This window comes from Platalea leucorodia (assembly GCF_965183815.1).
Source record: "Platalea leucorodia genome assembly, chromosome: Z".
NCBI classification, from domain to species: Eukaryota; Metazoa; Chordata; class Aves; order Pelecaniformes; family Threskiornithidae; genus Platalea; species Platalea leucorodia.
Genome location: NC_138858.1, coordinates 65,538,537 through 65,682,715, shown reverse-complemented (window position 1 = coordinate 65,682,715; position 144,179 = coordinate 65,538,537). Strand labels below are relative to the sequence as shown.

General features: G+C 39.6%; 1 protein-coding gene across 1 annotated transcript; it reads right to left on the bottom strand.

The window, feature by feature from the left end:
• Nucleotides 1-31,424: 31,424 nt before the first annotated feature.
• On the bottom strand, nt 31,425-106,935 carry KCNN2 (potassium calcium-activated channel subfamily N member 2; the record flags this gene model as incomplete). The annotated part of the gene is made up of 9 exons (XM_082335626.1): nt 31,425-31,712; nt 33,590-33,659; nt 38,294-38,421; nt 40,960-41,070; nt 56,049-56,190; nt 85,497-85,915; nt 105,128-105,223; nt 105,478-106,649; nt 106,914-106,935. The coding sequence occupies 9 exons, from the start codon at nt 106,933-106,935 to the stop codon at nt 31,425-31,427; spliced, it is 2,448 nt and encodes an 815-aa protein (XP_082191752.1).
• Between the last annotated feature and the right edge of the window lie 37,244 nt (nt 106,936-144,179).

Below are 144,179 nucleotides of genomic sequence, written 5' to 3'. Positions count from 1 at the left end.
GAGCAAACACTACAAGAGCCGGGAGCGAGATCTGAGGATGGTAGGGAAGCTGGCAGGACTATGCCCACACCAGCTGGGGTACAGACTCACTGCACCCCAACAAGGAGAGCAGTGCAGGTTTGGGACAGTGACCAGGGGTGGCCAAGGGATGTGTGGCCACTGCACCAGCCTCACTGATGAGGCAGGTCCAGGGTCAGCCAGGAAGCCAAGTCAGCAGGTGAGGGACAGCAAGAGGCAAGGGTTTGAGCTGACATGCAGCTCCAAATCTGGGGAGGGAGAGGTGCTCTGTGAGCCATCTCACAGCTCTTTCTCACAACACAGCTGTTTTCCCAGCAGTTTTGTCCAAGGCTGCACCTTGGCAGAGCTGACTTTGAGTGCAGGCAGCTAAACACTTGTGGTGCCAGGGGAAAGCACTTGAGCCTGTTGGTATGCTGAATGCCTGACAGATACTGCCTTTAAAAATGTCAGGACATGGAGCTGTTGTCAGTTGCCTGCAAGTATAAACAACACAGTCTTGTGTTAACTAACGTTAATGCAGAAAACCCAAGAGAAAAGAACTGTTACAGTTACAAGAACAAAAACCTGTAGAGAGATATTTAATGAAGATGATGGAATTGTTTATGTCCCAGTAGCTTATAACGTGCTACACATGGAACAGAATTTATTCAGAATTGTAAGATTTGTTGTCTTATAAACCTCTTTGCTGTTTTCAGCTGCTGCTTCCGCAGTCATAAAACTGGATCAGCACAGTACCAAGTCACTCAGTGATAAAAGTCTGACCTGAATCGGGTATGTCATGTGATCACACTTCTGTAGAACTTTCCAAAGGATGCGGTAAAGAAAACAGATAAGACAAAATCTTGTCTTTCATTAGCCAGCACAAAACTAGCCTGAAGCCTGCTTATGCAAAATTGATCTTTCTGTGATAAAGTCATCTACCCAAGTTGGTTTATACCACAGCAGGGCTGTGTGCTACATGGCTGCAGTGTCTTCTGGTCCACGACTGGGAGTCCAAGACCTAAAGGCACCATGTTGCTAGCAGTGTAGCATTAACCCCTTTGTTAACCATGGATCTAATGCCACTAGAATTACATCTAGATCTTCTCAGTCAAGCCTGATTTTTACATATGTACTTTACCCTGCCTTGAAAGAGATAATGCAGTTACTCTTGTGCGTGTTGAAATGTGTGAAATGTGTTTAGAACAGAGGTGGAATTTTGTTCTTTCATGGGGTTAGAAAGTAAACTACCTCTAGTTCATTAGTGTGAATTTGTTTTTTGAAGAATGCATTCTTTTGATTCATTTTTTTTTTAATCTTCTCTGAAATAAGTGTAAGATTTCAAACCTTTCGTGAACCTTTAATCTAAAAGCATGGTGTAGGATGATTTCATGCTGGAAACCATAAACCTAACATATCATGAGTGGTCTCCACAATGATGACTGCATCCTAGTGTAAAAAATACTTTCTATTTGAGCTATACTTACATTTCATGTAGGCTGCAAGCCATGTAGTATGCAACACTAAAGAAACCATTCAGAGTGGAAGGGAAAGCTGTGCTCATAAACTAAGTAGCCTTCAAGCATAGCAGAAGCCCAGGCCCAGAAAAGACCTGTTAATGTTCATACCTCTGAAGGTGTGGAGCAGGAAATATCCTGAAATGCTGAATTCTTCTATATTGGCATTTATATTTCAAACCTTAATTCTGGAGATATGCAGGCTAGTATGAGAAAAGATAAAGGTTTCAGGATCAAGGCACTTCAGTTTTAACATCTGGGAGGGCTATAAGCAATTCTAAAGAATTTTTCAGTGCAGACTAGAAACTGAACTGGGAAAAGATCAGCGCTAATCTCTGCAAAGGAAGAATCTGTACCAGACAGTGCATACCAAGAAGCTGTTTGTAGAGAGGTGTATGATAAGGACCCAAGACCTCAGGTTGTTTCCTGCTGAGTTGATGAAACTCAGCATGGGGGTTGCTATTACCAAGTGTTAAGGAAGAATTGCCTCTTTGAGGTGTAAGCCTGTGCATCTCTGCAAAAAGCAGAAAACGGAAAGGATCTCCACATGCATGCACAGACTCAGGTCTTTATGCTTCTGCACGGGCTTTCCATCACTGGTTTACTGTTGTATCAAATTCAGTGTACACATGCTACTTCTGTCTTTTACTGGTGTCAGGTGTTGAAGTACAGAGGCAGATTTGTTGTTGCACAGCAAGGTAACCGGATGTAAACACAAACAGAAATCAAACCAGCCTTATGTGCTAGTAAGTAGATCCTTACTATCAAAGTTGCGATGGAAATTGCCTTGGTTGAAATTTATCATAGGAAGAGTAAGGAAGTTGCTCAAACAATATCAAAACACTGCATGCTTTCCTTGGATAATATGATACCTGTACCTTTCCATTCTGCTGGGTGCCTTGCTTATAACTTTAGTGGAGGACTGCAGACATATGGATCACAAAAAATGTCAGGTGAAAATCATCAGCTAATCATTATTTTGCTTTCCTTATTGGCTGAGCCTCTCCCAGTCTTCCTTCTTATATCTGTCTCTCTTTTCATTTTGGTAATGCTGAAAGGAGATGAAACACCTTAGTACCATAATCAAATCAGAAAATGAATGTGGAGTCCTACTGATGTACCTCAGACTTCTGGCATCTTCAGAATTGCATTATTTTTATTCATTTCAACCCACAGCTTTTATAATCAAATGTTTCCTTCTCCAACAATAAATATTAAGGGCAGGAAAAATATATTTAGTATCTGTTGGAATTAGGGGGACAGTGGAGAAAAGTAGTGCCTGAGTAAGTTGCTGTTGCAGGTATTTTCATCTCCTGAAAAATAAAACCAGACTTCTGTACTTAGTATTAAAGTTTGCAACCATATCAGATAATTGCTCGTCTATTTTCTCATTCCGTGTCTCCTTGCGAATTCTGTTCTCAAAAGTCAATAGTAGTTTCTGATGGAAATTTCTGGTAGTATACTATGATTACAGAGGAGAGTAGCGAGTATCTCAAACAACTAGTAGAAACTATATAGCTGTGGAGAAATGTGCTTCTGAGTTTTTTGGTTTGTTTTTGTTTTTGTTTTTGTTTTTCTGCTGGGGAAGAAGTTTGATGGTGGCAGATCTCAAAGTTAAAGGATATATCTTCAAGAAACAGTTTTGCTAAAGAATAGACATCCTCCTAATTTGCAGGTACAAATCCATTCCTGACTCTAAGCTTCCAGGTGCCTGACTTTTTTTGGCATATATCCCACAGGGAGTCTGACCAGGAAAGCAGACTCTCAGTGGCTCTGAGGCTCTGCATAATCCAGGGAAACTGGAGAAGCTTCTGAAAAAAAATGCCCCACTGTTGCCCCAAGCAGTAGTTTGCTCTCTGCAAACACATTCTGCACACAGCATTTGAGAAAAAAAAAACAAAAAACCTTGGCTCTGATTTTTGTCCTTTTTTTTTTTTTCTTTTTTAAAAAAGCATAGGGTGACAAATGGGAGAGAAGAGCCTTTCTTAAATGTTTTTTTCCTTTAGACCTTTCACGCTATATTCAACTCTGCTTTATTTGCATGTTGAATAAACTTTGTCAGTGGTTTCAATTCTACTTAACGTTATTTATCTTACATTACTATGAAACCTTTTGGGCTAATTAAAGTGAGAAAAGGCAACACTTCAATGTAATAAAGGGATAATATTTGGTTTAGTTCTGCAGCCACTCGGTTGTCCTTAGATTGCAATGAAGATTTTCAGAATGGGTTTGAGAAGTCTATGTAATAACTGTGATCAACAATATTAACAAACATAAGAATTCACTGGCATTGCTGTCTTGGACTTTTGGTTTGGTAGATCTGATCTTGTCTCTCTGAATTTGCATGTGGCTGAAATGTGCAGTCTTGCAAAGTCTTCATGATGACTTGGAGACTCATTCAGGGAGATAATTTTTTATCTGCAAAGGTTTGGGGCAGGACCAATGCCAAAGTCCACTTGCTCTATAGTCACTTCAAAACACCTGGAGAATAACTCTTGCTTACCCTGCTAGGTAATCTCACAAAGAAAAATTATAACTAGTATCTAGTCTGTGGTCAATACAGCATGTGGAAGAGTTGATGGCAGTGGTGAGGAAGGGCACTTTTGGGTATTTTTTTGCAGCTTTTTCAGGGTTAATTTATCTCAGGCATGCTCAAAGCTGTAATTGGTTGTATATTTCCTAGGTTGCATCTCTGTTCCAGGAGAAAAATAGATCTGAGCTCTGCAGATCAGCAAACCACAAACATTATCAGAAACTCTCTTGATGTGAGAAAGATCATACAAAATAGAACCAGCTAAGGAATAAATATGAAATACATAAGTGAGCTTGAGACGGGTTGTCCTCTTTCTGCTCTTCCAAAAGCAGCAAGGGACTAGTCTTTCACCTAGGAAGCAAGCCAAGTGTGTGGGGAGCAATGTCTGGTCAGGTATGTCAAGACATTCTAAGCACAAGGCACTTCACTGTACTTCATACGAGTGTTGCATTACCTTCTGAAGTCCTTGATGCCTTACAGTAGTGTCTAGAGCTTGTGTTCTGCTGCATCAAATGTAATGAACTTTCACCAAATGAGCATAAGCAAGTCCTGATAATAGAAAACTTTTGTTCTGCTGGAAGAAAACAAAGAAAAGGTGGGAAGTCTTTCTTAAAACAGAAAAAAAAATAAAAAGACATGCTTCTGTTCTTCCATGGTTTACTGTGATCCTTCCTAAACACAGAGAGTAATCTTCTGTCAGTTATAGGCCACAGTATTTGGTATGTGTAGATAGGTGTTAATAAGTACAGAGCAATGCCTTCTTTGCAGTGTAGTTGATGCCGTAAGTAGCAAAGGAAGCCGAGATATGCAATGGAGTACTGCAAAAAGGCAGAGGCTTCTATGGAAGCACAGCAGTTCTGACACATAGAAAAGAATATCTGGGAGATGTTGAAAAGCTCTGGATATATCCTCCCTTCTGCACAGTGCTCTCCAAAGCAATTTGCTGAGAATGAAGGTCAGCTGGGACAGAGTAGAGTACAAGAGTAGATGGGATGATTTTGTTAAATGAAAATGGATGTGATGGGGTGGGGAAGAATAGAGAGACTATCAAACTAATAACACTGAGTGACTTCTGGATAAGGAGCAGTAGTGACAGGCCTTAGGGTCCAGTGCTGCTGCCAGCTGGACTCCTGTCAATATACAGCAGTTGTTGAAATCAGAGTCTTGCCCAAAATGTGTGAAAATGTTGATATATATGACAGAACAGGACTGTAATATGTGTGCTATTAAACTGGTATAATCCTACCAATTGCATGGCTAAAATGTCTTAAACTGCTTTCTTTCGGAAAGCAAGTGTGAGTGGTATGTGGGCAATTCAATGCTTATACATAAAGAGTTGTATTATTTGAAAATTTAGTGTTGCGTGATAAAAATGTTTGTTCCTGAAGGAAATTAAAGTAAAAAAAAAAAGTTGAATTTGAAAGATTAGGATAGCTCAGAGTAGCAGCATTTGTATGCCAGCAACTTGCAGAAGTTTGTGTGATTATGGAATATGGTGCTGCATTTTTAAAAAGCAAAAAACTGCATGCTTACCATAGCAACCTTTTTGCTACATAGTTCACGTGCTAAAAAGATACATGACAACTTGCTCAAGAAACACTCACACATGCCTTGGCAATGTGACATTACGTATTTGTAAAGATTTTGTGGAGATTGTTTAAAGAAGCAATTCCCAGCATCTAAATACAGCTGTCGGGTGAGAGAAGAGGAATAAGAGTGTTTTCTATTCTTCCTGTTCAGAAAAAAATTATTTCTTAGGATTAGAATAAATGCAAAGATTTGGTGACCGGGATAGCATTTGATTTTCCTGTTCTGCTGTATTAAAGTGAATAGCAAAGTAGCAAGTGCCTGACCTACTGGAGCTGATCAAAATCAACAGCACTTTGAAAGGGCTCTAGATTTGGCCAACTCTACTGCGTAGACAATCCTCACAAGTTAGAGAAATGGAAGTCCCCTAATGGGCACTTAATTCACTGGAATGATTGCAACCAGTTCTCAGTGAGTGTCTTCAGAGATTTCTGACACGTTCTGAAAACAGAACCTAAATTACTACTTGATTTGATGCCTGGGGGCTGCAGTGTAGCAGAGCTGAACAAATATGTGAGAGGGAATATCCCTTCCCTGAAGCAGATATAATTTGAGAATTCATCCTGATTTCTGTTTTTGAGAACTCCTGGGATCCCACACAGGCTGCGCAGGCTGATTGGCATGCAGTTTTACAGGAAGGATGAGAAGAAAGATCTGCTCTTCATGGATTTCCCCACCTGCTGCACCCACTTAAACATGAACAAATTCTGAAGGAATCCACCAGGCTGTCCTGCTTTCCACCCCTGGCAGGCTGGCTGGTTGTTAGCCTTGAGAAAGAAAGCAGGTAGGGGAGGGCAGGATAGCAGCTGCTCAGAACATTTCAGGGAGGGCATCCCTGAAGGAAAGCACAAAAGCAACTGCAGAAGTGGTAGGCTGGTACATCCCTCAGATAAGTTTGAAATGCTGATACATGATATGTCTCTCTCTGGTTCAAAAGTTGTTTTGTTTTTAAGACACCCTTTGTCAGGGACCAGCTGCTCCACAAGTGCTGGGAGCCAAGCGTGACAGAGAGGCAGACAGAGCCATGCCCTCTCTGACAAGGACACAGGACCACAGCACCCAAACAAGGAGAGCTGCACAGGGCTGGGACAGTGAGGAGGGGCAGCCAGGGGACATGTGGCCTCCGCACTAGTCCCACCAATGAGGCTAGTAGGAGGTCAAGCCAGGGAGCCAAATCAGTGAACCACGGTCAGCAAGGTGCAAAGCCAGGAAGCGCAATATCTGGAAGATGGCTCAGGCAAGGACCAAGGAGCAACAGCCTGAGCTTAAATGCAGCTCCTGAGCCAAGAAGAAAGAGGTGCTCCATGAAGCATCTCACAGCTCTTTCTCACAACATAGCTGTTTTCACAGGAGTTTCATCCAAGTCTGCATGGCTGCACCATGGCAGAGCCAACCTTGAACACAGACAGCTAAACCCTGAGAAGCAGGGTGGAAAGATTGTGGTCTCCCCTCCTCACACAGGGCCCTGTCATCCTGCAGCATTTTTAAGACCTTCTTCTCACTTAATTTTTAAATTTAAACAGCTCCAGCTTCATGGTAATATGATACTTCATGGGTTCTCTGTTATACTCATCTTTGAAGACATTGTACTACAGATTATGGACCTGGAAAACATACTGCAAATAGCAACGTATCAGTCATTGTATTAAAGTTGATTTCCTTCAAATTCTCAGTTGTCAGTAAGCAGAATAAATATATATTATGAAATTATATTCTTCTGCTTGCTCCTCTCAACAGGGCAATGCAACCACAGAAAGTATTAGAAATGGAAAACTCTTAGCCTTGTCTTGGCTGACTGCCTTGCCTCCAGTACAACGTGCTGCCAATGGAGATCTGTGTTTCCCTGTTCCCATTCCTGCTGAATCTGCTCTCCAGTTCCAAAAATGAAAGTGGCAGCCACACAGTCCTTTTCTGAACCTTTCCCTTCCAAACTTCCTTGTGGCAAACCTCCTCCTTCTAGCAAACCAAGCAGCAGAAAGGGGTGTGACATAGCAGCTGCAGTAATGGGGATGGGGGCTTTGTGTGGGCCTGTGAAAGAGGCAAGGCTTTGCTCAGCCTTGACCCTAATGCTGTGCTATCATGTTAACTCTGTGTCCTACCATGTGAGCTTGAAATGGTAGATATGTGCAATGTTCTGAGAACTGTGAAATGCTGTGAAGTGTTCAGACAGAACATGTTATAAATGGGGAAAATATCACTTAAGTTATGGGGGCAAGGACTGCTTATACTCAAATGAGCTTGACAGTTCCCAGCGATGAACTCCCATCTTTAAGTTTCCTCTCTCCTCCTCTCCCCTTTTGACTTGACATAGTACCAAAATGACCAAGAAAGCAGAAAGGTCAGATTTTGGGAGCGTACTACACTACACTGACAGCTCTGTATTTGTGAGCGTGAAAACAGGGCTGCAGACAGCAAGACAACTTCTTCTCTGAGGAGCACTGCAGATCCAGTTGAGTGCCCCCTTCCTGGCCAATAGGACAAGAGGGCTGGGGAGCCTGGGACTAATGCAGGGAGAGAGCTAAACCCCCTCACTGTTTCTTTGCTCCCTTACTCCATCCGCAAGCTGCTGTTTTGAGTTCAGAGCTGGAAAACAGTAGAGGGAGGACTAATGCTAGACTCCTGGAGGCTGTTGCCATGCAGAACTGCTGCAGTTTGTTCAAATCCCTTTTAAGTGCCATGCTCCTTGAACGCCCCCAAACAGCATTGGGTCCAGACTGCCAATTTGCCCTGCCCACGCATAGCTAACCTCACTTATTGCAAATATTGCAAAATTTGTGCAGCACTTGTATACCCACATGGTTTCTGATATCTGTGCAAAGAATTGTTGTTTGGACTCTAAATGGCTTTATACTCTGGGCGTTTTTTTAACTGGGTATGCATCTCCTCTTGCCCTATATGTGCCAGCAGTTACAGAAGAGAGAAGCTGTGGCAGGTGAGCTAGATACCATGCAGAGGGCCACCGCTGCTCTTGGGTGGCTCTTCCTGGGATCTGGGTGCATTGTGTCTCTGCAGATACCTCATCAAGCAGTTCTCACCTCCTCTCCTCGTTCCCCCTGGTTTAGATTTTGCACAAGTTTTTATACCAGTGAATTGCTTGCCAGTACTACAAAGCCAACATTATGGTCTATGCATAACAAAACCTCCTGTTCGTATTAATTGCATATCTGGAAACTTCTGTAATTTGTGCTGCAATTCTGTGTAAATATGTAGTGGCAACACCCATAAAAATGGCTCAGAATTTGGCAATCCTTTTACAATGCTTATAATTGCCTATTTTTTACCTCATTAGGGAAAAGCAGCATTTAGAAGATGCCTACGCTCTGTCCTCTATAGCAGAGGAGATGGAATATAAGGTGGTTTAACTTGCATTATAAGTAATCCTAGATTTTTTATTTTTAAATATACACAGTCAAGTGTTGTCTCCCTGGTAGTTAGTGAGTTGGCTGCTTCAGTCACTTACCAGTGAGAGGACCACTATCAGTTCTTGAAAGTCTGGTGGGTTAATCTTAGCAAGAAATCAAAACAGATAAATGAGATTTCTGACTCAACGAGGTTTTAAAAATTCCTCTGACCCTGGTATCGAGAGAATTCTTTCCTGAGGCTGGAAAAAGCTCTCTGCGAGGAGCTCTCAGTTTAAAAGCACTGAAGCTGAACTCCTCAGACACAGCTGCTCTTTACAGGCTATTTTGTTTCACACTCTTCTCTCCAGTGCAGTTCAAGTTTCATGGTGATTTCAACAAGCCCTTACAAACAGCTGCTGCATTTTAACAGAAAAGACTCCTGGTTTCTGACACTGCCGAGCTTTCCCTCTGAGCTACTGACAGAATGGCTAATTTAGAAAAAACATGTGGTGTTTCATCATTATCTCATATTCAGAATATGATTTTTGGGACCAGTCTGAGCTAATTGAACTTCCCTCTTATGACACTAGGATTGACAGTATTTATAGCAACCTAATTTAGGTTTTCACTTCCCCAACTGGATATGCTGTTAATATTAAGTCTAAAGAAGTACTTGGATCTCCCTGCAGGTTCAGTTTTCTGGTCTAGAAGGCTATTGTAGGGGGCATTTAGCCAGCTACTGGAAGACAGCCTTGTGCTCTCAACAGTTCAGTTGGTGAACTGGCAGTAGTGTTTGCTTTTCTCCTTTCTGAATCAATTTGCTCATGTCAAACTGCTCTAGAGTTTCAGTCTATTGGCAGAAATGAATGTGCACTCTAGGGCTATGGATTTGTGAAGTTAAAAAACAATTTTTAGGTGCTAAAATATTTAAATGTCAGGTTTCTTCTCTTGGGTGTGCTGTGAGTAGCAGGGAAAGTTTTTGCACCTCGTGATTACAAGCATCCCCTCACTACCCATCTCCACATGCCCCCTCCCCAAACCTCTTTAAAAATTAGTTAAGCTTCTTTGATATAGGTCCTGATTTGAAATACCATGTTCGTGTTCTCATGTTTTATATTGTACTCAACACTTGCCAGTAGCTAAGAGAAAAGCTAAAGTAATATTTGGTCAACAGGATTCCCTGTCACAGACTGAAGACTGTTCAGAAGCTGGTCACAGTATGATCATCTGCATTTTGTTAATGAGTCTTTTCATTTCCCTTATGTCACACCTCGCCTTTTCAAGAACCAGTCCCTTCCAGCTGTGACCATAGCTTTAGAAAAATAAGTCCTGTTGACATTTGATATCAATCATAAACCAGAAGATTTTCACAGACTCTTCACAAACTAATAAAAGAACTTTTGAGGCGGAAAACTAAAAAAATTCCAGATTGTTCACCATTTTGAGTGCAAAGAGACAGATTTTTATTTAAAAAACATCTTTGCAACTCTTCCGTGTCATCTGTCCTCCTGCAGCCATCATGCTGTTTTATTCCATTTTCTTGAGTGCTTCCACATTCACAAAGGAGAGTGAAATGGCCATTGTCAATGGTTTAATGGTAGCCACCAAACTCTTGATACTCTTTAGAAATTTTCCTCTAGCTGTCCAGAAGTGGCCCTTAATTCTGGTTCTGTGGCTTTTGAGAGAAATGATGCTGAGTGCTATAGGCAAAACAAAACTTCCGGGTTTTGGCGAGGATTCATACCATGACCAGACGTAAAGGATCAAGATTTATTACTCACTCAAAAGCTCTGTTATTTATATGTTTTCCTTGTTGTTCATGAGAAGACCACATCTTACATCAGTACAAGGCAGCTTACCTGTGTGGAAGTCGTATTCCTTAGGTAACTCCAGTGCCAGCAGCCACGGAGCTGCACAGGGGTAGCCACTGCAGTCCTGCATCTGCAGAGAACTGCCATGTCTGCCTGTGAAGATGCAGTTCAGGCCAGAAGCACTGCTATCATCCAGACTAACCAAATCCAGTTATATATTTCATTTGTGACTACCACACTTCCGGTTGTTGTTAGGCAGATACGGCTGTGTGTGGCACACACAATATTCCTGCAGAGTGCGGAACCTTGTCCTTCTTTTGTGAATGCAACAAGCCTAAATGAAAGCCCTTACTTGCATCAGCCTCTGATCAGGACTGTAAAGCAGCAAGGTAAGATTGCATAGGGCTGAGACCCTCTTTCTTTGTGCTTACTGCTCTGTGCTGAGGACAGACAGACCCAGTGTGTGTTTCCTGCTCTAGTTGAACACTCTGAAGGTAAGTAAGGCTTACGTCTGTACAGGGACCCTCCACTATTTCGTGGTCCTGGGGGGAAAAAAAAAAAAAGTCTAGTTTATGCCAGAAGGAACTTACTGATAACATAGCCAGAAATGAATTATTATTCCAGTGTAATCGTGGCTAGAAATATCATTGCCTAGACAAGTTTAGAGTTAGGTAGGTATTTGTTTAGGAAGATAGAACAGCATTCAGTAATAATTATGTCTTTTAAAACTGTGATTTTATCACTTTCTTAAGAAATGTAACATCTCTGACTTATGATTCTCGAGGAGCAATTTTGGAAGTGCAGTGCTAAGATGAACCTGTTTTGGTTTTGCCTTCTTCCTCTTCCCTCCCTCCCCTCTGACAAAGGGTGCACCCCTGAAAGCACTCAGTTACCTTTTCCTACGTTATCTCATATAGGAAGCACAAAGGAAAAGGAAGACCTGCATAAAACTTTTGATCCATGTCTCTTCTGAAGCAGACTGTTTAGGAACTCAAAATACACTGCTTTTCATCCTAAATGGGATTTCCCTAAGTATAAAAGAAGTTTTTGGTTGAATTCATAAAAATTTGAAAGAAACCTGCTTGGGATACCATATTCTGTATTGGTGTCAGACACTAAAGAGTATAGGCTGAGTGTTTTTGGATATATGTGATGCTGGCTGAGGCTGCCTTTGACATTAATGTATTAGGGGACAAAAGGCCACAAGAGAAACAAGTGCAGTTGTTCCCTGTTGTGTTTGCCATCACTGGATCTTCATGTTAATTCTTGGTTGTAGTCAGCATTTTATCTTGCTCTCCAGCTGCCAAGGTAATGTTTCACATGAGAAGAGGTAGAGGGGTGCTGTCTACAAGGGAGACTGCAGTTAAGATTTATTTTGCAATATGATACTTAAACTTATTTTGCAATATGATACTTAACATTCTTACTTAATATATAATTAATATGAACTTCATATTTTCCTTTCAGCATTAACTTATTTCAAGAAAAACAATTCTGCAGCAACTCAAGTAGATTTGGTTATACCATCTTGGCTTTCAAACATGTTTGAGAGAAACTCCATTTCTCTGTCAGAGAATACAGTAATTAAAGCAGAACTATTTATTTTCATGTCTGATTTCACCTTATTGCTAAGGCTTTGGTTTTTTCTTTTCATTTTCTGTTACTGTCCTGTCAACAATTTACCTCCAAGAATCACTGAAGTGACAAGAAGACAGCTGATCTTTGTTCTTTCTGCAACTAATTTTGTTAGCAGACAACAGAAACCTTCCTTTTCAAGAGATCGTGCAGGAGGATGTCTGTCTTCTTTATGTGCTCTAGTGCTAAGCAACCCTTACTCTTGCATTGCTGGTTGTCCTGGATTTGCTTTAGAGAAGAAAAAAATGCTCTATCCTCCCTAGCCCTTCCTGTTTTCTAAATCTCTACTGAAATTTGAAAATTTCAGAAAAACTCCTTGAGATGGATACAGGATCTCAAGTAAAATTCAACCTACCTATTTAAGAGAATGGGAACTTAGTATCTGCAACGATAGCAGCAGATGATTCAAATACAATTCAAATTCAGTTGTTTGGAGGGCGCAGCCAAAGAGGTGGTAGTTGGCTGATCAAATTAGACAATGCATTTTTCTTTACATTACAGGCAACAGTTTCATTTATCCACAGAACACATAAAATAACTAGTTTAAACAGGATTTTCAAAATTTAGGAGGGTATGCTGTTGTTTAGGGTTGCAAACCACTATCCAAGTATTACAATATGTGAAGCATCAGGAAATTTGATAGAAGCTAATGCATTCTCCAAGCTCTAAAATTAAGCTGGTTATTTATGTACTGGCATATGGATTTAGGAGCTATATATGGACACTTTTAGGGCCAACATGAAGAAATCAATATTTCTCCACAAACTTGCTCACACGGATATATGTGACCACATAACCATGTACAAAGGCTAATATTAAGTCCTGCTAGCAGCATTAAAACTTTGAAGATTTTTTTAACACATTTACTGTGTTTAGGAAAATCAAGGTGTACCTTGTACTGTACCAAGCATTTGGTTTATTTATTGATATCTGCTTTCTCTACAATTATTTTTCACATACATCCTGTCATTTTTTTTTTTTCTTTTCCATATGTGGCAAATAGAAACTAGACAGATACTCAGATTTTATGAACTGGGCCCTTTAGTAAAAACTCTTGAGGAAAAAGTGTCCTGCAAAGGAAACTTGATAACTGAAGTGCCAAAGTAATATTTGCAAGATTTTTATTCCCAGTGAAGAGCTAGTGCTAACTGTTCTTTGGGAGAAGAATTTTGGACTGCTTTATTTCTTGCATTTACAAATGCAACGTACATCCTGTGCATTATAGTACACATGATTAGTGTCTTCAGAACTGTAGACTTACACTGCAAAGGAGTCAGTCTGGGACATGACTGCCAAGATGTGCACAAAAAGCTGAGAATTAATAGGAATACCTGTAAATTTTTGCCAGTTTTGCATGTGCAGTGGAATGCATTCGGAAGATGAAGACATATTTATTGGATGTAAGTGTTTAGGAGGGCACTACTGCGGTGGTGGTCTTTCTTCTCCCATGAAAGTAAAAGTTTGGCATACCTGGTAGAGTTGAGATGAGGGAGGAGGGAATGAAAACCTTCAGCTTTGTTGTCAGGCTAAAGACAACTGCAGAACTTATTTCCCTTTCACTACCTAGCCTTCATATCTTTAGTGGGGGTGGGTTGAGGTGTCCTACTATAACAGTGAACATACAAACACTGAAAAATAGAATTGATAGTTAATATCACATTATGTTGAGAAGAAATAAAAACACCAGTGGTAAATGTGGGCTGAGAGCAGAAAGCAGACTTCTTTATGTGTACATCAGCAAATGTTGGTGTGCTTTAATATTTACATGGCTAGATTGCTCCAGCCTGAAAAGCTGTGTTGTAAGCTAGTGAGAGTGAGACGTATTTCAGATGCTGTGGACTCCAACTCCTAAGGAACTGCCAATGCTTTTTGAGTAGTCCTGTAGTTCATGCATGAAGTGTATGTTAGGAGTCTCTAGGCAAAATTCCTTCTTTCCTTCTACGCCTCCACCCCTAGCTGCCTCTGAAAGGTGGCATGCGCATCATTGCCACAGGTGAGCCAGGAGATTTAATTAACAAATACCTGTGTACGAAAGGAGCCTTGTGGAGATGTCTGAGCCAGACATCCATTTTAGGATTCTCTGCAGTTGTAGGGGAATGAGATTTTGTGACTCAGGCAGTGATTCCCAGTTAATTCTGTGCTACCACACAGGATCTGGGGGTTCTGGTCGACGGCAAGTTAAACACGAGCCAACAGTGTGCCCTGGCAGCCAGGAGGGCCAACTGTGTCCTGGGGCGTATCAAGCACTCTATTGCTAGCCGGTCGAGGGAGGTCATTGTCCCGCTCTACTCTGCACTGGTGTGGCCTCATCTTGAGTCCCGTGTGCAGTTTTGGGTGCCACAGTGCAAAAAGGATACAAAGCTACTCGAGAGTGTCCAGAGGAGAGCCACAAAGATGGTAAAGGGTTTAGAGGGGAAACTATGTGAGGAGCGGCTGAAGCCACTTGGTCTGTTCAGCCTGGAGAAGAGGAGACTGAAGGGAGACCTCATTGCGGTCTACAGCTTCCTCACAAGAAGAAGAGCAGGGGCAGGCGCTGATCTCTTCTTCCTGGTGACCAATGGTAGAACCCGAGGGAACAGCAGGAAGATATGCCAGGGGAGGTTTAGGTTGGACATTAGGAAAAGGTTCTTCACCCAGAGGGTGATGGAGCACTGGAACAAGCTTCCCTGGTAGGCAGTCATGGTGCCAAGCCTGACAATATTCAAGAAGCATTTGGACAACGCCCTCAGACCTATGGTGTGAATTTTGGGGTTGTCCTATGCAAGGACAGGAGCTGGACTTGATGATCCTTGTGGGTCCCTTCCAACTCAGGACATTCTATGATTCTATGATTCTACCAATAACCGTGCAATAGCTAGCTAGCTAGCTAGTTTTGGTAGAGATTAGTACCTCTGTGGCAGTATACAAAGTGCTTTGATCTGGCTTCCTAAAGCAGCAAGACATGCAGGATTATGCAATCAATCAGTCCTTTTTTTCCTCTTGAAAGAGTTGGCTAATTTCATAAAAATTTAACAATGGAGTAGAAGAGTAAAACCAAACATTTTTACAAAACTTCTAGGACCTTAGCAGCTGGGGGAAGAGAGGATCTATTACTGTACTGCTGGTGGACAGGCTGTGGCATGGCAGCATCCATGAAACAGCTGGATCCTCAGCCGGGGTCTGTTGGGCAATCAGTTTTGTGGTCAACTCATGGAACTGCTTATCTGTGAGTCTTCGTGAATCATGTAGAGGGTGTTAAGTGACGTGTTTGGAGAAAGTTGAAGGATTTTTTTTGTTGGTGGTGGTTTGGGTTTTTTTTAAAGCAAATGTTGACATGAGCCTGAGTGGTCTGGAATCCTACACTGTCTTTCTTCCAACAACAAACCCATTTCAGTCATCTCTTCTAGAAAAGTTTGTGGCAACCAAGCTAAAACCACCTCTCTGAAGTCTCGTAACAAAGTTAATAACTGTGCAGATCCAGCTACACATGAGCAGAAAGGGTGCTGAGGTTTACAAGCATCCATGACAGCTCCGGTTTGATTAAGTTGACATTCAGCAGTTCGCTGTTTCCTGTCATACAATTGCGCCTGTTCATCTGAAAGACTCAGCTATGGTCAGGGACCCTCTTTCTGCTCTAACAGCTGTATTAAAACTTGCAAGTATTTGTAAGGAAAGTCCAGAGATCATGAGAGGGTTTCCCAATATTATTCTTGTCTAACTGACAACACTGCTTTTAATTAGCATGGACTCCCCTCTTTCCTTTTCCAGCTTCATCTGTTGCTACAAGCATTTTTGGCTTGAGCTCTGTTGAATTCCCCAGGGAAGCTTGCAGTTTGTTTGGTCTCTGGCTGCCTTCCCTCAGTGGGAAGCCGTTGTGCAAGACTGTAAGGACTGACGTTTTTGGGCAAGAGTTTCAAAGCAAAGAGAGAAATTGCACAAATTGACAGGAATTAAGGAACAGAAAGAAAATACCATAGATGAAATATATAGCTGAATTAATTTTCGAAATACATTTTTTTTCATCTTAATTCTTGCAAATGGGTCACCTACAATATTAGCCTTTTATTTAGCTTTCTTAATTTTAGATAGACAGCAGTCTTCAAATGCATATGGTATTTAGTACCCTTCCAAGTTAGTTGCCATGGCCAAGGAAGTTGCAGTGGATTTGTAGGCAGACCTCAAACCCTGGAGCCAACATAAAATGAAAAGTGAAAGGGAAACTCCATAAACAGCAGCACAAAAATCCAAACCCTTAGTAAAAGGGTTTAGATTTTTTGCACTATCACTTGCTAGGGTCAGAGAGGTTACTTTGGACAAAAGATATCTTGGGCCAAAGGTGCTATCTCGATATAGGGTAAAAGTGGTACCAATAAAAATAATATGCAGACATATCTGCCCTTTTTGAAAAAAAAAAAAAAAAAAAGGCAGGATCTGGCATAAGGAAAGCTTCGGTTATGTGAGAGTTACACATTTCCTTGTTTATCCTGTGTGACCCTGATTGCCAAAGTTAGGTGTCAAGGATTTGCAGGCAATGTATCTGAAAGGTTATGTCTTTTTGAAATATGATATGCAAACTCTGTGTGCTTAGCAGGGAGCTGCCAAGAGCTTGCTGGTAGAAATGCTGGTAGAGCAACAGGTGGCCTATGAGCTTAGGGGTCTGGTCTTGATTGAGACCTCCGAATTCTGCCACAGGTTCACGTGGTGGACTTGGTGGATGAGCTTCCCCCATGCTTTTAAACTTGTATAGACTTAGATGCCTCTAGGAGAGGGTAGGGATAGTCTCACTGCATGCAGTGACACCCAAAACACAAGATAACCCCAATCTTTGCTAACCAGAATAAACTTATTTTGCCCTATTGTCAATGTAGATCATCCAAAATACTAGTAATAAAGAAAATAAAACAGAGAAGGTTGTGCATACTTTCAATGATGTGAGGATAGATTTTATCTGATGATCACACCTATTCATTTCAGTAGCCTCTTGCTTTGGTATGCTGCTTTCTGTTTAGTGCTCTGGTAGATGTCCAATAGCTTAAAGCAGAGTGACTAAGGTAACTGCAAAGATGAACAGATTTGTGTAAACAAATGCGATTTTGTGCACATCAAATAAAAGCCAGGGAAGTACTCTGCTGTTACTGAAGTAAAGGAAAAAAAAATGCATAATGTATAAGCACCTCCATTAAGTGAAAAAAAATTGTACCTTAAGGGAAAAAATACTCTAAGCTGTACTTAACTGTAAAAAGATGTATTATACAACTGAAAGGCTCTGGGCTTTTAAACAATGACATAACCGACAGAGTAAGGTGGTAACTGTTCTAGTGAGGGGTGAGGAAAATAATGCTGAGCATCTTTGTGCCCTGTGAGCTATGTTCCTGTCTCCTCACTAACAAAATATGCTGGTATGAGTAGTACTGACATTTTCTTCCCTTCTCAGAAAAGAAGTTTAATGGGTGTTACAGCTGATCTACAGCTAAGAGCAAATTAATTATAATTGCAAGTTTGTACTATGGGTGTGACTTTGTCTACAGATGCTAGGAGTCTATAGGGCCCTGCCTTTCTAACTTAGTCTACCTAGAAGTAAATACTGCTCCACACTGGGTCTATCAACTAAACTGTGACGTGGGAAGGGGCACACACTCTGTAGGGTGAAGTTGGCCAAATGTTTTTTCAGGAAAATCAGTTTGTCATTGAGGACAGGCTATTTAATGAAGAAGTGTTGTTCTCCTTCATGCCTTAGAAAAAATGAGGGATACTTCTGCTGAACTGCAAATGAGTATGTGGCTGAAATGTGTCCAACACAAGTATAAACTACCATTATTTGGTTTGTAGGAAAATGCTAGTCTTATGTGTGCTGCAAAGCAAGGATTGAGCCAGCATGTCCAGGAATACCGCAGTCCTGTGCCCTTACCAGTATACTGTAGAACTACTTCATTTAACATAAATACCTTTGAAAGGCTTCATTTTTTTTGGTTTTGTCTTTGTTCCCACACGGAACAAAATCAAGTGTTAAAAGCTGATGTGGTGCTGAACTATTTCTCCCTGTCCTCAAGACCTCTGCAGTCAGATGACTTCGCAGCTCCCGGGGACTGCAGCAGCAAGGTGGCAGGGCCCTAGTGCTGGGGAGCCACACAACAGCCACTGTTTTGATTTGCTTTTCCCGTATGGTTGTTATTTGCAGGAAGCTGTAATAGTAGTGGGCTGTCCTGCTGGGGGGCAAACATGCAGCAAAATACCTCCGTTCCATTGGAAGATGTAACAGGTCATGAAGATCTAGTGTGTAAATACGTACAATTTTTACAGGACTTAAGAAACTGTTAATGCTAGCTGAGAAGATGAATTTGCATAGTAATGGAGGTGTGTTAATCTCACGACAATGACAGGTGCTTTAGAAAGTTAAATCTTAAAATTATTTATTCTTTTACGCATTAATTCTTGACTGATTTATGTATATGTGTACATATATGTGTGCGTGTGTGTGCGTGTATAAATTGAAGTTTGGGTTCATCTTTCTCCATTAGTTTTTACTTATTCTCTCTCCACTAATGTCAGGGAATGGTTGCATTCTCTTTGCTTATAACATGATAAGGCCCCAAATCAACCACATTTACACAGGATGCCAGCTATTTGACGTTCTCGTATTCTCCTCCTCTCATTACCTGACTTTCTCAGAAGTTAGTAACAACCAGTTGAAAACCCATCGGGAGGATTTCTAGTTAGCAAGTGGGCAGCTGCTGCTAAAGTAAACCCTTTACAACTTGTGGAAACAAGGGAGTCCTTTCGAAAGAGAAGTGAAGGAGGAGTTCAGTTGTAGAGTGCTGACAGTAGTTGTGTTAACTAAGCTCCCAGCAGAGCTGAGAGTAGATGCTGTTGTTCATTAAGAACTGAATGGACTATTTCACAGAAACCAGTAAATATATTCAGAGTTGAAAGGCCATAGCTGCTACAGGTAAAAGAGCACTAAGTCTCAGCATCTGACCAAGAGGTGAGATGTAGTATTTACTCTTTCTGATCCTGTTAAACCACTAAGGGCTTTGTGTAAAGCCTGTTGGAATCTGTTTAAAAGGCTGTCATTAATCTAGACTGACTTTGTTTCCAAAATACTTCTGTGGGGTATTTTGCAGTTTTGTTTTTAATTAATAACCTTTTTAATGTTTCTATAATTCTATCCCCTATCCATGCCCTGTTATTGGCATACTGGGTAATTTTCCTCTGGTTGTCTTTGTTATAGAACTGATAGGAACCGGCTGAAGTTAGATGAGTGTGAATTTTCTGTAGTGCAATGAATTTTGAACTTTCTTGGCTGGGAGGAAGAGTGAGATGTTGAGTAACAAAAATATGACTCCAGGTCAGCTGATGTGCCACTGGTACCCATGCTTAGACTTCTATGTGTTTGTCAGTACTTAAAGAAAATACAAATGAAAAGTATGTGGAAGTCCAAAAGAAAGCAGGTCATTAACAGTGAAGCAGGAGCCATTTTTTGCATAAGGTTTGAAAGGAGCATCCATATTTTAAAATAAATCTTAAAACTCTGCATGGACTTTCTTCAAACCACAGTGCTCATCTTTTGCCAGTAATTCAAGGAATATTGAAATAATGCAAATCTGAAAGAAGGGAGAAGTATAACATGTCAACTTACCCCATGTACTTCTTTTAGAGTCTAGTATAGTTGAAAACAGTGATGTTGCATAAATATTTCAGCAGTAAATCCCCGTGTGATTCTTTTTAAGTGGCTGGTTACCACCCAAATGGTTGCATATTAGAAATTACCTCTGAAATTTTTGAACCTCTTGTAAAAGAAATCACTTACAGTATTTTACATATCATTAAATCCTTGTAATGTTTTAAGTGAAAAGTAAACAGCAATAATACTGCTGGTTTAGATTTTTTTCCCTTCATTTAATGTATAACCAAGTATTCTTCTAACATTTTTGTTTGTGTGTCTACTACAAAAGAGAGACTCCATTTAACTGAGGGGAAATGAGGTTTAAAAAATAATTTTAATGATATTTTAGAACCAGGGTTCTCAAAAGAGTTTGGGTGCCACTCAACTTGTATTTTATGTACCTTCTCCCAAGATAGTGAAGCCGTCTAGTGGAATACTCAGACCTGGATTTGGCATCCAAAGCATCTTGGAAAATAACAGAGAGAAGTAACTCATTGTATAAAGATGATGTTGTGGGCCAGCTTGTATTGGGGGCCAGGTAGGAAGGATGGTTAGAAGAAAAATGCCCAGATACATAAAGATGAGTAGGTAAATTGGGGTGGGGGGAAAGGATTTAGGCATTTAACAAGAAGTACTTCTCCCTAATTGGCTGCATCAATCCACTCCTCTTGGAGTTAAGCTTTTTCTTGTTACATTTGACTGCCTCTTAAATCACAGCTGAAGAGAGACTCCTTATCTCCTAGTTCATGACTAATAGGACAACAGCTACTCAAATCCTTCTATGAGAAATCAGCACTAAAATGGTAGGTAGTGCCCTTAATCTCTGAGTTTAACAACTCAGTTACTGTAACTGTTCTGTGCATTTTCATGTCTTAGCAATTTTAACCTTGATCAGACTAAGCTTTCCTATAACCATCACTCAAATAGTATATGGTCTAACTTTAACCAGCTTGCTAGGTTTGGCCCATGTGGCATCAATACTACAGTAAAAAACAGCTTTAACTTTGTCTTCCTGCTTGCTTATTGCAATATATGGAACATAACATTCAATAAAAATATAAACACATCCTTTATTATTAAAGTCAGCACTCTTTAGTACAATTTTGAGCAGTCATCTCTGTGACCCTTTAAGCCAATCTGTTTTCCTAAAGCAACAAAATGTACAGTATGACACATTCTCTTTGCTGATTCATGTAAATACCTGTATGTCTTTACTGTGGGAGTGTTTCATATAGAAGTTTCTAATTACAATACTGAAACCTGGAATTTAGGCAGCAGCTTGTGTTAACATAATCTTCACTCAGTATCTAAGACTGTAATGGAAAAGTGGACAAAATAATCTGATGGGCCTGATTCTAAGACGGGACATGCCTGGTGCTTCTCAGGGCTGCAACCATGCTATAAGAAGCACAAGCGGGCAGGCCAGCAGGCTGGCCAGGTACTGCCAGCTACAGTGAGGGAGCAGCATTGCGTGTCCAGGCACCATACAAACACAAAAGTTTCTGCTCTGATGATCTGCTGGCTGATGGGATACATTTTGATAGTGTTCATTTGTGGGATATTACTGTCCTCAAAGACAGTGCTTGGACAGGTAAACAGCAATCTAACTGGGTGTTGGCACAGATCAGTGTTTATTTTCCTCATAAAGCCAAAAGTATTGGTAACCTGTTGTGCTGGAGATGCTATAAGTGTTTCTGAATGCCAACAGGGCAATGCAGCTATCAGAAAGCAAAAGCACCGAACTTGGTAGGGCAACCTATGAAACTGCCCACCTTCACTGCTGGCTCCCTATGGGATTAGTCTCCAAAGTGCAGAATCATTCCATTATTTCTGGGAAAAAAAAGATATTATTTGTTAATTCTTTCTGTTATAGAAGGACTTTTAAAGCAATTATCTTTTTGCTTCCTCTTTTAAAAATGTTATAGGCCTTTGTTTTTCTTTGCTTGCTTTCCCACACAACCAAGGAGGGGACAGAAAAATCCTAGGGCTAACTTCGCAGGAGGCATTTAACAATGGCATTAGTTCATAAAGTGTTTCTGGCACTTGCATCATCGAGCTGCTCTCTGTTTGGTTTGCTTCCAAGTCTCACCAGAAACAGCTTCATTGTTTTTTAATATTACACTTGCATGGGGTTGCCTGGTGCAAAAGTTCAGGCTGTCTCTGACTCTAAAGAGGAAGGAGCAAAGCACGAAGTCACCAGGGCTTCTTCCCAGCCAATAAGACAAGTAAAAGGCTGTAGGGAAATATGTAGTTAGTACTTTCTAAGGGGATCTGAGCCCAGCCTTCCTGGTTTCTAAGGGAGAGCATCCTGTCACAGGGAGAATGAAGCTGATGGATGGGTAGTCGTTAACAGCATGCACCTAGAAAGGAGCAGCAGAAGAAATATACGTGCCAGTCCTTGCTCTAAAAAGTATCTTTATGTTTGAGTTGAACCAAACCACCTTGCAGTAATAAAAAATCTTTTTTTCCTATGAGTGTCATTGCTACCCTGCTTTTGGGTTAATTCAAATGGTTTTCCTCAAAAGAAAAAAAAAAAGGACAAGGAAATGTCTTCTTTTTTGGCAGAAGCACTGAACTCCAAGTATATTTACAGGTGTGGGGGATGTACATCCATCCCTGAGGGGTTAGAAATCAAATCTCAGGGGAAAGAGTGGTATTTCCTATAGATTACTTTGGATAGATAACTTTATTGTTCTCAGTGACTTCTCTTCCATGGGAGAGTTATCTAGCAGAAATGCCAGGGCTTGCAACAGAAATTAATTTACTTGCTGTCAAGATTTTCTGACAGTCATCTTCCAAATTACTTGGAGCAATAATACACATGCAGCTTCAGGGAAGCTTCTGTCTCTGTTTAAGTGAATTAAACAGAGCAGTGGCATAGTGCTTCTTCATTCACAAGACTGAAATCACCACATCCTTTGCTGTGCTCCTTTGTGCAGTTGCCTTGTACCTAGCCTTGGTGCTCAGCCTATTTATCATGCACTCAGCTGAACTGAGCCAGAACTGTTCAAACAACTGTGAAATAACTTGTGAAGCAGTGCGAGGTGTGCTATTCTGTAGCTCCCTGCAGGGCAAATAGTGTGAGTCAAGGCAGGTGGAACTTCATATCCTGAATCATGCATTCAAATGCCACCAGCTAGTATCTGGCCATTTCATACACACACAAGAGGTGTTTTCTCCACTAACTTAGAAGGTTACAAAAGGCCTCTGCATCTGACAATGTCTTTTTTACACCCACTAAGCAAAGATCAAAGGGGGGAGGGTGAAGACAGCTTTAAAAAAAAGAGAGAGACTTTGCCAATCTGCTTGTCATTTAGAAAAAGCTTAATGTATAAATGTCATGGAAACAAGCTGTTCCTGCTGAATAAAACCAATACTGTTCTTCATATTTCTTCCTTCTTAATCTTTTTAATGCAAAGGAAAAAGAAGGCAAATGTTAAACAGTTAAAAGCAAATATTTTCTATGGTAGCTGTCTAGCTGTCTGTATTTTTTTTTGTCTAGTCCTCTTTGAATACTGTATGCTACAGCTGGAGATCTCTGAGCAGAAAGCTGGCAGGGGAACCAGGTGTTCACATGCGAGAAGTGTGGGCTACAGACAGGTGCCCTCATGCTGACACCAGACACCAGACCATGCCTACATTGTCTGTAGAGATGGCCTATGTCTTCTCCATGACAGATGTGGGCATGGCCTCCAAAGGACAATTCTGACCTATCCATTGACCACTAATAGAGAGGCCAGCTGAGGATCAAACCCTCTCTTTGTCCTATTTCTACCTCTGAAATTTGTTGCAAAACTTATTTGGAAAGCCTACCTGCTACTTGCCCATCACTCTTCTGTTTCCCTTCTGCTGAAAAGAATATCTGCAATTCTGGAAATGCACATATTTCATGCTGCTGTATTACAGCAATTGCTTTAAATTGAAAATAAATATAGCTGAATCGCTAAATACATTTTACAGGCTGGAGAAAACTGGGTAGCAAGGCAGGAAATATAACCCTGAATATGGGAGTTCTGGAAATGCAGTCCATTTCTTCTGTACAATTTTTATGTTTCTTTTCATGCACTTGATAACGGAAATAAGTATAGCCTAATTTCCTACCACTGTACTTTTGATACCTGATTAGCTTCCTCTGTGTGTAGATTGTAACTAATAAGTTTGAAAGAACAGAAACCGTTCCAGCTATTCCTGCATTATCTTCCAATGTAGCTTGGGAAATCATGGGAAAACTTCTTAAGACCTGATTGGGGATGACGTGCTGAGCAGCCAGTAAAAGGTGTTACAGCATCTGCTGACCAGGTGAATTCAATGGGCATAGACATTTTCCGGCACTTCTGTGGTGGTGCCAGCTGAGCTGCCTGAAGTCAATACACTCCTCAGAAGGTCCTGAGGCCAGCAGCAGGAGGTGCTTTCAAAGCGTGTTGAAACCATAGATAATGCAATGCATTTGATTCACCATTATTAGCCAAACTGACTGAAAGCTCTGTTTCAAAGGAAGCTAATGAAGCTAGGTGGCTTGCTAGCACATTTCAGCCTTGGGACTGTCTTCTGAACTCACATGCTTGGGAGCAAATCTGAAGGTCTTTCGTCTCATCGTCACACAGCACAAGTGAGACTCTGAACTCCAGCCAACACAGATATCAAGATGGCTTAATTGATATCTCTCCTTGCACAATTTTTCCCCCCTCTCATTTTTTTGGAAGTAGACTTTAATGTTTAACCACTCAGAAGCTAAGCTCCTAAATCTCGTTGTCCAGCCAGAACACCTTACTAAGGTTTATTCCTCTTGAATCTTGATAACTGGTGCTGGTGAAGGGCTGTCGGTTTCGATCTTGAAAGCAGGCAGTTGTCTGAAAGGGTCATGCTGAGTGGCACGGCATTGCCCTGTGCTTGCAGTGGAGCAGCAGACCTCGTGCTTTCCTCACAGCAGTGGCACAGCCTGTCAAATTCAGTGAGGTCTTATCACGCTTGAGATGTGATAGGAAAAGTATTTTTTAGTCCATAAGACCCTTTGAGAAATATAAGAACATAGTGCTACAGTGATGCAGAAGGAAGATTGGATGGAGTCATTGTAAACCCCCAGGTTACATGCCGCTGCCCTTCCGAGGGGCCCATGACCACCTTCAGTTTGGGTCTTGCTATCTGCTCTCTCCACTTACATGCACTGGGCCAGTGGCCTCTCAAGTGCCCTGGGGCCACCTAGCCTTCCAGATCAGTACTGGCAGCTCTGTACCAGGGATGCTGAGAGAGGCAGCCATGGTTCCCAGTGCTCAGCAGCTGCTGGAGGCAAACACATAGAGCAAAGTGTTGAAGGTGGGCCAGAGGAATGGACAGAGTGTGGGTGGCATGCACTGTTGAGAGACCATTTAACCAAAGTGCGTGCTAGTGCCTCTGTGTGTGTATGTGTGTAGTAAGTGATGCTTGCAAAAATAAAATCTTGGAGCTCTGGTCATTACTTCAGTGTTACCCAGTGTGCCACAACTATTTGAAACTCCAGGTTAAGTTTAGGAGCGATACTTCAGATAGATTTCTTGTTCTCCTACATGCATGTAAGGTTCACGTGTTGACCACTGGACATTTCTAACTTCTCCAGCAGGAATCTAGACTCAGTCACTTTGGAGAGGCAGAGCACTGCCATACTCCATTTTGCCCAGATTTGTGCTACTCAGCACATCGTATAGTTTGGTTTTTTTTTTTTAAAGCGCAATTCTGAGTGTGCAAAACTGCTCCCGAGGTATTTTTTTTTGTTTGATTTTTGTTTGAGACCACTTGAAACCTCATGTCTTGCAATTTTTCTGGAGGCTAGGTGCCTGTCTTTTGAGACAATAATCTAGCACAAGCTCTTTCAGGTTTTCTCCTCATTTCTACTACAGAGTTTGGAGTTCTTTGTTAAAGAAAATCTTGCTTTATTTCTGTTTGATGAGCACCCCTCATACTTCTGTAACAATTTGACAACTTCTCCATATAAGGTGATGGACAGTGTTAAACACAAACAGTCTGTCCCTATTGTTCATCGTCAGGAAATATAATTGCACAGTCTCTTACTTTTCATTGATACCCGTGACTTTCAGACCTGGAGTCAGGCTTCACTTAAACCTCTTCTAAGCTCTGAAGCCTGTAGCTAGTCCATTCACCTACTTGAATGTTTTCTTTTAACTTCCTTATTATTCTTGGTGCCACATGATATTTGACCATTTATCTGGATTGGGGATGCTCTTCCAGTCAGAGACCTGCTTTGTCGTAACAAACAACTTTGTTGTAGCAGAACATGCAGTAACTCTTTAGATTCAAGGTATTTGGAAATGGAGGTCTGGAAAGAAACAAGAGGTCAGAATAGGCATAATTTTAAAGTAGAACCTTTTACTCCAACTAAAAGCTTGTTGCTTGGTTCATGTATAATTGAAAACTGTCTACGTTCTCCTAAATATTTGAAGATACTAATGGGTTTAAATGAATCTGAATGCAGGGAAGTCAGCATAAAGCATTTTATGCTTCACTCCGTCTGATTTGGTTACTTGCCGTGTTAGACTGCAACAGGTTCATGTTTGTGGCTTATGGTTTTTCTTGCACTGCAGCTGTGTTGTATATGCTCCATTATGCAGAAAGGCTTTGCAGTCCTCTGCAGGAGAATCTTCTTCATATAAAAGCCTGAAACTTACTGACCTAATGGAGCTTCAACTGCATCACTGTAACAAAGTCTAATATACAGCAGTATGGTCATGTTAATTCTGGCAACTGCCTCCACTTTAGCTTTCTCAGAGCATGTCTACGCACCATAGCGCAGACTATGCTGCACCTGCTCCATCCATGTGCTGTACTGCCCAGCTGGAAGCAATTCTTGGCAGGGAGTCAAGTGTCTGCATTAGGTTTGGTGCTATGCTAAGCCATAAGTCTTGAGCAGAGTTGCATAAATTAACACAACTCTCCTCTCCTGTTTATCGCGATCATCTTGTGCATCAGGCTGTTCTTGAGGGATGGGGCTTATTTGCTCAGTGCTGTGCTAACTCACTGCATAGTGAGTGAAAACTGTGGTCTCTGGAGTGAGAGGAACCCTGTGGTTTCTGGACCAGAGTTGATATGCAGATGGTGAGGCACTCGGGCAGGTCAGAGTCATACCTGTGCACACCTGACTGCAAAGTGTCTCCTAAGCATCTCTTTCCCTTTATTCTCTCAGTCATGGAGAGGGCAAAGATCCTTACAGATACTTCTTACAAGGTTTGGAGAAAAAAGGCTAGCAGACATTACAGCTCAGTCGTCTCTGCAATTGTGCCAACAGGTATAGGATCAGATTTATAAGCCCTGATTGACAGATGTACGTTAATTTTATTATGCACACATAAAATTCCACATCCATAAATGGTTGGCTCTGAATGTGTGTAAGCTCCAACTCAGGACTGTACTGATACGTCAGTGCTCTTCCTGGGCTACAGCTCACTTGTATCTAGGTAGCCAGGAGTGCTGGTGGAGGAAATTTGTGACCGTTTCTACCTGAGCACGTAGATATGCTGATGTGGGGGTAGGTTTCTGAAAGTGAGACACAGCAGTGTTAGCTCTTTCCTCCCTTCCCCTCTTTATCTGAATGTCCGCATATGATCTGACATGGAAAGAGTCTTGCACACTGAGCGGCAGTAAAACAGCATGCCTATCACCTATCTTTGACCTCTAATGATTACAGTGATTCAGACCCAGTGTGGGGAGCCACGGTTTTTAAATAGCTCACAAGGAAAGGTATGGATGTCCAGAAGGCATTCAGAGCTCCAAGCTGGATGCTTAACTTTTAGATAGTGAAGCTCTTTCCATATCAGATCCATCTTTATGGAGCAGCAGGAGGTAAAGAACGGCTGAGTCGCACCAGTCTGTCTGGGAAGATCTGCAGTCTTACAATAGCTAATGATTTGCAGAATTAAGAACTGCAGAGCATTTGCAAGTATAATATGTGTGGATGTATTATTCTGATCCTGCAAAAACTTAAATGTAACTAAAAAATACTATTTAAATCAACATACTTAGTTTTAAGCATGGTGAATAGGCCTATTTGTGATCTTATATTTCAGTCCTTACAGGCAAGATACCTTTGCTAAGTGTCATTAAAAATGCAGGGATTAGCAACAAGACTTCAAAGTAACTGATAAATGGAATCCGTATCTGGAATGGAGTGAAAATGAGAAGTTCAATAGCAACTGAAAGCTGAATTTTCTTATCGCTGAGATTAAAGCAAGAGGTGCATGAAGCTTTTCAACTGTAACATGGGAAATATTCCATATGCTTCGAGAAAGATTCCTTGTTGTTTGTAAACAATCTTTCAAAGAAAAATCTACGTTCAACTACACAAGCCGTTTCAGAGATCTGTCATAATGCTACTTTTTCCTTTTGGTGAGCTCACACGCTGAACACGGTGAAGGAGCTCAAGTTTTGGAAATAAAAAATGAGTAATGGAATTTGCAGTACTACAAAACTCAAACAAGGGAAGATTAAAAGGAGTTTTGTATCAGGAGTAAGAAAATCAAACCCATACTGCTTTGTGCTCTCCTGAATGTAAGTTTATATCTGTCTTTTCTGGGACTGGATTCACATGTAGCGCTTAAGTGCTTTTCAAAACCAGGTATTAGAACAAAAGAATCATCAGTACCAAAAATGCAGATAAAATATTTGTAGTGATCTTTAGTGTAAATTAAGAAATTCAACTGGAATATTCCATGGTGTCATCATTTGTTGTTTGCTTTAAAAACAAAGAAAGGACTCCAAAAGAATTTGGCAGATTGTTACAGAACCCTACTGATGGGGATAGTCCGGGTATATCTCACAGCCCTGCTTGCGTAAAGCTGCTGCAAGAAATTAGTAGGTTCAGGCTCCTGAGTCCTACTGTGTAAAAGAAATTGAGAGGTCAAAGATGACAGTTGCTCTTTCACATCAGAATAAACCAGCTCAATACTTACAGCCAGATCTTAATTCAAAGTTCAGTCTGAGAGACTGGGAAGAATTTTCAATGTGGAGCTACAGGTCTTTAAAAACCTCGTTGTACAATACAGAGGAGAAAAAAAAAATGGGTCTTACAAATACAAAAAAAGACGTTGTAAACAACAAAAGAGCTAGTTCAAGCTGACAGGACACAAAGGAATGTATTCAAGCTACAGCAAGTGTATTCCACATTCAATGACAGGAAAAATATTCTAAATTAAACACAAAAAATGGGAGAATGGACAAACAAAAATCTTCAAAAGAAGAATTCTGAAACTTGACTATTAAATTCCAATATTATTAATCACTACTTCTAATCCTGCCAACAGTGTAAAGTGAGTGGCCTCATGACCACTCAACATCTCGTCTAGTTTAGGACTGGGCTAGCACAGTATTAGCACTATATAATATCCATCTTTTCCTTTGGAAATAAACTTCATAAAGGCAAAAGCAGAACTGCAAATACTCTGCATACTGCTTATTATCGCCAGTCACAAAATACCACAGTCTGTAAACAAGGCACTCAAAAGGTATGCAACTGTCCTGCTCATCTAGGGGGAAGATATACTGCAAAGTCACCATCTTTCTCAAGGACACAAAAAGTCTTGGGAGAAACTCTTGCCCTTTTCATAAACAAACAATGACTCTGGATGTAACTTGTATTCATCAGTTATATATTTTGTACCCCCAAAAAAGGCAGACGCTTTATTTTAAGTAGGCCTCAAGTGTCTGCTGTTTTTCAGATTATGTATGTATTTGGTTTGGGGAATTTCAGGTGCTGGGGAGAACAGCTCTTCTGTCTTGTCCAGCATGGCTCTGCCCTGACTTTCTGCATTACTATCTTCCCTGCCTGTCGCTACTGACCAGAACTCAGAATGTCTCATGGAGCAGTCGGCATTTCCTTCAATGTGCATGTTAGTTACTTCTAGGCAGACGCAGTGTTCCTCGGAAACAGTCAGCCCTGCCTACTTGTTATACTTAGCTATAGCGTAACCCTTGTCTGTAAATTGCAGGGGGGATGGGGCTAGTATATTTCATAAATAGCAAGTACTATAAAATATTTCATAAAGTCAAATAATTTCCTGGTTATAATTAGGAATTGTGAATGCAAGTTGCATGTGCTGAGCATTTAAGCTTACCTGCTTTAGCTACTCTGGAATATAAATCAGGAGAAAAATCAGCCAGAACTTTTTCACAAACGTGTATACTATGCTTTGTGGGTTTTTTTAAGAAAGCAGGAGACCTTATTTGTGCATGAAAATAAAGTATCACAAATACCCCAATGCCGTAACTCCAGTCTACAGAAGGTTTTTTGCAACAGTTTTCTGAAATATTGCTAAGTGTCTTGCTAAGCTTGACTGCATAGCAGAAACCATGGGGATTACCCAAACGTAATGCATACAGAACACCGTGCTGCCATGGCACAACTCTGTATACTGTAACTCTGTGTGTCAGTCATTCACTCCAGAAACATTAAACGTAAAAAAAGGGATTGGAAAAAGTAGCAACCTAACACTTTCAAAACCCAAACAGCATTAATGGGAGACTTCCAGATTGAAAGTGATGCTTCTGTCTGGACATACTTACCTGGCATAATTATGAGACTGAATAAATGAACAGGACTTTACCTGTCCTTTTTGCATGCCAGTAGCTTTACAAATAGTCAGTTTAAAAGATCGTTGCCATGGGCATTGCATAAATAATTTTATATACATAAGTATATATGTATATATATTATCTATGTGTGTGTGTACAAACGCATGTTAAACAAAAGCCCTAAGAAGATTTAAAAAACCCATAGCGTACTTCATAACTTATTTTCTAGGATAAACTATATTTTTAATTAATCACTTCAGAAATCGAAGCTGTCAGTGACCTTTTAAAATGACTATACATATACAGCATACTGTTTGATGACTATTGATTTTTTTCCCCCTCCACTGCAAGCAAAGTTTAGAGCATTAGTTTTCATACTGAGAGATAATTATTAAGCTTCTATTTTGTTTCTTAAAAGTTTATAATTAGGCCTTTTGATTGTGAGCTTTTTTTTAGTTGTTAAGTCCAAGTAACCAAGCAACTATGTGCAGAAATTAACCTTTTTATTGTATTATATACTGTAGTAGTAAAGTTTGTTTGAAGTGCATGAATAAAAAGTTAGTGAAATTACAGGAGGAACAATCTAATATAGCAATAATAGGTGCATTCACTGTGCATCTGAGAGGAGGAAGGGGGAAAAAAGAAGAGTTTTTCACTCATTTTGGCCTAAAACGTGTTCAGGTTTCCAGGATTCTGACATCAGAACCCAGATAACACTGGTTAGAACCATAGGGCTTTACAATAAAAGCTAAAATATTGACCATATGATGGCAAAAAGTCTTTATTTTGTGGTTAACTTATTCTCCTCTAGCTACTTTCTGATGAAGTTGGTGGTGCTGTGGAGGATGATCTCCTTCTTCTTGACAAAGATCGTGATCGTTCAGCACTGTAGGCAACATGCTTATCATAGTTTTGTATCTGAGCCTCGAGGAAATCCCTCTGTTGCTGGCTGATTGTCTGGCTAATCAGTCCAGGGAGAGCTTGAATGCTACCAATTAAAGTTTCCAGTTTAGTTTCCAGAGTAACAATTCTCTTCTCAAAATCTTCGCTTCTTTCATTTAAGTCAGAAATCATGTCATACATGATGTTTTGAGTCTGAAAGCAGAAGGATGTAAACAAAGGTTTAGAGAGACCTTACAAGTATTGTAACAAGCAGCATAACTCTACAAAGGTTTGCAAATGCTTTTGCACTTCACAAAAGAAAAAAAAAAAGGATATGAATATTATAACAATATCTAGTCTTGTAGATTCAGAATAAACTTTCTACTAAATTTGTTGTGCAGAAATGTAATATATTTTGAGTAGCACTTTAGATGTCAAGGTCAAAATGAATTAGACAAAAGACCAGACCTTTTTTGGAAGTTCAGGTATTTAGAAATGCACCATGCTAAGCTTTGTGACCAGTCAGTTGTGTAAGCCACCAGGAGACCGAAGGCTTCAAAGCTGGGATCCATCCTTGACTCTTCTGTATTTTCTCTGGTTTTAAACACCCTCATTCTTATAAGCAGAACACAAATGTTGTCCATTTGCTTTCTTCTTAAACTGACTGAGTTTTCTTGAACAGGCTATAGTAAGAGTAATTGGGTGGATTGGTTTTGAAATGTAGTCCAAGGAGTACAAGCTCAACTGTATGCTTCTCTGCTTCTGCGTTCCCCAATCTATCTGCCCTCTACAAAACAGTGGTTACAGCAAGTACATAGGGTATACTTTAAAATGCCATAGTGGTCAGTAAAAATGTAATCTGAAATGTGTTACTTCATAGAGACTTGGAACTGGTTAAAAAATAATGACTGAATTTCTCCCTCTGATAGACTTCAGATTAGACTTAAACTAGAGCCAAAACTGGATGTACTTCAGTAGAAAAACTGGTTGAAGTTTATAAACCATCCAAAGGGAATGAAAATTAGTTGAATGACTGACTGCCTGAAGTGTAAAGCACTTCAGTATCACATGAGTGTTGATAACCCATTTCTCTGCCCCCTGTTTCAAGATGCTAGCATAACCCTTGAAAGCAAAGCAATCTACATTACATAGTACCTGAAAAGTCCTTATCAGTTGCCAGAAGCATTAGACTGAAACGTATTTTCAGCAACTTAAGTTGTCAGGTGGTTCTCTAAAGCAAAAGGGGAATGTACACTGAAGAGTTTAATCTTTGCTTTGATTCACTTTAAATTGAAGAAGGTTTTGAGGTACATGAAGAGGTGTACAAGAAACCCTTAGGAAAAGCCCATTAATTCTTCTAATGTAGCCTCAAATTAAGATCAAAGTAACTGTTAAATACTGAGTTCTAATGTGAAACCTGGAGTGCTATCAGCTCAGCCCTCTAACTCTCTAGTTATTATTTTATATTAATAAAAAATCGCAGCAACAATAGACAAGCAATTTGCAACTGAATAGCCTCTTTTACCTCATCTCAAATGGCTTAAAAAAAGATTAATAAACCCTTATGATATATCAGCAAAGTAGGCAGCTATTATTCATTATAAAAACTGAAACAAATGCAGACCTAAATTTACTTGTCCAAAGTCACTGCTGCATAAGACACAGGAATAGAAACCCAGAACCTCTAATTCCAGTCTGCGTGAGAGCCTGTGTACTATGGTCCCTCATGGCACAGTCACTATCACTGGATGGGAAATCTCTTTACTACACTGCACTACACTACTACAGCCCACTCACAGTTCAGCATTTACCATGACCACTGTAGTCACAGGAGCTCTCAGGATCAGCCTCTCAATTGTGAAATCTTTTTCAAATGTACAAAAAAAAATATGGTGCATTCAAACTTTGGTCAGAGCCATAAACAAGATGTTTCATTCAGTAGGTGTTACCACAAAACACACACATATTTTCATTTGCTACAAATAACAAACTTGTTAACAATATTTGCATGTATAATGCATAACATTTTCACTTACAAACTCTTAATTTTGAAAGGACGAATGTTAAAGCAAGAGTAATTGCCTACTAACCTTTGCCAGGTCCACCAAAGTGTTGGCTTGATCATTCAGTTTCCTTTGTTCCATCTTTACACTTCTTAATCTAAAAAGTGGAATTTTAAGTCAGATTTGTTTGTGTATGTGGTCATATTAGAATTTCTGAAAAGCATGCACAAAACTTACAAGAGCAAGTAACTGCATGGACAATGTCTTGAGTACTTTGTGTAAAGTCAGAATTGGTCATGTGCCTGCTACAATGAGAAGCATGCTTCTTCAACACCGCAAAAAGGAAAGAGCAAGGAAATGTGATGTCCTTGAGAATACCATTTGCCATGGTCAAAGTTGAATTCAAAAAGGGAGATAACAATTTATCCAGACTATATGAAAGAAAGCCAAAACATTCCTCAAAGCCTCAGTATCGTGACAAGTAGATATAGGAAGAAACATAGAACAACTGGTTTTTGTCATTAATGTTGTAGCAATCAAGAATCTTCCCATGCCTACATGACTAGATACAGGTATTAGCCCTGTTCTGTCGGAAATGGATTGGGTTAGCAGGTGTTTGAACCTGATGGAAATACAGTGATAAGTGAGTTTCTCATTACTTTAAACAGAACTTCCATCTGACCAGCAGCTAAATAACCAGCATACTTGCCAATATATTTGATTTTCTTACATAATTTGTGAATCCAAATATGATTACATTTTAAACTTGCATTAGACATTCCTTTTCAATGCACTATTTAAACTATAGCATTGAAAAACTATGAAAGAAGCAGCAAGGGTATACTTTTCTCTTTGATGCCTACCTATCTGCATTATTATTAGTTATGCACATTCTTTAGATATATACATGACCTTTCTTATGTGTTCCCTGAAACAAAGTCCATATTTTTCAGTTTAACTGCTAGAGGAGTGGTTTGTAGATGTGATTTTCACAAATAAGCAATTTCTCCCTCAAGTACAAGTCATTTGTTCAACATTTTCCAACAGAGAATTACTTTGACTTTCAGTGACTTTTCTGGTGGCTGTTCTAAGCAGGAAACAGCATTTTTCAAAAACAACATATCAATTTATAAACATTGTGTGATAAGATACCATGCAGTCTACTTGTATGTCAAGGGCCAACCAAGCTAACCATTTGGTTAGCTGTCAAATGAAAATAAGTTTGGCAGCATTTTGTGGCAGGTGGGTTGCTAATGCATACTCTGCCTATTTCTCAGTGATGGTGTTACTTAGAAAGCTAGTTTAAAGAAAGCTTTCTTGGAGATATTCCAAAATCAGGAAGTTTCTGTTCATATCATTAGTTACCAAGTATTTCCTTTCACATCTAGGCTAACCGACATGAGAAAATAAATTGTGAAAGGTGAAATACCTTTTAAAAAACAGGGAAATAGCTCTGTTAAGGTAGAAATCAATTGTTCACATAAAATTGACATTCCAGTGGCTTGTTACTGGAATGTCATACGCTCTTCTTCCCTTGGACACTTCCTTCAGAGCACGAAATAAATGCAGATTGTAGGAATGGTGCTTTCAGAGGCTATGAGCTGGAGCTATTCTAAAGAAAAAAATATGGAGGAGTCTCCAAGGTATGGAGTCATATCATTACAGTCTCAGAACAGAATAATTACTTAAAGGTAAGCTGTAATGAAATGGTGAATGGTAGCCCTAGTGTTTTGGTGAGCATCTCAAATAATTTTCGGAACATGTGTTTTCTGCTTTTCTTAAGATTCATTGACTCATCTGTTTGCCAGTTCATATTTTAGTTTTAAAATTCCAAGAAATCCATTGTTATTTCAGCAATACGAGTACCAGCTGACACCAACAGGATAATTCCTCGTGGTAACCAACCCAATACCTATCACAGACTGTAAAAATGTATCTCTAGGTAATGGCAAGTCTTTAGCTGCAGCAGCCGGATTTAAAGAAAACTGTCAGACTTTCGTTCCTAAATTCATTAAGAGAAAATATGAAACATCTTGATTTTATGAACTTCACTTATCACAGCAAAAGATCATGATTCTGGATCGCGTTTCCATGGCAGCAATCAGACCACTGAAGTTCACAAATAAAGACTCTATTTTTTGCATGCAGACAGTGGTAAATTCTGCAGACTTAGAAAGGAACAGCTTATACAACTTACTTCCGAGCTCTATTTTCATTTTGTTGAAATAAAAAGACAAAACAAAAGAAAACAAACTGTAAAATATACTAAAACAACCAAATGAGCACAGTGGGCTCGATTCAGCAGGTGGGAAGTCCTAGGGAGTTGGTACTTCTTTCAGTTAGTAACTGCCTGAGGTGGAGTCTAACTCACTTGCAGTCATTATGAAGGAACCTGCAATAGCTTCAAAACCTTCCAATTCACTATCATCTGTAGACTTTCTTATTCATACAATACTTAAAATGCCTTTTAATAGTATCATCTAGAGTGATGATTTCATCTTATTTAGTGTGCATGAGAAGCAAAAAAGACCCAGACCAGCCGAAGGCCGTTTTAGAGCTGTGACTGTGAGTTTGAGACTGTTATCATGATCTGCTTTGGTTTCTTGTATAAAACTGGCCCTGAAACTCCACTCCCTTTTTTTCTGTCTCCAGTGAAGTGGTTGGAAAGGTGAAGGAGGGGGACCAATAAAAAACTAAGAATCCAGAAAGACAGAAAAGAGCCACATACTGCCATGAGTCACTTGAGAAAAGTTCAAAGATGCAAAGGGACCAAAAGTAATTTGCACCCATCTACTCTGCTACAGCTGGAAGAAAGCAAACTGCTAGAGCAATGTTTTCATCCATGGCACATTCTTCAGCATATTGAGAAAATGATCCTTTTTTTTTTTTTTTTTTTTTTTTTTGCTTAAATACAAAAGTTTTGGGAATGGGATGCAAAGCACTAAATGACAGAGGGAAATGCATTATTAACATAGCTATTCAAAGTCTGGCTGGCACAGCTAGGAAAAAATTACTGCTGCCACCTTCTTCACCCCACCTGATTAATGAATTTTTAAGGCAGGTGCAGAACAACACTTTACATCAAGCTCTTCAGGGCTTGAATGATATATAAAGCTGCAGATCGAGCCTGCTGTGCTTTTTAGATTCTTCTCTGAAAATGTGTGTGCACACACACACAGAGACACACACACACACAGACAAAATAAATAGCAAAGTTAAAATGTTAAGGAATAACCTTTGCAATCAAGCATTCATGTCCAGCAAAGGATGCACCGGATATGCCATCCTCTATCCCAGAACCCCTGCCATTCCTCTCCGCCTCCCAATCCTTTAAGCTAAGCAGGATGACCAAACTGGGAAAATACACTTTTTATATCCACATAAAAATGCCTTGACTTTTGTCATCTTTTTATTCCTTTAAGTATTTCTGCAATAGCACAGTGACATTTAATCCTGCAAGTTTGCTAAATATATTATAGGAATTGAGGTTTATAGAATACTTCATACCTTAAGCTTAGCTACCCATTGCTTTAAAACATTGCTATGAAACAGAGAAACAATGACTGTTAGCTTAAATTTACTAATAGGAAATATAATAACCTGGCCTTTCTTTCCTGTCTCTCCTGCAAGATGACACATAGGTGTTCTTTTCATGATGGATGCTTCCCTCACATCTCCTCACACGCTGGATCAGACACAGACCCACACTCAAAAGTTATCAAAACATGAGTTTGAAATTAAACTTACTTAATTTATCTACATCTCCCCAGTATCTCATGGAAACTGATTTCACAGACTGTACAAATGGCTGCATCGGGCTGGATGGGGACATTGAATAGAGCAGACAAATAGTGGCATGGGTCCTGATCATTCCTCAAGAAGAATCCTGGGGACAAAAGTCTCTTTTTTTCTCCCATGTAGTCCAAGGAAAAGTAACAGAATCGTTGTCCAGTTCTACTGATTTTGATGTGCTTTATGACAAATATGTATTATGAATTTTAGATAAATACTTATAGTCTGGCAATACCATAATTCAGCTTAATCCTACTCGTGGTTACAGTTCTCAGGCTTGCTTTCAACCCCGTAAAATTTCAGTAGTGGAGAAGAACTCATCTAAATCATGCCAGAGGTGCTTAAAGGTCATGTCATGACTGTTGGCATATACTCCCAATTTTCTAGAACAGATGTCAGGGGTCATAGCTGACATGACATAACAACATTTGATTTTATGCACTGAGAATATATGGTGGAGAGAGGTAACTAATTGCTGTTGGGCTGTACAGCAACGCTTGATGCATATTCTTTTCATTAAACTCTACTCATAGGCTCTCTTCTATCACATCATTCTGATTTCAAATTATTAAAACATCTACTACAAATGAAACTTTTTTCATTTTCTTCTGTCTATTGTAGCTTGTATCTTAGAACCTGTAAGCAAATACGTACCGACAAAGGATAGTCTCAGTGGCAAAAGACAAAAGATAATTCAAGAAGCATAGGAAACTTCTAAAAAAATATAAACAAGTTTGATTTACCCCATATTGGACATACACAGCCAGCATACTTTGTTATTTTTTTGTAAACAGGTAATATGGTAAAACATTAACTTTGTCTTATTCCTAGAGAAAAATTGACCTCAAGAGCAATGTTCTGTGAAGGGGGAGAGAGAGAGTGGTGGGGGAGAGAAGGGAGGGGCAGAACGGGACACAGGGACTAAGAGTGACTATAAGGGAGAGGGAAATTAAGAGAGAAAACACCGGTAGGGGAAAACCAAAGCAAAATAGTACTTACTGATGAATAGCTTGCAAGAATTTGCGTTGATGTTTCCTTACTTTCGCATGGTCTATCTTTTTAACCAGCTTTGTGTTTTTGTAAATTAACCATGTTTCCCTGAGTACATTGGCCGCTGCATTTTTCACCTGTTTAATAAAACAAAAACACCAGGCTGACAAAAGCAGCATTATGTCATGCTTTATCTCTTCTGGTATAAACTCTTTCTAAAGCACTTAAGACCCTGCCTAACTGTAGGAAGTGGGTACATCAAGAAGCTGCAGCACTGAGGGCAGAAAGCAATAACTGAACCAAGGGGACTGCTGAGCAATTTCCCTGGTGCTTATAAAAATGATATTGGGACCAGCTCTCTTTGCATCGGGGAATAATTTGTCCCTCTTTAAAGAGTTAGCACCATTTGGTGTTTATGGCAATATAAATTACAGTGAGGAAATACTAATGCATTATCTGTATGGTAATTAACTAAATGTGTTTAATAGGATCATAAAATTTTTCTTTTTCTTGTTCTATGGTTAGTACCTCTTAATTCTCTTAGCAATTTAACAGTCTTTTAAATTTCTAGAGCTGTTGGAACATACTTTTTTTTCTTTTTTTGTTTACATTTTTATTCTTGTTTCTTTTTTACCATTCTCTGAGGAAATGAAAAAAATTCTTGTCAGTTAATGTGGCCAGTGTTCTGTTTCATAAGTGCTTTGAATTTGTTTTTAAATGAGGCTTTCCATAAAATGTTAAAGATAAGAGTACCTACAGTTCCTTCTTAGGCCCTCCAAAATTTTAAAGAATGCTTGAAAACAACAGACAAAGGATTGCAATGCAATGTTGATTAATGACAGAACAACTAGGTTACTTGCAAAGGAAAACTGTCCTTGTTAATAGGTATTTTCTCTCCCTCCAACTTTATACCATGTCAGTCACTGCAGCATCAGAGCTAAGTCAATGTCTAGGTAAAGGCATTGCAGGAATGCCATGCAGTAGCGCTTCTCAGCAAGAGGAAACCACCTTGTACCTCTAAAAGTGTTGGAGAACCTTGGTCCTGACTTCAGTGGAAGCACTTAGAGACCTCCTTGCAATCTCTACCTAGTCCTTGTATTTCCACGAGCCATGGCTATCTTCAGGCTGTGAAGAAACCTCTCCAGTATCTGTGTAAACAGTTTGTGACCTGATGTGCATCTCAGATTTGTTTTCTTGGTTTGCTTTTCATGTGCTTTTTGTTTCATGAGTTTGAAGCTACTGAAGCACCACATGTGGATACCATATTAGGCTGATATTTAGATTTATATGAATGATAGCTGAATAAAATAAACTTTAAAAGCACAAATGAACACCAGATTCAAAATCTGGCCAATCTTTACAAAACCTTTTTCCCTCCTGAAAGACATTTTGAGTTTAGCTGTCGGATTACACTAGAAAAGTGCCTGTGTTAGGAAGGAACAAATTGTTGTCTGTGGTCTAGTATCAACAAGACCTTAACTGACTATAACAGGAGTGTAAATCAACAAGCTCAGATACACACCTCAAGTCAGACACCCTTTATACCTGTATAGGAACTGCCTTCCCATTCATCCTTGGTCTTTCCCCACAGTGACTGCTTAGCAGAGATGGAGGATGTTACTGGTGAACAGCACAGAAATGAGGGAGCCAGCACAACCACAGCGGTGTGCTGATGTGTCCTGGAAACACAGCATGCAGAGATGTGACATGGCTCTCCGCAGCAGAGGACCTGTGGCAGCGCAGCACTGCACTGCTGCATGGAGCTGTGCTGAGGCAGCCAACCTCCCTCCCGCCTGGAGCAGAGCCGTGGTTTCCAGCTCAGGCGTCGACATCCTTCTCCACCCACCAGCAGGGAGAAGCTCTGCTGAGTTCCTGTTGTGAGTGTAAAGGACCTTCCTCTCTGTATTGGCTCTTCTCAATAACAAAGACTAAACAAGTTGAGAGGACTGTGTAGCTCCTACTCGTTTTCTTGTTCCCTCAACACTGACTTGTTTTATTTCAATACAAGATTCCTATTGCCTTGTTTGCTGCAGTCTTTAATTTTCCAAGATTTTATTGTAATTTAAATTCTATTTCATAAGGAAAATTATAAATATTTTTTATGAATTCTAATGATTTCTAGAGGGTTTTTAAAAATAACCTCTTCTAAAAATATTATTATCTACAAACATCTTTCAAGGCACTTCAGTACTGTGTGCTGCTGAGTGAACCCTGTGTTGAGCACACAAAGCGATTGTAAAGACTGTCTCACTCACAAACTATGAATATGTCTTTTTCTTAAGAACATCCTTCATAGCTTGAAATTCTTGTATATATCAGTCATTTTTTATTTTAGCTACAAAAATTTTATATATTCTTCTCATATGCTGCATGGAATTTTTTTAGTTTAATATAAGTCTTTAGTTTCAGAGCATTTAACTGTTAGTTATATCAATTATCTTCCAGTTGCAAGAACCCTCTATAGAAGAATATTCGCATCCTCAAAATCTGATAAGGACTCGCAGTTGCCATCAATTCAGAGAAAAGCCCAAGGCATTCAATTCCTCCTCCTTGCAAAATCACACCTGTGAAAAAGTTCAGTAGGAGAATGGAGCAGGAGACTATTTAAAAAAACAAATGCAGAAATAAATTAACACACATTTCCTTTTCAGTTGTGAATATAAAGTGTGACTTACTCTTTTAGTTAGCTGGGTGTCCATCATGAAATTATGCACATGTTTTTCAGCTTTGGTAAGTTCTAACTTCCTTGCCACCACAGCTACCACCAGTGCAGTGCACCCAGCACCCTGAAAACAATAAAACAAACCCCCAAGATGTTAATACTGCATTTTGCAGAGTTGTAGTGGAAATTTTTCCTTTGCTGTAGAAGTATGGCAGGCATCAGGTGATTCATCCCTGGTAAATATATTGAACATGCTACAGCTATTTCAGTTCAGAGTAATAGGAAAAGTCAGTAATTACAGGCTGGTAAACTGTCAAGGCATCAAAATAATTAGTGAGCAGCATCATTTAAAAGTTCTGCTTTTTTTCCTGCAGGGGTTGAAAATTTGAACACATCCCATTTCTAGTGCAGAAACAAAGGGGGTGATCAAAACAACTTTTAAAGCCCAGAATATTAGTAAATAAATGCAGAATACCCTGTTCTTAAAAATTGTCTCAACATTACAGCAATTGCTAAAGAGGAAATAAGATTAGATTAGTATTTAGCATACAAAAAAAGAAAAGTTTCTGAGGATTTTCTGTAGGGCCTAAAAATAATCGTAAATTTAGTATTTAATCACTTTAGTATACTTCCCTGTTGATCTATAAGTCCTTCAACAATCTTTTCCTATAGTATTTTCATATATATATGTGTGTGTATATATATATATATTTCCATCACGCAGCACGTGCGGGACAATCAGGGCATCAGGCCCAGTCTGCATGGGCTCATGAAGGGAAGGTCCTGCTTGACCAACCTGATCTCCTTCTATGACAAGATGACCCGCTTGGCAGATGTGCGGAAGGCCATGCATGTTGTCTACCTGGACTTTAGTAAAGCCTTTGACACTGTCTCCTACAGATTCTCCTGGAGAACGTGACTGCTCATGGGTTAGATAAGCGCACTCTTTGCTGAGTAAAAAACTGGCTGAATGGCCGAGCCCAGAGAGTGGTGGTGAATGGAGTCAAATCCAGTTGGCAACAGGTCACGAATGGTGTTCCCAGGGCTCAGTATTGGGGTCGGTTATGTTCAATGTCTTTATCAATGATCTTGATGAGAGGATTGAGTGCACCCTCAGTAAGTTTGCAGACGACACCAAGTTGGGCGGGAGTGTTGGGCAAGACATTGAGGTGCTGGAGAGTGTCCAAAGAAGGGCAAAAAAGCTGTTGAAGGGTCTGGAGAAGAAGTCTTATGAGGAGTGGCTGAGGGAGCTGGGGTTGTTTAGCCTGGAGGAGGCAGAGGGGGGACCTTACCGGTCTCTACAACCACCTGAATGGAGGTTGTAGCAAAGTGGCGGTTGGTCTCCTCTCCCAGGTAGCCAGCAACAGGACGAGGGGAAATGGCCTCAAGTTGTGCCAGGGGACATTTAGATTAGGTATTAGGAGAGAGTGGTTAGGCATTGGAACAGACTGCCCAGGGAAGTGGTGCAATCACAGTCCCTAGAAGTGCTCAAAAACCATGTGGATGTGGTGCTTAGGGACATGGTTTAGAGGTGGACCAGGCAGTTAGGTTAATGGTTAGACTCGATGATCTGAGAGGTCTTTTCCAACCTTAATGATTCTATGATTTTATGATTGTATGATTCTATTTCTGCTTATCTTATTACCATTTAAAATAGCACACATACACAAGACCATTTCTTCAAAACTTGGATGGAGAAAGTAACAATTTTCTAATTTGTGCTGTGTATATGTATGCATATGCATGTATATACATGGACATGCATGTTCACAACAGGCCAAAGCCAGCAGGTGCCTTTGAAATGACAGTGCCTTTACCGGTATCACAAATTTAAATGTTTTTTGCAGGGGGAGGAAAGGAAAGGAGGCTAAAATGAGCCAGGTAATAAAACACATCTAGAGGTATCATTTACACTACTAATAAATTCTGCTATCAGTCTTTTTTTTTAAACATATCTTTATAGGTTCTTTTATAAAAAGTACAAAAATCCCATTAAATATATGAGGCTGTGTTTAACTTGCAGGTTCACCCCAATCTAGTCGTTATTGCACCTGTGTCAGATACTCTCCAGTGTAAAGCAATCTTGTCTTGCACATTGTAGCTTACCACATTTTCATTTGCAGAGCTTTCTTCCACTCTTTCTGTGTTTCTCCCATTAATTTACTCTCTCTCCATTCCCCACCTCTATAACTGCCTTACTCTCTCCAGAAAATCCAGAAGAAATCTCTGAATCTAGCTTCCAAAATGCAAATTCCATTAATAAACACATAGAGACTGAAAAATAAACTAACTCATTGGAAACCCTTATTCACATAGTGTCCTCAAAAAAATGAATCTGTTCTCTCTGCTTACTTACGGAGGCACCCGATGAATTTTGTGAAAGTCTCCAGCTAATTAATTCTCCATTCCCCTGGTAGATTGTTCCAAGAAATCCATCCGCTCCCTCACAAACACCTAATTTTCTGCAATTAGTTCTCACATATCAAAGCTTCTATCCCCAACAGCTCTCAACATTCTCTTGAATGAATCCCTTGTAATTTTGCTGCATTTCCTGCTTTTCTCCTGTCCTCAATACTAAGCTTTCCAGCTTTGCTGTTTCCTCTCCCTCTGTTCTCGAACCCTGTGTCAACAGAGGTTCATGGAAATTTACCTGAAGTCTTGCTCTCTCTATGCGATGAGTCAAAATGGGGCTATAAGTTCCTTTGCTTCTCCAGACCCAGCTAAGAGTTAAAAAGGAAGAAGACAGCCAATGCAGCTTAAGGCTGAGCACTTCAGAAATGCACTGAGCCTTCTGAGAAGAGGACTAGGCAGAAGATGCTCTACCATATGCCCTACCACCCCAGAAAATAAACAGCTCTCCTTTGGTCTCCTTCCTGTGAAGGAGGGCAGGAGGGAAGAGCTAGTATGCAGAAGACTTATCCGAGGGAAAATAAATAAATGACCCCATACAATAGCAAGAGCATGAAGAGAAAAGCAGATATATTTTGGCCCTGTATTTCAGGATAACCGGGGCCAGATGTTGAATTAATCACATAACTTGAGTTCTGCCTGCTTACAGCAAGAATGCTAAAACAGATCAAGATTATTAATACAGACATCACTGGCAAAGTGGCACAAAAGAGCTGTTTATCCCAAGTTACCAGGGGTGAGAAATACTAGATCCCCCTTCCCAGCCCCACCAAAAAGTCTAGAGGAATGCTGACAGACAAAAGGAATTTGGTTTGAACTGAAATTATTCCAGTGTTTGTGATTAACTCTCATGCTTTTTCAGAGTGGCACAGCAGTTATAAGGGCCAAACACTGTTAAAAACAGTAGCTTTATATCTCACATGAAAGACACTGCCTGCAGCAGCAGAATATTGTCACCGGCAAGCTATGACAACCACCTCTATGGTGTATATGCACTGCTATCTTCCTTATCTCCAGAACAGCTTACTGCAACGGCAAGGTATTCTAGATTCAGGTTACCCCTCTTGGCTTTGTGAGATATGATGGGATCTCAGGATATCAAAATGAGCTCTTTTAGCACTTCTGCAAAAGAAGGAAGTATTATATTATCTGCATGTTCAGGTTTTGCAGTACCTTGAAGGAGAACAAATTACGCTCATTCTTTAAATAACTAACAGCTTACAGAAGTAAGATTGAAATTCCCCTTATAGTACATGATGCTAACTAATATTTTAAGTTACAGTGCTCTGCACTATTATATGTCTCCTCTAAAGATCTCAGCATCCTTAAAAATACTAATAAAGTGAGAATTATTCCAAAGTGCAGAAATGAAATAGAGGCAATACAGTTACTTTAAAATGGGAGCATCATAAGCATCATACGTGCCATGTTTTTGAATATCCTGATGCACATGAAAATCAGTAACATGAATTCAATGAATTCATGCTTATATGCTCAGGTTTTTTTCTTGTATCAACACTACATAATGCAGCAGCTACTTTTTTATTAAAATGAATTAGGCTAAGTAAAAGCACCACGATAATTATTTCAAAAAGAAAGGCTCTTTTGAGAATAAAATTCTAAAAAGTCTTACATATGATTACTGCATTTTATAATTTCCAACATCATTCTTTTTATACTGTTTTGAAGTAAATAATAAACTAAATCACTGCTTCACTTGCTTAGCTTTCAGGAGAGTTATATATTATGCAAAGGAAATGAAAAAGGCCAGAATGTATATATTTTGAAGTATCAAGGCAGTAATTAATTCTATTTGAAATTTGCACTCCTCAGTCAGCCTCCTGTCCGCCTCTTGCATTACAGAGTTATTGTAGTGTATTTTGGCCTGGTAAGCAGGCTGATTTTAAGGGCACTTACAACTTCCAGTATGTCAAAATTTGAGGAAGAAGAGAATGAAAGAATGAGTATTCATAACATTCCCTCATCAGTCCACTGCAGCTTTAGCTAGAGATGTATATATCTGAAAGCCACCAACTTCTACCCCATTGAACAGTCCATTCAAGGTGTGGCTAAAGTAAAAGATGAAAAAGCACATGTCAGATTTCAAAGAATTAAAAAGCATCAGTTTGTGCTAGCTAGGAAATGTTCATAACTATGTACATCAGAACTAGAAGGTCTGACTTAAGACTATTTCACAAGAAAGGGAAAAATGGCCAAAAAATTTACTTAATTCACGCTGACTATTCAGATTTTCAGTGATGTCAGGTAAATTTGAAAAACAGACAATTCAGCTTTCACAGTTTCTCAAAATTGCAGGCTTTTTTCCTATGTAGAAAAATTTTGTATGTGTTCACATTAAATGAAGCATTAAACAGTTACAAGCTGTGTTGACAATTTAGACACAGCTATTAAAAAACCTGGACACAACTTGTTACAACACATACAGTGCAAGCAACTTGGGCAAGACAAAGTTAAACTATATTGCTCGTTTGCTCCATTTAATGGAAACAGGTAATAACAGAATTAACCATCCATTAATTTGATTTCTTTCAAGTACTCTATGATCAAGGGTTTGCCAGCAGCCACCAGCTTTAAAAGCTGATCTACCTGAATTTTTCTATTTTCCAGAAAGCATGTACAGGCTGAACAAACTTATCGACTAAACCAGGAGAAGCCCTTAAAGATCACAGATTTAAAAATGGGCTTCTCTAAAACGACAAGACCAGGACTCCGCTGATGAGATGAGCAATGCCTATTTTCTGTTTGCAAGGATCTGAAGATGAAGCACTTGAACCTTATCCTGAATGCACAATATTTCTTGCTTGATACGAAATGGTGCATATTAGTCTTCAGTAAAAGCAAGTCTGAAAACAAACATATGACACATCCTCAGTCTTTCAGTTGGGCAAAGCAACAATCACTGGACTGCACAGTAGCATCAGATCTCTGATGGTGATGTAAAACTCGGATTTGTGAGCAGTACAATCTTGAGGCACAAGATTTACAGCCATTTACACCTGACAGAACTCCCCTTGACTGTCAATCTGTTTAGCTGCTTTCCTATATGAAAACATTTTGATGTATCTGCAAACACTTTAGCACATTCTTCGTCTCTATAATTCTACACATGGTGCTCCTGTTCAGGACAAAGAACAATGCCTTAAGTTCAAATGTTCATGCAGGTAAGCAATAGTCCATGAAAACCCTCCTTTGGTACCCTCTTTGATGCCCAGAATCCAAAGTAAGTTTCCCTCATAGAAATAAGTGTATGTGGGTATTTGACTCGCGTATATACTTAGGTGCTTGTTAAACAGTAGTAGGCTAATTATTTTCTCAGTTACACAAGCCTAACTGATGACTGATGTTCCTTAGAAAAATGAATGGAAGAACAGACTAAGTTGAGGGAAAAAATAAGAAGTCAACAGGCATTGTCTTTTTGACATCAAGCCCACGCTATCTGAAAACAGCAAGAGAAGAAAGGTAAAGTTAATTGTTATTTTAAGTTATACTTTAAATTTAGGAACTGAACAAAATGCTTAAACACACCCTTCAAAACAAAATAACTATTACTTGGTGTTATCTTTCACTTTACCCCTAGGCATCATAAACTGCAGCTTTCCCTATATTTCTGCACAGTTTCTCCTCTTGGCACTTAGTTCTGAATTATTGCAAGCTTCCTTTCATCTGCTTCAACAAAGCAAATTATCTCTTTCTTAGCCGTATCAGAGATCACTGCAACAGCTATTTTCTTTGCCTGTCATTTTTACTACAGTACTGTGCTCTGTGTCCATCTATTCCCTTCCCTATGGCATCACATACAGAACATTTGCCCTCAGTTGCAATATTATATGACTCCAGGCTCTTCCATCTCATCAGTATGGAAGCAACGGATTTGAGCTCCAATAAGCCCTTTCAGACAAAATCCTTTGCATCATCTCTTGACTTAGGAAAAGCTCCCTGGAAACACGTACATAATCTAATACATAGTTTTCTTTCAAACTCCTCCCCATCTTTTTTAGGATATCACTTACTACAAAGCCTAGCAAAACCAGTGAAGGTACTTAAGATTCTGGTGTACCAAGATCACTTCTTTTGATCCTAGATAATGCTTCATTGTTTCCCACTCTCTTTGCTGTATGGAGATAGTAAACTGTTCAGAAATTTGGACTATATATTTCGACTGTCTCTATACAGTATTGGTATCAATAGGATCAGGTGTTAGAATCCTAAGTGCCACAGGAATATAAATAACAATAAATAAAGATGGTAGGTCTGTATTAACCAATTATACTGTACACACCATAATAGTAGACCTGACTTTGCCTTTTTTCTCGTTCAGATCCTTCTGTGGTTTACCGAGATTATGTATCAATATACTTGTTATATACTATACCAGCTGACATGCCTTTAGCGGTCTAATCACAGTCCTCTGTCCTGCTCTTCACTGATGCAGCCTACCCCGAGCTTTCTGCTGTTATCAACAGAACGACCAGACCAAAGCTGACTAACTTAAAGTTACCACACAGAATTTTACATTATGGTAAACCATAGCAGACATACCCATGGCAGCTAGAGGGAAAAAGCTGGTGGTGCCCAAAGTATCCAATGAGGGTGAGACTATGAAGTTTGGACCAAGACCATGCCTCTCCTACCGCTCAGAAGTGCTAAGACTGAAGGTTCACACTGGTGCAATACACAGTGACTGCAAAACTGCAGTGTTCAGGCTTCAATAAAGTGTAGCATTACATCTAACATTCTGGTAAGGGTCCAGTTTTAGTGATAACCAAAGAGAGGTGCTTGCAACTCTTCAACTAAAGGCAAAGAATGGTTAGCACTGGCTGATAAGCCACAGCATTTGGTTAGCAGAGAAACCCTGTACTCCTCCAAGTAAACACTGGCGTTTCCACTTGGTTCTTTCTTTGGTAAGGTTCCAAAATACCTTTACAAGACAACAATGAATCGCTCCATTTCTGCAACTCCTGGAGGTCATATATATGTCTGGAGGGTGCTATTGGTGAGAAAGGAAGCAACACTGTGTATCAATGTCTCAGCTGAAAGTCTCCTGGCAGCTTTGGTTTACTGGACTGGAAGTGAAGTGCGGTCTTTAGTGCTGTAGTTGTCACAAAAATGTCCCTCTATACTTGCCTGTAGCTGAAAGAAGGCAGTTGCCACATTTCTTGCTCATTTCCCTTGGGATCCACTGAGGGAGAGAGAAGGTCCGCTTTGCAGACATAGGGTTCTGGTGGGAAATTTAGCTCTGCACCAGAAAAGGCACAACATTCCTCCTGCTGCTCTGCATAAAATGAAAATCCTGTAAGAATTTAAACAGGTACTCTGTTCATTTGGCTCTCTAGAAGTTGGACTTACAGGATCATCAGGGAAGGGGAGAAAAAAAAAATCTTGCTTTAAGTAAAAAAAAACCTCTCCAAAACAAGCAATGCAAAAGTTGAAGGAGGAATCCATCCACAAGACAGACAGAGGCTAGGGAAATGGTAGTGTATAAATGTGTTCTTGCATTTGTCATTGTTTTCTGGGAGAGATGTGTAACCTTGCAACACTGAAACAAAATAGGATGAGTAATAGGAAAACAACTATGCCATCTCAGCCAAAAAGGCAACCTAAAATAGTTTTGCATTATTTATACTTTCATATATTCAATATTTGCCTGTCTACTATTGTCTTCATGGGAGTTTTTCTGCACCACTTAAACTTCTAATCTATACAACAGCAGATGAGCAGATTCCTTCACTTCTAATTAGTCCATAAGGTTTTTAGCAATGTTGCAAAAATAAAAATTATGAAGAGCATTAAATGTCATATACAAATATGAAATTGCTTAAATACTCCCAGACACAGTAACGGGTAGTGGTAGCGAGGGTGAAGTAAATTCCTTATCTTGAGTAATGCAAGCTGGGTACTGGGAAAGGCTTCTGAGACAGCACAGAAAATGACGATTTATAAAATGGAAACAATCTCTCTGCTACAGGGGAACCTATAAATGATAGTAGTGTTAATTCAGAGAAGCCCAAGAACTGAATGGAGGCTCCTGGGAAACCTTCAACGGTCATAACAGCTAAAAAAACCCTGCAGATCAAGACAGTTTCTGCTGATGTGCAAAAAACTTTTTTGCTGAGCAAGGAGGTGAAATCTGATTTCACTAAATAAGCAGGCTCAACAGCCTACAACACTGATGGGAAACATTAGTTTAACGATTCAGGATGACAGCTATCGACGATGTTCTTGTCCAACACCTGTGTTGTAAATACAAAAGTTTCATGAGAATACCTGTAAAAATATATTAAAATTGCTGTATTAAATGTGAAGTTATTGCAGATGAAACCAAACCAAATTACATTTTTTCAAAACAAAGCAGAAGTTTTGCTGTAACAGTTGTCAGCTCCAGTCATATCTATGTAAACAAAGATACCATGGGACAATTGCTCTTCATTCCAGCCAGTAACTGACTGCCTTGAACTTGCTGAAATGCATTTGTATCACCTAGCTAGACCTAAGTGGGGAACAGTTCCCCTGCCCTCTGACACTTCAGAAACTTCCTTGCTCTACTGGTATGAACTGAAGACCTTCCAAGGGAGGTTTTTTCCTTATTTTTTCTAATTCTAAAAGAGGGTTACACCTTCCAGGAGATTTCGTTTACTCAAATGGAGGTAGAGCCTCTGCCTCACATTTCAGATTACTGGCCTAACCACTGCTGCTTCAGGAATCACTCTCTGGAGCTTCTCATCTCGATTTTGATCATCTGTTTTTCTTTACTTCACTTAGAAATTTCATCCCAACAAGCTATAGCCATAAAATAATCCCAAACTATGTTTGTTCCTTACAAAAGTTTCCGTTTTGGCAATCTTGTGTGCTGGAACAACAGCAGAGGAGCTGAAGGATTTCTGAACAGCCCAACTTTTAATAGCTTCAACACTAATAATTCAAGCATCATTAACTGTTTTCTGCATATTACATTTCTGCTTGTCCAGTTAGGTTGTAGTATGTTAGAAGGAATAAACACAATCTGTTCTGAATCCTGACATCACTTATATTTATTATTAAATTCTCAGAACCAACTGAATTAAATTCTTCCATATATCTGAGACATGGACCCGAGGTGCTACCAATTTGCATGAAAAGCTTTTCATATTTTCCTGTATTCTCAGGGAAGTAAAAACTGAGCTGTGTTCTAGATTTTTGCAGTTCCTCTAGTAGGCTTCTCATCCACAAAACTATTCACCACATTGCTCTGACCTTTTACTACCAGATACTAGAAATGATAAAAATATTATAGATTCTTGATCAATGTGCAAAATGTTCTAGGTAAACCTTTAAATAGCAATACAATCTATTATTCTTTTACTGTTACTACAGAAAATTGAGTTGCTTTTATCAGTTCAACCATAGGTATCTACCCACAATGCAGCATATTAGTCTTAATCATACCTTTTTAGCTCTTTTAGTGTAATTCAAAATACATTTTTCTGTTACATAAACAGTTATGTGTTTCTGCAACTCATTACAGAATTAAACAATGTAAACAAATGTTTTCACAAAAAATCCAACGTTTTAGGCATTATTAAGAAAAATAATTTATTACCTTTTCGTATATTATCCATAGAAAGTTCTATAAAATAATTTTTGTATTTTATTGCTCAAATCTCATGTTTACCTTTTTCTCTTTTTCAGGAATCATCCCAGAAGATCTGCAGCCAATGTTAACTGTTCACTTAGAATCCCCTTTTTTTCCTCTTTTTCTTACAATCTAGTAACTTAAATTTCAAAGATGTTACAGTTCAGATTTTGCTACCAATAAAAATCATATGGTTCAAAACCATACTACTGTAGGTGCCATGTTCCTCTTGTAGATAGTTCTCGGTATTTGTTGGTAAGACCAGGCTGAGTCTGAGATAAAACTGTACACAGACACCACAATTGAAGCTTAGATGAAGAGTCCCCTATTCTCAGAAACACCTCATCCTCATCACTTTTTTCATGATGCATAGGAAAGGAATTGTAATTCTTTCGAACTAAATGCAGACTTCCACAAGGACATTAAAAGCTATAGCATGAGAAGCATTAAAATCAGATCTGATTAATTTTTGGTTCACCATTTAGAAATAATAAAAACTACTATCCTTAAGGCTGGGTACACATGGACTGCATTGCGACTACTGTAATAAGAATTCTTCACCTACATGAGTGGTGTTCAAATCCTGTAGTTAAAAGGTGTTACTTAAAAATTTTCCAAAAGAAACATCTAATCTTGTCCCTCTCTATGATGCAAATTTAAGAAAACTTTCCTAATATACTTGGTTCTTTCATAGGCTTAGCAATCTCTTTGGAGTTCATTTCAGTAACAGAAGTATTTAAGCTGCACTTTCAGCATTAGGGAGGCAGACACTCCGAAATGATAGTGATTTCATTTAAAGCAATCTTCATCCAAGCTATAGCCAACCACCCTGTGCATCCTGTGACAGGACAATTGCAACTCATCCATCCCTTTTATTGTAGCAACATAGATTTGACCTACTAGTTCTCCATGTCTGCTTCTAACTGTTGGCAGTTGGCTCTGAAGGAAGATTCTGCATCCTTAGCTTTGCATCACGCAATAAACGCACAAGCTCTCCACATAATGCTGGACGTAAAAGGGAAAGAGTCCTTCTCAAACCTTGCAACAGATCCTTGTATTTGGAGTTGGAAGAATGGATTGTCATTATTTTATCTTGTGTAGGTACAAAAACTTACAAAGATCTGTAAAAACTATCCATCTCACAGTCAATAATTATGCATCTTCCCATATCTTTTCACACTTACCGCCTCCTTTCACTTCTACCAATTCCTACTTCCCTTCTTTAAATTTTTCTAACTTCATTATACTCCTCATAAAGCAAGGAAAATTTGGCAAACCGCCCCAAGGCCCTAACTCCAAAAAGCCATTAAGGAGGTGGAAGTGCTGACTATATAAGCAGTTTCACTTAGCACCAGCACAAAGTTGTCCACCTGTACCTTAGCTCAGCCTGCTGACCACGATCTGCGAGATCTGCTTGGGTGTGCGCTGACAACCATGGACGGCATCCTCAGTGGGCAGACAAACCTCTGACAAGCTGCACATCATGGTGAAGATGCCATAGGTCTCCCCATCTCCTCTCTACCCTGTTCTCATAATAGTGACAGCACTGACATTTCTATTCATCCATCATGCTCTTGCAGACCTACCTAATGCATACAGAGGGCAGAGGACACATTTGCTATCTGATTTATAGTCCACCTGGCCTATAGTCTACTACTGCTGCCTAGTGAAATCTCACTGGAAAAACACTGATAGGTAATTGAGTTGAGGTACTCAGTTCAGTTTCACTTGCCTGTCTGTAAAGCACCTCTGCGTTAACCCATGCCATCATGCTGTGTCAGTACTTTCATTAAAGTTTCACATATTTAAATGCTTTGCAAGATCAAAAGGTAAATTGTTCAGTATGACAGTACATATTTTTTCAGTATTTGCCTTCTTTCTCATTTCTTTTTTTATTTTTTCTAATGCATCAATCAGACTGCTGGCTAACTCTTACTGATTCTCAAGGCTTTTTTTCCTTTTGGTATAATCTGAATATGTGTAAAGATTTTCCTATTTTCCAGCAGTTTGCATCTGCAGAATTTAAAAGATGCCACTTGAACCAGTACGTCAAGATAGCAGTAGCTGTAGTTTTAACAGACAGCACAACTTGGTGCCATCAGCAGGCTGCATAAAGTCTATTTCCAAGGCTGGAGCACAATGCAGGGTTCAGCCTGCGCAGTCCAATTTCCATTGCACAGAAAGCAATTCCTGGGGCAGAAGTGGGAGGACAGCCAGGGTACCTGAGCGCTCCCTCCATTAGGATCAAGACACTGAAGGAGCCCTCCACGAGCCACTAGTTTTGCAAAGCCAATATTAACTCTTCAGTGGTCTGTGTAACTACCCTTGCATTCAAAAGTATTTCCATTTATTGTCCCTTCCACCCTTTTTAACAGGGACCTTATCCAAAAGCAAAAACTCAGTGGCATTTGGTATTGATCACACTAACCCAACAATGCTACTTCAGATGCTAGGGAATTATATTTTCCCTCTTAAAATCACATATATGGTTTGATTTTATTTGTTACATTCATTCAACAACTATCCTGGTGTATCTTTTAATTAGACCATCAACCACTCCTGTTGAAATAAAAATCTGTAAGTCTGTTCCTTTAGGATCTTACCTTTTCCACAACAAACATTAGTTAGTGTACAAGTTTCAGAAGAGTAGCTGGTTTAAAGAATTATATTCAAGACCTATAAGCTTTTTGGTATTGCAGGTTAGGCTGGAAGATATTTTATTATCATGTTCACTGTTTCCTACTTCATATCTTTCAGATCTTTTATTAAAAAAAAAAAGAAATAAAAGAGTAATTTCAACATCTGACTTCCTCCCATTGCTTCATAATTTTTTTCTCAAAGATGACGTTTGCCAAAGCCGTATGGTGGATCTCCTTTAAAATATAATTAGGGGTCAGGCTTTCAGTATTGTTTTACCTATCATCATACACTAGCTACGTGGCTCACTTTTTGGTTAAGAATGCTTTCTGTCTCTGGAGGTATTTATCCCAAACTCATTACCATGAGGTGCTGATTGGAGCCTTCATGCTTCCAAAGCAGCTGCAGAATTTTTATTGTAAAAAAACAATCAAAGGCACGAAGGTGAGTATCATCCATACATTTTACAAGTCTTGTTTCAGTTGTGAAAAAGAAACGCTATGTATGTAAATGGTACATAATAATCAGTACTTTAGTTTTTCACCAAAGCAATGGAAGAAACCACCCTAAATAATTTTACATCTGAATCCAAATGGTGCTATTATAAGCAAAATGACAAATACATCTTAAAATTTCAGCTTCTATGTGGTTCATTCAAAGGTGTATAGAATAACATTTGCAATAATCTGGCGTCTGTTTTTCTGATTTCCTTTTTACCTTGTTTTCATCATAATAAAATCATAAGCCTAACCACAGCTATTCAAAATAACAATCCAGATGCTATCATTTGCACTAGCATAAATGCAATAGCAGTGTGAAAACCACAAATGACTAGTATCAATACTACTATTCTCATTGCACTTCTGCAGGGCTTTGAAGGTCCTAAATTTCTCTTACTGTGTTTTTTTCATAATGAAATGCTGAAAAGTGCTGAACAATTTGAGTGAACAAAATTATCTGATACCTGCATCATCAGGTATTTGCTTCTCATTTCTAAACAGTGCCTGGGAAGAAGGAAAGCTTTTTAACAGGGTTCTGTCCCCATTCTGCACATCCCCGTGGCCATACATACTGCTTGTCCTCCTTTTTTCATAATGAACTTATGACCACATTTTATTCTCTCTGGCAGCAAAATCCAGCTCAGAAAGAGGAGCAAAGGCAAATACCCCAGAAGATGGCAGATTTGAGCTTAGCCAACAGCCTTTAAAAAAGCTTTCTGAGTCATTCCTCTGCTTTCAGCCTGTACCTTCCAACTACATTGCAAACTCTGTATTTAAGGACATACGCATTTGCCACCACCGGCAAAATGTACTGGAAGCCTTTCTCAATAAAGGCCAATGACCTGAAACCTGTCAGTTGTTTTTTTTTTTTTTTAAAAAAAGGCATTTGCAAAAAAATTCTTCAACATTACAAAAATGCATCGATCTATTTTAATCTTTGCACACAAAATACACTCTTAGAAATGAAAATTTTACCAAAACACCTGTTCAAAAGTGGTGACTATTTGACACCATTTGTTTTCAGCCATAATCCCAACATACCTGTTTTAACAGAAGGTAGATATTGGAGCTGCATTACATATGATCAATGGCAAAAATTCAGAAACATTTATATACAGTATATATGATGCTCATTTCGCCCTTCTCATTCACAGGGACATTTACATAGGAGTTGATATAAATAAAAGTTGTAGAATGCACGGCTTTTTTACTTCTAATTTACTGTAGATATGCATAAATTCCCCAGACATTACAATCCGTCACCTTACTCCTGCCTAACTTTGACCAAATGAGGCAATACAGAAAAATTAAAACCAGACATTAAGTACAGTTAATAAATATTTACTGAATATGCATGGACCAACACTTGCTGCATTGTATCAATGGTAACAAAAACTCTTACAGTGAAAATTTTACTACATAAATCCACTTAAAGCAATGGAATGCTATGGATAGTATGTTATTTGACTTACAAGAAATAATGTAGAAAACTACACTCAAGCAAAATGCTTTAGGAGATTAGCTACCATCACGTTTCTTTGTTTGTGAGTAACTTAATTTTAAGAAACAAAAGTCAGAACTGTAGATTCATTATTAGAACTGGTCCAGTTACACATGTCCAAAGATAATTGAGATGATATGATACCTTAACATTTAATGAAAGACTATTGAGATTTTGAAGCTGCGAATTATGTCAGGGTGGAATTTATTTCTCTGTATTTCATTACAGAGCTGCTACATTTTACCTAAAGAAGAAGAAAGCCCTCAATTCCATTACCAGGAATGAAAGACCATGGCAATGGTGCAAGTAAGTATATATGCTCTACAAGCCAGAAAATAAGTATTTCTTTATGACTACCACAAGTTTCAGGATTAATTGCAGCAAACTTAATCTCATATCCAATGAATAAATTCAGGAACACTTACCATGATTCCAGTGAGTAAACAGACTCCTTTCCCACAGTATGTATTAGGTACCATGTCACCATATCCAATGGACAGAAAAGTTATTGAAATCAACCACATTGCTCCAAGGAAGTTGCTAGTAACATCCTGTTGATCGTGGTACCTGAAAAGAAAAAGAAAACAATTTCTTTATCATGAAAACTTTTCTTAAACTTTTGTGTTGTCAGAAAGAAATCTCATTAACTGGTCATACAACCATTAGTTATTTCCTTTTTAAAAGCAGCTATAAGGAATTAAATAAAACTCAAATACAATGACATCAGCAGTAAAGAAACAGAAGGTACAACAATAGCACCAGTAGTAGAAATACTCAGGATGGTTTGTAGTTCAGTATTCTGTTATTATTATTAAAATAGAAGAAACCTTGTTTTTTAATAGAATCTCTTCATCAGGGGTACAAGTCCTGCTAATCCTCTGCAGCAGCATAAGACACTACTCTTATGCCCGTCTAGTTGCTGCAGTCTGAGGCAAATATGAAAGTCAGAAAAGGATGTGTGGGCAAGCAGACAGCAGAGCCCATCTCCATTTCCTTGGCCTAAATTTAAGTCTGTGATTGGAAATCTAATCATGAACTATCATGTAAATGCTGACTTGGACAACCTAAGAGCTTCCCTCTCCTTCAACATGTTCAAGCTAAATAGAAAAGTATGCCATTGTACTTCTTATCATCAAAAGATAAAATAGAATAGACTATTTCAGTTGGAAGGGACCTACAACGATCATCTAGTCCAACTGCCTGACCACTTCAGGGCCGACCAAAACTTAAAGCATGTTATTAAGGGCATTGATCAAATGCCTCTTAAACATTGACAGGCCTGGGGCATCGACCACCTCTCTAGGAAGTCTGTTCCACTGTTTGACCACCCTCTCGGTAAAGAAATGCTTCCTCATGTCCAGTCTGACCCTCCCCTGGCACAGCTTTGAACCATTCCCAGGTGTCCTGTCAGTGGATACCAGGGAGAAGCGACCAGAACCTCCCTCTCCATTTCCCCTCCTCAGGAAGCTGTAGAGGGCAATGAGGTGGCCCCTCAGCCTCCTTTTCTCCAAACTAGTCATACCCAGAGTTCTTTAGCCACTCATCACAGGACATGTCTTCCAGACCTTTCACCAGCTTTGTTGCCCTCCTCTGGATGCATTCAAGGACCTCCATATCCTTCTTAAATTGTGTGGCCCAGAACTGCACTCAGTATTCAAAGTGAGGCTGCATGAACACTGAATGCAGCGGGACAATCACCTCTTTTGACTGGCTGGCTGTGCTGTGTGTGATGCTCCCCAGGATGCTGTTTGCCCTCTTGGCTGCCAGGGCACACTGCTGACTCACATTGAGCCTGCTGTCAGCCAGCACCCCCAGATCCCTTTCTGCAGGGCTGCTCTCCAGCCACTCCTCTCCCAATTTATACTTGTACCTGGCGTTACTCCATCCTAGGTGCAGAATCTGGCATTTTTACTTGTTAAATTTCATCCCATTAATTATTGCCCAATACTCCAATCTATCTAGATCCCTCGGCAAGGCGTCTTGTCCCTTGAGAGAGTCAACAGCACCTCTCAGTTTAGTATCATCAGCAAACTTGCTAATGGTGCATTCAACTCCTGCATCCAGATCGTTGATAAATATATTAAACAGAAGTGGCCCCAGAACTGAACCCTGAGGAACATTGCTGGTGACCAGTCGACAGCCAGATGTAGCCCCATTCACTATAACCCTCTGAGCCCTGCTGTTCAGCCAGTTTTTTACCCAGTGCACCGTGAACCTGCTCATCCTGCAGCTGGACAACTTGTCCAGAAGGATGCTGTGAGGGACGGTAACAAATGCCTTACTAAAATCCAGAAAAACTTCATCCACTGCCTTCCCTTCATCCACTAGGTGGGAGATCTTTACCTTAAATATAGTAAAACCTCCCTTTTGTGTTAAGTCAGCTATTAAGTGTAATTTCCTGATGTGCCATTTGTTGTCTTAGTTTTAATATTCTAGAGGAATATGTTCTTTTTCCCTTACAAAGAAAACAAGTTCAGATGAATAATCTAGTCTGATCAACTGGGAAGCCATAAGAACATGTTTTAGGGCTAAAATCTGTTGTCACCACTCACTCTGTGGGGGAAAAATAGCCTAACGTAGGTGGAATTTTGCTCCCTGGACAGAGTAGCTCTGCAACAGAGACTATCTGTGGCAGCCACTGCAGCCTCAAGGTTGCAATAACCCCTGCAGCTGCCGTGAAGACTCAGGTTAGCTATCTATGCTGTTGGATCCTCAAGGGTATTATTTTAACCAGTTCCTAAATCTGTGTCTCACAGTGGGTCACAGAGGGCCATTAGGGAATTAGTTCACAAATCCGTAAGCAACCTGCTTTCCACAACTGACATAGTTGCTTCAGTTTTCTTCCTTTCTGGACTGCAGTCCCCATGACGGAGAAGGAACGCAGAGTGAGCACAAAGACACTCTCAGGAAATTCCCTATTCTCTCACTTGCAAGACAGTCACTATAAATATTTGCAAAATGCCTTCTTCAAAGTCCCACCTATGTCCTGATGGTTACAACAACCTAAAAACTCTTTGACTGCCGGAGACTACAGCAAATCACTCCAAAGAAGTCTGTTCCACTTTTCACCTGTACTCTCTCCTGGTGTCAGTGTTGTCTTTCTCACATCCTTTATACAAGCTTTCAAAGGTTTTTTGTTCTGCATCTACAACAGCCCACATTTGTAGCTCCTAAGGATGACAGTGACACAAATAATGATAACCACAACAGCAACAAGAGTAGTAAGAAAAACGACAGCAAATTTGATTTAACTCATGACCACAGAGTTCTGTACAACAAAAAGAGATCTGACGTTGTTTTTTTTCCAGTCTGCACTGAATATTATGGATTTTATTCTCCACTTAACGAACACAGCAAATAACGTCTGTGAAATATATGGGTGCAGGGAGAGAGACACATTCACCCCATCCAGGAAGCAAGAAGAAAGCCTATGTATCATGCAAGCCCTTACAGAGCATCATGTAAGTGATATGACCTAGAGGCTTTGGATGAGCTTCACAGAAGGGCGCTAAAACCACAACACATATTCTAAGGCCCAGTTAAATACCTACAAATGCTTACATAAATATTTATAATACTTTTCTTTAAGGCTCCTCTTTGGGTTTTGAACCTGGCCATTTCCACACTTCAGACAGAAAACAGTTTTCCTATGAAGATGAAAATGCAATGCAATGCTTTTGATTTTTTCTACATTTTTGTCCAAATAGTTACATCCTGACAAAATTTCAGACCCATGGTGATAATTCTAGAAATCTTGATACGACTGAAAACAGAACATTCAAATCCAACTCAGTAAGTTCCTGAAATAAACATCAGTTTCACATAAAGAATGCCAAAACCTCTCTCTTGAACAATACAAGAAAAGATAATGGAGTCTTTATCCCTTTATTCTCCTTTACCCATGCCAGAAAACACAGAAGCCAATTTACACATAGACCATTTAACAAAGGTGACATAGAGTTAAATTTTAAAAAGCACAACAGTAGTTTTTCACGTTTCATTGGAGACATGGATCTTAATTAGTAAGGTCCCCTAGATGAAATATTCATTAAAACCATCTGCATCCATATTTAGTAGCACACTTCAAGGACCTGTTCAAATGTTTTTATCTTGTTAGCTCAGTGCTCTTGGATTTCCTACTCTGAAAATTTCACCTAGTTGTGATTTTAAGGTTATAGTTCAGCAATCAAATGGTGCACACTTAATTTAAAAATCATCATTAATACTTATGACTTTACTGTGATTAAGAAACAAATGATACTTTGTATCCTTTCTATAGGCTCAACTGCTGAAGCATGGCAAAGCATGCAAATTACAACCTAATTTCCTCTTTCAACAAAACCAAAAATCTCTTTTTCTGTCACAACAGTACAGGGAAAGTCAAACGAATGACTTCTCAAGTTAAAAATCTGTAAGTAAAGTATAGACAATCTAAAAGGGGTGTGTGTGTGCGTCACTGTCCTGATAATCCCATAATTTCTATGCCAGATTTATAGGAAGGTGGATTGTTTTTGTCTTGTTTTTTTGCAACCACACTCATGATTTTTGAATCTCTGTGGTTAGTAATTCTGGTACATGCCTACATGCCTTCTGATTTTCATAAGATTACAGTTGTGCTGGCATACGCTTCCAGGTGCTCTGCTATGTCATTAGGCACCACCATCGCTTGGGATTCAAGCCAGAATGAGCAAAGCCAGGGGAGTCTTTGGCTACCCTGCATCCACCACCAGGTAGCAAATTACTACATCTATATCAAAACAAGAAAAGCAATTTCCTAACCAAGTAGGAATTGCAATGTCTTATTTGTACGTCCACGGGAAAGGCTGAAAACAAGCATTGGAAGCATTTACACTGCTTTGTTTTGAGGAGGGGGAAAGAAATCTACTTACCTACTTTTTGACTTGCTTTAAAGTTATCACAGCCCTAAAGACCGAACTTCTCCATTTATGCAAGGAATACCAAAATGACCACAGCAGAAGTTACGCTTTCACATGTTTTTCCATCAGTACACCTCTGTCGTGGTTTAGCCCCAGCTAGCAACTAAGCACCACATAGCTGCTCGCTCACCCCTCCCCGCTGGGATGGGGGAGAGAATCGGAAGAGTAAAAGTGAGCACACTTGTGAGTTGAGATAAGAACAGTTTAATAATTGAAATAAAATATTCTAATAATAATAATAATTATTAGAATAAATTGTAATGAAAAGAAAAATAACAAAAACAGAGAAATAAAACCCAAGAAAGACAAGTGATGCAAATGAAAAACAACTGCTCACCACCAACTGACCAATGTCCAGCCTGTCTCTGAGCAGCGGCCACACCCCAGCCAACTCCCCCCAGTTTATATGCATGACGTCATATGGTACAGAATAGCCCTTTGGCCAATTTGGGTCACCTGTCCTGGCTGTGCCCCTTCCCCATTTCTTGTGCACCTCCAGCCTTCTCATTGGCAGGCCAATATGAGAAGCTTAGAAGTCCTTGACTGCTTAGTAACAACTAAAACATCAGCGTGTTATCAACATAATTCTCATCCTAAATCCAAAAAACAACACTCTGCCAGCTACTAGAAAGAAAATTATCCCAGCTGAAACCAGGACAGTATCCACCCTTTATTCTATACCATCTACATCATGCCCAGGTCCCACACTTTCCAATACATTCCAGTTCATCACCACCACTTTTCCTGTCTTTTGATATATACACACAGATATCATTCCCTAAGTCTATGGGCCATCGCTCTAAAACGTCTGCTGGGTTCATTTAGTCCATGACTTTGGGCTCCATGTGTCATTAACAGTCCTTCAGGGCAGGAGAAATGGTGTGTGGTTTTGGATTGTAGCATGCTGAAGCCAGTTCTGGTTCCATCACTGCTGCACTTCTCTGGTTCTATCAAAGTTCATTCTTCATTAAGCTGGGTGACTCTTACTGTAACACCATTGATATGGCATATAGCAACCATAGTAGTGCTGACATACAGTATTATATACTAGTTAACATCATACAGTTCAGTTCATTGGCTATTCTCACCCAAAATCAAGTCCCCTTGAGGTACACATCAGAATTCCCATCCTTCTGCATCACCCACCAAGTGTACTCAGGTCCTTGAGCAAAAGCAATCCTATGGATGGGCTTGCCTTTGCTCAGGGAAGAGGGGGAGAATGTGCTGGTTTTGGCTGGGATAGAGTTAATTTTCTTCATAGTGGCTAGTATGGGGCTATGTTTTAGATTTGTGCTGAAAACATTGTTGATAATACAGAGATGTATGCTTCTCACACCACCCCACCAGCGAGCAGGCTAGGGGTGCACAAGAAGTTGGGAGGGGACACAGCCAGGACCCCAACCGACCAAAGGGCTATTCCATACCACAGGACATCATGCTCAGCAGTAAAAGCTGGGGGAAGAAGAAGGAAGGGGGGACGTTCGGAGTGATGGCGTTTGTCTTCCCAAGTAACCGTTACGCGTGATGGAGCCCTGCTTTCCTGGGGGTGGCTGAACACCTGCCTGCCCATGGCAAGGAGTGAATGAATTCCTTGTTTTGCTTTGCTGGTGTGCGTGGCTTTTGCTTTACCTATTAAACTGTCTTTATCTCAACACACGAGTTTTCTCACTTTTACTCTTCCGATTCTCTCCCCCACCCCAGCAGGGGCAAAGTGAGCAAGCAGCTGCATGGTGCTTAGTTGCTGGCTGGGGTTAAATCATGACAACCTCTAATGTGTTGCACTCAAGACACCAGAAGGCCTGAGAAAAGTAATTCCTATCACTGTATTTTTCACTTCACTATTGAGACTATCCCCAGCAGAGCCTGTTGCAATGGACATTATATTGAGGAGAAAAGCCATTTACACAAACAGCGGGAGCAGAGTTGTCTCACTCACTGTCAGTCGCCATCAGCCACTACAAACATCTCCTCATTCCAGCTGGACTGTGAAAGACAGCTTGGTTGTAACACACTCCAGAACTCAACTGCCGTTTTCCTAAACTATCCGTTCACTCTGTATCTGAGAGCTCTGAAATCTGACAGGTGAATACTGTACCATGAACAGCTCGGAAACCCAAAAGCTCAGGAAGTAAAGAAAAAGAAACAAAGACTTCCTTTCAGTGACAAGTTCCACACAAAGCAAAACCCAGCCATTACCAACCAAATTTCAAAACATAAGATTTTTGACATTAATCTTTAGTTTGATAAAGGTTTTTATTTTTTATAAAGATTTTATTTTTTTAATTCGAATCACTACAAAAATATTTACTTAAATATTTAAAACTCACTATTCTTAGCCAATTAAAACTTGCACTAGAAACACAGTGAGCCACTTGAAGATAAGAGCTAGTATTTAACTGTGTTAAAACTGCAGCTATAAACAGGTTGATTTTCTGGGTCACGTCCAGCTTCACACGGCAGCAGAATAAAGGGTCATTTAGAAAAGCTGTGTATTCCTCCAAGGTAGGAAAATCCTTGGCTGAAGTCACAAAGGCATAGTATTATTTATCATTTTTTCTCTCCTTCTCTAATAAGGAATGTGCTAGTAGGCAGGCGGTGCTGCAGCTGTAACACACTACTCACCAGGCAATCCTCATCCTGTGACACACCACTATCCAGTTCTCACCAACCAGCATATATAAGTCCTGAGACTACTCTAATTTAAGCCAAAAACAGCTGAATGATTAGATTTGTGCAAAAATAGCATAGTTCTATTCCTTCCCAAGCCAAACCGCGTGGGAGTTTTACCATTCATCTCAGGAGACATAAATATATTTCTCAGCTGACAATACTGCAGTGGCTTGGGTTGTCAAAGCAATATTCCAGATTCTTTATCAAACAGCAGTCCTTTTCTTCTGGTTTCACTATTAGTATCCTGATTTTCAGTACTGCTTTCCTTCAGAACATGGTTGTCACACATTGACATCTTGACATCTAAAACACATTCTTCTTAAAAAGTGATGAATAAGAAGAAATCAAGTATAACATTAAGCTTGACCACTAGTGCATTAATTCACACTTAGCAGCTTCATTTCAGTTTATCTTGCCTCCATGGACAGCGTCTGATAACTTCACCATCTTTGGTTTTGCTTTCTTGAAGAACTCAAGGAAAAAACTCAAAAAAGGGTTGAAAAGATGACCCTTTTCTGTAGGGAAGAAAATGGCCTGCTTTTACCATAATCATGAAGAAATTCCTGGCCTGCACTACAATGACAATCCAGGCTGAGTTTAGTCTTGTGAAACCTTAAAACTTTTAGACTAATAAGAGCTGGAAATAGGCTCAGCCCATTAAATCAGAAACTTGTCAAGACTCTGCTGAGACACTGATTGATCTAACCAGCTATTAGAGCTCTCCCACAGTATCAGGCCATTCTGTTAATAAGTGCCTTTTTAGTCTTAGTTAGATAGTAGGTACTGGCAGCTTTTTATCTGTTAATACAGTGATGATAATAGACAGGTCTTTTTACTCCTTCTCACTTCCCCCTGTTTAAAAGAACAAAAAAAAAAGAAAACCACAACGGCACTTGGAAGGAACAGCGGGGCTGACTCAAGTCAATGGAAGAAATTTTGCCTGCCTTGACGGGTTTAGGATCAGAAAGTCAGCTTGAACAGTGCATGTCACTCCTTGCCTTTTTTCTAACATGTCTGTTGACATCCCTCAAATATTTATGAACAGCAGCAAAAATGTTCTTGTCACAAAAACCGCTTCATGGAAGTGCAAAACACCATGTCAAATGTCTGATTTCACACAGGCAGAATCACATCAGTAGCAGTTCTGAACCCAACCAAAAGTAACGGGTGTGAGTAAGCTGTCTGGATTGCTTCCACAGGAGTCAAAATGTTCATGATTTTTCTATTAAGAGTATTTGTGGACTATTTACGGAAAACTAATAAATCTAACGGAGAAAAGTTAAATATCGTTACATAAGTAGCATATGTTATACTATGTTACCTAAGATGGAAGGAAAAAATAATCTAAAAGAAAACAAGAGGACAGAGAAGAGAGAGAAATCAACATAAAAACAGAAGGGTGAGATGGCATATTTTAAGAAATGTTATCATTATTCTTGAATATAAATTGCAGTTTAAGCATAAGTGTGAAGACATAAAATTACTTAAACTCCTAGCTGCTGTCAGATATCTACCTCCCAATGCCTGGGCAATGGGTAAACTGCCAGTAGAGAAATAAAGACTAATTGCCATTTTTTCAAAGGGTACCAAACTTTTATTTGACCTCCACTGGTGAAGGTCTTTACTTGTTTTCCTGGTGCTGTAAAGAGCTGATGTTCTGCTAAATCAGTATACCTATCTGCAGCTGTGGTAGATGGAAAGATTTTCCATCTTTCCAAGAGAAGCCATTCAGCTACAAGCATAATCTGAAGATATCAAAGTTGCTGAAGCTCCTTGAAAGTATTACCTGCTTTTTTTTTTTTTTTTTACCCTGCATTCAATAAATGTGTAACAGTGTTAAGGACAATCAGCTGAATAAATTCTACAAGTATTGGGAAATTGGGAAACCTTTAAATTTGTGACAGACGGCAACCCACTAAGAGGAACAGCAGCAAAGACAGGAGTGCTCAGTGTCAGTGTATAAAAAAGTACTGCTGTGAATAAAGTGATAACTACTGCTTTAGAAGGTCTTAGACTATATGAAAACACTAATGTGTCTTATGAAAGCTTTTACAGAGTTTGCTCAAGGAGAATTTTTTCTTGCCTCAATCAAGAAACAACCCCCCCCGCCCAAACCCCACCTTTGGGGCTTATCCCCCAATATAATCATATTCTTACTCCCACTGTGTTCTTTTCAGCAATTTCAAGCTATTTTATTCCTGCAGTGGCATAACTGAAGTAAAATCTTATCTCCACTGAGGTCAGCAGCAAAGTTCCCATTGACTTCAGCAGAACCAGGATTTCTATTCTTTCTTTTTTTGACAAGGGTTTCCACTGAGCATCCTTTAAAATGTTTCCATTTGGTGTTTCCATGCTTATCCACTTCAGAATTCTTACTTTGCCTTTGTCTTTATCTGACATTTTGGATACCAATAAAGCTTTGCTGTTAGAAGTATCATTATGTATATCAAGAAACATCCTAATAAAATTGCTAAGCTAATTAAAGTAAAAAAATATAAAAATCTATGCTTCTCCTCTTCAACATTTAGAAGTATAATAATGAAATGAAATGCTTGTTTGGGGATTTAAACTTAGCTATAACATATATTTACTTCCAACATGTTTGTGACTCAGTAAAATAACGAATAACGCTGAAGATCTTGGAAAGCTGCACCCAAAGTCTTAAACCAACCCTTAACTCCGAGAGACCTGAATGAGCTCTGCCTGCAACAGGGTTTTTTAAACATATATCCTGACCGCTTTGGAAAACAATCAGGTTCACTGTGTCTAAACATGGCTCATTTTAATAAAATATGGACAAGAGAAACAGAAAAGAAACTAAGGCCAGTAAGAATACCTTTCCGTCTGTCAGAGATCCAAGCTGGAACTAACAATAGCAACTGTCATGAAGGTTACATGACTGATTCTTCCCATTTCAGAAAACTTATATTAATTATCCTTTGTGCAAAATTTTGCCCAATGTTAAGTATTTGGACTAATAGATTTTATTATATTCAGACAATCATCTTTTGGATAGATCTAGATTCCTCACACTGTGGAGCAGGCTCAGGGATTCAGCTTTTCCCAGCTCTACTGAAATGTATTTACATTTGATGCTGTTCTGTCTCCAACAAACACAGTTTTCATGTTTCACAGGGTTTCCTTTGGATTTTAAAACCTCAACTCTCTAGCCTTTCCCAACTCCTACATACATGTCCAGATTGTGCAGAAAAACTAAGCCTGCTTCATATCGCTCAAGTGCTAAGAGGCAAACTCAGGCTCTAATGGTTGTTGTTAGCTGCTGGATCAAGAGCAGCAATCGGCACCAAAACAGTAAGGTCTGGAACAATCTTTATTCATGAACTTTGGCACACGCATTACAATGCACTCCATAATTCCATGATCATGTGCTACTTTTTAGTTTTCACAAAAATACACTAGTACCTTTTTCAGTGCAAAGTACAGCTCTGCTCCAGGGATGGACAACTGTAGCACAAAATATTTTATTGTTGTACAATTTTCTGCCTCATTTTTTTGGAAATGAGAAATCATGTTTTAATTTTTCATAGCTCTCTGACAGACTCCCTGCATGAAGTTAACTATCTTTGTTACAACTTATCATTATTTTGGTGGTCTTCACCTTCTGAGCTTTCAGCTCCGTGCTTCATAGTTTGATTAGCCTGGATGCTCAAAGCTCTGACTGAAAACCAATGAAATCAAAGTCCTGTATAATGACACGTATGTTTAAAATAAATCTCTTAAATTAGGCATCCAAAAGTGGCCTAACACCAAAATTCTTCACTTTGTCAAAAATAGCAGCATGTCCCAAAGCGGCAAAATAGCCCTTTAAATCCCTCAGTATCCATACGTGAAGCAACATGGATGAAAAAATTCTTAGGGAACAAGTGACCAATCAGGCCTCCCACAATGCACAGGAAAAAGAGCTGTTGATACTTCTTTTTTACTTTATCAGCGTAATAAAGAGAGCATTCACCATAGGGAACAAACTTGCTTTAAGTCTCTTCTCAACCACAAAGCTGGTTGACATCAACATCTTCATCTCACTGCCCTACCTGTTAGGATACAGATTTTGCAAGTATCTCAGAGTATCATTCTGGAGCTATTTCAACTTTGAATTGAGTTCGAAATGGAGAATGTGATCTTTAATCTAGTGGAGAGAGAGACTGCCTAAAAGGTTTAGGACAGGAGCTGGAGAAGGGAACATGTCTGTTCCAGTCCCTGAGAAACCACTCTTTTGAGTAAACACTAGCTCTGCTTTCAAAGCAAAATTCAACAAGTAATCCAGAAAGTACTGAGACAACAAACACATTTACTAATAGAAATAAACCCCAAAATATCCAAGAGCTGCTCTTTCTGTAGTTCAGTATCTCATCTTTATCAAATGAAGTTCCATAAAAGAAGCTACTATAAACACACAATTAAAAGAATATTACAATGCATGAACATAAAAGAAGTAAATGGAAGTGACACAAGCAATCTTGAGGGAAAACTTCTTTTTCAGCACTGCACTTTGTAATCTTATTTTAAAAGACATATATGCATGTATATTTCCTTTCTGTAGCCATACGTTTTTTACACAGCATAATCTTTGAAATCTGTCAATACAGTAAGGATGAATCTTATTTTTAAGGTTTGCTTTAATTTTTCAAAGTCTGTAACAGCATTGGTTAAAGCTGCGTTATGATAGAAATATGAATCATTCAAAATCAAAGAGTTTCTTAATGAGCTCTACTGTGAATCATTCATTACATTCACTAGCAACTAATTCCCTTCTAAAATTTTCCCCTATCTTGCACTTTGCATTTTCTCTGGAGATACCCTGTTACTATTTTATACATACAAGCCCCCACTCAGATGGAAGAAAGGTTTGTATTTTGTTCCTTTTTTTAAGTTGAGATCATCAGAATCAATTGGTGTCTAAAGAATCTGAAGTAATTTGCTGAAGAAAAACTTCAGAAATAGAAGTTTTAGAAATTAGAAATAGAATTAATCATTATGCATTTAAAATTAAGCCCACACTTTTTTTCTGACATAAAATCGCGTAACTAGGTAAAAGTTAGCCTTTCTTTTTGCCTGTATGTGGGAAAAGGGGGGAGAAAAGAGAAGGAGGGCAAATTACACAGCAAAGATGATGCTGAATTCTCAGAGAAGATTTTCCAACAAACTGAAGGTATTTTTCTCTTATAGAACTAATTTCATTTATTATCATGCAAATTACTATTTTTAATACCTTGGTTTTCTACAGCAGAAGCTGATGTATTGCCCTCCATAAAAAAGAATGAAGTACAAGCTCACAGCCGTAAAGCCTACTTTATTTTGGTCCAAACTTCACGAGAATATCAACAATTTTACCAACAAATGCTTGTTCTCTGATAAAATGAACATTGGAAATAGATGACAAAAAGAAAAAAAAAAAAGCCCAAGCCAATTTCATTTTCCTTAGAAATGAAAACCAAAATAACCTACACATTCATCAAAATATATATTCTAGATAAACTGGAGAATAAAACTCTCTTATATCAGTCAGTGGAAAAAAATTCATTGACTGTTTCAGATTTGGGACTAGGCTCACACCCTGTATCATGGACACTGCTGGAGCCATATGCTTAACTTAAATCAAGCTGAAGTGTACTTATTCCTTGAATATATTTTAATTTCCTTTATGAAAAGGAAAGGCTGTACTGAGTTTAGCTTCTATAAGTCACACTGCTTGAAACTAGACAGATTTCACTGAATATTTATAAAGACGATTCCAAACCCAAAGTCTGTGTACTTTTGAGAGTCACCTGAAAATTGGTGCCAGATTTCACTAACAGTTCGTTACTGATGTACTGGAGACAGTTAGTACATTTAATGTTATGAAACTTAAAGAAGTATAAAAACATAACTATATATGTTATACAGAAAATGAAACAAGGACAGCACTCGTAACGTAAATATTTTCCACGTATATTTTTATGTATGAAACTTCAGCATGAAGCTGTCAATATGTATAAAAAAAAAAGTGTTCCCCCATTTCCAATTCTGTTCTTTTCATCAAATCGATCAGAAGGCTAGGAAAGTACTTCAGGGTGAATTTTGTGATTAGAGACTTGCATTTACTAGGGACTGAGAATGGTTATCTACACAAAAGACAAATCTTTGTGTCTCTCTGGTTCTGTATGCCTTACAGTGGAATGAGTGCATACATGGATTAACTATGGGACAGACTTCTGCCACAAGTCTCTCGAGGCACACGCAAGTTGAGAGAATACCATAGTTTCAGTGAGGCTATCAGAAATGTAATACAGCTGTATGTAGTGCTTAACTCTGGTCATGGTAATAAAGGAATATCATCCTCATTTGCTTATACAGACCTCTGCAGTGCCAGATTTGAAGACAGAAGTATTGCCCATCTAAATGCACCTCAAAAGAAAATGCTTAAGAGACCTTCACCATAGTATGTTAAAAATGCCAGATGCAGTTACGGCTTTCTTTGCTCTGTTTTAGGCCTTGCAATGTTGCAGTCAAATTCTGTAATACTGGGAGTGTGAGATTATATGAAGTCTGACTCTTTCACTTCTTTCCCTACTTTCTCGTTAAAAAGGAGACTGAAATCAGGCTTTTTGGTTTTGCTAGATTTGCTTTTTCGAGTTTGTTTGTTGTTTGCTTTCAGGACAGAATAACTTTTAAGTTCACTTACCCTGTAGGGATCATTCTCATTTTGATGATAAAAATTCACCAAAAAAGAAAAGAAGAAAAAAAGATCTTGCAGTATTTTCTCTAAAGACCATGCACATGAGAGAGTTCTTTCTACTGCCAAATTCTTTTTACCAAGACCATTTCGTTGCCTGAAATCTTTGCCTTCATTCAAGACTTCCTGACTTTTCATTTCTATTGATTTTAGTGAAGTACTGAAGAAAGGAATGAAATTCTGTGCTCTGAAGGAACTCGAGCAGGTGACATTTTCAGCAAGAAGGAACAGTTACGTATTGTCACTGTGTTGTACTGGAGGGGAAAAGTTTGGACGGAGTGGCAACTGAACTTACTTTTTGCACTGTCTACACCTATAGCATGTGTCTTGCAGTCTACATGTTGAACATGTTGGAAAAATCCTTTAATAAAACAGAAATTATCTAATGCCTATTAGTTGCTTTATTGGTAATTTCTATGCAAATCATACAGTAGATGTGCGAGGTATCTATGTGACTTTCATACTTAAACTCAACTCTGGTCGTGATTCAAGTAGGCAAGCACATAATCAGGGGTCATGCTTAACTAAGGATGTACAGGATGGGAACATGTGAATTTGGGTATGCCATCTGTAACTATACTGGCTTGATATGAAAACTAGATTTAATTTCAACTGTTACTAATTATTCCTTTTTCAGACTCTGGAATGGTTCATAAAGGCTGTCAAAATAATTAGTATTAAATTGCAACAAAGAGTACAAGCAGGAAGATGAAATGTTAAACAAACTTGAAATCTAATTTACAGTGTTCTTTTGGCCCTAAAACCAAGATGAGTTCACTGATGGGACAAACACGGGGAAGAGTATATGCACGAGCAGGTCTAGCTCTAGTGAGAAGAATGATGTCCTTAGGGAGCTATTAATCCTCCTGCTTTCACTTGCTTGGCAGAACTGGTCTTCTGCAAGACTTTAAATACACAACAGAAACTGAATCCAGTTGAAAAAAAATTTAAAAATCACAGCCATTTGTAGAGCTACAAATGTGACTGCAGAGCTACAACTTTTCTGGTATCTTAACTGTTTCAGCTGTCCTGCTTCATAAAAAGTATTGGAGATTATAATTTGAAAGCATCACAAAGGATAACAAAAAGAGATTTTGTTGTTGTTGGTTTTGCCCCTCATTTTAAATGAGTAATGATCATCAGCTTACAGGTCAAAGACACCTTATTCCATTAATAAGTCCATGACATTAAAGAATAAACAAGTCAGAGATACTCAGCAGAAGATGTTTGGTTTGGGTCTACTTTATACCTAAGTTGTATTTCTGCAGCTACAAAATATTCATTATAAAAATTCATAAACACAGCATATTTAACATAGACTGAAAATTTTTCCTGTAAGAGTTCAACTACATTTGAGTGTTACCTTTTATAGAACTCAAGAAAAGATGTGACTAAAAGTAAAATTATGTTTCATCTTTAAAACAAAAAAAATTTTGGGTTTCTCTAGATTGCAACTTTTGAGTTCAGCAAATTTAGTCATGAGTCCCCCAAAGGGGGAGAGGACAAAGACTTCCAACTATATGGATTAAAAATCCCTGGAAAACACATGAGATCTACAGTCTTACTTTTCCATGTCACTCAGCTTCAGTCAATTTCTCCTTTAGGTTCAGGAGTTGTGACTGAAGAGCAGTAAGTGCAGAGCTGCAGTACAGCCACACAGCCTTCTGCAGGGGATGGACTATGTTTTCTGAGTATCTTTCCCCAAAGCGTGAGAAAGCAAAATGTAAGCGTACAGAATTAACAGCATTTCCTGCATTTTCACACCCCTCCCTTTGCTACTCAGAATGAGAGTAGCTAGATTGCATCTCTACCTGTACAATAATTTTAAACACTATAAAAGCACTAGCACCGCGATCATTATTTCAGTAGGACTTTTTGGTGGGTAAGTTCAAACCATTTTGTTATTCAATATAAGGACACCAAACCAAACAATAACAGTAAGTACAATTCGCTGCATTGAAGAGACACAAAAAGCTTAAAGTGACTTTGTTCAAGGTCACAACAGAACTGTAGGATGGATTCTCTATTTCATGCTTTAACAAACAGAACATCCTCTAAATCATTAAATAATGGCATTTTCCACTAAAATTTTCCACTTTTTAATACTTTTGTGAATTTATAACTTATTTGTAGACATTTAGCATACTTTTGTTGGTATACTAAAAACTTCACTTCAATGTTCTACACTACCAACAACACTACTGCAGTTACCTGAATAACAGCAAAGCATTAGAGTTGATCTTACTAAAATCATGCTAACACTATTTTAGTCTATTTTTTTTTTTTCCTTTGAAAGAAAGTGAAAATGAACTGATAGAATGTGTAGCTCCTGGTGCAGATTGTTGTGTCTCCAGCAGACACTATAACGTCAGGCCACGGCATCTGCTTCTTGGCCGATTATCTGTGCTAGATCTCATTTTCCAAAAATCAAGAGAAATCATACTCCTTGCCATCAGAAGTACAACGACTGAAGGACACCAGTGTCCTGCTGCGGTACACTGATTGCGTCAGCAGGACTTCTGCCTCCCAGCACACAAAGAACAAGGAAGGCAACCGATGTGATCTGCTTGCAAGGAGATTCGACTGAGCAAATACCACTCTAAAACAGTATTAGCAAGAACTACCACGCACAACTTGTGTTAAATGCTGGTAGGCTTGGAAAAGGAAGAAAATTAACGCTGCAAGTATTACTGAGAGCTGACAAGTGTCTTCGGTGTTAAATTAACTCAATGTAACATATAATTTGCTTTTGAATACCTTGGAAAGAATCTACTGTGAAAGACTGCAATTTAACACCAAAGTTTAAACAGTCAAGGTTACAATTTTAGAAGCTCATTAGTCTGAAGGTGTATGATGATTTTCTGAAAAGATGAATGATTAAAAACAAAGTCAAAAGAAAAAGACATTTGGGCATGAATACTTGATCTGAAATCTCACTGTTCAATTTCAGGCAATGTTGCATCTCTGATTTCAGATTGTGGGAAGCTTTGCAGGTTACATCTATTGCATTCTTTAAAGTATAAAATAACATAAGAGATCACCTTTAACTCAAGAAATTAGAACATCAAGTATCTTCTTTCTGAAACTCAGTGAAGATGTAAATCATTTTTATTAGAAGACTATTACTTAATGTAAATCATTTGCAAGGTTGTTTCCCACATATGCTATTGCATGCCCAGAAGTATGAAGTCCAGCCCCTAGACTGACACTAAGGTCATAAAGGAAAACATTCTGGACAATTTTCAGGTCAAGCCAATCAAACTAAGTGTCTACACAACTGATAAATTTAGGTTATTCAGTAACAACAAAATGCAGTGGCCGAAGGATACAGGACAAAGATTAACGTCACGCCTCTGTAACTACCAAAAGCAAGCCTGCAGCAGCGAATTGATGGTGCACTGACCAAACAGCACCTGCACCAGAGTAAACTCCACATTCTCCTACGACCACCCCACTGCAAACCCAGCAGTTGGTGTGCAATGTTATAAACCCATGTTTAAGTTTCTCCCTCAGATGTACCATAGACAAATACTGAATTCAAAACAAAGCCACTGACCCCTCTGGCATGACTGATTATTAACGAAAATACCTTCCATGGTCTTTTATACTCTTCTCCAGAGCTAAACCGAGGGAGCAGCTTCTCCCCTTTAGATGTCATGTCTTATATCCATCCTATACCTACTAGAGAGGTGGCAGCAGTAGAAAACAAGCCAAGAAAGAAAAACACACTCAGCCAAAATCCTCCTCTCCCCTCAACCAGCATCAAGCTGCAATGGGACTAAAATATTTTTTCTTTCTTTTACATCAGATTCTTCTGTTTAACACTTACACAGTCAGCTAGGCCAACAATGTCTTTTGACTCCTTGTTGTTTTGTTTCATTTCAAAAACATCCAGACAGCATGAAACAGCTAATATGCAGCAAACTAAGGGCAGAAGAGCATTACTGGCTAATAGTCCTTCTTGCAAACAAAGACAAGGTACTTCAGCTAGGTTTTTTTATATTATTATCTCTTGTGTTCATGAAAAAGATCATAGACTTTAAAGATAATAATTAGGTACTGGTTTAAATCTTACAAAAAATGACACTGCCATATCACAGAACTGTTAAGTCCTAGCCAGTTTACCAGCCGTTATTCAAGCAGTACCCATTCCTGAACATAGATTTTCATAGCTCAAGCTGACTTATCTTAGGAGAACATGAGATCACAAGGTCACAGCTTGAACTTGCATATGTTTTGACAGCTAGGCCCCAAATTTTTAAAGGTTTTTAGCCACATCTCTGCTTAATTGTTTGCTCTACTGTGCAATGACCAGAAGCATATTACTTTGAAACTGTGTCCTTTATATCTTTGTTGGTCTGCTATTGATCCTAAGAAAGAAACACCCAACCAAAGACACAAGGATGAAATAAAATTGAAGTTCAGCTACTTTGCTCAAGTAGCAAGATGCAAATGTTTAATTTTCTACAAATGAAGAACGTGTTCCAAAATGGATATGCATAAGCTAGCAGGTCATAATCACTACATTTTACTCTATCTAGAAGGAACTACACCTCCTCTGCTTGACAGGTACGGTTAGTAGCTCAAGGATTCAAGAGGTAAAACCCCAACGTGAAAAGATATAAAGTCCTAAAGGAAAAAAACAGAAGGCCAGTCAGGCTGGTTGGTCCAGCTGGGGCCAAGGAGGATCATCCATCCATCAGTGACAGCAGCATGGCAGGAGGCAGCAACGCAGCAGCACAGAGGACTGTCCCTGGGAGCTGTGGAGGCCAGATCTTCACCACCTAGCTCATGTCTGCCTGCCCAGCAAAGGCTCTTTTCATGTCTTACGGGGGTGGTGAGTGTCCTAACATTTAGTCTAGAACTACTGTTCACTAAATTCCAGCTAGCTTTTGGGTGCATTAGTAAGTAATAATTGCTTTGCACCTTCAAGCTGTGCATACCCTGCTTGCAGAGTCTTTTTGCACCTGCTGAAGATGCCCAAATAATCTGCCCCAAAAGAGAGGCATTATAGGCAAGGAAATCGAAGCATAGCTGTAGTAAGTGAAAACCCCTGGATTGCAGAGATGGCTCTGGAAAAGCTAGTTTTTAGTGTCCTAATTTTCTTATAAAAAATCTTGATCTTCAAAAGAATATGTTCATTTGTTCAGGCCACACAACTCTCAATTCCTAGGTTTTTAAAAACTTTCTGCTATGTACTCTGAAGTTGCCTACAACTCAAACTATTTTTAATGCAGCCTGTCCAAGGAGACAAAACAAATGTTATGTAACTACATTTGTATCTACTCAAGTTTACAATTATTAAGAATACTCTTTAACATGATCATGACCTGCTTTATTATGTCATCGTAATAAAATAAGCACTGGTGAACAATGCATCATTGCATTCCTAAGACTGGGACACAATCTTGTAGTCCTGACATACCCATAATATGAATCCCATTCAGTTTATAATAAGTGAATCATTTGTTTACGCTTCTGTGTGATCATGATTATCACAGAAGACTACGTTAACATTAATAAAAATCTTCTGTCCTACAGTTACGTCTTTAATCATTCTGTCATTTCTTGTTTATGTATTACAATATATTTTATTGCTTCAAAGACAGCATATACCGTTTTTTACTGCTATTTTCATCTTGTAAGTAGTCTTTTGCAAGTCAAAGTTATTTGTAAATATTTAGTAAATTAATGGAATAAATGTCTTTTAAAAACAACAAAAAAAACCAAAAAAGCTGTTTTATTTGTAGTTATTGCCAGACATCCTTCTCCATTTCTGTTTTTCTCTTACACAAACATGCACTGAGATAGATACTCCGAGGTGATGATAACATTGCTTTTCATGCACACTGATGCCAGCAACAGTGGTTGCAGATTTTTTTCTGCCATGCATTCCTATTTCCTAGCATTGCAAAACCTATTTTCAGACCTGTACACAATTCCTTACAACTGATACTGAAGTTTGTACTCAAGGCTCACCCCAACAACTTGGCATGGTTTGCATGATTACACAGTCAGGATGCAACCATTTTAGCTCCATCATCACAGTGCTTAAAGTCAATGCAAATCCACTGGCTTCCACAGATTTTGCATCGGGTTCCAAACCAGGCTGTAGCCCCATGGCAGTGACACCATCAATTGCTGTTTCTGCTCTTATCCTACTCAGGTAGCTGCTACACTGGGACATTTGGAATATTTTTTACCTTCGTTGCACCTCCCCAGTGATCAGGTCTCTTTTGCTGTCAAGCTTGGCATCGGAAGATACACTTAAGCACTGTGTCACAGATGCCATAAATGAAAAAGTACAGCACAGAGACCCCAGTTTAGTGCCAGGCCATTCCAACTCAACCTGACGTATGTTTGCAGTACAGTGCTGTGCACAGTGCTTGCACACACCTAACAGAAGTACAGTTGACTGACCTTACTAGATAGTGATTTTTAAGGTCCCAGCACCAGACTGACATGAACACAGCCTTCCCTCTGCAAGTGAGACTACAGAGCCTCTCACCTCAGCCTCCTCCACTTTGGGCAGTGAGTCTCTGTGGGGAAAACAAGCCAGCTAGCAGGGCATTACTGCTGCCGGGGCAGTGTTCTCAGCGCAAGCTGTCAGCACACTCAGCATCGATCAAAACTGAACAGTTCGTCTTAAACTGCTGCATCAACACATGAAGGCATTAATCTTCATGGAACATCACCAGTTTTCCAAAGTGTTTAGCTCCCTTATTTCCTCACTAGAAGTTATTATTACATTTATTAGTACTGCAATATCATGTATGTAAGTGTTATTCTTGGACACCACTGCGTTAAGCAGTGTGCAAACACAGAACAAAGACAGCCCCTGACCCAGAAGCTTGCAACTTAAATGATCCAAAATACTTGTCCAATTCACATTGCACTGATAGCTTCAGTCTTCCATTAACATACTTCAATTCAGTGAACCATTCTTGTGGAAACCCATAGGAATTCTGCCAATGGATTTCATTTAACACAGAACAAGGCCTAAAAAGAAATGTTGGATATCACTCTGTTTTAGAGAAAAATAACTGCAAGTAGATTCATGTTCTATTTTCTAATTCAGGAATGTTCTTGAGTGATCAGCCTACAAGCTCTGAACTAGTATAACATTACTGTTTTTGGAAGCATGAGTGTAGGTGATAACACACACCAACACTTGCACAGTTAAAAGAATAAGAAAGTAACGTATCACAGCCCTAACTCCAAATTCATTGTTAGTGAGCACTGTGCATCTGAGAACGCTGAGATCCCAGGAGCATATCCACACCCCGCTGATAATGATGGAGGAAAAAGGAGAACAAGCTTCTTTAAAAAAAAAAAATCTTAATGCATTCCTTCTGATTCAGTTACCCAAATACAAATGTCTAAAACATACTATAAATGTTAGGATGTAGGGTATTTTTACAAAGATATTTAAAATACATCAGTATAAATAAAAGTGAAAAAGGTGTCTGGATTTCAGTCCAGAAATACCACCGAAGCTTTACAGAAATACTCATATCAGGACATGAGAATACCTGTGTTTGGGGCCAAAATGGGGAAGAATCTCGTCACTCACAATGAATATGGAAGGCAAAATGTCCTTCCCTTTACTACTTTGTCACTTTTCCTCTGACTAACAATCTTTTTTATATATTTAAAACCATTTTAAAAAGAAATACTTAGGGTGAGTTCCTCCAAGCAGAAGGCAAGTGAACAGATGCAACCTTTGGCCTGACTCTTGAGGGAGAGCTGCATGCGACAAGTGCGCCCATCTCACGGACTGACCCAGGGCTGTCATGCCAAGGTAAGTCTCCCTAACCCCTGCGGCACACATTGCTCCAGTTCGGTAGTGCCTGTTCCCTGCAGCATTAACTTCTTAGTCAGCAATACAGATCAAGTCGTGCAGGAGAGCTGTGCCCTTTTCTGCTTCCACTAAGAGAAGGAAGCTGCCATCTCTAAACTCGACACTGATATAATACCTCAATAATAATCCAGAAGGGCTGGTGACGGGACATTTCCACTCACAGGGCATTGGTCTGCAGCATGACACAAAACTAGGGCTCTCTGTAATTGCTGTTAAACTTTGTGCAGGTTTAAATATCAAATGTTTCCATAGGGATTATGGGTTTGTGCACGTGACTGAGCTGTGCTGAAGGAAACACTGTTGGGGATCCTTTGAATAAGCAGTTTTAATATAAGGCTTTTTCAGCTCTGCCTAAACAAAACAGTACCAAATTACATGGTAAAAACTAAAGTAACCTGTACATATGTTTGTCTGGTGAGCTGTATTCCCCATATATATGTTAACTATATCCCTGAGCAGAAGTTCTAAGCATAGGCTGGCCACTAGTGTGATGCCTCTGCAATACTTATTACTGATTTGCTGCAAATCACTTACCATCTCAAGAAGAGCTGTAGCAAAAACTACAGCTGATCTTGAGCTTTTCAAGGCAAAAATCTACCCAAGCAAAAAAAAAAAAAATCTGAATGTATTGAGACAACAAATTAAAAGGGGGAGAAGCACAGAAAAGGAAAATAAAGAGCATATAAAATATTTAAAAAGAACCTTTTGATGTTTCCCTCCATATAACCATTAATTTCTTTAAACTGCAACTACCCCCACACTAACTGTTTCCTGTAATCAACATTATAGACTTGAATTTTTAAGACTGAATTGTAAATTCCCAATGAAAGGAATTCTTTAATGTCTAAGGTCAGAGTTCAGTCAGCATATCGCCCATTTATTAGCGCTGAAGTGACAACCATGATACAAACTCCTCACTGTGGCCTGATATCCAGATCAAGAGGCAAAAGAAAACCAGTAGTAAATCCTAAATCCCTATTTCAGGGTGAATTTTTCAAATACATTAAGCTACTGGAGCAACAAATCATATTTTGAAGTGATAAGAAATTGATTTCTGCTTCAGTTTGATCATATTTTGTAAGGACTTCTTTTAAAGTATTATGAAAAAATAGTTTTGACTCCTTTTGAAGCAAAATATTCTGAATAGTTTAAAGTGTTGGTTAAAATGGGGGGAAGAAAATGAACTACTGCATTTAAAAATGCAAGGACCAGAGAATGTATCTTTGGATCCAGTAATGAAATAATGATAAAAAAATGTCCATAAATTGCTATCTTATCTGAAAGAATTTGGAGTGGGTACAACCATTCTTGCTGAACAGAAGAAAGATTGTTCTCTGAATTATGTTTTACAGATTCAAGATTAATAGGGAAAAAAAAAGACATTTTGTCCTTTAGAGCAGGTAAGTACTCCTTTATAGGTATTCTCATTCTCTTCAGACTTTTGCGTTTAGAGAAATAGTTTTCACTTTGCTCACCATTCTTATGAGACCTTTTGCAACTATACAGGAGCTTTTCCACTTAATTCTGTTCTCATACAACCATTGTATGTATAAATCCTTTGTAAATAAAAGGGAATTTAACCTAAAAAAAGTTTTCCTGCTCTAGTTAGATGACCCTGAAAAACAGATATAAGATCTTTTTTAAGTAAGCAAGGAGACTTTTTTGTGCTTGTTTTTTAACTTTTTGTCTTTTGCACTCCCTTCCCCCAAGTTGGGTCTGCTATTTTTGGACTAGAGAAACACCGATCTACCTTGGCTTGATAAATTTTTGTGAAGGGATGACTATACCCACTAAGTTACTGCACCAGTTATTGTTACTTTCCATAGCTATAAGGCTAATTCTATAAAGCCACACAAACTGAAGAATATGTTCTTACTTCTATTCTCAAAATTCTTCTGCTGAGAATACACAAACAGCATCGTTCCAAAGGGAAGCAAAATGTGACTTTAAAAGAATAGCACTTAAACTCTACATGCATTAGAATAGGTGCCTCTGCTTCCTCCATTAAATGTACATAAACTGTTTCATCTTCAAGCAGCTGAGGAACACATAATTTAGCTATTAATCCTTCTCGATACACCTAGCAAACCAATTTTTTATTTGGATAAATTGTTCTTTTTTGAATCTGGGTTATGTATATCAGACATTCACTGATGTACTTCTGTGATAGACCCCCTTGTTGCCTTCATTGATAAAACAATATATCTAATGTCTATTGGTAACATTTGCAATGAAAATGCAAGCAGTTAGATCTGGTTTTAGTTATGAGTTGCTTTGAGATGTAAATATCATAAAAGAATAATCTAACATTTACAGTTAATCTACACTCAGTCTGCAAAACCAGGAATTAAGACTACAAGGCACAGAATCGTTCATTCATAGCACAGCTTCAAGTCAAGATGATGATGGGTCATCTTTCATCATGGTTGTGTTGAATATTTAACAGTTAACTTTTGCCACCACTGAAGAAACCTGACTGCAAGTAAAACACTTTAGTTTCAGCGAGCCAAGAGAAGGTGAACCGTGATAAACAGCCAGCAATGTCAATACACAAACATTATTTGATCTGTTGGCAGTAATTAGACATATTATCTAGAAAAAATAAAAATGATACGTCATTGCTTCTGAGCTTTTGGGGCTAAAAATGGGTTTAAAACTAAATACCCAAGCTTGTTTTTTTCTTTTTTTTCTTAAACTACTAGCAAGAATCTTCACGCTGGCACTGCAGAGACTGCTAAAGGCAATTTCCAGTAGAGCGTGGCCTTGAGATTATATGTGCAGTGTACAACTTCAGATAAAGTTCTCAAGCCAACCAAAGAACCCAAACACGCACTGCAAGGAAATTAGATAGCTAAGAAACATTTTTTCCTGCATGAATTACAAATGAAAGTCTTGGTGCATCCACCTGCTTGTATCAAATGAATCCTTAACATTTGCCTAGCAGTTGTCATGCGTAAGCTCCTTACTCAAAGTGTTGTGATGGCATCAGATTTCCAAGAATTAAGACAGATATTTATTTATTTGTAGAAAACACTAATGAGCACAGAGCAGAAAAGGATTTCACCTTCACACACAGATGGATTTTGGGTTTGTTTGTTTGCTTTTTTGTTAAATCAAGGAAAGAATACTGAGCAGAAGCCAATGGGAGGAAGAAATGCTGACTAAACAAACTGCTCAATCTGAACTGACTTCATTGCCAGAAGTCAGAGAGAGGTACAAACAGAACCAAAAATGGTGCCAAAAATGTGCTCTCTGGGGAAGCAGAAAATCCACTTCTGTTCTCAGTTCCGCTGCTGTAAATCCACAGTAACTCCAGGCATGGGATACGAGCTGTTCTGGACGTACAACAGTGTAACGTGGGCACATGTGGCTCATGTTGCTCTGATACGTGGGCACGTTATAGCCATATGTGCATTCAGAAGGCAAGGTTCTTTCTTCCTTTGCACAGAAAAAAATAAAAAATCAACAAGAGCGACTACCTTCTACATAACCTAGAAAAGCAGCACACTTCTCAAAGCAGAGACAGGTCTTCTCCAGAAGAGTGAAGCAAATTTGTCAGACTTTTCAATGACTTTTCAATAACGCTATGCATATTACTTTTTTTTTTTTTTTTTTTTTTTTTGAGAAACCAAATACTTCTGTTTTAACTGCTATAAACAACTGATGACCATGCACAGAGCTATTTCAGTAACAAGATCAGTATGGGAGACTGCAAAAAGTAATCTGCTTACAGGGCTCATAATTCATATATAAAAGTAACATATTCATAAGTGTTCTAGATTGTGTGCCTCAGAGATGTTATAAACACAAACATCTATTGAATTAGACCTAATAAAAAATTTAGATTTTCATTATGAAGCCCACATATGACAGACAGCAATATACTGATGCTGGCAATGAAAAGGTAGATATTAAAACCCATGTAAGGTAATCTTCCCCTCAAAACAGACGTGTAAACCTGAGCAATAAAAGCAAGAGTTTCTGGCATTGTGTATACAGCAAGACTTCCATGCTTTCTCCACCTTTTCCTCCCAAACTCCCTCAGCCAGATTACTCAGCAGCCCTAGCAACCCGTTTATACTCAGCTGGCTGTCCACCATCATTATCTGTACTACATTCTGCCCTCATGGATGACCTTAAACTGCCATCCTGGAAAATACCTTGCTCACCAACCCAAAGTGTCACTTGCTATAATTAGCATTCTGGGAGCTAACAATACAGCCATTAAAGCACTGAGAAAGACACACATCCTGCCTTAGTTCAGTGTATATCAACTGATCAGTCAGGTGACCATTAAAGCAGTGAAGTCTTTATTCAGACGGTCAACTCACCTCCCTCAACCCATAACCTATCTCTACAGGGTTTTCCTTAGAGAGATGGATAGTGATGCTCTGTCATGTTACCTTCCTCGCTATGAAATGTGGTGCTTCCAAATCTCTGTTCCTATTCCCAGGACAGCTTGCAATGAGAAAAATCTGACTTTGAATAAAACAACAGTCTCAAAATCAGGCTGTCATTCAGCAGCAACAGCTTTTGCTGAGCACACACAACCTCACAGTAAGGACAATGCCTACTGAGACTTCCCCCCTCACCAAGGAATGGAATAACATTAGAATGTTTCATCTCCATTCCAAAATTTTAATATTTTCATCTATTAAATCGTATCACCATCACCTTGTTCCAGTTTGGATGGACAGCTAACTGACTTAATACACTGAAGAAATACTGAAATTGCTAGTGCAAAGCTTTATGTAAAACTACTACATACCATAAACTAAAGAGCTTGGTGCTAGAGTGATGCTAAGAACAACACTATCAAATTTCATTCATGTAAATCCCCCCTCATCAAAAAAAAGCCACCAGACTACTGCCTAATTCATAATTTCTGCCAAATGTATCAAAATTCATTAGGGTTTCATGTATAGTGTCAAGCGGAATAGCAAATACTCCTTGTAATGAAAATATTTATTTTCAGGATCATTTTGCGTACATAAAATAGTCTATTCCAACAAATAAAGATTCCCTCTAGTTAAAACTGAGAAAAAAAGTCAATTTAAGAGCAGATGAAAGAAACATATTTTATTTGTGTAAGCTAAACTTTTAACCACAGAGTAAATCAAAGCCATTAAGATCTTGGAGATATCTTCTGGGGACTATGACCTCTACACAGCACAAAATGGATTCAGTGGCCATACTTGTCCTTTCCCATGACAAATGGCTATTATATCTGTCTCCAGCTATACCAAAAGGGACGTGTGGCTTCACATGGAAGAGTGTTAACAGCCGTCCAATGTGTCGGGTTTTGGGGTTTTCTTCTGATAACTTTCTTTAAAAATGTACTTCTCTATGGGCTATGGATCTACAGGTTTTTGGTGGACTAATTAGTAACTGGAATCCAGAGCCAGTATCATTCATTTGGCAAAATACTTACATATTCCCTCAAGGGAAAATCTGACGCAAAAAAAGCAAAACTGGCTGTGCAACTAGCATGAATGACAGAAGTATCTAATTCCCAAAGCCAAAATACATTCCTTTTAGTGTTTTTTAAACATAAAATTAACAATTTTGTTAAATGTGAAGGAACATAATCTTGGACTGGACTCCACTGACAGAAGGTAATTATGCTAGAGACATATTAATCTAATACTCACTTCTATATTTAACTTTCTTTTAGTTGTGTTTTGTTTCAGTTTTAGAGAACTCAATGGCTATCCAGCTTACTGTCCAAACCATTACAGTCACTTCAAGGACAGCAACTGCAAATTAAAATGTGGAAAATCTATTACTAATTTAGCAGAGAGCTAAAGAAAATTCAGCCTTGTTTGCAACCCTGAGTTCAGTGTGCCTGACCAAACAAATAAGTGTCTTCCCAGGATCACAGTGATGCAGAAGTGACTCAGTTCTATTTCAGTAATTTTCACTGTGAGAGAGGCACAAGTTTTATAAGCTTATTTTGAGTGTACATCTATTAAAAAGTTAATAACACAATGACTATTTAATGCTACTTTTAAGTAATAATAATAATAATAATAATAATAATAATAATAATAATAATAATAATAATAATACAGATTATTAACCAGTGATATGTAAAACAGTGACAGCAGTGGATGCTGAAGTTACTCAGAGCCACTTGACAGGTAACAATTTGGGATATGCTTGAGTCGACACCCAGGAATTCCTGAGCACTAATTCTGTTGAAAGAAAACTGGTGGGAACAGAGGTGAAGAATGTGAGACAAAGGGGAGAGGCTTTGCAGAAGTCAGTTACATCTGAAAAGAGAAAATGCTTACTAAAATACAACTATTACAGATTCAGCCGATATCTAGAGTGCTCCATCTGCTCCCACTACGGGGAATATTTTGAAACTACGATATGTCCCTGTTAACGTGGCATTTTCAGAACATTCTTAAATGATTAATCTTGCCATAACATGAGGAAACAACATTGACACAAAGCATCTACTGTAACAAACTACATTCCACAATTCTGGGAATTTTAACAATAAAAACCACAATGTCAACATGATCTCTACACTCAGTTTATAAGATCAGCTATTTTTCTTTCTAACAAATGGAAAAGTAATATAAGGAGTAACTTCCAAAAGTAACATAACCGTAGCAGTTGGTGTGCAATTTAACTGCTGATTTCAATCAGCTAGCTGTCACAAATAACTCCCCTAAACTTCTTCTAAAATGGGCAGACATGGAAAGGAAGAGGAAAACCAAAATGGTCAACAACCAGCAGCAGAAATGCCTTAAATATGTTGAAGATCTTCCAGCTTAAGTAAGGAGAAATTCATTCCAGGGTCTAAGAGCTGTGCCAGGCATTAAATCTTTCATAGAGAGTCATTGTAATTGTCTCCTTAGAGTTAACTTATTTTATATTCCTAAGTAATCCTATCCAATCAGAAGCTCATTTCTTTTTTGTTAAAGCTGTGTTTGAGAAATTAAATTTCAAGCTGTCAGCACTGATAGCCATTCATTCTGCAACTACAGTGAATTCTGTGGGAGGGGGAAGTTGGACAACTAGCTGAAATTAATAAAAATCGAAGTTGGACAACTAGCTGAAATTAATAAAAATCTGCCTCTCAAATGCAGTTATTCTGATTTTTAGGGGAAGAAAAGAGTTATTACTGTAATTGTTCTGCCTGTTCCCCTTTTTTGATCTTGCCAACTACCCACCAATACTTTGCGCTTCCTTTTTTTTTTTGCAGGACAATAAAACTCATATTAAAAAAACCCCAAACATCTTCCACTGGAATTTTACATGGGCATCTACCTTAACCTCAATAAATTTAACTTACAAATGAAATAAATGAAAGCTGATATCAATGCAGAATATCAGCAACTACTCTTAATGACATTTTATGGTATCTGTCCACCGTGTTTTAGCAAACATACCTAAAGTTATATCAAAACACTGAAATCAAATCACAATGCTGTGGTAAACAGCGTGGCACAAACCCGTCTGTAGAAGTCCTTCAGATTAAAAGGCAAAGCATTCCTGACAATCTGTAATACAGAATACAACCCAACCAACACTCAAAATATCAAGGATCTGGAAGCTCCATTCCATTGAATATTTAGGTCCCCTGAATCCAAAACTGAAAAGGCAAAGCAAGAGAGAAAAATAGAAAGACAGAAGAAAGAACTAAACAGAACAACCTTACCTTTCACAAGCTCGGACAGTCCATGCAGCAATTATCCATAACGAGATACTAAAAACCAACAGTACAGTTCCTGGACATATTGTCATTAGAGTCTTCATAACAAAACGGGTATTGAAGTTTATCTTATTTAATGCTCCAATGCTTCTAGATGAGGCATCAGTGAAAAGTTTGCTATGCAAAAGCATAACTCTGGCAATAAGATATAGTCTTAAGAACATTGGTATAGATAAAATAATATCCACATCAGCTGTTGTTGTGGATGGAGCGTAAGAAAAGGCGAGCCGGGCTGTCCATGTGAATGTATAGTTCCCAGGTATGGGATGTATAGCACACACCAGTATTTCCAAGCAGATAAAGAAAATACGCTCATAAGTCATGGCTATTCTCCAGTCATCTGCTCCATTGTCCACCATGAACAACTGAAATAATAAAATATAAGGTTAACTTTAGTATATCATTAACAAACCTTGTTATAATTCCATTTTAAAATACCATAGTTTTCAGAGCTGCCAATGACCACTAAAAAGAAAATAAAGATGCCATTTCAGAAAATGACATTACTGCATCACTATGAAGTGAAACATAACTCTGATTAAGACAAAAAGAATTTTTTCATGCACTATTTTTAAAACTGTACATGAAACTGAATTTTCACATATTATTTACTAAGAATTCCTCATATTTTCTTTGTCATTTCTGATAAAACAAAACTCTGGACCAATTAAGCCTTGTCCCTTCAAAATCAATTACTTTCAGTTCATAAAATTGAGACAAATTTAAGAAAGTGTTTTCAGAAGGGATATCGAATTACAAATTGAAAATACTTTCTAAGATGCAATGTTAAGCCCGCCCTAGTGCATATCCATGTTTCAGACAGAGTGATACTATAGCTTCTGTAGAACTAGCTAAACAAGGCTGTTCAGTAAGGAAAGAGGAAATAAAAATACTTTTGCAGGATTTTAAAAATTAGATTATTCAAAAATGTATAAGTAATTCAATAGGTGAGAAGGAAAAGTATACCAAGAATGTCCTCCTTAATGTAAGAAGAGTATTTTCAGCACGCTACACACCGTATACACAGCCAAAAAAACAATTACTCATCTGCACTGCTCTTTGTGCCTTTCCATCTTTCAAGAGTTTAGAAATACAAGCCTGATCTGTCTGTATATGTTTTTAGAAATCGAAAAAACACTCTGCATCGTCCTCCCAATGCATTCAGTTTGTCTTTCAGAAAATTGCTCCAGTCATTTGTTTAGGAAAGTGATAATCACAAACTAAGTTTATTGTAGTTGAACTGATACTAAAAAAACTGAAGAAGTTAACCATAGTAAGAAACAACCCAAAACAAATTTCTGTATTTGCAGACCTGTTTTTCATCCCTTTGTGTTCTTTCCCTCTTACTTTATTGGGTGTCAGTGACAAGGTTTCGGTACGGGGTGGGGGGGTGGGGCGGGGGAGGCGGAGAGGGCTGCAGTGGTGGTGTCTGTGAGAAGAGGTCAGGGACTGCTCTGCAATGGACCCACTGCAGGACGTAGCTGAGTTCATCAGTGAAGCTGGTGGTGCTCCTATGAAAGCATATTTATGAAAGGGCAAACAATGCCCAGGCAGTGAGAATGAGGAAAAAAAGTGTGACAAACAACCCTGGAAATGTTAAGGTCAGAGAAGAAGAAGGGGGAGGAGGTGCTCTAGGCACTGGAACAGAGATTTCCCTGCAGCCCATGGGGAGGACCATGGTGAAGGAGGTATTTCCCTGAAGCCCACGGAAAGGACCACGCCAGAGCAGATACCTACACTGCAGCCCATGGAGGACCCTGTGGCCAGAGCAACGTGGATATATCTTGAAGGAACTGCCACCTGCAGAGAGCCCACACTGGAGCAGATTCTCCTTAAAAGAACTAATGCTCATGGAAGACCCATGCTGGAGCAGATTTAGCCTGAAGGACTGCAGACCATAGAGAGGACCGACACTGGAGCAATGGAAAAGTGTGAGGAGGAAGGAGTGGCAGAGAGGAACTGTCATGGACAGACTCCTGTTCCCCATATCCCCTGCACCACTCATGGGGGAGAAGATAGAGAAGTTGGGAATGAAGGAGAGATGTTGAGCCTTGGGAAGAGGGGGGCAGGGCAAGGTGCTTTAGTTTTTGTCTTTGTTTCTCACCATCCTACTCTACTTTTAACTGGCATAAATTAAATTAATTTTCCCCAACTTGAGCCTGTTTTGCCAGTGCCAGTAATTAATAAAGGATCTCCCCATCCTTGTCTCAACTCACAAACTTTTTAATCTCATTTTCTATCCTTGTCCTGTTGAGGAGGGGGAGTGAGAGAGCAGCTGGGTGGGCGTCTGGCAGCTGGCCAAGGTCAAGCCACCACACAGTTCTTACCTCCACTGCAATACTATTAAAGAAACACAAATAGTGTTGAATTGAGCTAAAGAAACACACTCAGTGAATTCAATGTATGCATCATGACCACATACACTTTCTTTTATCTGTGGTCATTCTGCAAACTTTGCATACTAGATAGGCAAATTGATACTAGAAGGCCAATTTATGTATGTATGTATGTATGTATACATGCATGTATTACCAAAAAAGTGCTGGTTTCCACTTAGCAAATGTACTATTTGGTATGAAGGGCCAAACTTTCAAAATACAGTAAGGCTCAAGTGCATTTGATTCTTGTGATTAGCTTGTAAGTGCTGTCAGTCAGATCACAGAAGCGGTACATCAGTTATGAAGAGGTCCAGGTATTTAGAACACCCAGAATACAGATAAATAGTAACCACCTTGACTGAAAAAGAGACAGATAATATCAAATCTTTCAAATGCTGTGTGGTTTTCCAAATAAAAGAATAAACTAACAACAGTGTTAAATATTTCAATTCTCAAATACATATCAAATATATGTCAAATTGGCAGTGTTTTAAAATGTCTTTTAAAGTTGCAAAATCTGCTGAAAAAAGCAATGGTCTTTTGTCCTCTCTTTTTACCTACCATCTTCACAGATTTCAAAAAGAATTCTATATGCAGAAAGACAATTCAAGAAAAATGATACCTTAAGTACTGATTCAATTTAAAAGATGAGAATAGAAGAACGTTGAGTTAAACTTAGTCATTAAAATTTGATCTTACAATTTTCGTAGAAGAAAATGTTATTTAATCACTGTGTTTTTTAAAAATTTTAAGATGTCATTATGGAATACATACCTGATAACATATTCACCTGTCAGCAGAAGAAATCCTAACATGCTACAAATAAAAAAGTCTCTCAGTAGCGCTCAGAGGAATGGATTATCTTTACAGACACAGAAGATCCCTATCAATTTCCCTCGATCTCAGCTGTGCCTATTTCTTCTAAGGAAAATAATATTTTAAAGTGATAATATCTTCAGCCATCATATAATGAGATTTAGGAGGTGAAAACATGGAAGGTAGAAAAGACCAGAAGCCACAAAGGACCACAGATCCAGTACAAACATTTCTGTTTCATAAAAGTACTCACATTTCAAAATCATATTTATAAGGAAAATTTCCTTACAATTCTGTGTCTCTAAATTCAAACTATGATGGATATCAAACACTCGGGAACAAATATGGGCCTCTAAAACAGGCTGTCACTAACCATTAAACTGGGACATACCGAAATGACACAGAAATCAGTACATGATTTCATGTACATTTTATATACTTGCAATTATGTAATCTATTAAATGCAAGTTTCATTTTTAATTTGGAAGATACACAGGCATTTGTGCATGCCTGAGTGCTTGGCCAGGTACATTTCCTATCCAGAAAGTGAGGCAGGTAAATGAATGAAGAAGAGCAAGAACAGCTGAACAGCACAATTTAAAGGGTACGTATACACCCTCTCAGCTGCGTTGTCTATTCTGTTATAATAACCATGCATTAATTTCAAGATACTACTCCCCATTTGAATGGAGAATGATGCTAGCAACAAAAAGAGAATGTAATAAAAGAGTGAGCAAACTCTTCCTGTAAAATTGAGTCCTGCACTCCACAGGGAAGACCAAACTCCAGTCAAGGTCAAAGATGTTATCCCTATTCATAGCTTTCAAATTTCTTATAATTATTCAGTGTTGAAATCTAACATAAGTCCTTCATCAGTGTTCTGCCAGGTTCTTCAAACACAGAACTTTCATATACCCTTACTAAGTCTGCACTCTATAAGAAAAAATTTGAAGTTATTTTCACCTGAGATTATATAATGTATTTCCAGCATGTTGTACGTAAAAGTAAGATATAAATCAATCTTTAACTTCAAATAAACTTGATATTTGTAATGCCACACAGTAAAAACATAAAAATAAATATCATATCATAGATATTTATATAGGTGTGTGTATATTTACGTAACACTTTGTTAAATTCATATAACACCAGATGAGAAAAAGAGAAACACATTCGAAGCAGACAGATTGCACACAATGACAACTTAGATCAGATTCCCTGAAGCTACTTAAAACAAAAGGAGAGGAGTTAATTTTGTAAATCATTAGTATATCGAAACAGATTCATAGCAAGCTATCAGACAATGCTGGTGAATGCAAAGAACAGGGAAACTAGCCATTTTCTAAAAATGCCTTTAGAATCCAGTTAAAAGAACAAAACTGAAAACTGTTATCACTACTCTGCTGTAATATTGTGGGGATACGTTAACACAGGAGTAAAAAGGAAGCAATAAACAGTGATAACGTAGCATCAGTTGTACTCCTGGAAGCATTCCTTGCAGAAGGGGAATCAACTGTACTCACAAACATATTGTTGCAATTGTTTAATTTAAAAATCCAAATTTAAAATGGTTAAATACTGGAGTCACTTAAACCTTACAGAAGAACTGATAGGACTATGATTCAGAGTAGCAAAATATAGCCTCTGGGGCTGCTGATTTACCAAACTTTTGACCAGACATTTTTCTATAGTTTGTAGTCCCCAAAATATCATTTATACAACCAAAAAGACAATTATGGTACTCAGAGAAGAAGACAGAAGATACTGCTTTTGTCTCACTACTGCAAAGATCCAAGTGATTGCCCCACAGCATCGAATCAAGTACAAATTATTTAAAACCATATGGTGGTGGGAGACAGATACCTCAAGCCTTTAACATAGTTCCCCCTAACTAGGGGATGAGAAAGACCTTCTTCCATCAACAGAAGACACATAATCAAAATGTCTGTATGCTATCTAAAGGCCTGTCCTTGACCTTGGAGGGTCTGCAGGAGTTCCTGAGGACTGCTGTGCTACTCAGCCTAAATACAACGCCACAGAACAGAGATGTTAGGAGGTTCAAGTCGTACATAAAGTCATGAGGCATCAAACACCTTCTGCATGCAAAGCACAGAAGGCAAAGAATATGTTTTTCACAAAATTACATGAGGGCTTGACTATCTTATATTTTCCAGAATGTTTCCCACATCCAGTGTTAAAACCAAACTTGCTAGTAGGTCATTAGAAATTGATCCACAAGGTCTTGTGGATATAGCTATCTACTGAATGAAACGTACTTGGTCATTCAAACGGGGAAGCTGGACTGCTCTATCACTTATCCATGTATACATGCATACACCCCCACCCCCCAATTACAAAAATGTCAATTTAAACAGAGGATTGTAAAAGTCTGGTACTTAGCTTCAGCACAAAAATTATTATTTGCATTGCATATTTATTTAAATTTGGCATCTCTGTGCAAAATGAGTTTTTCGTAGCTACTGATATTTTGCTATAAACACTGTGTCCGTCAACACACGTAAAGAAAACTTTGTGTTAATGTCTGCTGGTGGCTATGCGGCTCAAAATACTTCTTTCAAAGACTGTGTTTAAACCTTATCATCTCACGAAGGGATGCGTAACAGAGGCTCAGACCATTTATAGTCTTTGTGAACCATATTTTCCGAAGTGCAGCATCAAAAAGTTCACATTAAAATACATCTGAATAATACATCTTAGTTACTCTGACAGTCCACACACTTAACCACAGCCATTTCAAAAAACAGGTAGGTGTTAAACAACGCTCTTATCAGGTTTGTCTATGTCTTTTTTTAACCTCTGTCCCTCAGATCATTCTAAAACACCTACCCAAAACACTCTACGAGATTTTCTACAATGAAAGGACTATTATGATCACATAAACCAACACAGGGTTAAATTCTGCCTAAGCACACAAAGTTAAATTCCACCTACCCATATTTCCCTTCTGTTTTAGATCACATACTGCCAGTATTCTTTTTAGCTTTCTCTCTCCAAAGATACTCAGAGGAATTGCTCAATATTTTTAAATGGTACTGGTCAGACTTTCAGCTCTATTGTTCATCTCACACAACTGTGAAATAGCTCAACCCCCTGACACTCTACAATGCCAAAAGACCATTATAGCACTCAACAGTTGCTGGGACACATGTAATTTCTTTTCATATAGGTCTCTCTCTCTATATATATATATGTATGTGCTCTAGGGACCCAAAGAAGGTGAGATTCTCCTAAAAATGCCATTCTTTCTACCCAGTAACTTTCTATGCAGGTAACAGTGTCAAGAATTGAAATCCATGGACTACAAAGGAAAAAAAAAGGACATTCCAAGATACCAAGATTTCTTTCCTAGTGCTATGGAGAAGAACCCCCTGAGAAAAGAGTAATTATGCACGTAACTAAGAAATCATCACAAGCTTATAAGTATATAAGAAAATCAAAAGAATTAGATAATGAACTTATTAACAGAAAGGGCTGATTTGAAAAAAAAAAAAGATTATTATAACAACAAAACAGCTTTTCACTTTCATTATTAAAAAGATATTTCACAAGGCAATCTCTTAATTTAATTTAGTTTGGACTCTTGCTGAAACAATCACAGTTGAGCTTCCTCAGACCTGTAATCAACAGGAGATATTTAGTTATATGAATTTTTATGAACCTTTGAACCAAATCAGAGGTCCAGAAATAAAAGTCCACCACTCAGGGTTACCATATTCATTTCAGATACTCAGTAGACCCACCAATAAGTGACTGAATTAAACTGATTAAATCAGGAGTTTCTACTGAAGACAACATCCATGACAGCTATTGCTTCATTTTAACAATATTCTTAATTTAACAGCTATTTCATTATACCAAAGTTTCAGATCCCAACCTCTCCAGCTGCTTAAAACACAATGTGAATGAGCTCCTTAAGTTACCACATGTAGAAGGCTTTCATCCATGCACCAGTGGTTGCCAAAAGCTCTTGTGACTGGGGTTGACAGTCAAAAATGTTCTCCAAGCAGATACCGAAGGAGCATGACTTAATAAAGCTCTGAACATTGCTGAAGCACAAGAATAACAACACAGGAGGAACAGCTGAGATAGGTCTCCTGCATAACCATGCAGAACGGGAAAACGGGACCAGTTCACTAAAACAGCATGAATCTTGTTTTATATTATTTATTACTCTGTTATTTAAAAAGCAGGGAAGAAATAATAAAGATGATAAAAAGAACATGTATGTTACTACAGAACAGATGTATTTACTAGAGAATACACTGGGTGACCCAGAGCACTCCAGAAGAGCGGCTTCATACAATTGACAGAGATGGAAAGGAAAAGATATATCGTTTTCAACCACAGCTTTTTTCCCCCAAAAACCTAAGGACTCAGTAAGGTTACCTGAATGTAGCCAGCCCTTAGAAAACATTTCAGCACCTAACGTAACCTAGCCTAACCCAACCCCACCTCACCTCACCTAACTACACCGCAACTTGTTCAGAACTGAGCTTCCACCAGCTGCCACTCGACACTACCCCCTGCTTTTGCTGGCCTGCTCTGGCTCACTCTCCCTGCGAAGAGAATGCAGCAGGACATGAACTATGCCAGCTTTATTACAACTAAAAGGGAAAGCTGCAAAGAAATAATGAATGAATTGCACTTTCTTCTTGCAGAAGCAAAACTCACTGGGGAGAACTATCTACATTTCAACATTTTTATGCTGTTAATTTTGAATTATTATTTTACAATTCTTCATTTAGGATTCCTATTTCTTCATTCAGTACTAAAAATAATTTGTTCTACAGATCACTGCACGAAGAAATGCCATCTCCCAAAACAGCTGCCATCTGCCACTGTTCCCAGTGCAAAAGAAGCCTTACTCTCTTCAGGGATGATCAGCTTCATTACTCCTATGAAAACTGGAACCAATTTTAAAAAGGTTGTATTTTCTGAAAAAATTGGCAATATTTTTGCAAGTGAATAGGGGAAACAGAAGTTAAAGAAAGAAACACTGAATCTGAAGCTAGATAAAATGAGCTAACTCATTCATGCTGCCAAGGGAGTTCATCAGTGACTCTAAACTTAGGAACTTGTTTTTAAGGAATGACTGGTACCAGCATATCATATACACAAGAATCTGTCTTCTCAGTTCCTCCTTTAGTGTTTACTTATGACACAAATACTTCAGGTGTTTGGGACAGTTCATGTGCTTGTTTTTAAACTGTGTAAATTTTTATTTAACTGACAATGGGTGAATACACATCAGCACCACAGGAATTATAAAGTCCCCGTAGTGTTTTTACTGTCTCAAAAACACAGTTAAACTGGGAACTTCATTTAAGGATACGTTAAAAATAACTCCAAATACAGAAATGCAAAAATCTAAGTATTTAAGCATTGTCCTAATGCATGACAACTTAAATACAGGAAATGAAAAATTGGGCAGCAGGAGAGGCAGAGTGGAGTTATATGTACCTGTGTATTTAAAAATCCTTATAAACATAGTCACGCACTAATCCTAAGTGTATAGAGGCATTCCTGCGAGAACTGCCTCTGTAATTCACCCTGGCAAATAAAACTGGGAGGAAGCAGCAATAAGACAGCTATTTAGTTAGTACCTGTTACTCCTGAAGGCCTAAAGTGGGCTTCTGGCTAAACCACATAGCAAATACAGTCTTCAAACTGCTTCAAAGATTAAGTTAAAATATCTTTAAGAAGGGCAACTTTCAACACCAGGTTAAACATAAACAAAAGTTTCTTTACAGGTATTTACCTGTATTTCTTTATATGTAAAATACTGTTTTACTTGATCACTACTAATTATAACTGCAGTTGCTTCCTCAGAAAAAAAAAAACCAAAAAAACTCCCAAAAAACGCAAATCCCAGCATATTCTTTCAAACACCTCCTAGCATACACAGTTCTTGTTGCTGCCCCATTAATTATTTCAATGTTACAGCTTCATCAAATCTGTCTCATTTACATCAACTCTCTCAGGTAAAAGATGCTCTGTCCTCAAAACTGCTGTTATTTTTTTTAAGAAGTCTGCAAACCAAATACATGAAACAAGTTTGCACTGAATGCTGCCAACCCCATTATCTTCCACAGTTTAAACATAAAATTGCTATTCAAAATGTTTTAGAAAGCTTTATGTTCACAACCATTATGCTCAACAGGACAGTCCATGGCAGTAAAAAGTCTGATGTCCAGCAGTTAACACAGGATGACACCAGCCACAACATACATATCAAAGTCACAGGTGAAATGCAAGAATTATTAATTTTGGATGAACTGACATCTCTGATCACAGGCTGGATACAAAAAAAACCTGTTCATCTTTTTTATTTTCCTTCTAAGTGCCAAATGGCAGGGGAAAAGAATGGTCTGCCAGCTTACAGTCACACTGCTAAATTTCTCATCTGGCTCCGCTCCATCCCATTCTGTTGCTGGGAAGTAAGCAAATGTCTATTCATACATGGCTGCATATAAAGATGGAGAACCAAACATTTTCCTATCTGACAACCAAATCTGGAAAGCAAACTGGCCAGGGGTAGTCTTCTATCAATTTGGGGGTTTTTTACACATTTTGCCATTAAACTATTTTAAAACTATACAGAAGGTGAACTGGCAATACCTCACGCCCAGCACTGGTCTATCCTACTGCATACAGATTTAGTTATTCTAAATTACCACACTGCAGAAATCACAACAGAATGCAAGTTACTGGCTTTTACCATGAAGCCCAAACCTGAATGAGAACAAAAGGGGGGGGGAGGGGGGGGTTAGTATGAAGCCACTTAACCATTCAGATGAGGAACATGTTCAGTAGTAGCTGTCATGGAGTACCTTTTCAGCTATACTGGAATTTGGACAGACAAGAATTTCTCCTGTATCAGCCCACTGCTTACGCAGAGCCCAAGAACAACTCTTGGGCAGTATCATACAAAGGAATCCACAGTCAAAGGAATCCACTACAATCCGGGCATAGTAGCTGCATGGCCAAAACAGAATTTTACAGCTACCACAGAGGGCAGGTCCGTGGGCAAAGAGCATCTTTAGCTTATTCATAAATCAGTGTCTGTTCGAGAGTTTCCAAGTCTTCTTGAAAAGATATTTTAATAATGACAAAGGTGTTAAGGATCAAATCCTTAGCATATAATGAGGATGCTCTAAATTGAAAGGCTCTAAAGATCCCACTAATTTAGATACTCACAAATACAGATTCTCCTCTGAAGTCAAAACACATCTCAAATGTGCATGCCTGGTGTAAAAATGGTAACTAACATCGTATCAGAAATGCAGTGAGAATACTTTTGACAAGAACTTCATTAAACCTAGGTGCTATCAGTGAATGCTGAGTGATCATTATTGCTAGTCATATTTATTATTTGTTTCAGGTAGGAAACAATTTATTTTGTGCTCTCTAGATACACCTGAACATTCAGCCTTTCTCCAGTTTCCCAGACTGAAATCAGAGTTCTATGCATGCAAATTTTATGGAGGCAATGGTACAGACTGAATCAAAACTATGATGCAATTTTTATTTTTAATTAGATATGCCTCATTCACTGGCTGCAACAGATCTTATTCTTAAAAGTATAACAGCCCTCACAAAACAAGAAATACCATTCACCACCTGTGATGAATCTTGGTTTTATTAAGAGACTGAAGATGAAGCATTGCTTCGTAATGCATTATTCTAGGAAAGACACTACTGTCAGAGGTCAGGGGTAGGGCAGGTGTGAATGTCTGCATACACCTGCAGTAATGCTACAGAAGTTGCAGTCCTATGAAAGCTGGAATAAACAATTGTAATAGGAATAAAATGCTTCATAAAGATTCCCAGCGGTATCTCATTAGGACATACTGTGGAGCACTGCATTCATTTTGCATGGCAGTGTTTGGGACATCGGTTAAAGCAGGCTGTTCTTTAAAATTATAGGCACACCTGGATGGCAACAACAGTGTCTTATTTACGTGACAAATGACTGATCTGAATATAAGACTACAAGATAGGCAAGCCTGAGCATCAAATGTAGTTACGAAGCCTTCCCCAGGTTACTTCCACAGCACTTGAACTCTTGGTCTCAGCTTTCCCTTTTGTAAAAACATCATTTAAGTGACAGTAAAAAATGTGAGGATTCGTCCTAGTAATTCCCTTTGACAATGAAAACTACAATATAAATGCTTGTTGTACCTGTGTTTCCTTCTTTACAGGCTAACTTACACCTACCTATCAAACCACAGAACTGATGTATAACTGTTTATGGAAGACACACAGCTACAATCTAAAATACTACAAGCAACAATATTTATTGCAGACTACAGGTAAGAAAGCTCAGGAAGCTCTTTACCCACAGGTTACAATAAAATCTATGGATATGAGCCCATATATATTTATTTCTCAATTATTTTTTACTCTTTTTTTTTTTACTCTTTATTTTTTTACTCTTTTACAAGCAAGAACTCTTCCTTTGCCTCTGATATCTTCTTCTGAATACCCAGACTCAGTATCAAGCTAGGTCCCTTCCCACAGACGCATCCTAACCAGCAGCAGTGGTTTTGCAAGACAAATTATACTTAGAGTTACACCTGTACAGCCTTTTAACACTCTGCTTATGACCCTCATGGTTCCTGCAGTCTTCAGTAACTTTGTGACACGTATTCAATTAGAATTCAATAAACAATTCTGTTGGTCAGTCACGTAACACAGAAACCAGCTCTCCCCTATTCATCAGGATAGCTCTACAGTATTAATAGGCATAAAAGATTAGAAGGTGTCACTTTGACAGAGTGAGTTTTTCTTTTAATAAATATGTTTCTTTACAGAAAAAACAACCCAGAGCAAATTACTCTTAAAAAGACTAAGAGTAGCGATTTTAAAATATAAAGATATTTAAGGCCTACCCTTTGGTTTTACTTTATAGGGAATTCACAGGGGTGTTTCCATCTGTCATGAAAAGGTTTAGTATTTCCTCAAAAGGGATTTAGTTCTGAAAGGTCCATCAGTCTCCACCAAAATGAATGAGATAAGGAAGCACTTTAGAAGATGCACACATCCCTCTTCAGAATGCATCCCTCTTCACTCCTTCATGGAGTATCTAACATTCACAACCTTTTGTTTTTAAAATATTAGTATAAAACTGTGTTTATTAAGAACTGTTTTCACATAGGTGAAGGAGCACAATTGCAGGGACTGTTCAAGAGGGAAAGCTGAACGAATCTGTAAGTTACAAATGCATGATTCCCAGCAACTACATTAAAACAGTATTATACAAAATATAAAATATTTATGTATGATATTAACTGAACATTTTTAGTTGCAAAGGTCTGGATTCAGATATACCAGTTTAAAGTACAAAATGTTCATGTTTTACCACTCTCTTTACACGTGAATTCTTTCTAAGCTGTAAAACATGTTCTCATGACAATCTCTTCTGATCTGACAGCCGTAAGAAGAAACTACTTAATGTAGCTTTCAGTAAAATAATGGGACAAAGTCAATTTACGCAACTTCCTTAAAAATACACTGTGATACATAGGTATTTCACATATTACATTTTTTGAATGGAAGTTTTTCCATTCACATTTTTCAATGTAATGTAGTTTATGTTATTAAAAAAAAAAAAAAGGCAAGAAAAAAGTGATACTAAATTCTATTTTTTTTGTGTTGTCATGATGTGTACCTTTTCGCTCTTCCACAGAACACAGCTATGGAAACTTCCATAAAAAATTACTTGTTTTTCTGTGTACTTTACAGTTTATTTTCAGTTAATAAAAGAAACTTTGTACAATGACCAATATATCCAGCTTCCCTGAAAGCTAATTACAAGATCAATTACAGCCTCTTCTCTTAGAGGTAATTTATGTCTTAAAAGAAGCTTCATAGGCTCAGAGCAGTAATTCATCTTCTAGTAAGGCAGTATGACAACAACTTTCATCATCAAAATCAAGGGTGAAAACAGCTGATTGAAGCTGCATAGAAGCTTTCACTCAGCTTTTTAATTCTCCCAAGTCCTATGCAGCAGCCATTCCTGTTCTGATCTCTGCTCAAAATGGACCATAAACATGTCTCAAATCAAATTCAAAGCCCAGAATACCACATTTAATAGATCACACACAAACCAGAACCAGAATCACAAGAGCGTTAATCTATACTTGTCAGTCTTGGCACATTTTCGCTTAAACTCAGGCAAACCAGAGCTGCAGTTAGGTAGCTGACAGAATTTTCTGACCTGAAGTCCCCACAGTCGAAGGATCTGACATGTACAATATTTTCACATTAAGATGTGCATGCAGAATGCCTCTAAAATCGTAGACAACAGTATCTCTGTTGATTTCAGCTAAGCTACACAATCTACACAAATCCAGAATCTGATCTCTGGTTACAAATGTTCTCCTCCAACAGGGGCAATAACATACCTTCTCATGCTTCATTATGCACTACTATGTCTTGATAAACTTCTAACAGGCTCATTAAAAAATGCTCAGAACGCCAGTGCATATGAATAGATAATCCTAGGTATGGCCAGGCCAACCACTCAGTGTCCTGACCATCAGGTACAAACTCCTCCTGTGTTCTAATGGAGCCTATTGGCATTTTCTATGTGTAACTTCAATGCAAAAGGCCTCAGATCCTTTTGGATGCTGACCAACATTACAAAATTTTCTACCCTGACTTCCGTGCCATATGCATTACAGTGCTGCATTTTGTAGACACTAGGCACCTGTAACTTTTCCTGGGTCAACAGATTCTGCAGACATAATCTCTCAAAAATGTACTGAATGTACTGAACTAAAACTACGTATTTTCACAAAAATACCCTAAAGTGTTAATTTGACAGATATGGTGTCCCTTGATTCCTACACAATTTTCTGCTGTTCAATACACATATGGAATGTTCTGTTTAATACACATAAAGAACGTGCATTAAACTTGATTGGTAGGAGGGAATTTTCGAGTCTGCACGTGAAGGTACTGTATCCTGGATCAAAACTGCTACACAATGAGTTTTATTGCTGCCCAATCCAAGGCCTATTAAAATAAATAGAAAAAAACTCACTAATTCTCAGCAGGTTTTAGATGAGAATAAAATTATCACTCAAACTTTATTTCTTGATTTTCACCTGTTATTCAACAGACTTGCTCTCTGTGCTCTTAATCTAACTCATCTGCAGTGGAAGTTTTACAGTCTGTGTGTGCAATCCCTGATGTTTCAATATACCTAAGCGAAGGCAAGTTAGACTCAGTACAGAGTCAACAGAATGCCAACAAGGCAACTAATGAGATGCACATGTACTACCCCAGTGAAGGCAAAACAATAATATAGATAAAAACAAATAAATAATTTGGCCTGCAGAATACCTGTTTACTTCTTATTACAGGAAACTGTAAGGGAGTTTAACTTCATATTTGTTCGTGAGCACAAAATTTTTACTGCAGAACTTTCCACTGATACCAATAAGATAATGAAACTCTTGTAAAGAGTGTTTATTACTATCATGCATTATGGAATTTATTTGCATAATAAACAGGTCAAGATATATGTTTATTACTATCCTTTGCTGTTTCCTAATTCTGCCTGTTCCATTTCTTAAAGTTTTCAGAAACAGGGAAAAGAAGAAAAGATTCTTGATCCTTCAGCAAGATATTTGGGCTCTGCGCTGTGATAACTTTCCATAAACTTCATGAAGACTGGAAGTGTTTCACTCCAAATCCATCAGTAGCACATTATTTTCCCACCACTTCAGAACCATCTAGGGACTGAAGGTGCTTTCTCCTTGGAGCCCTGGGAGGCTCTGCTGTGAAAGCAATGGCTTAACCTTAACCTTGGAGTTTGCAAGACCTTCCACAGACATTCTACCTAAGTATGAACTAGCAATACATTTTAGAAGTGGTTAGAAATCTCAGCTGACATAGAAAAAAATGAAGATTTCTATTCACTTTTACCAAATACCAACAACTTTCATGTTTCTGCATGAATGAGAGCATCTGTATCAGGGAAAAAGAAAAGAGGTTCAGATTCTGTCCAGGAGAGCACAGGTTAGCATTACTCAAGTTACTATTATTCAGGACAGGCAATAGAAGGGCAATGTTTATTTACAGAAGGGATACACTAAGCAGTCCAGCATCAAAGGAAAAGTGTTGCAGTGGATATATCTCTCAAGAAATACCAGGCTATAGTGGAATGCCCAACAAAAGACATTAAAGACCTCTTACTGGCAACCTCAGAGAATTTTGATTTTAATCCTTTGCTCTGAGTAATACAAGAAAGTGCCAGTAGAACTTCAGGAGTGCATACTTAGAAAGCATTTCTGTCTCCAGCAGTACAAGAGAGACAGAGAGGTCTTTATTTGTTCCACTTTATTTATTGATCTAACAGCAAATTGTGCTAGAGAAATGTAGAATGGAACAATAAGTTGTCTAGGAACTACAATTTTAACCATGTTCCATGCTGCTGCTTTAATTATGTAAAATAGTATTAAGTAACAAACTGTTTATGCATGAAGTGAGTAATTTATACATCAGAAACTATGATGATAACTGGATCCTGCTATCTTCTTAGCTCTTCCCTCCTCTACCTCTTCAAACTCTTAGGAGGAGTAATAGTCAGAGAAATACCTGTTCTAGGCTGGGATAACGATGAATTATGCTTTTCCCATTGATCTTCCAAACACAGGGCACTTGCTCTGAGGAACTGAATCAACAACCACACAAGCTTGGAGAGAGAGCAATGCATATTTCATAATCTCCCAAGCGTGATGTTTTTAACAGCATTACAGGCATGACAACAATGGACCAAAAGGAGAACACTTTGGGGTGTCAGATTTGGGCTTGTCACTATCCTCAATTCCAACATCGTTATTGTTGTTCATTTAGGGTTTTTTCTAGGAGGGGGAGGGATATGAAGGACAGTTGCTTATAATTTCTATCCTCTTTTCTGGAAATAATAATGTAAGCTCTGAATTGTCATTTAAATACACCTGGTTTCATTTGACTTTTATTATAGTCTTAACGCTAACTCACATTTATTAAATTTAATAACAACTCCTGCTTTATTTTTAAAGTTATACGGAATAACAGCGCAACCACTGAAAAGCTATTTGATGAAAACATTCCAACGTTTCCAGCATTTCACAAGACTACACAGCATCCACGCCATTATCCTTGTCTAAACACTGCAGCTACACCCTTCTGGAGACTTTGGCCTGCCCGGTGGAGAGCTGCGGGCACGTTCCAGGGGATCCAAAGCCCAAGCCGCCTTGCTGAGAGGCCTGGGGGCGAGGCCGAAGGGGAGCCCCGGGGGCGGGCGGCGGCGGGCGGCGGCGGAGCTCACCGGGCGGCGCGGGAGGTGCGGAGCTGTCCGCGGTGCTGAACTGGCGGCGGCGGCAAACGCCCCCCCCCGCCCCGAGAGGCTGGGGGGGCTCCAGCTCCTCCACCGCACACCCACCGCGGTCCAAGCAGGGGGAAAGACAGAAAAGGAAACTCATTCATCTCACGCCGATATATTACTCTCGGCTCTTGGGATGAATCCATTAAAGAATCTTTATAAACTTCCCTCCCAACTCCCTTAAAGCGTTCAGCAGGTCTGGGTCGGGCAAGCTCTCGAGTTTGGTTGAACTGACTGGCTGACTGTTTTCGAAGCAAAACATACGGGCAAGGTCATTTTAATGGAAAGGCTAGATTCACCTGCTATGCTGTTAGGCACAGCCATAGACTTGCTTGCAACATGACCGTTCGGACCTCCTACCAATAAACCAAGGTCATGGACTACTGAAAAGACTGAAAAAGCTGATTTCTGTTTGCCAGCATTTTAGGTCACCAGGAGTTTCTAAATATTAAATCTGCAATCACTAATAATTACTAAATGGTCACCTTTTTATTTCCCATGTTTTGTCTCACACTTTGTAGAAAAATCTACTTATGTTTAGGTTGGTCTGCTTCCACCAGAGTATGAAACATACCGCACTGCAAGCAGAATACATTGACCTTCTTCTGTTCTATAGAAGAGTTTTTCTTCTCCCGAGTTCCTGCTTATTTACACTATACCCACTGGTAAAGCCTAAGTACGCTTCAGAGAAGAATTAGAAAGTTATGTTCAAACTTGAACAGGACTGACAAATAGCTGGTGCAAACAGTCCTGCAGGACACAACTAACCATCTGTGGGCATGATTCTACAGACGTGATTCCTTCTGCTGCACCTAGCAGGATATTTGCTTGAATTAAAGGCAAGTGTGCCTCCAGAAAACAGTCAGCTTTAAAAATTATTTAAAAGCCATTACATTATCAGGGTTACGCACTAATTTCTTTTGCCTGGAGAAGATTCCTTACATTCCGAAGCCAAGTATTTTAAAGGTACTTCTTGTTTTCAAGTGTGTATGTCAAGTGGAACATAAATTTATGACCATAGATGGACGTAAACTTTGCTCTGCATGTTCTTCACCTTATTTTTAAGAGTCAAGTGTGTGTACAATAACAGACTGAGCCGAAATTAAAAAACTAGCCGGTATCTAACAGCTAAGGGTGGTACTATGCCCTTTCCTTCTAACAGGCTCCTTGAAAAAGAGAACTTTCTTTTCATTTTCAAGACAAATGACAGAGCCTCTTGAAGCTGTAGCTCACTCCAGGCCCTGCCACAACTACTGCAGTTTTCGGTGTCTCTCAGACAAAAACATAGAGTATCGCTGTTTTACAGGCACGTATGCTTGTGTTTTGTACTGTCAGGCAGCACTGAAAACTACATTAACCTTGATTAAGTCACATGATTGCATAACTCCTTCCATGTAGTCGCATATATGAAGAAGTTCTTTAAAACTATCAATAAAAAAAAAAAAAAAAAAAAAACAAAAACCAGAATTACAACTTTATTTCTTTAAGATTGTTTTTTTCTGATCCATAACACACTCCTAAGGGAACGAAAATTTGTAACTATTTAGCTGAAAAAAAAACCCAGCTGAATCTTGGAGTAACTATTTAGTATAAGCTGATGCATACAGGGACCTACAACTAGTTGTCTATCTTGTATAAAATTTTCCATTTAAAGTTTCTGGAAAATGCATAGTGTAATTCAAATGTTTACAGAGATTTTTTTTTCAGCTTTGCTCTTCATGCCTCAAGCACCACTTGTGGGAAGATACACCAGAGAAGGCTCCCACATTGCAGCAGCGCCACTTATTTATTTTTATACAGATAAAGAAACCTCTTCATTAGTACTCCAGTAGTTTATAAAGATGCTCTTTCATGAGAACACTTGTTTACTGAGTACAACATCATTAAACAGCTTTCAATATCTTTGATATTAATGCAGAGAAACTGCGTTCTGAGCCAGGAATAGAAGTTTTGCATGTGCAAGGACTGCACAACAGGATCCAATTTGGCAAAGAGTCTTCAGTAACATAATACTTCTCTAACATTACCCTAAGTAGGAGACTATGGTACCATTCCACATTGAAATTACAGCATTCATTTGCACAGAAGCAGGGTACTAATTAATTTTATTTTAAGTGGTTTGTTGGGGTTTTTTTACTGATTGGTACCAGTGAGAAAGTCTTCTTTGCCCTTGAAAGCTGTCATTTCAGCTTGTAGCTCAAGGTATCTCTAACTAATCTGAAAAAGCAAAAGCACCAATGTATCTACAAATAAGGTATTTTTCCCTTCAAAACTTTGAAATCTATCTGTTGTATGTTTCAGTTGAGCTGAAATTCCAAATTTTAATTTCTTGGTCAAAAAAATCACAACTGAAATGAGAACTAAGTCCCTCGGACAGAACCTGTGACAGTATTTGTGAGACTTACTCTACAGCTTTGATCATTACGTTCCTCCTACCTTTCACCCTACCTTTCCTGACAGTTTTCCTCTGTCACATTCCTAGTGGCTGTTCAGCATTAAATAAAACAAGTTGAACACAAGTCTTCCCCCTCCTCTTAAACATTGTCCTGGAGTCTGCTCGTATCTAAGACAGCGCAGTGAAGATTACATACCTTGCACGGTGAAGATAATGAACCTTGCCGTCAAGAAAACGCACAGCATGAAATTTAGTCATTGGGAAATAAGAGACTGTTGCTGTACATCTGCTACGGAAGACGGCAGGCATGTCACCAAGAAAGTGTGTTATACCCTCAGCGCTAGGCGATCCTATAGCATAACTGCAGGCAACAGTCCCCAGCAGGCAGAGCTCCCTGGCACGTATACGCCCGCTGTGTTTCTCTCCAGGGCTGAGGTCCGTTCACCCAACTTCGGGAAGCGCGCGGCCATCGCTTTTGCTTTCTGAACCAGCGGGAAGCGCCAAGTACGCACCCCCGCTGCGCCCCTGGACAAACCGCCTCGCACCCCAGCCACGCCAGCAACGCCCACCGGCCCGCAGAAGGAAACGTTACCTGGATTTCCCTTGCGTGGTACACGATGATGAGCCCGAGCAGGATAATCGTGGAGAGGCTAATAAGGCATTTCAGAGCGAGGGAATACAGCGACTCCTGCAAGAGAAAGACACCGCCGTCCCTCAGAGACCCAGGCGAGGGGCCGCTCCCGCCCCACCGCCGGCCCCGGCCGCCTCGCCTCACGCTGCCGGGGGCAGAGCGGGGGCCGGCGGCACCCCGCCACCGGCCCGGGCGGGGGGTTGCCTGGGGCCGGGGCCGGGACGGGGGACGAGCGGCCCCGCCGCGCTGGGCTCGCCCAGGGGCCGGTGGGAGCGGCTGCCGAGGCGGGCCGGGGGCGAGGCGGCGGGTACCTTGGTGTAGGCGCCCCAGGAGAGCTCGGTCTCGATGACCATAACGACGATGCCGAACATGCCGAAGATGAGCGCGTAGTCGCTGAGGCGCTTTCGCTTCTCGAAGAGCGCCCGGCGGTGCCCCAGCTTGTAGCCGATGTTCTGGTTCTTCTTCTTGCTGGACTTGGCGCCGCCGTTGCTGGCGCCGCCCGGGCCGGGGCCGGGGCCGGCGGGTCCGTAGAGCGCCAGGTTGTTGGAGTTGTTGTGCTCGGGCTTGGAGACCACGATCTCCGGGGCGGCGGGGGTGCCGGGGGCGGCGGCGGCGGCGGCGGCGGCGGGGCTGGCGAGCGGCGGCTGCAGCGGCTGCGACTCGGAGTCCAGGTCGTGCAGGTTCCTGCGGGACGAGCTCAGGTTGCTGAGCGGCCGCATGACGCCGCCGTTGTACCTGCAGCTGCTCATGGCTATTTCGGTGAAGGGGTTGCTCTCCCGGCGCTGCTGCTGCTGCTGCTGCTGCTGCTGGTGATGGTGGTGGTGGTGGTGGTGGTGATGGTGGTGAGTGCTGCCGCTGCTGACACTGCTGCTGGGGCTGGCTGCCTGCTGCTGCTGCAGGCTATGGCACTGGTGGTACTGGGGGTACTGGTGAGGCTGCCTGGACGCGCCGGCATGGCTGGAGGGGGTGAGCTCGCTGACGTTCAGCTGGCTGCCCTGCCGGGAGGAGGCGGCGGAGGAGAGCGGCGAGGAGTGAGTCCGGAAGGCGCCCGAGAGGGGCGAGGAGGCGCGGAGCAGCAGGGGCAGGTTATCCCCCGCGGCTGCCGCAGCAGCCCCGTAGTAGGCGCAGTTGTTGCACTGGAGGCATGGGCTCTGCTGCTGCTGCTGCTGCTGCTGCTGCTGCTGCTGCTGGAGGAGGAGGCTCTGCTTGTCCTGCCCGTGCTGCTGCTGACAGTGCGGCGCCGGCGGGCGCTGCTGCTGCTGCTGCTGCTCGGGGCCGAAGCCCGCCGGGAAGTGCCGCGGCGCGTCCATGCCGGGGCCGTTAAAGCCGCAGGAGGGCCGGGCGGTGGTGCACCCTGCGCAATGCGTTATGGTCGGCAGGGGAGAGTCCTGCTGCCGCCACGAAGGGCCCATCCCGGCTCCCGTAGAATCCAGCCGCCGCGTCCGATTGGTCGGGCGGACCAAAACAACGGGCATCACGTCACCTGGGGGGGGGGACCGGCCGCGGCGTGAGGCGGCGGGGGCGGCGCGGGGTCCCCCCGCCGCCCCGCCCCGCCCGGGGATCCCGCCTCCGCCTCCCGCCTCCCGCCCGCAGGTAAGGGCTGCCCTCGCCCCCCGCCCCCGCGCCCGCCCCGCCCGCCGCGGGGAGCCCCGCGCCGCGGAAACCCGGGGGTTCCCGGGGGCGGGGATCGCCCCCGCCGGGAAGGGGCCGCCGCGGCGGGGCTCCCCGGCTCCCCGCCGCCGCTCACATCTGCGCCGTCTCCGGAACATGGGCGCCGCGCTCCGGAGCTGTCCAGCGGCGCCTCCCGCCCGCCGCCGCCGCCGCCGCCGCCGCCCTGCAAAACACAGCGTCGCGCTGGCTCCGCTCCGCCGCCCCGCCGGGCCCCGCGCCTCCCGCCGCCGCCGGAGGGAACGGGGAGAGGCCGCGGGCGGCCGTGGGGCCGGGTTGCGGGGAGCCCTCCCCGGCGCCTCTCGGGCCTGTCCCGAAGGGGGGGCGGGGGCGGATTTCTGCCGGCCGCTGCTTCCCGCAGCCGGAGAAGGGAGAGCCGGGCGCCGGGGTGTGAGGCCGCCGCCCGGGGCGGTTTAGGGGCCGGAGACCTGCTCCGGCGGGTCGGCAGGAGCTGTACCGTGAAAGGGCACCGGCGTCACCGAGTAGCGGCGTCCCCCGCCGGCTGCGGCGTGCTGGCGCGCGGTGCCGGTGCATTCCTTCAGCTGGCCGCCTGCTACCATTTTGCCTCTTCCCCTTCCTTTCCCTCCCAAACTCTCACTGAATAATTCATCCCCGCAGCTCCCTTAGGCACAGTAGTGTCTGCGCCAGGTAAAGCCTCTTTTCTGCCTGTATTTAAGGGAAGACTCTTTAAGGGAAGAGCTATGAAAACGGTAAGTGATTTACCTTGTTACAGCCGTGCCGTTCTTGTCACCTAGGTGAGATTATAAGAGGGGTTTCTTTTTTTTTTTCCCCCCAGTCAGGCAGCACTGTCTTTGCGGCTTGAAAAATCAGCTGCAAAATTTAATAGCGTGGAAGGTCTCCTTACATCTTTCACTTCTCTCTAATGTCAAAGACAAAATTCACTAAGCCTTTATAGGATAAATATACATCCATATGATTTCTGTGTCTCACATGACATTCAGTTTTCTCTGAAACTCTACAGCCTTGAATGGCTTGCATTTTAGAAATTTGAGTGAGGCACCGTCAATAACAAAGTTTTTAAATATGCTCTGCTATAAAATGTCAACACCTTAATTGCTAACCAAGGTGTACCTTTTAAAGCAAGCACATATTGCACACACACAATCAAACAACCCTCGCCAATGTCATAGATATCATGGTTGTACAATATACGTAGATTACTCAGTGACCAAAAATTAAAAATCTCTGAGTATGTTTATATAGCATAGGTTATTTTTGAAAAAGCACCCATCAGTAGGAGCATGTGTGATATACAGCATCATAATGCCTTGTTATAATTCATGATCTGTTGAAAGACCAAGTTTTGAATAAGAATCCACACACACATTCTTGCATGAATGATAAAGCACTTTCCAAATGCATCACTTTGTGTTTTTAAATGATACTAAAGTGCATTTGGATGGTCTCTGTTGCACTCAGTTCTCCTGAGCACCAAAGACCAAAAAAAAAAAAAGCTTAAAAAGCTTTTATTTTTAAGAATGATCTGTCTTTAACTGTTTAACACAGCTTCAGATCTTCCATTGTTTGTTTGAAAAGTCATAGTGCTATAATTCCATCTCACTGGTCCAGTTTTGCCTGTGTTCTCAAACACACATATGAATTGCATGGATCTCAGAAAATTTAAATCTTGGGGAACATGGGCTTTTATCACTCTGTAAATAAAAGTCCTGCACAAATGTGCTGTCAGAATATATGTTTTGTGAACTAGTTAAAGACTTAGGTAGCCCTAAGTTTCATCTTTCCTTTTCTGTGCATGCCATGTCCTTAATGTTTGCTTAAAGATACTTTCTTTTAATTGTTCTCCTTAACAGAAGATAAAGTCCTCAGGACTTAGTTCACCATGAAAGGCTTTTTAAGAAATTGGCAAATCTTCATGTTTTATTTAGAAGTCACAAGGCTCTGTCCTGTAATCTCATCTACTCTGGTCATACAAGGTTTTACTAGAAATGTGAAGAAAAAATTGATGTTTTTAAAGTCTTGGTAGACTAAAATATATGATAGCTGTGTTCTATATGGGGAAATGATTGCGTTTATTTTTCTAATTCATATATAAAAGTTACAAATCCCAATTTTACTACATCTACTGCTGCTATCCTGTTTATTTGTAGACATGGGAAAGATAGTGCTGTTACTAGCTTTTGGATATTTCAGCTACTTGCTTGATTGTTTCATTATGTGAATAAACAAATGAATATTCCCATGTTTAACACAAGAGGTCATACTAATCACACAGCATTTTACAAAACTAATCAGCTAGAGGTCTTATTTCAGTTCCATTGTGCATCCTGGGATATCTCATCACAGTTTCAAGGTCTAAAATAAGAATTGTTGAGAGTTTGCATTTTCATAGCTAAAGAAGGTTCCTCTCTGTGACATTGATTAATGAGCCGGAATAGAAATATGCTATTTAATCTAACATCTCCCTTGTAAAATAATTTTAAAATAATTTTTAAAATGAGTGTATTTATTTCCAGAAATAAAATACATTCTTCACGTGAATTGAATTGTTATATTCTTTCGTATCACAAATAAATTAGCATGGGCAGCTTTGAGCTGCTAAATCATACTAAACTAGTAACAGTGAACCCCTATGAAACAAACATTATCTGTTTGGGATTGGGGGCTTTGGTTTTTTTCTATCTTTTCATTATATGCTGGATGGAAGTGCTCATACTGATTATCAAAAGTCCTGCTGCTACTTTGCCAAAGAGGCTGTTTTTTCACACGTGTTTGTGTGTGTGTATGTGTACCTGCGTGTGTGTGTGTGTACACCTTTGTATAAAGTAAGAGAAAGCAGATCTCATTTGATAATGGTGGTTATTGGAGATGTTTGGAAAACAGAATTTTTTTCTAACCCCACTAATTGCAAGGACAAGATAAATACTGTTGAGCAAAACTGTATCAATAGCAGGACAGGAAGCTCAATAGACACAGGAAAAATTAGATTTCTGAGAGGAAAAAAGCACTGAAATATTTGAAGTGAGAGCTAATGGCTAGTTATTTGAAAAGCTCACATAACAACATCCAATGGAGATGCAACACCTACAGGCTACAATAAAAGGTATTAGAAAGCTATTTTGGCTGTTATCCTATTGCCCCTACTCATGCCAGACTCCTGCTAAAAGCACTGAGAATTCCACACTCATAAAAATGTCAAAAAATATAGAAATATAGTAATGAAAAGGAAAGAAAAGGAATGGGGGAAAGAAAAAGCCTAGGAAATTCCATTCTGTAACAGTATTTTGAACTCAAAGCATATTCTGCACAAGACCTAGGAGTTTCTAGAAAGCACCGAAGGAAACAGCCTTCTCCAGTTCAAAAAAAGCAAGCGTGTATGTAACTCTCTGTATACACAGAAGGATGCCATTCAGTGAAAGCAGAGTCACATTAATAAAAACAGAGGTAACGCTGACAGCAGTATGGTATCATGAGATCATTCAGGGGTATCCATGCAGCAATAAAAATGCTTTGTGAGACAACGCTAAACTGACTGCAGTACGGCTGCCAGGACGGTGGCATGGAAACTAACCATATGAGCCATGTGTGTAAATTACCTTTTGCATACCATCTGGCAGGGCTTTTACTCACCAGATGTCTCTGACGTTCACCCCAGCAACTTCTGTTATCAGGTTGCCCTAACTGGAGTCCCACCCCTGCTGGACCTGTGCTCATTTCAAAGACCTTTCGATGATGTCCCACAGTAGTTGGGGAAGAAGAAGAAATACCAAATAATGACTCGGTGCAGATAGTACAGCTACATATTAGAAGAAGGCATACTTTACTGTTTCTACTTTTGATTTTATACTGTTCCACTAATCTACACTTCTACTTCTCCAGCATATCACCAATGAAAATGCAGATTCACTCTGGTTCAAAACCTTCATCTATTAGCTGGGAAATATAGGATACAAAAGATAAGGACACGGGATTGACAGCTTTAAAATGCTAACCAAAATTTTCAGACGTGGGGATGCTTAATTCATGGGGGTGCAGCTTGAAGAATATCTAGAATTGCTGCACACCTTTCCTCCCGTCAAGGGGCCTTCCTCAAGGGCTGGAGTTTTTTTGAATTTTTTTCAAACAAAATTTTTTATTACTATTAAACATGTTGAAATTACTGGATGGGGTCCACAAAACAGCTGGGAAAAATATTTCTTCCCTTAATTAATTTTTCCATCCTTTCTGGATATTTTTATAGTACTTGGAGATCACACAAACCTAATGACTTCTTTTCTTGCTCCTACTTTTTTCTCATTATCAAGGGATACTGCCACCTACAAGGAATTTCTTAGGTAGCTAATTGCATCAGCATTAATACTATTTTGCACAGCCGTTACAGGTGCTCAGCGGGTGACTATTACATTATGTTTAATCTGACTGCCTTTTATTATTCTCACAGAACTTTAAATCAGTTCAATTACTGAAATGATAACATCATGCAGTATTTCCGTTTCAGCCTATGCAAAAGCACAGAGTGACTTGGGGGGGGGGGGGAGGGCGGGGAGTATCAAGTGTTTGAGCTTACTTTTAACCTTGCAGAATCCAGTATTTGAAGAATGTTGACCCATTGAGTCCAGTGAGACAGTGTTTACGTCTAAATATAAGATCATACCTTGCAAAGTTGGTAGTGCGCAAGTTGAAGATGTTAGGAGTGCTTTTCCTCTCCATGAAATATGCCATTTCTGATTCATGTAGCAATTGATGCTAGATAATTACATTTCATTTGCCCATATTAAAAAAATATATATTTTGTCCATTGGTACTTTGCCCTCACTGCTTCCATTTTACCATCAGAACATAGTTACTATGGATTTGCACTGGCATTGTTGTATTTGGAAAATTCATTCTAGGTTACTTAATAACATGATCCTTTATTAGGCTGTAAAGTGCAAGAGATGGACTTTGCTTTTATCAGGTGGCAAATGTGTGGTGTGTATGATTGCTTTCAAATCTTAAACGCACTGTAGGTTCTTCCAGTCCGTAGCCCTCCCAACTCAAAACATGTATCAAGTGTAAGGTTCCTTCTTTGGTTGTGTTTACTGGGGGCTTTTTTGTTTGTTTCTGCAGTCCTGATTCACCAAAGGACTCTACAACTCCAACAGCACATTCAAATCCCATGTCATGAAAGTCCATTTGCTCGTTGTTGTCATCATCATGCCTAAAGCCTTTTGGATACATTCATAACACACACATACACAAGTATCAGTTTATGTTGTGGTCCTGTTTGCAGAAATCGTATCTCTAACAAGTTTGGAAAATTTATACACATGCAGAACAAATGGAAGCAGGGAAAAGGTGGAAGGCAATGTCCAATTTTATGTTACCTGCAGTCCTACTTTCTACTCTATATGCACTTAATTGTATTTATGTGGTTGTTTTTCTAATTTATGAGATAGCTGACTTGAGGAACGAGTTTGGGACAGAGGAATGGGGCAGTCACTGAGGGAAGAGCATCTCGCTCCTTCCTGCCTAGCTAGGCTTGGCTGCAGCACCTTCTTTTCTCCCCTCCCCTCCCCTTCACATTACTCCTCCTTCTTGCCCTTCCCTACTGCAGAGGAGACAGGATGCTTACCCTGATGGTACTTGACAGCGCCTCTGGGTCAGGTGGTGGAAGATGGGGAAGACTTCTACGGCTCAGCTTTTGTCAAAGTAGGAAGTTATTCAATCGATCTGTGCTTCAAGCCGGCTCTGGCTTGATAAACTCAGTGACGGAGCAACTATTTGAAGTGACATTCCAGAAAGTGATGGGAAGTTTTATGAAATTTTCATTTTCTGAAGTGTAATTCTCACTTGTCTCCTTTATCCCTTATATTTCCATACTACTCAACCAAAAATTAACTGTGTTTTAAAGGAAAGGATTAGGCAGTTTTAATTATAAAAACTTAAGTTTAAGGAGAAAGGGCGTAAGGCTTTTCACATAGCTCATAAAATCTTATCCCATTCAGACAACATTTCTATAGAACTGAACTTCCTTCCAGCTGGGTAAAAACCATCTCTGCAACCCAATAAATCAGATTACTAGCTCTTGTATTAGCAAAGTGACATTTAAAAATACATATAACACTGTAGACTGCTTTAAAAAGTTAGGGTAGCCAGACCATTTCTCAAAGGAAAAAACATAATTTTTTTTCATTCTATCTACAAATTCACACATTCAAAATATATTCTACCTTAGAGTAGTCTGATGCAGAAATGGGAAATACATGGACAGTATGGTTTTTTCACTCCTGACCAGCATTTTAGATTCTTTATCTTTTTGGAAGGCCAAAATTAATTATGAAATCTCTGCTGTAACTATTATAAAGTATGTCCTAGAAGTTCTTTCTCAGACTAATTTTTCTAATATTAAAAATGTATCAGTGTTCAAGCTGGTGCGAATAAAACTTGTTTTTCTGTCTCACAGAAGCCTATCCTCTGGAGAAGAAAGCCACCCATAGGCATGGTAGGAATCCATTTTCCCTTTGCAATCATTACTGCTAAACAAACAAGGCACATAGGTAAGAGATCTTTCTGTACCGTCTTGGGAAACAGATGTCAGTGTTGAGAGCAACAAGTCCTCAAATTGTCACATACTACTCGGTAAGGTAGTTTCTTTCTAAGGACAGAATTCCAGTATTCAGCCAGCCATGTTCTCTGAAGGGTGGAGATGCAATGTCCACCTGCACCTCCATGCACCATGTTTCTAGGCACCTGACCCTCACTGCAGAGCTCAAGCACATGGATTAGAGGAGTTAGCAACCCCGTATGCAGAGCTTAAGCTAGTCAGGAATATGAACTGAGGATAGGAACATGATCTCAAGACCAACACTTAACCAATGACTCTCTTGTTCAGGAGAACTCTCTTCTGATGGGGTAGGAGCCTAAGCATTTTCTTTTAAACACCATCACCTGTTGTGTCCTCCTCTTAAATGCAAGCTAATTTCTTCACTACATAAACACAGTAGGGAAGAAAATGTGATTTTCCTTTCTGACAGCCTGGATGGACTCACACACACACTCGATCTCAGAGAGCAGGTCCTAAAAATCAAGCTGTATTGTAGCTGGGGGAAGGGACAACCAATCCCTCCCCTTACAGTTGTCTAGCCATGAAATGTGAGATGATTCATTGGGTCAGACAGAATGAAAGTACCCATGACACGTGGATCTAGCCAAAAAATAGTCATTCTCATCGGAGTAAGAGCAAGAATCCCCCTCTAGGAAATGAAGGGAGACACTTTCGTAGGCCCCTCTCCAAGAGCAGTGCACAAGTACCCACTGAACCCCTGGAACACCTACTGCTGTCCCCTTTGGAGGAGCGACAGGAGCCGGCTGGCCATGTCTAGACTTTCTCATGTTCAGGCTTCTACGGCTGTTTGGGCATAGTAACAGTGTTTGAATGCTCAGGGGCATATGCAGCACTTTGAACCGTAGCTCTTAAAGCTACCTTCAGAATTGGCCTGAAGTCTTGAGGCTCAAGTGGCATTTGCTAGAAATTTCTAACAATCTCTAAGTGTTTATCCTGACCTTCAAGAATTACTTATACTTTACAATACACCAAACAGTGGTCACTGTTAGTCTTGTGTGTGAAAATTCAGCATGTCATCAATTAAGCATCTCGGAAAAGGAGTATTCACTGCAAGCTAATGTCATCATATTCATTTGTCATTCAATTAACATTCAGTTGTCAGTTTGGGTAAGTTTTTGTCCTGCTGCCCTTTCCATGCACATGCTACATAACTGACAGGACTGCCATTTCAAGAGGTGAAGCTGCTACGTGACTGCTAGTTTAAAGCAATTTTAAGTGTCTGCATGTGCTCTTTACTAACTCTGGAGAGCCACTTCAGCTTTGGCAATTTCTTTTTCAACTTCATCAAGCTTTTTTACGATTTATGCTTTATGAGCATGTTTTGCATAACAGAAAAAAGAAAAAAAAGACTTTATATTTGACATAAAGTATCCATAATTTTATTTATAACATGGGAAGTGTGGCATTAATGAAAAAAAAAAAGCCACATTATAAAACATTTGGCTATGTTTATTCGCAAAAAGTGCCTAGACTATTTTTACTCTAATCTGTCAGAAATTTACTCTTTAAACTCCTGAAGAAAACTTACCAAATCAGTATTCAATGGTAGCTAAAAGGAAATAGTACAAATGTCTCTCTCAAATTTTCCTATCTTCCAGACCTAGCGAACAGTTTTACAGAAGTTAGTGATTTGGGTTTACTTTGTTTTATTTTTTTGACTGCCATGAATGTCAACAGAATATCTAATTTACTATTAAATTTTATGATTTGCATAAAGTACACTCCAGGTTGTATTTGCCTATTACATTAGTCGGTGCTACCATGCAAAAAAAAAGCAATATCAACAAAAGTAGGTAAGACTGCAGAACTATGTGCTGTGGCAATTCTGTAGGGCTAGAAGTAGTTATGATGAGGAATAAAAATAACATACTGCTAAATATGTTTGCAATGCAAGTTAGAATGAACTGTCACCTTTTCATATACCTGGTTGAAACTGCAGTTCCCCCAAAGCTGGATGATCGTTTGGGATTTTTTTTCCCCCTTGCAGATACAACATTTTCCACAAAAAAATGGTGCCTGTTCCTAAGCTGTTGCACGACGGAATTATCTGAAATTGTGTTGGTAAAAAAAAATCAATAAATCCCAGCTCTGCTTTCTCAAATAATCAGCTATTCAGTGATCCCAGTTCACACCCTTTTCATGCTCCTTTTTGTGCATGAGCGTATTGGAACAGAATCATAGAATCATAGAATTATTAAGGTTGGAAAAGACCTCTGAGATCATCGAGTCCAACGGTTAACCTAACTGCCAGGTCCACCTCTAAACCATGCCCCTAAGCACCACATCCACACATTTTTTTGAACACTTCCAGGGACTGTGATTGTACCACTTCCCTGGGCAGTCTGTGCCACTGCCTAACCACTCTCTCTGTGAAGAAATTTTTCCTGATATCTAATCTAAATGTCCCCTGGCACAACTTGAGGCCATTTCCTCTCATGCTGTTGCTTGCTACCTGGGAGAAGAGACCGACCCCCATCTCGCTACAACCTCCTTTCAGGTAGTTGTAGAGAGCGATAAGGTCTCCCCTCAGCCTCCTCTTCTCCAAACTAAACAACCCCAGCTCCCTCAGTCACTTCTCGTAAGACTTGTGCTCTAGGCCCTTCACCAGCTTCATTGCCCTACTTTGGACGTGCACCTCGATGTCCTTCTTGTAGCGAGGGGCCCAAAACTGAACACAGTATTCGAGGTGCGGCCTCATCAGTGCCGAGTACAGGGGCACTATCACCTCCCTGGTCCTGCTGGCCACACTATTCCTGATACAAGCCAGGATGCCATTGGCCCTCTTGGCCACCTGAGCACACTGCTGGCTCATGTTCAGCTGGCTGTCAACCAACACCCCCAGGTCCTTTTCAGCCAGACAGCTCTCCAGCCACCCCTCCCCAAACCTGTAGTGTTGCATGGGGTTGTTGTGACCCAAGTGCAGGACCCGGCACTTAGCCTTGGTGAACCTCATACAGTTGGCCTCAGCCCATTGATCCAGCCTGTCCACAGAATGTATTATTTCTCCTTCTGAGGCTGTTACATTTAATGTTAAACAAAAAAGTCACAGAATGCGGTCATGCCTTTGAAGTCTGGCAGCTAAGACTTGAAGGTGAACACCATAATTTCTGCTTCTACACCAATGAATAGCTATCTATCTATCCAATACAGAAAAATACTGAAAGAGTGGCACAAGAATGTCTCTGCTGAGAACACCTTGTCCTGTCCGGTGGGGCTGGATCCACCAGGCAAAGCCAGAAGGGGATTGAAAGTTTGCGATGCCCTGGGTGACTTATTCTAACAATAGGACTACTGAATAAGGGAGAGAATAATGCCACCTACTATCAAATTCTGTGTTCATCTATTTTCCTTTCATTGCAACAACTAAACCACTTTTTTTTTTTTTAATTACATGATATTACATGTTGAGCGTTTCTGGTTTTGTCAGGGATGAAAAAGAACTCCTAAATCTGGTTTGATGTGAACCTAAACTGCCTAATTTTCCTGCTGAAAAATAAATTACTCACAGTTTTGCTCCTTCCAACTTTGTTCAACTCTGTTTCAAGCATAACACTTTCATTTCTACAGGCAAGTATTTACACAGACCAAATGTGTGTGCCAGAGAATGTTTGTTCATGTCTTTCTACAAAAGTATCTCTTTGCAGATGTAAACGTATATTTTGTAGACATAGTCTGAATGTTTGCTTTTGAAAAGTGTTCTAGAAGACAGTGGCAGATGTAATTTCAGAATCTAGGCCAGGATGATAAACCTACAGCAAGTGAAATATAGGAAGCATTAATAAAAAGCCGTACAATTATAGATGTCATTTTCTAATGAAATGTAATGGCTCACATTTGCAGAAAGGTGGCTGCTGTATGATAGGCACAATCTCTGCCAATATATTGGCATCTACACGTGCACCTGTAACTTCAGGGCTGCAAGCAGACTGGGAAGTTAGGTGCTAAACCACTGGAAATGGATGCACAGTTCCCACACTGGAGGGGAGAGTGGCAGTTCTGCCTCTTATGTGGCAAAGCATGAACCTGCATGGAAATGCCCCCTAGTATGCTCATAAACAATTTCTTTATAAGTGGCTAAAAGCCATTCAAGTGGATCAGTCTTGCTTATTGGTCTCTGATCTGTAATATAAAAGTAACTCATAACAGAGGAGCTAGAAATGAAAATAAGACAGCAATCACTATGAAAGAATACTGGAACTATAGACATGAATGTCCTGGTTTCAGCTGGGATAGAGTTAATTTTCTTCTTAGTAGCTGGTAGAGTGCTGTGTTTTGGATTTAGAATGAGAATAATGTTGATAAGACACTGATGTTTTGGTTCTTGCTGAGTAGAGTTTACACTAGTCAAGGACTTTTTAGCTTCTTGTGCTCTGCCAGGGGCACAAGAAGCTGGGAGGGAGCATAGCTAGGACAGCTGACCCAGACTGGCCCAAGGGCTATGCCATACCATATGACGTCATGCTCAGTATATAAGCTGGGGGAAGAAGAAGGAAGGGGGGGACGTTCGGAGTGATGGCGTTTGTCTTCCCAAGTAACCGTTACGCGTGATGGAGCCCTGCTTTCCTGGGGGTGGCTGAACACCTGCCTGCCACTGGGAAGTAGTGAATGAATTCCTTGCTTTGCTTTGCTTTGCTTGTGCGTGCGGCTTTTGCTTTCCCTATTAAACTGTCTTCATCTCAACCCATGAGTTTTCTCACTTTTACTCTTCCGATTCTCTCCCCCATCCCACTGGTGGGGAGTAAGCGAGCGGCTGTGTGGGGCTTAGTTGCTGGCTGGGGTTAAACCACGACAGTCCTTTTTGGTGCCCAACGTGGGGCTCGAAGGGTTCGAGATAATGACAGATTTAATTGGAATGTGCTAGATTGAATTTATAGCTGTTAGTGCTGTTTAGATATTACACGGCAGGCTTTTGTGCTTGCCACGGGGCTTGCTTGCCTTACTGTATATTAGAGTCTAGTGCTTGTTAGTGGCTGCTTTTTGCTTTTGCTACTTGCTGAACTGCTTATCATCTTACTGTGCTGTGCCTGGGAACATTTTGATAACAACAACAGCCATGCCCTGGGCTGGCAGATGGCCAGGGCATCGCTGCTGTTTCTGTGCTGCTGTACTGGACAGGCTGGAACTCCAGTGTGAACTCAAGTCAAAGGGACTGTGACCTGTGGATGAGTCCATGTGGGAGCAGGACACCCCGAAGCACCTGTGGACGTGGATAAGCCCATACCAGAGCAGGTATGTCTCGAAGAGTCTGTGGCCATGGTTATGTCTGTGCCGCAGCAGGTATACCTCTTGAAGGGATTGTGGCCCAAGGATAAGTCCACGCTGGAGAAGGTACACCTCGAAGTATCTGTGGCTGTGGATAAGTCTGTGCTGCAGCAGGTACACCTTGAAGCATCACTGGCTGTGCATGAGGTCATGCTGGAGCACCTCAAAGCGTGTGGCCATGGGTAAGGCCATGGTGGAGCAAGTTTACTTCTGAAGAGACTGTGGCTGCGGGCAAGGCCACGCTGGAGCAGGTGTATCTCTGAAAGCATTGTGGCCCATGGAGAAGGTCATGTGGGAACAGGTGCACCTCTAAGTGACTGTGGCTGTGGATAAATCCATGCCACAGCAGGTATACCCCTGGAGAGACTGTGGCTCATAGACAAGGCTCCACTTGGAGCAGGTAAACCCCTAAGGGACTACAGTCTGTGGATAAGTCCAAGCCGAAGCAGGGGCAAGGGGAGGAGTCCATTGCAGTGTTAAGCCCAATGGTCTGGTCCAAAGGGGCCAGGGGTGGAGATTGTAATGGAAATACCTTTAAATTGTTGTAACCCAGGATTTGAGTTGCATGTTATGGGAATTACTGTAGCAGGAACCCCTTGTTGCTAGCCAGGCTAGGAGCAAGGGGAGGAGTTCATTGCAATGTTAATCCTGGCCCAAAGTGGCCAGGGGTGGAGATTGTAATGGAAATACCTTTAAATTGTTGTAACCCATGGTCTGAGTTGCATGTTATAGGAATTACCATAGCAGGAACCACCTGAACAAATGGAGGAGAAGCCTTACAAGAAGCAGTGCAAGTGCAGCAGTGACCCGACATGAGCTGGCTTTGGTGCCCAAAAACTCCATGCGACACACCACCTCTCCTGTCCTGTGTGATCACCATCACCGATGGAGCCCAAAGTCATGGACTAAATGAACTCAATGGACATTATGTGGACATTTGTGGATGTTTATGGACATTTTACAGACATTTTACAGGAGTGGTCCATAGAATAAGTGGGGTGGTGGTTAATGAGGATGTATTGGATAATGTGGGACCTGAGCATGACGTAAATGGTATGGAATAAGGGGTGGATACTGTCCTGGTTTCAGCTGGGATAGAGTTAATTTTCTTCTTAGTAGCTGGTAGAGTGCTGTGTTTTGGATTTAGGATGAGAATAATGTTGATAAGACACTGATGTTTTGGTTCTTGCTGAGTAGAGTTTACACTAGTCAAGGACTTTTTAGCTTCTTGTGCTCTGCCAGGGGCACAAGAAGCTGGGAGGGAGCATAGCTAGGACAGCTGACCCAGACTGGCCAAAGGGCTATTCCATACCATATGACGTCATGCTCAGTATATAAGCTGGGGGAAGAAGAAGGAAGGGGGGGACGTTCGGAGTGATGGCGTTTGTCTTCCCAAGTAACCGTTACGCGTGATGGAGCCCTGCTTTCCTGGGGGTGGCTGAACACCTGCCTGCCGCTGGGAAGTAGTGAATGAATTCCTTGCTTTGCTTTGCTTGTGCGTGCAGCTTTTGCTTTCCCTATTAAACTGTCTTCATCTCAACCCATGAGTTTTCTCACTTTTACTCTTCCGATTCTCTCCCCCATCCCACTGGTGGGGAGTGAGCGAGCGGCTGCGTGGTGCTTAGTTGCTGGCTGGGGTTAAACCACGACAATGAACTAAGTGAAGTGGAAAGAATGGTAATGAAGGATTAAAAAAGCTGCAATTCAAAAATAGATGTGACAGCAGATGTTTAAAAAAAATCTGAGACATGGGAATTGAAAAGTGTAATTACAAGAATGAGAGGTGATGTTTTGGCCAGAAATGCAATATACATACAAAAGAAATTTTCTAAATTCCATGTGCCACCAGCACTGAATTTCTTAAAGTGCAAGAATGTCAGTAATTAAATGCCAAAGATAAATTCTGGGAACAGATTTTATCCATGTAGAATACAAATATCATTTTGGCCTAAGTCCTGAACAACAAAAGTTGGCTTGCTGATGTAAGATACATGCTCTTTAAAGAACAGTTCTACCAGCGAGAAGATCTTGTCTTCTTTACAAACTTGATCTGTGTCCTCAGCAGATGGAGGAGATAGCTGACATGTCCCTCCTCTTGTGCTCAGTTTTAGCAGGCAGATAAGGCACATGAACACCAGGACTGTCCCTCTTCGTTATCTGTGGGGAGAAGGCAGTGCCCAGGCTCCAAGTTTAGATGAGTATCCTGTCCCTAATCTCTCTCTAATCAGGGATTCAGTAGACAGGGAGTGCTAAGGACTTGGCAGCAGATACAGGGATAATCCGTCCCCTCGGTAGTGATTACACAGGCAGGAGAACGGTGATGCATTCAGGGTGACTTTAAATTACTTACTTGGGCGGCAGAAGTCTGGTGAGCAGTGCAGAAAGATCAGTCCATGTGGAGGGAGGGACAACCATAGCTCTGCTGCTGGTAGGAGCTCCTTTCCAGCGCATCTCCCCATTGCGGGGCGGGGGGCATGCCTGTCTCATCTCAGCTTTGCCCCATAGTAGTTTTGGCAGTGATGCCTATGAGACAGTAGGTTGAGTCTCTCTTCCAAGGTCTCTTATTTGAAATGCTAGATATAAATCTACATTGATACCCCAGCTGCCTTTTAATATCTCTGAGCTAAAAGCTTGGACTTAACAAGACAGTAATTTGCAAAGGTTCACATTTTATGAAAAAAGAATCCCATTATAAATTTTGAATATTCCCATTTCTAAAATTTCATTTACTCACCACTAACTTCTCTGGTAGGAGAAGAAGACACAGGTCCTGTTCTGTTTTTCTATAACATGTATTTTATTTTTAGACCCTTTTCTTTAAAACACCTTTTTTCTTATAACATTGTGGGGTGCAGATATTTAGAAGAACACTCAAAAAAGCTAAGTGAGGAGGGCTTGTAGTATGTTTTTTCACAAGTGTTTTCTCTGCCTTCTCAATGGAAATTATCGCTGTCTCAGCCTCCTTTAGCACTGAAGTGCCCTTCTTGATAGGAAATGCCCAGTGCAGCACTTCAGAGAAGGCTATTGCGTTGCCTTCCAAGTTATTAAGCTATTCTCCCTGTTGTTCTTTGGCCTATTATGCATCTTTGGCTGTGGCTGCATACTGAAGCTGTTCACTGAGCTACCTGCAGTGACGGGTGATACCCCTACCTCAGGTGACTCTGTAAAAGAAGTTTAAAAATTGTTCATTTATTGCTACATTAAAGTAGTAGTTTCCTAAGGTTCCCAACTTTATATTATTTGTTGAAGCCAAGCTTATCAATAGCATCCAAGCAAAAACTCATACTTAGTACAGACCAGCCCACCCCAAAACCATTTATCCTGTGAAGGCACGTGCAAAGATTAACCCAGTTTACTTTTCAGGAGACTTTACTAATGTTTGAGTTTTTCTGAATGTATATGTAACAGAGCAGTGCAGTCAAAGGGACATATTTGTTTCTGCTATACCTGCAAAGAATATGGCTCAAGCACTCAGCAAGTTATCTCAAACTCTTGGAAGCAGTTTGCCAGATCTTTTGGCACTTCTTTGCTGATGTATTTTGCCAAACTGACAATTAGATCAGGTGCTGAGCAATTCTAAAAATTAAGCCAATTACTATGATACTGAGAGATATAGTAGACTTTCTTAATTCTAGTACCAATGTTTATTTTTTGGTACTAGGCAGAAGAATAGTGCAAGTATTCCAGCCCTAAAGAAAATAGTGGCACAGTGACAGTGAAAGCAAACACAGGTGATTTCCCTGGATGTAAAGACTTTTTCTAAAGTAATATAAATAAGACAGTGGCTTTCATAAGGTTATGGAGAAAATGAATACCAAATATGTCCTTAGTGAACCATCTGAGAAGCAAGTATTAGGATAATCAGTAGTTTTAATTTGGGATAGCTGTTTTTCAGGGTAGCATTCATTCTCTTGTAGCATTAAAGTAAGAGTACTAAATAGATATAAACATCATATTAAAAATAGATTGCTGAAATTATGCTAATTCAGGGAGGAGGGAAATACATGAAAAGAGGTGATAAATACTGAAGTCAGACGTACTGGAAAACTGGAAAGTACTTTCTCAGTAACATATGACAGCGGACATGAATAAGACATGCTAGGTGAGAAGAACTTTCAAGGAGAAGCCTAGGAAATTTGTATCTAAAATTTGAAGAACTGTGCACAATATTATTTGGTGCATTTCTGTGTAAAGAGATTGCATAAATATGTTTACTGCATGAACATGTTATATTGTTTTGACTACATATGAATGTATGAAACAGGCAAGGAGATTCAAAGCAGAAGACTATCTGTACTTCCTACAGAAAGCAAATCCTTAATTTAGGTTTATTATAGTTGTCTAGCACAATATAGCTTCCTAGGAATCTCTAAAAATAAAATTACCTCATAACAATTTCATGTAATTCTAGAAATTTCCTGTGCTAAGCAGTCATCCCTTTAGATGTATTTTACTAAAGAGAATCCCTCTTATTTTGGCTAACTAACTGAAGGAAAATGAAAGAATAAGTTCACTGATGAATTTTAACATGTTTAACAACAATAGGCATTAAACTATGAATAAACAGTTAATGGGAATGAATAATCATGAATTGATTGCTAGCATTTTTCCCCACAACTCTTGCATATAGGAATAATATTTATTGCAATAGGATTTCCAGTCCACCATGGATGTAAACATTCACTTTTTGCAATAAACTAAGTAAAATTATTCTCCTTTGGCAAGGGGAATTTCAGCATTTTTATAACTTATATTAACAAGTCCTTTTGCATTGGCTTAATTTTCTCTGAATATCTGCATTCCCAGAGTATGTCGAGTGAATTTTTTGGGAGTAATTTTTGGCCACTAAATTACCGATGTCCATTCAGCTTTTTCCAGTGATCCAGTTTAGCACTAAGTACATAACCAAACTGGGATGAAGATCTGTCATAATTCTGATGCTCGAGAAATGATAAAAGATCAGTGAAGCACCGAAGACCATCCTGGGCTGCATCAAAAAAAGCATGGCCAGCAGGTTGAGGGAGGTGATTCTGCCCTTCTACTCCACTCTCATGAGACCCCACCTGGAGTACTGCATCCAGCTCTGGTGTCCCCAGCATAAGAAAGACATAGACCTGCTTGAGCAGGTCCAGAGGAGGGCCGCGAAGATGATCAGAGGGCTGGAGCACCTCTCCTGTGAGGACAAGCTGAGAAAGATGAGGTTGTTCAGCCTGGAGAAGAGAAGACTCTGGGGAGATTTTATAGCAGCCTTCCAGTACTTAAAGCGGGCCTACAGGAAAGATGGGGAGACACTCTTCTTCAGGGAGTGTACTGATAGGACGAGGGGTAATGGTTTTAAACTGAAAGAGGGTAGATTTAGATCAGATATTAGGAAGAAATTCTTTACTGTGAGCGTGGTGAGACACTGGAACACGTTGCCCAGAGAAGCTGTGCATGCCTCCTCCCTGGAAGCGTTCAAGGCCAGGCTGGATGAGGCTTTGAGCAACCTGATCTCGTGAAGGATGTCCCTGCCCATGGCAGGGGGGTTGGAACTAGATGATCTTTAAGGTCTTTTCCAATCCAAACCATTCTGTGATTCTATGATTGGCAAAAGAAGAAACGATTAGAAGAGAATCCAGATTAGGAGCTCGACAATAGCCCACCATCTTATCTTTGAAACCGTATTTACTTAGTTTTAGAAATTAATTTGAAAAGGTGTCAGGCAAATACTTGTGTATCCTGGAATACCCTTTCTCATTTGATTCAAGATTTGCTGGTTTTGAATAGCTGCTCAGTAGCTTCCATATTGTAAGTTCCCAGTTCCAGAATATCTCCTAGTAGATGGATTTCTTAATCATGATTTACATTAATAATCTCTCACCTGAGTACATCTTTACAATAATTGTGTAAAATGATGAACTCTGTTATACTAGAACATAAACAACATAACTCTAAAGCATTTAACCAGTGAAAATCCTCACTACTGAATACCCGCTCACCTCCACAGAGCATCACTTAACCTCTGTGACAAGAACTAGAGGTTCAAAAACTGCACTGCATCAGCAATAGAAATAAATGCTGTATTTCTTAGCACTATAACAGTTCTGAGGTGTCTGGCCACTAATATAATCCAGAACCTTTACTTGACGATTACAACTAGAAACTTTACACAACACACCAGAAGAATTAGTCATTTAACTATGAAATTGAGAAGCAACAAGTGAACCTGATCTAGCCAGTAGACAGCTGTCATCTGAGGGACGATGGCGCTGCATGAAATAAGATGCCACCATACGGTACACAGGATAGACTCCCAGATCCACACTGTTTCCCAGGGCACAGTATTCGTTTCCACTCCTTGCAAAATGGAGGGGTGGTGGAAAAAGGAGGAAGGGGATGCAGCAGTGCCTGTGCAATGTTTCACCTGCTCAGGACACACCCAAGATGTGGAACAAATAGGGTCAATATCTTCCTCTGCTTGATGAGCTTTAATGTGCATCTGTTAGCTCGATGCTTTAGCCACTAACCTAGAGGGTTTTCTGAAATGGGACTCTTAATAGAATACACTTTAAACACTCATTAGTACAGGGACTGGAATCCAGGCTTCCAAGTCCCAAATGACTTCCTCAGCCATTAGTCTGTAGAGCTTTGCAATGGCTATTTAATTATTCTGTTCAACAGTAAGAGTAATTGAGAAAACCTTACCCTATATTCTGGCAATTAGAGAATTCAGCTCAGAGGGATTTAAGATTTTATCACACAGGAGAGACCTACAGCATGGTCTCTCACATGCTAGGGGACAGTCATAGCCCCTAAGATTGTTTAATAAGTGAATTTGTGGGAACAGGTAGCAGCACTTCTCTTTTGGAAGGGGCAGTGACGGAAGGAGATGAAGAGTATAGTGAGTTGCAAAAGTGCCTGCTGGAGTTAGCCGTGGTGTTGAGAGAGGTAGAAGAAATACGCAAGATCAGTTTGTTCTGGGCAGACATAGACATGAGCTCGGGGCTTAGCTGATTATTACATGTAAGCTTTTAGTCCTGGGCATCCCCAAAATCAAGTGACTCGAGAATGTAACTATTAGAAGGGAAATCATCTGTATAAATAAGTAGCTGATATGATGGAGACCTTGAAGCCTTGAGTCCTGATCTTACATCTTTCAACAAGTCCCCCATAAAGAAGGGATCCAGACAGACAATTTGAATACCTATCCCATCTTGATTTTTCAGTAAAAGATAATACGGGAGAAATAAATAAAGGAGGGAGTATCAGCCAGTTTTTACCCACGCATTTGGTAATTAGAGATGAAATAACTGAATTACTAACTGCAGAATATATAACCTCTTGCTGAAGACTGTATCAACACATGACAGCTGGTGAACAGCCAATATGATGCCAAGGTTCCTGGGAAGATAAGTGACAGCACTACGGATCAGTAAACCCAATGTTGGGACTGCAAAACTGAGTGAAAACTATAATAAAAGGTAGAAGTAATACACACATGGATCGATATGATTTTGGGAAAGAATCAGCTTTTTTTTCTTCCCCTTAAGGAGAGGCCCTATCTAAAAATCCAATGGATTTCTTTGAAGAAATAAACACAATTGTGTTAACAAGGGACAACCATTTAATACACTTGGATTTTCAAAAGGCAGTTTAGTGGGATGCTGAAATCAAGTTGTCTTTGCAGTAAATAATCATTACTTCTCCCCCCCCCCATATAATTTTTCTTAAGCATTAAATGAGACTGTTATGTGGCAAGGTCACAGCACTAAAATTTACTAAATAATTTTGTTTACTAAGGCAGAATAGCAAGTCACTTCATCAAAACATTTCAAACTCATTAACTCTAACTGTGTTTTTATTTCTCTGCATATATGCTTTAAGATTATATTTGTAAGTACTAAGAGGTGCATAGCAGCCCTGATAATGTTACTGCTCTTCCACCAAGGACCTACTGTAAATAAATAAAATAAAGGAAAACAACAGCTGAATATGAACAAACTTCGCATTAAAATACAGTGTACCTTTATTTTGCCTGTTGTGAGGGTGTGAGTTGTGTGGCAGGAATACCCTTGCTAAGATGGCTAGGTGACTAGTCAGTGGACAAAGAGAGAGACTCCTCCAGCAAACCATTCAGGGAACTAAATCCTGAAAAAGCTTTTTTGCTCTGATTTTAGAGGAAGACTATTCACATGACTGATTTAGCTGGATAATCAGAGCAATTAGATTTTAAAGTGAACAATAAGTAGCCTTTTATAAAAAGTGATTGTTTCATCAAGGATGATACACAGAAAGGTTTCTCTTCCTGTTTTGTACAGTGTATTTTTTTTCTCCCTTACCCTGTTACCCTATGTGTATATAGTAGCAATAGCTTGAATTTTATACATAACTATATGCAATTACAGGCTGATTTAATTAAAAAAAAAAAAAAAGCAGGGGAATAGGGTCCTTGAGTCACTTTTTGACTGACAGCTGGTCAATACTTTTCATGCAAAATTTTTCTTCACCTCCCCAAAAGGAATCTTATGCCTAACATTTGTTTATCATGGGCAAAAAGAAAGACATTTCAGATTTTAGGATTTTCTTCCTTTTCCATTACATTCTGTCTCCTTCAGTAAACTGGATTTGGGAAGCAGTTTTAGCTGACAATATTGATTTCAATTATACAAAGAGGGAAGATATAGAAGGATTATTGAAAGAGAAAGAGGAAAAGAGGAACAGTGTTGAGAAATGCTGATCTTACCAAAAGAGAAGCACCACTGTAGTGGAGATATTCAGTTAATGAAAGATAAGCCAAATCCACTTTATACATTAATTTATCCTTTGAATTCTCTCTCTTTCATCTAACAGGAGCAGCATTAGCAATCTACAAAAAAATAATTGTGCTTATGTTGTAACCTTGTAAATGTAAGAAAAATAAAGGAGAAATGAAGAAATTGAACTTCAACATTTGCAGCTGGACTATTTATATCCAATCTATAAATATATAGGACATTGTTTTGTACTCCCTTTGTTTTATTGTACTCCCTCACATGGCTAAGCCAAAGACAAAAAAGGATCTATTTTAGATTAGTTACAGCTTTTGCAGCTAACAGTATTGCAGAAAAGACAGCTTTCTACTTCAATACTGTTTCCCATAATATTTGTACTTTGCAGAGTTACAAAAGCTTTGATTTTAATTTGGGTGAGAGGAATTGAATATTACTGAGGCATCAGAGAACTGGATAATCCTTCTAGATCTCTTCTTCATAAATTGAGTTGAGAGCTGGATGACACAGTATGTCTTTTTATCACGTAATATGTATAACCATACCTTATGTTCATTTGCTTAATTAATCAGTCTGCTTGCTGATTAAGTGTTTTGCTAAAGAACCTGATCTTTCTGTATCTTTTAAACGATTTTTTTTTTTTTCAAAAATGGATTTAAAATTTGTTTGTCTAATTTTTTGATAGATAGACTTGCCACTTTAAGAAGGCCTGAGCTTCAGAAGGTGCTGAGAATCCAGTCTCAAGTATCAGGCCTTGCAGATGCATGAGGTTGAGCACAGAAAGCAGTCGTTGCAGGCCTGTGAAAGTCTTGGTCTTACTACCTGTCCTATATAACTGCAGCTGATGCAAAGAGAAGTATCAATCCCTATATAAAATCCCTATCAGAATTGTGTTTGATCCTACCTTTTAGTCCTCTGTTTTCTGAAGTATATAAGGCAAATTCCTCACCTAAAAATCAAATATTCAGTAGGATCAAATGCCTATGAGAGTAAGTGAAAAGATATTAATTTCAATAGATGCTGGGTCAAAGCTCTATGTACAGTAATATCAGCTACTCTACCTTCTCTGTATCTGTCACATTTAGCACATTATGTCATGAAGCCACTCTGGCATCACAGCGCTGAGCATTGCAAAAACCTAACTTTCAGGTAGCGGAACCCAGCCTTAAGCCCCTAGGCTCCCTGTGCAGGAGAAAGAGGTATTTCCAAACAGGATCCACAAGAGCTAGCTAATAGGAAAACACAAGTGTAAAAACGTACTTTATTTGTGGTCTGTTCCCCATGTTAGTAAGCATTAGAGTTGAGCACCTCTCTCCACTTTGAATTCAGAGCCTGAAACCTCTCCCGAACACACATCAGTATAAAAGAAAGCCAGAAACAGGAACAACATCTTCCCTCCTACATCATCGCCTTGGGATTAGAAACTCATTTCCTATCTTTTGGAAAATCTCCCAGACTAATATTTTACTGTCTGTATCTCTCCCCTCCAAAGCATTGAATAAAGTCTTTGAGGAAGAAGAAGAGGAGGAGAAAAGAAGAATGACTGTACAGCCTACAGGCTCCAGCATTCAGTGAGGCAGGGGTTCCTGATGTCCAAGGCTCTGACATTTGTCCTATACCAGTCCAGAGTACCTTCATCTTCTCTTCCAGCTGTGTTTTGAAGAAAGCAAGGTCTGCAGTTGTATTTCATGAAAAGTGCAGTCCTCTAAATTTTGCACAACATGTGCTGTACAAAAGTCTACCAGACCACTACCTCAAAGAGACTGATGGAGTAACATCTCATTTCTGTGTCTAAGTGAGATTATGTGCTAACTGTTCAGCAAAAATAAGGCAATGCTTCCTGGTGTCGGAAACATGTAGAGGCAGAAGCTAAGGTGATTGTGGTGTGTGTAGGTCCTGTGGATTAGCTTTGAACAGACCCCTGAAGAGCTCCCAGATGAAAGTTAGTCTTTGTGAATACTTATCATATTTTGCTAGTTGTTTTCAGATGGACAAGGAGAAGAAAGGGTATAAAAAGCCATCCTATCTTGTGTATCTATATATCAACACAGCAGCAAAGCACAGCTGCAGTCTTGAGCTGCCATATATTGCCATTTCTTGGCATGCCTGCATTGCTCCAATGATTCATAGTCTTCCTACATATCCCATGTGACTGGTCCCTAATAAGAAAGAAAAGACAAAATAGCCATGGTTCATTTGAGGTTATTTGTGATTCATCAGCAAAAGCTTTAGGATTTTGTAAAAATATGTTTATTGAACTCAAGTAAGATGGCTAACAGCAACAATGATTCTGCCTCTGCTGGAGTAATAAGCCCAGGGTGGAATTTTAAGTAATTATGTGTATTTGACTGTATTCATTCTTCTAAACACTTCCCCTCCCCCCCCCCCGCCCTCAAGAGCTCTAGATCTGTTAATGCAATAGATACAAATTGAATAAGCAAAATTGTTGAGAGCACATTACCTTGAGCTAGGAAGCACAAATTGCTTGCCCAGCCAGCTCAGGTATGTCTCACAGCTTGTTCCCTGCACTTATGGTCTCAAGGTGAGCAGCAGAATGAAGCAAGCCCAAGTCTGTCTGACCCCATTAGTGTAAGAGTGACCGAAGTCTCACTGGTCTCCAAGGCTTCCGTCTTAATCAAGCGTCATCTTCCAGTAACTTGTGATTCATGGTCTGGAGTTGCCTTTCTGAGGTAGGAACCTCTCTCCTTTTGAAAAAAAATGAGCTGACAAAAATAGACATAAAACGCAGTTTGAAACATTTTTTTCCAGGACTTGGATCCAGTGCCTCGTTTGCTGAAAGTAATTCTCTGGGAGAGCCCAGGTCACCCTGATCCAGGCTGGGCCTGGGGACACATGGTACCCTCACGCTTTCCTCCTGAAGCTAGGCCACAATTTGTAAAGAAAGAAAAATTCACTGGACCAGAATGAGTTAAAATTACGCCTTTTTTTTCTTTTATAACCAATTACGGCAAATGCATTTAAAGTTTTCAGTAAATGAAGAATACCAGCTCGAATATACGTATTAGCAATTACTGAAATTGACTATACATATACCATATATTATCAGCTGTAGCTTTCCTGTTGATGAAATAATTTCTTATCATCATTGACAAACTGATAAAGTATGTTTCCTGATTCATTTTCTATATAGTTTTCCTGACTTCTGCTGTGTAGTCCCAGGGGTGCCACTACCACAGGCAGATATGTGTAATTATAAATACGTGGAAGCCAAAGAAAATATTTACTTAATAAAGTTTTATGAATAGACGGGAGTATGTAAAAAGTTGGAATGTCAGCTGGGTATTTTATTTGAGTGCTTCTTTGCAAGAAACAACAGTGTTGCAGCTTAATACAGCTGCATAATCAAAGGCTAGAAATGCAGGCATTTGCAATGCATGGAAGATGTTAGTGTAGCAGTTGTTACAGCAGAGACTTGGACATCAGTGAAGCAATTCAGCAAAAGAAATTTTGTTAGACGTTAAAACAGATACTGATGAGGTGAAATTTCTCTTCTGTATATATCTGACTGAGCAAGGGAAACTTCGTATCTTTCTGTTTATATCTTCTGCATTTTCTGGCATGCCCTAGACAAGCTCAAAGGGAAGAATCGCATTTATTGAGAACAACAAATGTCGTTCTTCACTTATACTCTCCTGTGCTTCCTAATCCTGTGATTTCTCAGTGCTCCTCTCTGTGCCAAGTCTCTTAGAGAAACTCTGTCCCCAGCACACAGCCAGAACAAGAGAGATGTGTGCTGTGTGTGCCTTCACCATGAACCTTCACCTGGTATTCACACAGAAATACTCCTTTCTTCTCAGCCATGTTCCCCCTCAGTTCATGAAAACTGAAGTGTTTTTACATCATGCTGTAAGAGTGTTGTAATTTCCATTTTCCCTTTAGCTACCTTAGCATAGCCAGGTATCTTTCTGTATGTGGGCCAGTTCCTATCCTGCCTTCCAGCAACGTGGTAAGTCTGTGAGGCACGAAAGCAGTGCAGTTACGTTGCTCACATCTCAAGACTTGGGTGACTTGTTCCTACTGCAACATACAGCCTTAGCAGATCACAAAGCAGAGCGTGGCTACACCAGTATCTGGTCCGCTCACTCTTCTCCATCTGCAGTAAACTCACTAGAGTAACAAAGTCATTGAAGGTCAGGAAGCCACTTCTCAACCTGAAAAGATCCTGTTTCCTTTTTCATCACTATTTGCTCATACTTAGATACATTAGCGAGAATGTCCTGGTTGAAATCCTGCCTGTCATACCTATGTGATTAATCACATTGTGGGCTAAACCTTGAGAAGGGCTAAACACTTCAAAGACTAATTCATTATATCTTGAGGTAAGTATTCATAGTTCTCATTGATTTAAGCTATTGAATTTAGTACCTTTCAGGAATAAGGCTGGATTTCACCCTAAATATTTGCCTCTAAAAATAAAATCAATTGTAAACAGATTAAACTCAGTATCATCCAAGCTGTAGTCCCCAAGACAGATAAATATTTAAAGATGTGATTTGTAATTGTGGTCTACCATTCCCCTAAACCATTCTGAAGTGATAAAAATTAAACACTTTCGCCTCTCAGTTAATTTTTGGCATCCTTCTAAACTGAAAAGGAAACAAAAATGTTTTGGAATTAAATTTGATAACACAGTGAAAAGAATAAATACTTCCAAACAGACAAACACAGAACTCAACAACTGTCATTCCTCTGCCATTAAACATAATTAGGCTGTGCATCTTCAGAAGAAAAAAGTCAAAACTTCTTCACACAGCAAGCTCCCTTCTGTGAGAAGGAGCATCATACCAAGCTTCCAGAACATTCCTGTTGCACCAACTTGGTGCATTTTTACAATTAAACACTTCATTTTTGAGAGGGTGTCTTCTGTTTTCTCAGCATTCAAGACATCTGTGGCTCCTGTATGGTCCCAGACTTCCATTATTTATTACTCTATTATAATTCACCCTGTCAATTTGTATTCAGCTATATAAAGCATTAAATGCAGGCACACATGAAGCTAGGGAATTCTTCATATTATCTGTTGATAAATAAGTGACATAACTACTAACATAGAATGGAAGTATTAAAATAATCAACAGCTTTATTATGTGACAGCATGGTAGCCATCCTAGTAGGAAGATTCAAATCATTACACATGCACTGTCCTTTAACGATACTCTGAGAAATTTCTCAAGCAGGTGAATACTAAATCAGTGTCTGATACAACGTGTAGGTAAAAAAAATTAAAAAAGAAGCCATACAGCTGCTATATATCAAAGTCAAGCTTGTCATAATACATCATATTGGAAGCCCTCCTCCAGACAGGACAACCCACTACACACTTGCCCCCTGTAAGGTCCTGGGGGATAGTCACATCTCCTGCCACATGACTATAGAAGTGGATTGGGGTTTGCATTTAATATTGGGCCAGACTGAATATCCATGTCTACACACACACACACACACACACACACGCACATTCTCACCTTTCTCCCCCACTCCTTTTAAACAAGATAACCCGAGTTGGCACTAGAATTGAGAGGGATGTGACACCTGAAGCTCGCTCTGACACCGTTAGACTTGCATTATTTTCTAGAATGGATCTGATATATTCCTTGAGTGCTTTTGGATTCACAAAACTGTAAGCTAAAGAGACTACCATGATGGTTTTACTCACAAACATTTCTGCATCTTCTGTGAAATTACGTCACTTAATACAAGTTGAAGAACAGAAAAAGGTTCTCACGTCACACAAGATTCCTAAAGATGATTATTCAGTTTTAAGAATTTTTCAGTGGCTGCCAAATATTTTGGAAACCAAGTAAAAGCCTGGAACAAGTTCTAGTCATTGTTAAAGGTATTGTTTCATGCGGGTAAGCCAATCATTCCAGCTGTGATAACTCAGAGCAAAGTCTAGCCTTCACACAAGAGCTTCTGTTACCCCTGTAACTCCATGAACAAAAGGTGCATGACATTCTTTAGTACCCTTCTAAGAGATGCACTACATTAATTAAATTGAGCAAAAGACTGGAAAACACACTGTGCCTCTAGCTTAAGTATGAAACACAATGGAAATATTTCAGTGAGGAGGAGTTTCAGTCACCTAGATTCAAGCAGTTCTTATTGTATTGTGATTTGACTAAGGCCGTAGGTGGAAAAATATTCAGGCCAAGGTCTAACCCTAAATTTTTTTGTCAGTACAATATCTCATGCTGTTCTCACAAGTTGCATTCCGTATGGCCACAGGTTGGACTAGAAGCATAACAGCCCAGACCTGGCAATAGTAGCAAGAAAGGCATTGCCCACTCTTTGAGTGAACTGCCCTGATGTCTTCCCAGCAGTCAAACAAGCCAGCTGCACAGCGCCAGGGTAGCTGACTGTCTGCATAAGAGTGGTGAAAACCCTAATATATTTATTGAAACAATTAATAATAAGATCATGTTATTCCTTACATGATAAAAGAAACATTTTCATTTAGGTGCAACAAGAATTTGACACATTTTTGTATTTAGGAAGAGTGGGTGAAAGAAGAAGAAAAAGGAGAAAAGGACAGAAATGTGAAGCTTTTTATCAAAAATCAGGATAAGGTTATCCACAATGAGTTTACTTATTTGCCAGTACTTGTGTTGTCAATCATAAGTATTCGAATGTTCACATCTGTAGCCCCAATATTTTCAGTTTGTGCGTTCGCATCTGCAGAATAAAGGATGAGAGCTTACAAATTGTTTTACAAATAAAATCTCAGCCTATTTTAATATTCCAGTTAGAATCCAGGATGCCTTTTTCTTGACAAGACCAAAGTTGTTGAGGAAGTTATACAAATTTAACAGACCGTTTGGGCACCAAAGAAACATTGGAAACAAAAAAGCCAACTGCTTAAGATCATTTCAGAATGTCCACTAAGTCAAAACATAGTGGCTTACTGCTTTGTTTGTTGACTATAACAAGAAATAACATAACAAATTCTGCAATATGTCTTTACTGAAACAAAAGAATTATCATTTTCCCCCTAAGAGAGAGATACGAATTATGTTTCTTACTGGAAGAAGAAACCAGGGTTGACAAGTACATGGTTAAGAGAATACTCAGCTTTCAGAAATGGCATATGCAGAGCATCAGTTTTTGCTGCTGCCCACCTTCTGTGCAATCCAGTCTTGCTGTCTAAGCCTCATGGAAATATTAAAATTGCCATCATGTAGTTTTTATATGCACTTGTTTAATGTGTTTATGCAATTGGAAGCATGGAAATAAGGTGTTAGGTGTCACTACCTGTACTATTCTGGTTTAAGTACCAATTATAAAAAAAAAATTATTAAGGAAGGAGCAGATTAAAAAAAAAATGCATTGTTCACATAACTCTTCCTTGATGAAAAAATGAATTTTCATAGAGACAAAAGTCCAGCTTCTAAACTGCATGTATTAAGTAGTACTAAGCTCTTCTACTGCCAGAACACTAATCACAGTAGGACTAGATCGGTGCAAACCTTGGCTGAGGCTGGAGGCAACTCTGATATGAACAGACAGTTATCATATGCAGGTGAAACGGAAAACAAAAGCTGTTTATCCACTCTGTACTCCTCTCACAGTATTTCTTTACTCTGACAGCCATGAACAGAAACATCTATTACATCGATTTTCAATGCATCTCGAAGCACTTGTCTTTAAAACATGGCTCACGGCTCTCCCTTTCAGCCCATTGTTCGTTCTGAAATGGCACACAGAACTATATCCCACCTCAGCTCTGCAAAGAGAGAGGTGGTCACAAGCCCGGGCCTGAACCACGAATGTGCAAGTGATCCTGTAACTCCGTGGAGGCCACTTCAAGCTGTATTGATTTTAAAACTTCCTTCTCAAAGCCCTTGAAACTTGTTGGTGGATTTGCAACTAGAAAAATGACAGCAGAGCAGAAGGGAACTAAGGGAGTCCAGTGCAAACTGTCAAGTTATTTGTATTAGCAGAGCATAAAATATACAACTACCAAGAAGATATGAAAGCAGAGACTCCACTAAGATTTCACTATGGGATCAATCCTTACTTAAGGATAAGATGTGTTCCTGAATAACCTCTTTCCATTTCCCAAAAGATTTTTTTCACTAATAACCCAGTATATCTCTTTGTTCCAGATCTTTCCTGGAGTACATATAATTGAGTTTTATGTGATAAATCTCTGTAGGCTGGATTCATCAGGCTTATATAAAGCTAGCAGAGTGCCAAAGTGCAATCTAGCCAGCACTGGCTTTCTATCACAGGAAACAGGGATGAAATAGACCTCAAGATGTCTTCCAGTCAACTCCATTAGCCAATTTCCTTCTGGCATTCCTGACACCAGTTTGTCTAACCTAAAGGCCACAAGTAAGGGAAAATACATTGCTCTCCAAGGCAATCTCCTCAAAGGCTGAAAAAAATCTTAGCAAGCTTTGTAGATAGACAAAAGACAGTAGGTACAATATCTCTTACTTTAGGGAGGGTGTCGACTGTCCCTCATGACCTTTCCATAAGTGTACTGCAGAAATACAGTCCAGGTGGGAGCTACGATGAAACAAATACAGAAGTGATTAGAAAAATCATAGTCAGAGTAGTTCTTAATGGTTCACCATCAAACTGTAAAAATATATCAAATGGGTTTTCGCATTAATGATCCAAATCTGTGAGTAAACAGTGCACTTAATAAGTTTGTGTGTGTATGAAGTGGAAAAGATTGCACTCACTTTAGCAGATAGAGAGCATTTAAAATGATCTTGACAACTCAAGGAAATAATCTGTGCACAATATTATGTTTCTGTGGGAATAATCAACTACAGAAGTTCAACTTGAAGAACATCTATGCAGCAGCTTTGCAGGAAAGAAGCTGGGGATGGAATGACTCACAGACCAAAGAGGCTTTACCCACTCATACTTTTGCAATAAGGCATCATATGAGGTACTAATATGACTATCAATAGTCAGGACTCACTAAGGAACCCACATGAGTAAAAGCCTTACTAATGGGAATACTCTGCTCTAAGTAGCACAGTTTAGAAACTATTGTATTAGTGGAAAGCTTCTAGAGGAGACTAACAACAACAGGAAATACATGGGAGAGGGTGAGAGGGGGGGTTGGTGTCAGAGATGACAGGGATATTTATTTAGTCTGGGGACTACACTGCAATGAGAAAATTAATAAATATTTCACTGTGTCTTCTGGATGTAGGAGGAGAAGCAATAATCCTGAATAGCATATAGATTAGATGGTTTTGATTGTGTGGATGGTTAAGGCCAAGAATGGATTATCTAGGAAAGACTATAGCATTTCCTGGAAAAAAAAATCCTTTTGTTGGGAAACTTTCCAGCAGAGTTCCTGAGGTTGAGAATGAACTAGATAATCTTAAAAGGTCCCTTCTAGCCATGTTCTCTGTTGTTCTATCTATAAGGGCTGATCATCCAGCTCTTGCTCTCAGCTAGGTTTAGAAAAGCTCATGACATATTCTTGGCCCAATGTATATAATGGCTCTCCAGCTTAGATCATTCTTACTGTAGTCAGTACTGCTGTCTCTCAGGCACCTCTCCAGCATCATCATCGAAAGCCTATGTTTTCTGACCTACCTTGTGGTTGTCTCCCTGACACATTACCGGCAGGCAGATACCTTTTCCAAACCCATAACTGTTTGGCTTTTCATTTGGATTTATTTTTAAAACTTCTAATAATTCTGCAGCCATGGCTTTCTTCATCAGCAGCTCTGCAGTGGTGACACAATGTAAAGTTCCATCTACTGGCACACAAAGAAAAATAGTTCTCCTTACTCAATGCTTCGGGACTCTGGTGCTATGCCAAGGCTGTATGATGCAAACGTGAGCAACATTGTGTTTCCATGCCTATTGGAGCACAATATGTGGTGCAGCACAATGCCATGTGTCAGCTTTTGTCTGCTGATGGCAATAACCCCTTGAGCCAAATCCATCCATGTATCAGAACAACAATAGCTTTCTTTTTTTGCTGTTTCTGATTTAGAGTAACAAATGGTTTTTCTTTATTTCAACTATAGTTAGTTGTGGTAATAGAGTTGGACTGATATCCACAGAAAACAAAGCTGTGTGTTCACCCTTTCTTCTCTGTTATTGCTGCAGAAAAGCAGCTTTAAGATACAAATACTTTAAATATGGTGTAGGTAATCTATCTGGTGAAACAAAAAAATTAAATTCTCCTCTCTCCCTGCCATCTCTTTTAAATCAGCACAGAATTATCTCCAATAAAACTTCCTCCCCTCTTCCGCCCCTGATAGAAAATTGCATAACATTGCTGAGAACAAGTTCTGGTCCTGATTTACAAGAATGATGCATACTTTGGCTGAGGGAATGATAGTGTCCAGTACTGGCAAAGTTCTCTCAAATCTCAGGCTTGTCATCCTCTTTGATTTTCACAACAATATTAGATACAGAAATTTCTCCAGTTACTGCTTAGTCTTCAACCTCACTTCTTCAGAAAAGCGTTTAAAAAGTAATGAAAACTAAATTCAGACATCTGAAATCAGCCTTCAGCATGGAGATGCCAGGCAAGTCTGGAGTAATAGATATCAGAGGACAGATTACCTCAAAAAAATTACTGGAACACTATGGTACATGCACATCCCAAATTGTCTCAATTTACCAAAGAGGAATGAAACTTAACAGATCACTAAATCAAGATGATGGGATGATACTAATGGTAAAACTTCCCCTTTATATCTCCAGCTGACTAGAAACTGCTGCTCCCCAAAGACAAGAATCTGGTTGCAGCGATATTGCTACATATCTTCTCTATTCAGGACTGTGGTAAACCTTATATGTGAAAAACACACACATCTAACAATGAATAAAAATGTAGAAATAGGCTGGTTATAATGTGACATGCCAAAGTCTGTCCCAGTTTGTCCATGCATGGCTCTAGTTTGTTTTCACTGCAGATTTTCAAAGACGTGGTTACTCCAGAGGCATATTACTCTCTAGGAGTCCTCTAAGACCACTGCATTCTTCTGAAGCAAGGCAAAGCCCACAGGTGAAGCAAGCGAGAAGCAGAGAGAAAAATACTTCTCTTTGAAACCCTCATGGATTGAATTTCTGGAAGAGGCGAGTTCACCCTTGCCACATTGCAGAATTTTCCTTGTAGAAGTTCTCCTGACCATAACCATGAAAGGAGAAAAGAAAAAGACAGGCACTGTGCAGTCTCCCTCAGGTAGATTCTTCTGTACAAGCACAGAAGAAAAGACTAAAGCTCCTTACAATCCACCAGACATTCCTGACCTGCAAATCCAGTTTGCTAGGGTATTGCCTAGGTGACAGTTGTTTTAGAAATTTCCTAATGTAGATTAACACTCTGGGCAACCACTTATTCAGTAATCCAAAACCAAATCCTGAACATACACGAGTGTTCCAGACCTCTTGTGACATTCCTGTGAGCTGCATAATCTATGAACTTGTTGGCACACAAAAGTGTGTGCTAATTAATAGATTCATTATCACAACGTGATATACATCATCAAATTTTTACATTGTCTTTGATCCAACAGTCATGGCAAAATTACAATGCATGGTAACTACTTTAAGTTATCATATTATTATCTTTCTGTGCATGTTTAAAATTTGCATAGCTGCAAAGAATTAATTTTGTTCACAGTTGGGGTTTCTGTACACTGATGTCTCACTTGAGCAGTTTAAAGCAAGAGCTGCAATCACTCTGCCAAAACTTTTCTTCATTTTTTTTTCGACACCCCTGAGTGGTATTTTAGCTGCCTTGAAAATACTTCCTCTTTGCAACGAGCAGGAGGCACTGTTGCTTTTGGATCATAATGCCTCTCTTCCTTTTTTTTTTTTTTTTTTTGACTAAATTACCATTTCAGTCAGTAGAATATTTTCATTAATCATTTGCATGCATCAGTCAGCAAACAGAGTAGAAATTAAAATGCCAATATATCTTCATATCTTATGAAAGGAATTCCATATAAAAACAATTAGTAGTTCCAGCTTTGGTGCATGAAAGGCGAGTGCTTGATCTTTTACTACTGTTGTGTACTCCATCCACAGGCCCTCTCCACTGCAAAATTAGAAGGAATACCCAAGAAAACTGTGGTCATTTTGCCTGTGACAGAGAATATCTGTTGTGCTCTTGACTTGGATCTATATATTCTTTTAAGAAGACTGAGGCAGGCAGAGCTCCCTGGAGGGAGGGCAAAGGAGTTGGCTTTGCACTTTTACTTGGCCCTTCTCGAGCAGAAGCGCCATCTCAGGGGGGAGATTTTCCAGCAACAACATCATTTGGCTGATAAGAGAGCAGTGGACAGTGAGTCTTACACAGACCTTTTTTACTTCTGTTCTGCCCTAATTTGTTGAGCTAGCAGGAAATCACCCTATTTTACTGACATTTCCAAATTAATTTCTCTCCCAAATCAGATCACAAAATGTTGATATTTCCCACAGAGGGGAAAGTTACCACAAAAATTTCAGAGGGAAAATACTCAAAATACATAAAAATTATTGAGGACTGCTAATGCCTTCCTAGTCCAAGCAAAATAAATTGAAATTTTTTGTTTGTTCGCTTGCTGTTATTACATGTAGAGAGAAAATTAAGCTTGTAGACCTCAAAATTATTTACCAATTTATCAAAATCAATATCAGAATAACAGGTTGGAAAGAACATCTTTTAGCCTTTCCTTATATACTTCCATCAAAACAGGATGGGAACCAGAGACAGATGCTCACTGAAGCAATTGCTGCAATGGTTTAAGATGTTGTTGCCCGAAGTGAGAGTTCAATTCCTAAGCCAGAGTAAGAGGGATGAATGATACTCTTCCTCCTTCTCAGAGTGAAATCAGCAACTTGGTTAGTTTAATATATTTTTCTTTGTCCTAAAGGTAACAATGTACACTGGAAAGATCCTTTACATCTCTTTGTTTTAAGTTCTGGCAAAGTGACAGTAGCAAACAATCCTAGGAAAATAGTTTTTTAGTCCACTGTCTTTCTGAAGTGAACATCTAAGTGAGGCTTGATAAGTTTTTAACTTTTAATTCTACCATCTAAATCATGAAAACACAACCACCTAGAGGAACTTTTAGTAGCATACTAATGAAGCTCATGAGCTTCTTCTCTTTCTCTCATGAGCTGTCTCCTGCTTCCCACAGATTTTTGTGAAGCCATGCACATGCACACAAAGTTGTGGGCTCCTTTTATCCTCGGTAACCCATCCAAAGTTTAACTTAACAAGAATGCTGAAAGAAGTTACATTAACAACAGATGTGACTTAATGGGCCAAACTTTCCAGCACACAAACTCCTTTCTTTAATGAACATGAAAGAGTGGATTTGAGCTAGCCAAAGGTCTGGACTTGAAAATTAATTGAAACGGTAACAGCAGTCCTTGCCACCCTAAAGCTAATAAGCCACACAGCCACCTTCTGTGCTTATTACACTCCCCCTTCTGAAGAGAAAGGGGATGTTTAATGTTTGCTAGGGACACAAGGCATTGAGCCACACAGCTTGTATCTCATTACTTTGCTTTACTTTAAGCTAGTACTGGTAGCTCCGTGCTACTGGCTCAAGCCAACATTACAAAAACAGAGAATCAGGGAGCCAAACCCACCTCCCAGCCACTGCTCACCCCCAGTGTAGCAGAAAATGGGGACAAGGAGATTTAATCCCCCTTACTTACAGTGTTTGGATACTACAGCAGAACAGTGTACAAAGAGTTCCTATAGAGCACCGGCATGGAGAATTCCCCAGGTTTATGGAAAATACACTATATACAAAGAAACGAAATCTCAAATCTGAATTTGACACCAATGATAAGATTTATTTATTTATTTTTACTGCTAAGTATCAGATGTAATTGAACTGGTCATGAATAAAAATCCTAACAGGACATGAGAGAAAACAGAAAGAAGGGAGTGATATTACTGGGTACATATACTGCAGTGGTTGAGCGGCTGACTGTACACAGGCCCTGCAGATAAGGTATTTCTTGATATCCTTCTAGAGCTGTGATCACCTGCTGAAATGCTTTTGGGCAGGTCTTACAGTTAAATGTCCAGTTGGACGCAGAGGAACCTGACTGCTGTCACATTGTCACATCACAACTCTAAACTGTGGGCAAATTAAACTTAAAGGGTGGCCACTGAGTGCTGAGTTTGTTTAACAACGGTGCTGTTGGAAATGGAGATACACTAGCGTTTCATTGCAGAAAGAGCATGAAAAAACACAGATTATTCTTAATGACGAGAGAAATAAATTATGTTTTGAACACCTAGAGGAAAAAAAACTGGACTGGCCACAAAAATGAAAAAGTGAAATCTTCAAAATTATTTTGTGTTTTATTAACAGTCAGAATTAGATTAATGGAAGTAAATATACATATAAAAAAATCTCAGAAATATCTGGATGAAGTTATTGCAGCAATATTGGCAACAAAATCAACTAGCTAATCAAAGCCAAAAATTTCAAGTTATTCTACCTTAGAGCTACTTTTGAAAGCCCCAAATAAGAGAGAATTATCAAACCTTAGAGGGAGACTGCATAGCTCTTCAGCAGTTTTAAACATATATCTATTCTCTTGTAGTAGCTTAACATGCTTAATTTTTGGTATTTTAATTTTTCCATTATGGTTTAATTCCAAGAGGGTCCTAAAACACAGACTTCTTTGTTTGTGAGAGTTAAGTGATTCAAAAAAATCCTTCTTGTAATCACTAGACAATTAAAAATAATGTTTATATATATATATATATATATATATACACACTAGCTAGCAAAATTCTGCTGAATTTCCTTTGATTTTTCCCTGTAAACAGGAAAGATTCCAACCTGATTTGACATCTGGCTTGATCTGATTAGAGACTGGGCCTAGGTTTGTTTAAAGTTGGCTCTAGATATGTTTACGATTTTTTTTTTTTTTTTGTGGAGTTGGGAAGCAGTCTGCAAGTAAGAGCAAGAAGAGGTGGGTCTGAAAAAGACATACACTCCTCCAGCCAGGATAATAATATGCAGGAGATGTGTATGTGAATTCTAGCAACAAATATACACAAGTCTAGCCTATGCAACAAGGCCTGGTAGGTTTTTTGATGTTTGTTTGTTTGTTTGTTTGTTTTGTACAGGTTGTTTTCATTAACTAGAGCTTTATTTCCTGGTTGGTAAAGATGTGGTGAAGCCCAAAGCCTGACACAGCCTGCCAGGCAGCACATCAGCTACCATGAGCACAAAGGTGCCTGAAGGCACCCTGTGGAAAGAAGCCTTTTTCCAAGAGAAGTGCAAGACAAGTTGCTGGATTATTGTTTGTCTTTTAAAAGCCACCAAACTAAGTAGTTAAACAGGTGGGAGGAAAATCCAGAGTCAAAATTTACAGGTAGATCCCTTGCAGCCACAGTGGGAGTGGAAAGAAATGCTAAGAGAGCACAGGATGTTCTTGACAGAGAGGGAAAAAAAGCCAGAGTTACGACAAATGCTCATCATGCTGTGCATGTTGCTAGCTATGAAGCCCTCCTATTGCTCATCATACTCATTTTATCTTTTCCTCAATTCAGAAAACTGTATGCATCCCGAAGAGCTACATATATTTTCACATGTGTTCCTACATTATCAGCACAGTGGAGATCCTGTCTCAGGCTGGGCTGGTTTAGTGCAGCAGCAATACAAAAATAATAATAATAACAACACTGGTATTCTTTACGGGTCCTGTAGGATGCTAAGTTTAAGGACTGTCAAGCAGTTAGTGTTACTATGGGAAGTGATTTCTTGGTTAGTCACACATTCAATGTATTTATCTCACTCTGCACTTATATGAAAATTGTTCAGTGATTTTGTTCCAGGGCTACCTGAGTTACATAGAAAGCAGTGTTCAGTTTATTAGAAATGAATTCACTGCAGTAAGTAAAATGTTTTTTTCTATAGAAACACATTAAATTAAACCAGGCTACAGTATTTTCTGATGAAAGTTGGATGCACTTGTAATTCCAACAGCCTTAAGGAGTGACAAAGCAATTAAACTTCCAAATCATGACAGCTCCTGCAAGGCTGCAGAAACTGTAGTGCCTAGACTGGTGCTTAACTAGCCTACCCGTGTGGAGAATTCCCAATGGCTGCTATTTCCTGTAGAAAGGACAGAGATTTTCTCTTCTTACTGACCAAGAGCTCTCACAATTTCCTTTCCATACTAAGATAAATTAAAATCAATTCACAAATTACTTCCGACAACAACAATGAAAATTCCTGTAGGTCCTGGATGAATTTTATGTCAGAACACATATACATTCATCTGAAGGAGTTCTGGCACTTGTCTGCAACATGGGAAACAAAGATCCCAGACTCAATGGTAGTTGGTAGAGACTGCACTTGAACCAGGGTTAAATTTAAGTGTTATGGGTTTCCTTTTCTCTCATAGGTTCTCCTCTCATGTCATCTACTCTATTGAGTTATGTCACACAACTGGGGTAGAAGCAGGGGAGTGTGATGAAAAAGCTTTGCTTTCTCCCCAGCCCAAGTGCATTGTTATGTACAAAATCAGTTTTTTCTCCAAATAGCTCAGAGAGTAAATGGTCACACTTTTGGAGAACCAAAAAATTGATCACTTAGAACACTGTTTTATTCTTCTTTTATAGCTAACTATGTTAAATATTTGTGGATCTAAGGCAAAAAATGAGCCAGGACTCAGGTAGCATTTTTTAAATTTTTCCAATTTACTAAGAGATTGACAATGTTCAATATTTTTTGCAGAAACCGTCCTTTTCCCCTCCACAAACATTTTCTCCTCACTCTCA